Source organism: Ahaetulla prasina, chromosome 3 (assembly GCF_028640845.1).
Source record: "Ahaetulla prasina isolate Xishuangbanna chromosome 3, ASM2864084v1, whole genome shotgun sequence".
NCBI lineage: Eukaryota > Metazoa > Chordata > Lepidosauria > Squamata > Colubridae > Ahaetulla > Ahaetulla prasina.
The window spans coordinates 33,271,441-33,393,336 of NC_080541.1; the positions used below are offsets into that span (position 1 = coordinate 33,271,441).

General features: G+C 39.8%; 4 protein-coding genes and 1 non-coding gene across 7 annotated transcripts; 2 read left to right on the forward strand and 3 right to left on the reverse strand.

The window, feature by feature from the left end:
• The first annotated feature begins 40,660 nt into the window (after positions 1-40,660).
• On the forward strand, positions 40,661-40,742 carry TRNAS-AGA (transfer RNA serine (anticodon AGA)). The gene has a single exon. It is a non-coding gene; the product is annotated as a tRNA-Ser (tRNA).
• A 172-nt stretch (positions 40,743-40,914) lies between these two features.
• Positions 40,915-46,850, forward strand: CFAP418 (cilia and flagella associated protein 418). Its single transcript, XM_058178289.1, has 6 exons — positions 40,915-41,152; positions 41,807-41,903; positions 42,053-42,120; positions 42,660-42,725; positions 44,243-44,338; positions 45,146-46,850. Exons 1-6 carry the CDS (start codon positions 40,980-40,982, stop codon positions 45,303-45,305), a joined length of 660 nt encoding a protein of 219 aa, XP_058034272.1. The 5' UTR covers positions 40,915-40,979; the 3' UTR covers positions 45,306-46,850.
• Positions 46,851-59,577: 12,727 nt separating this feature from the next.
• PLEKHF2 (pleckstrin homology and FYVE domain containing 2) lies at positions 59,578-78,239 on the reverse strand. Of its 2 annotated transcripts, none has more exons than XM_058177126.1 (2): positions 78,043-78,239; positions 59,578-63,166 (listed from the first exon to the last, which is right to left on the reverse strand). In XM_058177126.1, the coding sequence occupies exon 2, from the start codon at positions 63,150-63,152 to the stop codon at positions 62,403-62,405; it is 750 nt and encodes a 249-aa protein (XP_058033109.1). In that variant the 5' UTR covers positions 63,153-63,166; positions 78,043-78,239; the 3' UTR covers positions 59,578-62,402. The 2 variants fall into 2 exon arrangements, with proteins under 2 accessions (XP_058033109.1, XP_058033111.1); XM_058177128.1 differs by lacking the exon at positions 78,043-78,239 and adding an exon at positions 68,971-68,987.
• A 9,177-nt stretch (positions 78,240-87,416) lies between these two features.
• Positions 87,417-116,545, reverse strand: LOC131194515 (NADH dehydrogenase (ubiquinone) complex I, assembly factor 6-like). 2 transcript variants are annotated; one of them, XM_058175594.1, is made up of 8 exons: positions 116,415-116,545; positions 113,020-113,142; positions 110,841-110,897; positions 109,436-109,538; positions 108,590-108,723; positions 106,242-106,343; positions 102,866-102,922; positions 87,417-101,579 (listed from the first exon to the last, which is right to left on the reverse strand). In XM_058175594.1, exons 2-8 carry the CDS (start codon positions 113,104-113,106, stop codon positions 101,451-101,453), a joined length of 669 nt encoding a protein of 222 aa, XP_058031577.1. In that variant the 5' UTR covers positions 113,107-113,142; positions 116,415-116,545; the 3' UTR covers positions 87,417-101,450. The 2 variants fall into 2 exon arrangements, with proteins under 2 accessions (XP_058031577.1, XP_058031578.1); XM_058175595.1 differs by having other exon boundaries at positions 116,419-116,513.
• A 2,660-nt stretch (positions 116,546-119,205) lies between these two features.
• LOC131194517 (NADH dehydrogenase (ubiquinone) complex I, assembly factor 6-like) lies at positions 119,206-121,692 on the reverse strand. Its single transcript, XM_058175596.1, has 2 exons — positions 121,474-121,692; positions 119,206-119,359 (listed from the first exon to the last, which is right to left on the reverse strand). The coding sequence occupies exons 1-2, from the start codon at positions 121,671-121,673 to the stop codon at positions 119,221-119,223; spliced, it is 339 nt and encodes a 112-aa protein (XP_058031579.1). The 5' UTR covers positions 121,674-121,692; the 3' UTR covers positions 119,206-119,220.
• Between the last annotated feature and the right edge of the window lie 204 nt (positions 121,693-121,896).

Consider the following 121,896-nt stretch of genomic DNA (forward strand, 5'->3'; position numbering starts at 1 on the left):
AGACTGGATAGCTGTGTTGCATAGTATAACATTTGAGGAAGTAAATTTATGTATGATAAAGTATACCTGAGAATGAAAATCTAGCCTCAGCAAGAATTAGTAAAGCAAGTTTATAGTTTTAACATATATAACAAAATATCTGAAGTCAAAAGTCAAATCCTAATACCTACCAACTACGAGCTATCAGAAGCAAAAAAAGTATTGTATATTTTGGAAAATGACAAACAGAAAATTCCAGATTAAGCAATTCAGTCAAAAAGCAGACAGAGAAAAAAAACAAAAGCGGAATACAACAACCTCTTTTCATGCCCTACCAAATCTTATAGCCAGTAGGCTATAAGACTAAGGAGTTGGGCTCACTTTCAGCCTTTCAACATGTAGATGTCCTACTCAACTAAAGTCCCTATTTAATCATTTTTGAGAATGGTCATATTTTGGGAGAAAATGGAGGCAAAATAAAAAGTTGAATAGAGTTTCTAAGAGTTTATTTCTTCCAATTGCAAATATTCTAAAAATTTCTTTTAGTTATTCTTAGCATCTTTTTCCTGCCTCTATTCCTATTTAGCTCTCCAAAGTACACATTGGAATAGAACTTTGTCTTTTCATACATTCAAGAATAAGTATATCATGATTATTTTCCCTCAAACTTCCCATCAGTTTAGCCTCATCAACCAACTTTTCCTAATATTTGGAAACAATAGAAACAATCATGTCCAATTCTGGAATTCACTTGTTACATTTTCTTCCAATTCTGACAAAGGAAATTGCCAGCAAGATATGTCAGGTATTTGATGCATGGCATAGCTTTATTTTCAAAAGATGTCACAATCATCTGCCAAATTCTTGCTTTTCTTTACATCTTTTTTTAATCACATTTTATTATTTGTTTATCAAAATATAAAATACAAAGAGAAATTCAAGAAAAGTAATAGAAAACTAGGAGGAGGGGGAGAGAAAAGAAAAAAAAATGGTGTAAAGAGGAAAAAGGAAAGAAAAAGGCACCAACTTCCAACTTGCTTTACATTTTTAACCTCACCTGCTACCGCAAATGAAACATTTGAACCCGAGTCTTCTGCATCTCACGGAACTGGAATCCTTTCCTGAAAGACAGCAGGAAACTTCACAATTTGATCTGAGTGATGGTTTGACCCTGCAGTTTGAAATTCTAACCACTTTACCACATCCACATCTGGGCATCAAACTCAACTTGAACCTAAACAAATAAGGACTGACTTTCCTCCTGCACAAAACAGAAGCTGAGCCATTATTTGAACATTTACGTTTGAACTTAGGCCAGAACCTAACCTAAATAAAAGTCAGATGACAAGTTCAGAAAATGTGCCCCGTGTATTAAAAGTCAGGGAAACACTGATTTATGGTATGATAAACCTCATCACTGCAAAGATCAGAGAAGAAATGTTATCCCCCTGGGCTCGTAAAAGCTCTATTACAATAATCAGAAGCCTGGAGATAATTTGTGCTCTTCTAGAACCTAAGGAGATTATCTGTGTTTACTATGCATACAATGTAATAAATATAGATGGAAATTGTCAGAGCAATATAGAACAATACTGAGCAGAAAGTTTACAAGGGAAGCTTTATCATCTATGATTGCATTATATGTCTAACTTTATTTCTTTGGTGGTTTATCACTGCATAGGTTCATGGGAGAGAAAAAAATCATTTTTTTTATTTTTTATTTTTTTGCTCACAGCTGTACTATGAGGTCATCTATTCCATCACACTGTCAGTGCAAGATTGTTCCCAACAGAGTAATTTGGAGTCTGCTGTCTAATTCACTTGCCTTGGGAGGCTGTTCTACAATCTGACATATAACTTACAATATGTTTCACTCACTTTCAAAAGCAAAGATGCATTTCTGATTAAACAAAAAACATACACACACCCCAAAAAACCCAAAGCTCTTGACCTTTGGTAATATACTTTAAAAATAAATTATGTCTTAATGCAAAGAAGGAATTCCATTCTTTGAAAGCTATAAAGGTAAAGGTAAAGGTTCCCCTTGCACATACAGGCTAGTTGTTCCCGACTCTAGGGGGCAGTGCTCATCTCCTTTTCAAAGCCGAAGAGCCAGCACTGTCAGAAGACATTTCCGTGGTCATGTGGCCGGCATGACTCAACACCAAAGGTGCACAGAACGCTGTTACCTTCCCACCAGAGGTGGTCCCTATTTTTCTATTTGCATTTTTTACGTGCTTTCGACTGCTAAATTGGCAGAAGCTGGGACAAGTAATGGGAGGTCACCCCGTTACGCGGCACTAGGGATTCGAACTGCTGAACTGCTGATCTTTCGATTGACAAGCTCAGCGTTTTACCCACTAAGCCACCGCATCCCTGTTTTGAAAGCTATAGTATTATAATTAATAGTTATCTTATTGTATTTATAATTATTTCTTAATTATGTCACAATGGCCCAAACAAGGCAAGGAAAGGTAAGCCTAAAAGATGCCATTTCCAGGCAATGACTCATTTCTAACCCAAAGCTTTGCCAAAATGGAATTAAATTCACTCAAATGAATTTCTTTTCTGTATCATCTGCCATTTGTATTTCATAACACTCATTGCATTATGTCCTTTAATCTCCTCAAAAACACCTTATCCATCTGTTTTTCTGTTGTGAACCCAAGACAAGCTCTTTTGTATCTAGCTAGCTATTTGATTGAAATATATCTATAGAGATTCCTAGTCATCCAGGTCATGGTTGTCCAAAAGGTGCTTTTCTCAAGAAACAGCTGCACTGAACTCCCTTTATTTTTCCTGGAAGATGTTTCATTTCTCATCAAAAAAAAAGCTTCTTCAGTTCTTTTTCCATTTTGCATGGAAAAAGATGTAGCATGGTTTTTAGAAGCCATGAAGAAACCTGAAACAAGGAATCTTCTGGGAAGAGAAGATCCTGATTGTTTTCCAACTCAATGGACAAACAGGCTCTTTACATACATATGGTAACAAATACACATACCCAAACTCATATATCTTTGGAAACTACTGTAATTAGCTGATTATGTGTATTGGACAATTCCTTTGTTTAGGAAGAAGTTGGTGGAGTTGTGATTGTTAGGTCTTACAATATGGTCATATATCAAAGGCTTTTCCTGCACTGCTGAGTTGAGGCACTATCACCTCTCCTTGAGTCAGTAGAAAATTACATTGATAAAACATGTGTTGTTTTCATTGCCAATCCTTTGCCTCTATTGCCTGCCTGAAATTTCTGCATTTATCTGAGATCCCTCCAAATTATAGGTGGCCATTCAAATTTTAGATATCATGAGGCTACCTTTCACAGTGGCAGAAAATAAATTCTGTGACATATATGGAATAGAGACAAAAATTCATGTCTTTTGCAAAATCTTCCAGAAAACAAAAACTAGATTTTCGAAAGGCAAAAACCTAAAGGCTTTTAGTGTAACAGTAACCTGTTTTGAAAGAGATAGAAATAACAAAATCCAGTGTCAATCATTTGTTGACTATCATATCTAAACTGCAAAGATCCAGGCAACCAGAAGCCTGCCTTGGACCCGGCTGTTTTAAGTAACTATCGTCCGATCTCCAACCTTCGCTTTACGGCGAAGGTTGTAGAGAGTATGGTGGCATATCAGTTTCCCTTACACCTGGATGAAACTGTCTATCTAGACCCGTTCCAGTCCGGTTTCCGGCCCGGTTACAGCACTGAGACGGCTTTGGTCGCGTTGGTGGATGATCTCTGGAGGGCCAGGGATAGGGGTTGTTCCTCTGCCCTGGTCCTATTAGACCTCTCAGCGGCTTTTGATACCATCGACCATGGTATCCTGCTGCGCCGGTTGGAGGGATTGGGAGTGGGAGGCACCGTTTATCGGTGGTTCTCCTCCTATCTCTCCGATCGGCCGCAGACGGTGTTGACGGGGGGGCAGAGGTCGGCTCCGAGGCACCTCACTTGTGGGGTGCCGCAGGGGTCGATTCTCTCGCCCCTCTTGTTCAACATCTACATGAAGCCGCTGGGTGAGATCATCAGTGGCTTCGGTGTGAGGTACCAGCTGTACGCTGATGACACCCAGCTGTACTTTTCCACACCGGGCCACCCCAATGAAGCTATCGAAGTGCTGTCCCAGTGTCTGGAAGCCGTACGGGTCTGGATGGGGAGAAACAGGCTCAGGCTCAATCCCTCCAAGACAGAGTGGCTGTGGATGCCGGCATCCCGGTACAGTCAGCTGCAGCCGCGGCTGGCTGGTGGGGGGGGGTCATTGGCCCCAATGGAGAGGGTGCGCAACTTGGGCGTCCTCCTGGATGAACGGCTGTCCTTTGAAGATCATTTGGCGGCCGTCTCCAGGAGAGCTTTTTACCAGGTTCGCCTGGTGCGCCAGTTGCGCCCCTTTCTAGACCGGGATGCCCTATGCACAGTCACTCACGCCCTCGTGACGTCTCGCCTAGATTACTGCAATGCTCTCTACATGGGGCTCCCCTTGAAGGGCATCCGGAGACTGCAGTTAGTCCAGAATGCGGCTGCGCGGGTGATAGAAGGAGCCCCTCGTGGCTCCCGGGTGACACCTATCCTGCGCAGACTGCACTGGCTACCTGTGGCACTCCGGGTGCGCTTCAAGGTGTTGGTGATCACCTTTAAAGCGCTCCATGGCATAGGGCCGGGCTATTTACGGGACCGCCTTCTGCTACTGAATACCTCTCACCGACCCGTGCGCTCTCACAGAGGGGGACTCCTCAGGGTGCCGTCAGCTAGGCAGTGTCGTCTGGCGACACCCAGGGGAAGGGCCTTCTCTGCGGGGGCTCCCGCCCTCTGGAACGAGCTCCCCCCAGGACTTCGCCAACTCTCGGACCTTAGAACCTTCCGTCGTGAACTTAAAACACACTTATTCAGGTGCGCAGGACTGAATTAGATTTTTTAGCTTTTAAATTTTAAATTTTAAATTTTATACTGATTCTAATTGGTTTTATTATTTTTAGTTCAATTGGCCGGCTAAATATTTCATTTTAAAATTATTTTAAATTCATTGTCTATCTATGTATTTTAATATGGCTGTACACCGCCCTGAGTCCTTCGGGAGAAGGGCGGTCTAGAAATTTGATTAATAAATAAAATAAATAAACCAGTAGCTGGCAAATGTTTCTGTCTTTCTTTGCTGTCATCTAATGATCATCCAGATTTTATCAGTCCAGACCTGATAGCCCAGGTTGGGTAACTCTTGGCATTGAAAATTCTTGAGCCTGGCACTAACATGTACTTTAGGTCAGGAGTCTCCAACCTTGGCAACTTTAAGCCTGGAGGACTTCAACTCCCAGAATTCCCCAGACAGCTGGCTGGGGAATTCTGGGAGTTGAAGTCCACCAAGATTAAAGTTGCCAAGGTTGGAAAGCCCTGCTCTAGATCTTCCTTTCAAAAAAATATTTTTTTGCTAGTATTAGATGGCTAGAACTAAATGCAGCTGTTTAATTGTTCATAAAGCCATCAAGCTCTACTGGAGAATTTCAAGCAATTAATATAAAGGTTGTATTTCTTACTACCCTTTACTGATTGTCTACTGCTGCCTATTTTTGATGCTTCCCCATATCCAGTTATCCTGTATCGTCTAAACTAGAGGACTTCGCTGTTTGCTGTAACAAAGCCCGTATGAAGGAGCATCTTAGAGAATTCATCCTCAGATCTTACCCATCTCTGCCACTTAACTGTCACATCAGCATTATGAGAGCCAATTTCACTGGATTCATAGCATCCTCATTCACAAACATTGAAGAGATGTGTACAGCTGTGGATCACACTTACCATTAAACAGCCAGGGTCACATTAAAAATTTCATGTAAGCCACGTCTGAACTGGTTCTGTCCACATAATGAGCTTAAATGGGATAGTAATGGTCTTAGTTCAATCTCATTTAGTTCAATTAACACTATCCCCAAATTTGGAAGTATACCGTTCCATTCTAAGGTATCTCTGCTAGAAAACAATTGACACTCGTAATGGCTGTTCTGTTGCTTTTGGCAAAGCAACAGTTGCAGAAAACGGTCTCTAGAAAGCCTAGGGAGTTACCAGATACTTTACATTCTGCTGGTCATTTTCTATTACAATTCCTGTAAACTCCAGCAGACTGTCTTGAGGGAAATAATTCTATGGCACACTTGGAGGAATGAGTCCAATACTATAGAGCTGGCAGAGCTCCAAGTGCCTGCTTCACACATGGTAACACAGCTTGTGTGCTTAGAAATGAACTGATCTTAGCTGTTCTGCTGGTCTTCTCAGGTTACAGTCACAGACAGGTTTAGAGGGACAAAGTGTAACTGCTAGATCTGTTCAGACTGATGCCAGTCCATCTGCCCTTGAAGTGTTCATGGACTCTGAAAGCAGAAAGCAACTTTTTCCCAAAGCGTCCAATCCTCTCTCCCCCCCGCGCCATGTTATAATACATTATACACTTTTTAAAAATGTTTTTAAAGTCATCTGAAACATCTGGCATTTTCCTGTCTATGTAGAGCTCTAATCTGTGTTGGATAATCCTAAATATAATTTGGTAGCTGTTTGAAATTAATTGTATAATAGTTTGCACAGTCTTAAATATGCCCTGGTACAAATATGTAGATTGGCCTCTTTCGATCTATTAGGTACTGAACTTATCCAGATGTGCTAATATTGCTTGGTTAATTCCATCAATTCTGTAGTCTTCTAGCATGGTAATGACTAGACTCCTGATCTTACATCATATATTCTAGAGGTTCTTCTAAATATCTTTACAGTATTTTATTTTTTTTTGTTTACATTTATACCCCGCCCTTCTCCGAAGACTCAGGGCGGCTTACAGTGTATAAAGCAATAGTCTCATTCTATTTGTATATTTTTTACAAAGTCAACTTATTGCCCCCCCAACAATCTGGGTCCTCATTTTACCTACCTTATAAAGGATGGAAGGCTGAGTCAACCTTGGGCCAGGCTCGAACCTGCAGTAATTGCAGGCTTTGTGTTCTTAATAACAGGCTGTTCTTAATAACAGGCCTTACCAGCCTGCGCCATTCACCGGCCCACATTGACCTTTTAATTGACCTTTTAACGTACAGAATTGCAGCATATTCATTCCATCTATGTTTGCTCTTCTTTGAATCAGTTACTATCTATCCACTGGTATTTTTAGCATACCAGTTTGAGTTTGGAACCTCCTTCTGAGTTTGAGGATCTTTTGGAAGACTTTCCTTGTTTTTCTAAGTCTGTTTCCCACTTCAGTGTCTTTATAGATCTTGCAATACTGCTTCTTATCTCTTCTAATAACTTTCTGAAGTTCTTTCCTAATTTCCTTTCTCAGATCTTCGTTTTCTTTGGCTTTGTTTTATCTTCTCAGATATTTGCACAGTTTGTCCTGTCATTCAATTTTCTGTCTTCTGTTTCTTGATTTTTGACTGCTTAATTCATCCTTTGAAAGATAATTGATTCACAGTTCCTCTGGTTTCTAATCAACAAAGTAAAAATCTTCAAAGCAATTCTGGATGTTCTTCTTGAAAATGGTGAGTATATGCTCAAAATCAGTCATGGGAACTGGTTGACTTTCTTCTTTCACTTCAGCTTGACTTGGCAGTTTGTGATCTGTCCATAGCATCAACATCTAGGCATTCCAAAGGCTTTAATGTTTCCATATCATAAACACCATTACCACTCCAAAAGATCTTCAGCTCTTCCTCAGCAATATGTTAAGCACCATCCAACCTGAGGAGCCCATGTTCTGGCACTATGTTGTCAATCATTTTATATTTCAATCGCTGCCTTTTTCTCTTGCAGTTTAAAATATGTATTGCCACTAACGTGATCATTCACCTCCAACCTCTTCCTGTATTGCTGCTGACCTAATAGAGATGCCTGCTTGTTTTAGCTTTGGGTGACTTAGTAGGAGTTAAAATTCAGCATTTGTAATTATGTCTGATAGGTGCTGAAGGATTTCTTTATGACACTGTCCCAGGTCATTGCTAGCATTCAGATACATTTGATGCAGGTTCCACTTACATAACAATGCCTTTCTTAAGAGAGTGCAGATACTCCTGAAAAACATGTTATGAACCATGGTGGTGCAGTGGTTAGAGTGCAGTACTGCAGGCTACTTCTGCTGACTGCCAGCTGACTGCAATTTGGCAGTTCAAATCTCACCAGACTCAAGGTTGACTCAGCCTTCCAGTCTTCCAGCCTTCCAAAGTGGGTAAAATGAGGGCCCAAATTGTTGGAGGCAATTTGCTGACTCTGTAAACCACTTAGAGCGGACTGTAAAGCACTGTGAAGTGGTATATAAGTCTAAGTGCTTTTGCTATTGCTAATCACTGCGCCACCACAGCTCCATACAATATAATCTTGGAACACTAGTTGATCACAACCTGAGTATGAGTGATGTGCCCTCTCCCAAATCAATGCAGTTCTAACCTGGATCAGAACATAGAAAACAATTTGTGCTATTGCTATTGCTATAGATTTACTGGATATCTCACAAAGTCCCAAAATGTCTTACCCAATGCCAGGATTAAGAGAGAAGAAAATTGTCACTTCATCTACCTTGGCTTTTTTGACTGGCAAAACTTATCACCTTCACCTTGGGTTGCAGAATATTACCAAATATTACTGAAATATGAATGCACTTAAATGCTGGTGCCAGTTAATCCTGTATTAATATTTTTAGAAGCCAATTGCCGGGTACCAAAGCATATTCTATGAGCATCAAGAGGAATGAAAAAGATGGTTAATGGGCTTTAACTGTGCTGCACATATTGTTCCTGTGTTGTCTGAGCCAAAATTTGACTTGCTGCCAACCCTTATACAAGTAATAGTCAACAAGATTTACAGTTATGTTTGCACTAACACAGCAAGAGGGGAAAAGTTAAATGAGTTATGTCATTAGCAGTTCAGCACTAGTGACATCCATGGGTGAAATGCAGTGACCTGTCAGCGAATAAAGAGAGATGATGCAATTTTCTTGAATCCAAATGCTATTTTTATAAAAGAAAGCTAAATAGCAATAAAAACTTTGCATGCCTGCTTGATTAAATTAGGTAACAATCTTCATCAGGCCACTTTTAAGTCTTGGAGATAAAATGTTGAACTTCAGAAAGATTTTTTTTCTTTGGAGTTCTGATTGATAGTTTTCATATAAGGACTCACTAAGGCAGATACCATTTTTCCTGCCTTTCCAGACAACCATTAGATAACCATGTCTTTTTTCAAGCCAATAGTATTGCAGTGCAAAACATATCAATATTAGTCTTGCCCTTTCCACGTTTTTATGACTATCTGACATGGATATGATTGTGTTCCACCCACTTCTGTGACTAAAAAATACAGCATCCCATACAACAACTTTTCAAAGATTGCCTTGTTACCCAAATAATAATTAGCCTTGCCATCCATCGGCAGATCCCCATCACATTTCACCCTCCCTTCCATCTTACAGAGAAAGAAAATAAAATAATAGTTTGCTTCCCTCTGTCATGCACGTTTCGTATTCTAAACAAATCACAAGTTTTTTTGGAACTTGGTTAAGTTAGAACTTGGAACGTAGAATAATATTAAGAATAAAATAATTAATTGAATTAATAATCAATAATTTAATTAACAATTTAAGAATAAAGAGTACTGAAGGAGTTCTGAAAGAAGCAAGAAACGGGACAAGGGAAAGAGCTCCATTGTTATGACATCACACAAGGAGCATCCTCCAGAAATGAAGGTGTTTTGAAACTTCTGCATGCTTGAATGACGTCACAAAAGGAGTGATTTTCTGGAATAACAAAATCTCAGAATTTTTAAACATGGAAAGAAACAAAAATTATACAGGTAGTCCTCGACTTAAGACCGGTTGCTTCAAAGTTATGACAACCTCAGAAAAAGCTACCTACGATCCCTCTGCAAAGTTACGACTGCTGCATCACTCTCAGGCTCACATGATCATATTATCGTTGCTTGACAACCAGCTTGCATTTACAACCAGTTGCAGCATCCGGTGGTCACATGATCATGTTCTGTGATGGTTTTTGCCATTTTCTGGCATAAAAATACCTATTGGATAAACTGGGTTCTGATCACATGATTCCCTTATGACCACATGGTTCCTTTAGCAATCACAGTGACTAACCAACCATAGTAAAAACATTGCAAAAATTGAGTCCGGTCAAATGATTACTTGACTTATGATCGCAAAGACTTAAGAACCATGCCTTCTCTGGCAGCACCTCTCTTGTAGAATAGCATTTCCCTGAGGTTCATATGGCCCTCAAACCCTCCAAGCCTTTCACAAGGCTCTGAAGGCTGTTTCTCTAGGCCTGTGATGGCAAACCTATGGCACGTGTGCCACAGGTGGCAAACGGAGCCATATCTGTGGGCACATGAGCGTTGTCCTAGCTTAGCTCCAGTGTGAATGCGTGCGCCAGCCAGCTGATTCTTGGGCCTTCCGGGCCCACCGGAAGTTGAGAAACAGGTTGTTTCTGGCCTCCGAAGGGCCTTGGGGGGGGAAAGGCCATTTTCTCCCTCCCCAGACTCCTAGAAATCCTCTGGAGCCTGGGGAGGGAGAAAAATGGGCCTACCAGGCCCACCGTGCCATCATGTGCCAAAAGCGGGGAGAGCACGGAGGGGTCACGTGCACATGCGCGGGGAGCGAGGCACATTGGATTATGGGTGTGGACACGTACATACACGACCCCCTGTGCTCCCCCCCGCTTTTGGCAACCGACAACAAAAAGGTTAGCCATCACTGCTCTAGGCATTTGGACCAGGAGGTTGGACACTTGGTCAAGTTTGCTGTTGATGTGGTTTTTCTGATCAGAATGTACTGTGAACTTGAATCAGTGCTTCTGTCAGCGTTCCAGAAAACCCCCTCCTGCAGAAAAGACTCCGAAGCAAACATCTTTCAAAGTTCTTTTACTATCATAGGTAAACTGGCACAACTGGATAAACTCCGAATCTGGGGATCCTGGTTTTTCCTCAATAAGACAAACCCCCAAATCACCACCCCTTTGACCCCTCTGCCAATCACATGCTCCAATCGCCAACTGTCCCATCTCGAGACATCACTCCGGCCACTCCTTCTCCAGATGTCGGCTCGGCCTGACCTTGACCAGCAGGAAGAATGTTATTATGTCTAATGGCCCCTTCTACAAAAAAACCCTCCTACTTTCCCACATATGAAAAGTGGCAGTATGGAAGCCTCTGGCCTAGTATGGCTTCCAAAGCTGACAGCTTCTATCTATTGCTTTAATCCAAATATAGCACCCAGAGTCATTAGTTATTAGTCACAAGTCATTAGACTTGTGTTACAAAGAATTTGTTTTGGTTTAGTTTGGACTATGATGAGAATGAATTAATTCTCAGTTGTTCTAATAAAGTCTGTTTGTTTTTTGAACTGAGTGTGTCTACTACTACCTACTTGGGCCTGGGTCACAGCAGTATCATCCAAACATGTAGGCTGTCATGCCTGGGATTTCTGAGGATGTACTACACCAACATAGCTTGAGGGAATCAGATTAGAGAAGGCAGACATAGGTGCACTGTTATAAATTATGTCAGATAGATCAAACTTTTTTTTTTCATATGATCGTGTCAGGTCCTGTCTCTAAATCACATCTCCCAATTTTATTGCTCCAGATGTGTTCTGGTACCCATCACACTGAGGTGTAAGATCACAAAAGACTCATGTACAGACAAGCTCATGATAAGAAGGCATGATATATGTTGACTTCTGTGCATTTTCTTTTCAATTTCCACTAATTCATCAGAACATCTTGAGAAACAAAGCAAGAGAGCAGCAGCTTTTCCAAGAGAACTTGTAGATTTCTGAAAGAAATAAACCATCTCCTGTAGAGAGATCTCCCATCTTATTTTTCTAAGTTACATCTAAAATGGCTTGATTTCTGTTTTCTTTAGCATAAACCTTTGCAAGTTTAGTTTCTAGAAAATATATGAAAATCACAATGCTCTAAGGTGAACCACCATCTCCAGCATCACTCTCCATTCAGAATAGTGTCTGGTGTAAGCATTTGGTCTCAAACGCTTAGAAGCCACCAAATAAAAGAGACAGAGTAAAAATTGGCCAAGGGGAAAACACATTTCCAGTTCAATTTGTTTTTGCAGATTCAAGCATCAAATTAGCAGTGTAATTTAGAAGCAGGGAAAGGCCCCAAACATCTTGCTAATGTTTGATTTCGCAGGAGGCCTACAAGGGGTTTTAAAATGTCAAGAGGCTGGCTGCTACACACAACAAAAGCCCCATACTTTTTAAATATATGTTATTACATACTGGGCACACATAAAAAGGGGACAGGATTGCATGCGTTTTGGAGTATGTGCAATTTATTCCTTCCTTATTATCACGTAAAGCCTCAAGCATGCATCACAGGGAGTTTTGTTTTATGGATTTTAAGCCATGGATTTCAGCCCACAGCATCAGAAGTAGCTCATTCTGTAGCTCATGAATGAATGAATAAAACAAGAGACTTCAGAGAAAGGAAGAGGACTGTCTTATCCATGGAGAGAGGCACTTTTCCCCACTTGGCCCCCAAGCCAGGGGTGAAATCCAGCAGGTTCTGACAGTTCTGGAGAACCGGTAGTGGAAATTTTGAGTGGTTCAGAGAACTGGCAATACCATCTCTGACTGGCTCCAGAGTGGGGTGGGAATGGAGATTTTCCAATATCCTTCCCCCAGGAGTGGGGGAAGGAATGGGGATTTTGGAGTATCCTTCCCCTGGAGTGGGGTGGGAATGGAGATTTTGCAGTATCCTTCCCCTGCCATGCTCATCAAGCCTCGCCCACAGAACCAGTAGTAAAAAAAAATTGAATTTCCCCACTTGGCCTCCAAGCTATACTGCTTGTAAAGGAAAACTAAGCAGAAGGAAGGGAGAAAATGATTTCCTTAGTGGGAAAACCCTTAAAAGAATATAAGTGGATGGCTTGGTTCTTGTAAGATTCTTTTCTTTTGCACTTAGTCATCTTATTTTATTTTGCTCTTGGAGATTTTTATTAAGGAAAATAAAACACAGATTAGAATATATTGTGCTAAAAAAGGCTATACTGGAAGTCAGACATATACTTCCTCCACATTAGGGCAGGGGTGAAATGTAAAATTTGTTACTCCTGGTTCTGTGGGCGTGGCTTGGTGGGGGGGTTAATGTGACTGGGTGGGCACGGCAAACTTTTTTTTTTAACTTTTAAAAGCATTTTTTCTACCACCTCTTCGTCTGAAGAGGTTGTAAAAAAATGCTTTTAAAAGCCTCTGATGTTCCCAGCTGAGCCACGCAATCATCAGAGGTTTTTTTTTTACTTTTTAAAGCATTTTTTCTTCGGCCAAAAAAAGCTTTTAAAAGTTTAAAAAAATCCTCTGATGATTGCGCGGCTCAGCTGGGCATGGGGGGGGAGGGATTTTTGCTACTGGTTCTCCGAACCACCTGCCACCATCGCTATCGGATCGGGCGATCCGGTCTGAACCGGGAGCATTTTACCCCTGCATTAGGGGCATCTGGAGAGGAGGGGATTAAAAAGTCAAGATGATGGTTGTGACCCCTGCAATTAAAGTTCCACCTAATTTTATTTGCATCACAACTTTTAAGTCCCCAACTTTTCTAGCTTTGTGGATTGGTGGAGGTAGTGGCAGCGGAGATGCTCGCACAAATGGAGTTTTGTGAGGAAGCACCCATGCCTGCCCACCATTCACATAAGTAGAGCTGCATGCACGAGTGTGCTTGCCCACTGTACCAGGCCGCAGCCTGTGGGCTTGGGCCCCCTTCTTTAAGTTTTTCCAGAATATCCCTAAAACCTCCTTGTGCAAAACTTGTTCTTACTACAAAATCGCCATTGCCCTGGAACTGCAGCCCAGCCCAGATGGAAACAGATTCATAACTTTGGGCTCCTCCAGGTTTAGTCTATTTATCTCAGATGTAAAGAAATCCAGAAAGCAGGACATGATTTAAAAGTCTTTAAAACTCACCATTGTGCCTCTCCTATACATGATTTTTCTTAAAAGAATTAGACTTTGATGCTTCTATTAAGATATGCAATATGGAAGAACAGCATTATGGGATAGAATTTATTAGTTGTCTTCCTCCTTTCTGCATTCTTGCAGGATTCTTCACTAAGAATATTGAGTTTATAAGGATTGTAAACAATCCTTATAAACTCAATATTTATTCTGAATAAGTTTCATTCTGGCCAGTGTCTGCAGAAGCACTGATATATTTAAGATACAGGAAAGTGGAGGAAGAAATCCACAATATGAAAAGCACTATAGTTAGTTAACTTGTTTGAATTAACCCGAGTTCCGCACATTCAGAATTAAGTTTTTGGTTACTTTCAAACAGGAAGTTTTCAGTCCCTTTCTCGGGGGTTTAAAAAAAGGGAGAAGGAGAACCATTCAAAGCCAAAGCCCACTGCAGCTGGCTCTTGAAATGCTAAATGTTGATTTATTTTACATCTAAAATGGATCTTAGCATGCTAAATAACAATATTTTTAAAGGAGAAAGACACTGGTCTATAATGATGTGAATCATATCTCCACTTAGTACGTCTAATGAAAATGATCAGACATTCCACCTAGTTATTCAAGGGTGAATATTAATATTTAATTAGAAAGTTGTCAAAGTATTGTTTTCATAGCCCTAATAAGTGCTATAAAAGTCAAAGTTAAAATTATTCAAGTTCCACAACATGTCTTATCTAAATCTATAAGAATTGGAAATATTTGGCAAAGGACTTAAGTAATACAAAACAGGAATTAAACCTGTCCTGGATTTTATCTCAGAGAAATTCTCCCTTATTAAGTGCACATTTACTATTTTCCCCCTTAAATGCAAATATTCTAAGTTTGTATTACAGTACACTAGCTTCCAATTAACTTGGAACTATAGCCACTTACTAATATGCAAATGCAAGCTATCTTAGACACTTGAAAATGTAAAATAATATTGGCCATTTAAGTTTCAGGTTGGGGAAAAGAGGCAGTTTCTAGTTCGCTAACACATTACTTTATAAATATTACTGATAAATCAAGGCTGAAAACGGATAAATATACTGTTTATTTTTTTCACTGAATTACCTCACCTTTATAAGAAATTATTTGATCATTCAACTGCAGTCTTAACAAATTTGTTAAGATCAGGGCCATCAGCCATTATAGAAATTGGATCAAAGAGTCTATCTTTTTTAGTAAATTTTTATTAAGAACTTTAATTACAACAGTAAAAACTAATACTAAAAATAACTTACAGAAGGTGATACGAATGGAGGGAAAGAATTAAAAGCATAGGAAAAATAAGAGATAAAATATAACAAAGAAAAAGGAATATATAAAGTAATTACTTCCAATGTTGTATAAAATTTAATAACTCTTCACCACTTACCGGGTTACAAACAGATATCTCTTTTACCCATATTCTATCCCTTATCTATAAGCAAATCCATAAATAAGCTTTTCAAACTTGATGTCAGCAAAAGCCCATAAGTGTTGCTAGAACTTTGCAAATAAAAATCCTATTTTTACCTTGATGAAATAAACCAACTTTATATTCCTTTCTTTTGTTTCTAATCACCTCTGCGCATGCGCAAGATGGCTGCATAACCGGGAGATCGGGAGGACGATGACTTGGTGAAGTGGGGGATGGCGACGCCCAGGCGGTCTGCCGAGCAGCCTGCGCCCCCCGGTTAGGTGTAGCACCACCTGAGCAGCCGTGAGAGGGGTCTTGAGACCTCCTTGGACCCACGGCTGCCGGGACCGAAGCCGGGAAGGGCGGGGCTGCGAACGGCGGCCATTTTATCATTCGGCCGGGCGGGAGCCGAGGAAGGAAACAGCGAGGCCTGGAGGCCTGGAGGAAGGAAACAGCGAGGCCTGGAGGAAGGAAACAGCGAGGCCTGGAGGAAGGACGCCGGTACCCAGAGGGCCTGCCAAGCGGTTTCGCCCCAGATCCGGTATGTCATCTCTCGGGCAGCCGGGGGAGAGGTCTGGGAGCCTCTTTGGACCCCCGGCTGCCGGGAACGAGGCCGGGGGATGGGCGAGCCGCGGATGGCGGCCTCTGGGCTACGGACGAGGCTGCGGCTTGGATTTGGTGGTTGGGGAAGCCGCAGCTGGGTTTCCCCCCCCCGTTTCATCGTTTCATCACTTTTCTGGCATCTGGCGTCTTTGGATGTCTTCTGGGCTCTCCAGCTCTTCTTGATTTCCCCTGACCCCCCTTTGGACGTGGCGGAGGGGCCTAGGCTCTAGGGCCTAGGGTGAAGGGCTGTGATAGATCCCTCTTGTGGCCCCCACCGGAGGTGTCCTGGCCCAGTTTGGCCTGGTTAGGCCTAGCGGGGCCTGCTTCTTCTCGGACTGGGAGTGCATTTTCATCTGCAATCATGGGCCAGCTGCATTTGTCACCTTGCATCTTATATGGCTGGCTGATGGTCATTTTTGGGACTGTTCGGGAAGGTGATTGGAGACCGAATGGATATTGGGGCCCTATTTTGCAACATCTTATGAGGAAACATCCACTCTGGAAATACCGGTGACGCCACGAACAGGGGAGATGAATACCACCCCTATTAGGACGGATTTTAGGACTGAGCTTTTCGCAGAACCACAATCATTTTACTACCAGACTGCATCTGCGACTTATACCATCTTGTATCAGCTTTAAGCCAGCCACCATCTGAAGACATTGGGCAGATGGGTATCCACCCGGACTTGGCATTACACCTTGCCACCCCAGACATTACTTTGCTACTTCACGTCGTCTGCTCTCTCCTGTGTATGCTTTTAACTTATTTATTTATGCGATATTCTGCCTTGGAACTCTTGCGCCTGCGAGGTGCCCCCGCCTCGCAGGAATGGCCCGCTGCATTATCAAGGGCCGGCCTCAATGACGGGTCTTGGGACCCACAGAGGTGGCATGCGAAAAAAAGGAGCCTGTGGGGGTTTTTAGATAGGGCTTTTTTAAGGGGTGGGAGGGTTAAGGCGGGCGTTGGGGGTAGCCCGTCGGGAGGGGAGCCAGTCCTTGCGCCTGCTCGTGACGGTTTTTTAATAGGTTCGGAGGTTAGGGGGGGAGATTGCGTTCCTGTTGGTGAGGGCGGCCTGATTCCCACGGTAAGTGAGAGGGGCAGATATGGCGGAAGGGAGGATCATATCGTTTTGGCGCGCACCCGATGTTTGCAAGCGGTCGCGCGCCCCGATCCCCCGTCCTTTTCCCGTTCCCCGGATGGTCATGACCCCCAGAGCCTGGGCCTTCGGCTGATGTTATGCAACGCACGGTCCGTAGTTAATAAGGCCCCCCTAGTATACGACCTTATTCAGGGGGGCGCTGCGGACCTTATAGGCGTTACGGAAACCTGGCTGGGCACTGAAGGGGGTGTGCCCCTTGTTGAGATGTGCCGCGGGTTTCCGTGCATTCCATCAGCCGAGGCCCAGGGTAGGGGTGGGGGTGGCGGTTGTGATTAGAGAAAGTCTAGAGCCGAGGAGACCACTGTACCTCAGATTGCGGGTGCGAATCCCTCTTTGTGAGATGGGGCCATAGGTGCCAGATGGGTATGCTGATCACGTACCTGGCTCCTTGCTGCGTGACAGCTGCCCTGCCCGAGCTCCTGGAGGTGCTGGCTGGGGTGGCAGTTGAGACCCCCAGACTTTTAGTCATGGGGGACTTTAACTTGCCATCGTCCGGCTCGTCATCGACGGCAGCTCGGGAGTTCATGGCTTCCATGACGGCCTTGGACCTGACCCAAGTAATTGATGGCCCTACTCACATTGGGGGTGGCACCCTGGACCTGATTTTTGTCTCTGGTCAGTGGTTGAGAGATCTGGACTTAAAGGAAATAGTCATTGAACCTTTGTCATGGTCAGATCACTCTCTTCTTCGTCTGGACTTTCTGACCGCCATTCACCGCCGCAGGGAGACGGAGCCGACACGCTGGTTCCGTCCCAGGCGCCTGATGGACCGGAGGGTTCCGGGACGGAGCTTGGGCCATTTCCTGAGGGTCTGGCTCACGGCTCGGCTGAGGAACTTGTTGCGGCCTGGGAACAGGCCGCGGCGGGGGCCTTAGACCGGGTCGTGCCTTTGCGGCCTCTGACCCGGCGCAGGTCCCAACCGGCTCCTTGGTTCTCTGAGGAGCTGAGAGGATGAAGCGCGGAGAAGGCGCCTAGAGAGTTCCTGGAGGTCTAGCCGTTCAGAAGCTGATCGGACACTAGTGAAGTCCTATACTAGGGCTTACCTAGTGGCAATGAGGAGGCGAGGCGTAGCTCGCCTCCTCCCTCATTGCATCGGCAGATAACCGCCCAGCCGCCCTGTTTGGTGACCCGCTCCCTCCTACACCAGGGGAGCGGGATGACCCGTTGCAGGGAGCGTGCTGAGGAGTTTAACGGTTATCTATACGATAAAATCGTTCAGCTTCGGGATGGTTTGGACCAAGATTGCAGTGATACGGGTGAGACGGCTGAGGGTGGTCTTGGTGACATTTTATGGGATGAGTTTGACCCTGTCGCTCCCGAGGACATGGACAGGTTGTTGGGGAGGCTGAATGCCACCACGTGTTTACTGGACCCGTGCCCCTCCTGGTTGGTGCTGGCCACGCAGGAGGTGACACGAGGCTGGCTCCAGGCGATTACGAGCGCTTCTTTGGTGGAGGGTGTCTTTCCGGCCGCCTTGAAAGAGGCGGTGGTGAGGCCCCTCCTCAAGAAGCCTTCCCTGGACCCGGCTGTTTTAGGTAATTATCGTCCGGTCTCCAACCTTCGCTTCGCGGCGAAGGTTGTAGAGAAATATGGTGGCATATCAGTTTCCTTGCACCTGGATGAAACTGTCTATCTAGACCCGTTCAGTCCGGTTTCCGGCCGGTACAGCACGGAGGCGGCTTTGGTCGCGTTGGTGGATGATCTCTGGAGGGCCAGGGATAGGGGTTGTTCCTCTGCCCTGGTCCTATTAGACCTCTCAGCGGCTTTCGATACCATCGACCATGGTATCCTGCTGCGCGGTTAGAGGATTGGGAGTGGGAGGCACCGTTTATCGGTGGTTCTCCTCCTATCTCTCTGACCGGTCGCAGTCGGTGTTGACAGGGGCAGAGGTCGGCCCGGGCGCCTCACTTGTGGGGTGCCGCGGGGATCGATCCTCTCGCCTTCTGTTCAACATCTATATGAAGCCGCTGGGTGAGATCATCAGTGGGTTCGTGTGAGGTACCAGCTGCACGCGGATGACACCCAGCTGTACTTTTCCACACGGACCACCCCAGCGAAGCCATCAGTGCTGTCCCGGTGTCTGGAGGCCGTCTGGGTCTGGATGGGGAGAAACAGGCTCAAGCTCAATCCTCCAAGACAGAGTGGTTGTGGATGCGGCGTCCCGGTACAGTCAGCTAAATCCGCAGCTGACCATCGGTGGCGAGTCATTGGCCCCGATGGAGAGGGTGCGCAACTTAGCGTCCTCCTGGATGAACGGCTGTCTCTAGAAGATCATTTGACAGCCGTCTCCAGGAGAGCGTTCACCAGGTTCGCCTGGTGCGCCAGTTGCGCCTTTCTGGACCGGGAGGCCCTATGCACGGTCACTCACGCCTCGTGACGTCTCGCCTGGATTACTGTAACGCTCTCTACATGGGGCTCCCCTTGAAGGGCATCCGGAGGCTACAGTTAGTCCAGAACGCGGCTGCGCGGGTGATAGATGGAGCCCCTCGTGGCTCCCGTATAACACCTATCCTGCGCGGTCTGCACTGGCTACCTGTGGCTTTCCGGGTGCGCTTCAAGGTTTTGGTGACCACCTTTAAAGCGCTCCATGGCATAGGGCCGGGTTATTTACGGGACCGCCTACTGCGACCAGATACCTCTCACCGACCCGTGCGCTCTCACAGAGAGGGACTCCTCAGGGTGCCGTCAGCTAGGCAGTGTCGTCTGGCGACGCCCAGGGGAAGGGCCTTCTCTGTGGGGGCTCCCGCCCTCTGGAACGAACTCCCCCCAGGACTCCGTCAACTTCCGGACCTTCGAACCTTCCGTCGCGAGCTCAAGACACATTTATTCATCTGTGCAGGACTGGCTTAGTTTTTTAGATTTTAAATTTAGAGGGGTTTTTAAATTGATTTTAATATCTATATTTTTACTTTTAATTAATTGGGCAGTAGAATAAGTTTTTTAATGATTGTTTTAATTTGTATATTGATGTTTTTATATGCCTGTGAACCGCCCTGAGTCCTTTGGGAGATAGGGCGGTATATAAATTCAAACAATAAATAAATAAATAAATAATTTATAATTCAATCAAATACTGTCATAGGATTTGATTTCTCTTCAATTCTTCTTCATCCCACACAAATTTCTTCAAGGCTTTAACAAGCCTCTTTTATAGCTCCATTAAGAAAACATTTTCCAGATCATTAGTTTATCATTTGCATTTCTTTTTTAATTTTTAATTTCCCTTTTAATTTTAAACATTCCAGATCACTTGGTTTATCATTTGTATTTGAAGTTTTAAAACTTCAGCCAATTTCTTTTATATATCCAATAAAATGTCCTTTATCAAATCATTCTCTTGGCCTGTGATTTGTACTTCCACATTCTGTACTTTCTCTGTCTTGTCAGATAAATTGTGTTCTATATCTGCCATTCTTTCATTATCTTGTAGACATAGTCTATCCATAGAAGTAGACATTATTACTGACAAGGTTGATATTGTGGTTACTAATTTATCACTCCATTTTTCAAAGACCCCATTTAATATTTCTGATGTTACAAAGTTTTGCTTCATTTTGGAAGTCCCAGTATTAACTGACATCAAGAACAGGCTTATATTTTTTTCTTCTGCATAGAATTAGTTCTCTCTAAATCATCACTTATCTTTGTTATGACTTACAATAACGAGGATAGTCAAAACAAATCTGTTTCCCATGAGAAGCTATTTATTTTTTATAGTTAATTCCAAAATCTTATAGTAAAAGTCAATATTCCAATTTACCTGGATCCTTAATCAAATTATAAATTTCTTAGATCAGAATCTTATTTTGCTTTTTGCTGTTTATTTTAAATTTTTTACAGTCTTAAGTTTATAATTAATTTTTCTTTTGTTCAGAGTTGAAAATAAACTCACCTGATGACTTTTCAAATGTCATTCCAAAGATCTCTAATAATTTTAAGATGGCTAACAGGCAATTCCCAGAAGTGATTAGAAAGTGAGGTTTGCAATTAGAATGTCCTTTTTTTTTTTTTAAATATACTTTATTGAACTTTTTTACATTAAAAGCATAAAAAAAGGAAAAAGAAAAGCTTATATCATTTAACAGCTATTTGTGGTGTTTTTCATCTGACAATAATCCGTGCAATAATGACAAACATTAAATTCTACATATTTGTATTCTTATTTTATCTATTGATTATGCTTAGTAACTAAATATTCCTATCTCCTTTCCATCCATCCATACCACCGTTCCCATATACCGTAAAATACTGATGTCTCTTTACCCTTCAGACTCAGAGTTAGTTTGTCCATTTCTGCGCAATTCATAATCTTTTGTATAATAAGTCTCTCTGAGGGCACACATGGCTGTTTCCAACATTGAGCAAAGGCCATCCTAGCAGCAGTTAATATATGTAGTATTAAATATTTTATACTCTTCAAGTATTTTTTTTTAAATCCCCAATAAAAAAAGTTCGGGTTCTAGATCCAATTGTTCATTCGTAATTTCTTGTAGCCACTTTTTAATTTTTAACCAATATTTACGTGATTCGGGGCAGGACCACCACATATGGTAATATGTTCCATCTTTATTTTTACATTTCCAGCATATGGGAGACATTTTGGGATACATTTTCGCTAGTCTCGAAGGGGGCAGGTGCCACCTGTAGAACATTTTATATGCATTTTCTTTGTATGCTGCTGATTTTGTTAATTTATAATTTCTGTTCCATATTTTCTCCCAATCTGATAAATTTATGTTATGTCCAATATTTTGGCCCCATGCAATCATACATCCTTTCACTACTTCTTCTTCCAATTCTACTTCTAGCAAGTATTTATAAATTTGGGTAATATTTTTTTTGTCTGGCCCTAGTAAAATTTTATCTAATTGCTGTGGTTTAAGATATATTCCATATTCTTAATTAGAATGTCCTTTAAAAGGCTCCACTGCAGTTGCAAATACTGTGGCTGATCCTGTTGTCTCCTGGCACTCAAACACCAGAAAACTATTGCATAGAACAGTCATCTGAAGCAGGGCTCTCCAACCTTGGTAACTTTAAGCCTGGAGGACTTCAACTCCCCAGTTTTGCTGGTGGGGGAATTCTGGGAGTTGAAGTCCGCCAGGCTTAAAGTTGCCAAGGTTGGCAATCTCCCATTCTCTCCTTAACTGGAAAGATTCCAAGGGACCAGTTTACTGGTCAGTTCTTTGGTTTTTGCCATCATTGCTTTCATGGAGCCATCTTCAGTTCACCACATCTCCCTCAGAAATTCTCCAAATCAAAAACTCTATCAGAGTGATTTAAGCAAGAAAGCTAACCTATCCCAGTAAACTCAGTATCTCTTTTGAAGTTCCACTTTTTTAAAAAAGAAAAAAGAAAAAAAGAAGGTATCCTATAAGGCAGTGTTTCTCAGCCTCAGCAACTTTAGGAGGTGTGCACTTCAATTCCCAGAATTCCCCAGCCGGCACTTCTTAAAACTGCTGAGGCTGAGAAACACTGCTAAAAGGCATTCCTGTATTTAGGAATTCTAAAAGGAGATCCCTGGGGAAAAATTTCCAACAAAACACATGCTTTGTGTTTAGAAGGCCATGAGTTCAAACATGGCAGACATTTTAAATTACAACTTGGACTTTTAGAAGGACCCTGGTGTCGGTGGTTGTGCATCCCTGATGTTATAAAATGAATGACTTCATGCAGCTTTTCTGTTCAGTATCTTATCTTTAAATACAGTGCTATACAGATGAGCTGCAAAAACAGCTCCACTTTCACACCAGGTCTGATAATCAAATTTGAAAGGTTCTTCACATATTGCACTGAACATGCTTAGAGGATAGAAATAAAATTGCATCTGCTGGCATTGTCCTTTGCTCCTGTAAGAAAGTTAGCACCCACCCATCCCTGAGAAGAATGAAATATTCTAGGAAATATTAAAAAAGCAGAATATTATTGTTATGTATTCTTGTTTGTACCTTTAAATATTTGAGCGGGAAATCAGCACGTTGCTGATTGGTCGAAGCCTCCAGCAGAACTGTATAAAAGGAGAGGTTTTTCCCCCAGCCTGTTGCTGGGTTCACCCTATATTAAAGAGCTGTTGTCACTACCCTGGTCTCCAGCCTCGTTACTTCCAGAACCTAACATTGGCGACGAAGGTGGGATTTCGAGGCTGAGGAGAACCAGAACCGAGCTGAAGCACGATAGACCCGAACCCAGCAAACCCAGGGCAGAAAAGCGGAGATGGCCAGTTACACTCCGCCCGCACCGTTTGACCCGGCTAAGAGAAATGGGGCGTATATGACCCGTTTGAAAGCTTTCTAAAGCCAACGAACTGCAGGAGTTCCAGATAACCGAAAAGGGCTTATTTCCTAAGCCACTGCGGTCGGAGGTCATCGACATCGCGGAAGCCCTGGCAGAGCCAACACCGTTGCAGTCGGTGTCGTGGCCAACTCTACAGACTTTACTAAAACCACTTCGCACGCTGGCGCCGTCCAAATCGTGCGGCGGTTTGAATTCGGAGGCGAAGGCAGATGGAGGCGAATCCATCGGTGACTACATGGCGCCCTAAGAAGCGTCAAGGACTGCGGATACCGTGACCTGGGCGAGGTGCTCCTCGAGCAACTCATCCGAGGTCAAAGACATCCGTTTGCGGCGGCTGCTGGCAAAAGCAACCTGACGCTAGCCAGCGCTCTGGGCGAGCCAGAGCACATGAAATGTCCTCCCAAGCGGCAGAGACACTGCAAGCCGGTCCCACAAAGGCGGCGCGAAGGCAACTCCGGTGCACCAGGAGGAGGTTCAGACCGAATCCGGCGGTGAAGATGAGGAAGGGGTCTGCCGCACCGAGCGCGACAAAGGGGACCGAGGCGAATCACGGAAGCTGCGGGTCAACACCAGCGCCAACGCTGCAAGTTTAAAGACGCGACATGCGGCGGTGTGGGAAGAAAGGGCACCTAGCTCAAGTTTGTCGGCGGCCCAACCTTCCGCGAAAATTCAAATCGGCCAATCAGGCGCGGAATCGGCAAGGCGACCCGCGATTGGCTCAAACAAAAAGCGGATTCAACCAAACAACTGTGGTCATAGGCGCGCCTCCAAAGTGGAGAAGAAGATCTTCACCAAGCCAAAAATAGAGACGGTGCGGCTTGAAGTAGACACGGGATCAGCGATCACCATCATGTCCTGGGACACTTTGGCGAAGTCGCTGCCGTCCGTCGCGGCGCCACCTGCAAGCACAAGCGACTCACGAGTGCCACGACTACCAGGGAATCGCATCCCTGTTCGAGGACCACCTCCGTCCGAGTCAGTCACGGTCCACATAAAAGACCCTGCCCATCACGATCGTCGAAGGAACTCTGCCCAGTCTGTTGGGACTAGACTGGTTTCGTGCCCTGGGCATGGGAGTGACTGGCATCTACAGAAGTGACTGTAACCTGAAAGACATTCTCTTTAACGAGTTCAAGATGTCTTCAAGGACTGCCTGGGCAAGTACAAGGGACCCCTATTTCCTTCAACTTAGACCCCAGGTAGCCCCATTAGGCTTAAGGCGAGGAGAGTCCCTTTTGCCCTAAAACCAAAAATCGATAAGGAGCTGGATAAGCTCATTAATCAGGGATTTTGGTGCCAGTCGATCACGCAAAGTGGGAGACGCCAATCGTCACCCCATAAAACCGGACGGGTCAATTAGAATTTGCGCTGACTACAAGGCGACGCTTAACAAAGCCTTACAGAAAAGCGCTTACCGGTTCCGTGGTGCAACACTTATTGCACTCTTTGGGGCAAGGGCAAGTCTTTGCAAAGTTAGACTTGGCCCAAGCCTACCAACAACTGCCAGTAGACGCCCGACAGCCAAGCCCAAACGATTGTGACGCACAGGGGCCTTCAAGTGCACCGATTGCAATTTGGGGTCAGTGTGGCACCAGGGCTGTTCCAAAACCTGATGGAACGACTACTGCAGGGCTCCCAGGGTAGTTCCTACTTGATGATGTCCTAATTTCAGGGAAAACATGGAGGAATTGGGGAGGCGGTTAAGAAAGGTCTTGAGCATTTTCCGGACAGCCGGATTAAAAGTCAAGACAAACAAATGCCAGATTGGGGTCGAATCGTCGATTTCTTGGGCTACCGGATAGACAAGAAAGGAATTCACCCTACTGAGAGCAAGGTTAAGGCAATTAGGAAGGCTCCAGCGCCCAAAAACAAAGCAGAGCTGCAGGCATTCCTGGGATTGGTTAATTTTACGCGGTCTTTTAAAGAACAAAGCAACCGTTCTTGGAACCGCTGCATAGGCTCTTAGGAAAAATACTGTTTGGTCTTGGGAAAGTCAGAAAATAGGGCTTTTGAAGCAGTAAAGAACCTGCTCTCAAGTGATAGCCTGCTCATCCAATATCACGACTCATTACCCCTAGTGCTGGTTTGCGATGCCTCCTTATGGGGTGGGGCTGTACTCAGCCATAGACTTCCAAACGGCACAGAAGCCCCTATAGCGTTCTACTCTAGAACGATGTCCTCCCCAGAGAGGAACTACAGCCAATTAGACAAAGAAGCACTAGCCATTGTGTCAGGGGTCAAAAAATTCCACGAGTATGTTTTTGGGCGGAATTTTGAAATCGTGACTGACCACAGACAGCTACTAGGGATACTGGCTGGCGACCGCCCAACGCCTGTGGCACTTTCGCCACGCTTGACCCGATGGACTATATTCTTAGCCGCTTATTCGCATAAGCTGCAGCATCGACCAGGAAAAGAAGTGGGGCATGCAGGCGCGTTAAGCCGATGCCCACTACCAGGGGTGACCAAGACCCCACTCCGGGACGCCCATCCTACTTATTGACTCGTTGGACTCTGGCCCAGTCACATCTAAGGAAGTGGCTCGGCATCATACCGACATTGTGTTAAGGACTGTACTCGGTTGGGTACAGAGGGTGTCAGCCGCGGGCGAACGGTTCAAAGAATTTGTTAAAAAGCGAGATGAGCTCTCGGCTCAAGGGGGGTGCCTGTTATGGGGTGATCGTGTAATAATTCCTGATAAATTAAGGGGAAAGGTATTGGACCTCCTCCACGAGGGTCACCCAGGGATCGTAAGGATGAAGGGGTTAGCTAGAAGCTATGTATGGTGGCCACTCATGGACGCAGAGATTGCTGAGAGGGTAGGGAAATGCCAAGCTTGCCAAGAGTCCAGACCTCTACCCCCAACGGCCCCAGTCAGAGAATGGGAAAAGCCCCAAGGGCCCTGGTCAAGAATCCACATTGACTTTGCTGGCCCTTTTCACGGCCAAACATTCCTAGTGGTTGTGGATGCATTTTCTAAATGGTTGGAGATCATAATCATGAAATCCACTACGGCCGAAGCAGTAATCGCAACTCTGCGCCACCTATTCGCAACTCACGGGTTGCCGGACACTCTGGTGTCCGACAATGGGCCCCAATTCACGGCAGCCCAGTTTGAAGAATACCTGGCAGAGGAAGGCATCCGACATGCCCTCTCTGCGCCTTTCCACCCTGCGTCGAATGGCCTTGCAGAGCGTTCCGTCCGGAGCGCTAAGGAGGCATTGTCCAGGCTCAAGCCAGGTGACTGGCAAACAAAAATAGACTTTTTCCTAGCCGTCCAGCACAGAACCCCAAGCACGGCCACCGGGAAAAGCCCAGCCGAATTGCTAATGGGACGGAAACTCCGGTGCCCACTTGACCGTTTGAACCCCCATTACACACCCGAGGGTTACAAGGGGGAACTAGAAAAGACAAGGGAAATGAGCATAGGCGACCGGGTGTGGGCCCGAAACTATGGGGACGGGCCTAGTTGGTTCGCAGGACAAATAATAAAGATAACCGGCCCAAAATCGTACGTGGTAGAGCTACCAGACAACCGAGTGTGGAGGCGCCACATAGATCAGTTAAGAAAACGAATAACTGATCAAACCGAACCAAATGAAACAAATCATGACCAATACCAATTTGAATCCACAGCTGACAATGACCCGGGGGAGGCGCAAGACTTAGCTGAGGTCCCAGAGTTCCAGCGACGCCATCAGGTCCCCGAGGGAAGCAGCAGGGAAAGTTCCAAAATTAATCCAAGGCCGGATGGCCAAGAAAAAGAGTCGGCCAATAATCCGGAGCCCGTTGGCCCAGAGAAAGAGCTGGGAGGAGAAAACAGCCCCTCCGACCAGCTCAAAACACCACCCAGAACTGAACCGCGCAGGTCAGAAAGAACTAGGAGACGCCCAGGTTATTTGCGTGACTACGTCGAAAAATAACATGTAAATAAATATGTAAATAGAGGCAAAGTGTTTTCTGGGAGGGGAGGAGTGTTATGTATTCATGTTTGTACCTTTAAATATTTGAGCGGGAAATCAGCACGTTGCTGATTGGTCGAAGCCTCCAGCAGAACTGTATAAAAGGAGAGGTTTTTCCCCCCAGCCTGTTGCTGGGTTCACCCTATATTAAAGAGCTGTTGTCACTACCCTGGTCTCCAGCCTCGTTACTTCCAGAACCTAACAATTATATTTCCCTGGATGAGAAAGACAGAAACATGTTTTAAAGACAAAGCAGCTCCCTGCAGCTCCCAGCCCAGGGGTGAAATGCTCCCAGTTCGGACCAGATCGCCCGATCCGGTAGAGATGGCGGCGGGTGGATTGGAGAATCAGTAGCAAAAATCCCTTCCCCCCCATGCCCAGCTGAGCCACGCGATCATCAGAGGGTTTTTGGGTTTTTTTACTTTTAAAAGCATTTTTTTCTTCAGCCGAAAAAATGCTTTTAAAAGTAAAAGAAAAGCCTCTGATGATCACATGCCTCAGCTGAGATCGTCAGCGGCTTTTAAAAGCATTTTTTCTACAATCTCTTCAGCCAAAGAGGTTGTAAAAAAATGCTTTTAAAAGCTGCTGACAATTCCAGCTGAGTTGCCTGATCGTCAGAGGCTTTTTTTTCTTTTAAAGAAAAAACATGCCTCAGCTGATATCGTCAGCGGCTTTTAAAAGCATTTTTTCTACAATCTCTTCAGCCAAAGAGGTTGTTAAAAAATGCTTTTAAAAGGCTCTGACGATCCCAGCTGAGTTGCCTGATCGTCAGAAGCTTTTTTTTCTTTTAAAGGTAAAAAAAATCCTTTTAAAAGAAAACAAAAGCCTCTGACGATCAGGCAACTCAGCTGGGATCGTCAGAGCCTTTTAAAAGCATTTTTTACAACCTCTTTGGCCGAAGAGATTGTAGAAAAAATGCTTTTAAAAGTAAAAAAAAATGGCCACTCCCACCCTGTCACATTACCGTTTTTAACGGTATAAATGTTTTAAATTTTTAGCCAACATATAATAAGTTTTTTAATTTCTGTTTTTATCTGTAAATTGTCATTGTTTTATAGTGGCTCTGAACCACCCTGAGTCCTTCGGGAGAAGGGCGGTATAAAAATCTAATAAATACTAATACTAAATACCCCCCACCAAGCCATGCCCACAGAACCAGCAGCAACAAATTTTACATTTCACCACTGTCCCAGCCCCTCTTCAGCTCCAGGGTGATGGGATTAAATAAACAAAAAATAAAATAAATAAATTAAGACATGGCCCTCAGGACATGATAGGATTAGTCCTCTACCCATCTAGTAACAGAACTCACCACATGGCACCTGGGGAGATACATCACCCAGCAAGACTCACCCAGGCCTGGGACTTAAAAGACAACCTACAAAATTACCCCTGCATGACCCCATGGGAGTCTGACAACTAATCAGAATACAAGCTCTAATTCAAAACCCAACAGAGGGTATAAATCTCTCTCACACACACATCCATGTGTTTTTTTGCTCAGGACCTGTGGTCCTCCTGTCCACCATTAAACCATCTTTTCAAGTCTCCATGTTTCCAGTGTCTTTCTCCCCTCTTGGAACTGAACCCAAATGGACATTTCTTCCAACACTCACATTTGACACTACCTGCCAATCAAGGCTACACAAAGTTTTGGAAGAATTGCTTCCGAACATGTGAGAGCATGGACTCTACCTCTCTCTGTGACTCATTAAAGCCATCCATCTTAGGATGGCAGGGTAGCATTGGAGAGACTTCAGCACAGCCACGCATATGCTGTAGTGAATTGCAAACAGGTATTGCCTTTGTGCTCCTGTTTATCTTCAAACTGAACCGAGAATGTTGACCAGTCTTTAATATGCATTCAATATACATGCAATCATAAATTGTGCAGACTATCAGCAACGGTTGAAAGGTCCCTAATCTTGCACACAGTATCTTTCATGCATGATGATGAATGCCTAAAAGAAATAAGGAATGCAACCATCAAGTGCTGTACAAGCAAATGAGATCATCACATGTAAATTGCTTCTTATCAGAGATTCTCATCACAGAAATGAAGACTTGAAAAGAAAACCTAACAAAATCTGGATTCAATCATTACCTCTTTCTGATAAAAAAGGACCACTTTGAGCAAGGCTAGTATTTGTCCTGACCAATGATTTATACCTATGGGTTCCTACAATTCCCATAAGCTCTTTTCACATATAAAATAAATACCTTTTGAAAAATATTTACACTGTTAACTCTTCACACTGACCCCTAAGGAGCCTTCTGTCCATTTTTATATCCTCTTAATTTATATGTCAGATGATGTCGTTCTTAATCATCTCCCATAACTCAAGAATTATCAACTCTAAGAGAATGATGTCCTTTCTTTTTTGGTCCTCAGACTATGGTCAGCATTGTTTTTCTCAAGACATGGACTGAATTTCAGAATTTTAAAACAGTTCTGGTGGTAGGCCCGTAGTCAGGGTCCATAGATTTTAACAGTAAGTTTTCTCTGATTTTTTTATACATTTAATGCTAACTGAATTTATTTTTAGGCAAATATCACACTAAGCCATCGGTGAAACAAACCAGATTAGGATTTACTATTTCATTCAAAGCCAATTGGTATGAAAGCTCGGTCTTTTTGTGTGTTCTATGTTCATATCCATGTTTTTAAAAAATCTGTAATAGTGGAATCTTCTCCATGCATGAGGCCAGATTTCCAGACTACAATTGTTTATCAACAGGCTTAGAAAAAAAAACAATGCAGAATAATCAAGAAACATGGTAGGCGGATTTCTGTAATTTTCTTTTCTTTCCTATCAAGCAACACCTGCTGGCAGCGTAATAAAGTCCATCATTTTCCCTAATGTGGAGTAGAGCAGAATTCTGCAAGAATAAACAACTTGGATCAAGACAGGGTATAGTAGCTTCTTCAGTGTAGGGACTATCCAGGTGCGCAATTTCAACTCCCATAATTCTTAACAGTATTTAGATTTGGTGAAGAATTCTGGGAGCTGAAGTTCTCAAGGTTGAACAAGATTTGCTCAAGGCAATTATTCTGATTAGTCAGAAGTAACTAAGCAGTTTATAAACAGGTTTTCTAGATCCAAAATTGTTTGACTGATAGAACATACTTTTGATAGTAAATCTTCATATAAAAGAGTCGGCATTATTATTAGACAGACTTTTAAAATTCTGTGAATATTTATGCATTTGGTATTATAAGACTTCATTAACATTTAGTGAAAATAAAAACAATTGTGATATTTTATCCAAAAAAACCCAGAACTTGTAAATGGGGAGTCAAATTTTCCATTATATTTTTTGGATTGTAATGTTTGCATCAAGTTTAAAAGTGAACTTTATTGTTCTTGCTTGTGATTGATGGATAGAGATGTATTTAAAATATATAATCATTTGCTTACTAGAATCTTACAACATCACCCAAACATCATTATGGAAATATAGGTTGAATTAATTGCTATTGTGTTTATACAGAGCTGGCTAGATGATCTTATAAGACAGTATAAATCATAATGAAATTGGGTTGTACCATTTATATAAATGGCCTCTCATTATTCAAAAGTGTAAAGAGTTTATAGCATTCAAATACTAGCTAACTAAACTAGTATTCTAATACCAGCTATATGTAGAAGATGGAATGGCAGAACCTGGTGGTGGAGGGAAAAAGGGGATCAGCCAAGAGTCCTTACGTAGCCACAAATGAATTAAATCCTTAAATGCCATTGGCACTAACTTTAACCAAATGTCAAATGTTCATTGAGAAAATTCCTGTGCACTTCAAAAGATTGTCCTGCTACCCCCGATATCTTTATTGTGCTTTTGATTAACTGGCAGCCCTGGGGTATATTTGTAAGAGATGTTCTTGAAGCCCCTGTGTCTATTAAAAATACTAGTTCTTGCTGTTTTGGTCCCATTTGAATGTTTGGTGGAATGTTTTCACCAAAAGTGCTTGGTGGAACCTTAATTGAAACTTCATTGTGGATCCTATCTTTTGTGCCCAACACGTCTATTCAAACCCCAAATAACTTGGTTTTTGACTTGCATAGGTTAGTGTTGCTGACTGATTTTCACTAAACTAAGCCAATTTTTATATATGTTGCTTGAAATGCCACACCACAGTGCCCTCTGCTGGTCCAGTTAAAACTAAATTGAACACTAAATGAAATTAGCGATTTTTTTAAGCAATCTCATCCTAATATTTACAGCAATCTATTTTCAGTCACCTAATTACTGTTTCACACCAATTGGGGAAATTACCTCTGTTCTTTTATTGAAAATGTCATCAATTTATTTACCAAAAATGCTCCAAAATGCAATTTCCTCCCATTCAGTCAAACCATAGTGGCCAGAGAAGCTCACAATAACAAGATAATAGAAACTTCACTACTAAACATTAAAACAACAACAGATTAGCAGACAAGGTCAGCAATTTCTCAGCAAAAGTAAATGAAGTAAACATCATATAAGTAAATGAAACCTTTTGCTTGGCACCAAAAAGGGTTAGTGAACTAGAGCCCAGCATGTATCTTTAGAAAGAAAGTTTCACAGAGACCAGATAAAAGAATTAAGATGTTTTCCAAACCTCCTTGAGAAGTGGGTCTTCAGATGTAAAGAAAATCATTCACTTAGCATCTCAAGAGCTGCTTTTTCCCAGGGAAGATTGAATGGTTGCATATCAAAGAAGGGCCAGATGATTTATCTATGATATCCTTGTAATCATTTTGCAGTAGCTCTCAAGCTCTAAAGCAGAGGTCTTTCCATAATCCACTACCGATCCTTTACAGATGTACACTGGCATCTTTTGTATAACCCTCCACACTCACTCTCCAAAATGTCAGGAGACTTGCCTGCATTCCAAACTGACATCAAATCCCAGGCAGTACTTCAGTCTCTAAGAAATGAGATGTGCCATTTCCATTTGGCTCAATGGCTGTCAATGGCTTGCCTTTGTGTTGAGTCCTCCATTAGACAAACAGTGTGACAGATGTCAAAGGGAGCCATGTTTGGGAGGGATGTAGCCTTTAAGATTTGAACAGGATGCCTTAAGCTTCTCCAAGTAGTCCTTGGTTAATGATGGTAACTGAGACTTGGATCTCTGTCACTAAGCAACACTCTCATAAACTGCTATATCACATGACCATGAGAACTTATGACAGCATTTTCAGCAGTTCCAGCCACTGTTGTTAGGCAAATCCCATACAGTTCTAAAACATGATGTCAGATGATCAATATTTTTATCCTCCTGCTGGCTTCCCCATTGACTTTATTTGTCAGAAGCTGGCAATGAAGGCCATAAATGGCAATCACATGACCACAGAGCACCGCAATCATTATAATTGCAAGCCAATTGCCAAGTGCCTGTATCTTAATCATGTCAACATAGGGATGTTGTGATGGCTACAACTTTGAGGATTGACTGTAAGTCTCCCCATTCGATGCCATTGTAACTTCCTTATACACTATTATTCGATGCCATTGTAACATTGCCTTATACACTGTATATTGCCTTATACACTGTAAGCTGCCCTGAGTCTTCGGAGAAGGGCGGGATATAAATGTAAATAAATAAATAAAAAAAACTTCTGTGACTGAAGGAATGATTGCTATCTGAGGACTACTTGTACAATACTCTCCCCATTGAAACAGAATAAAAGTTTGAGCTCTGCCAACAGGGTTGTTGGCAGAAACACTAGAAGCTGCAAAATGGTTGCTGATAGACACCAATTTTTCTCCCCTCCTCTTTTTCAAGCCATTCAGCATATTACATGTCCCCTGGCTCCTTCTTCCCAAATAGCTTATCATCTCTCACAAAATACTCTAACATGGTTATGACAGCTGATGCCCGCATTCAAGATGACCACATTCAAGACTCACATTCTCTATCTTCTAGGTCATATCAAGTTCTGAAATTTGTCTTTCTTCATACATGAAACTTTAGTTGGTAAATCTAATGAAGACTCTGAAATAGAGTGCCAGAGAAAGCAGACATGGGGTAGGGATGGGGAAGTATTTATATCAGTGTTGGCAAACCTTTTCAGCACTGAGTGATAAGCACGCACAAGGGGGGGGAGCACCGGAAACCAGAAGAGCATCACCCCAGCACGCACATGCGGGAGCACCAGAAACCGGAAGAGCAGTTCCCCGGCGTGCATGTGCACACCGGGAAGCTAAGTTTCCCGTTTCCGGCGTGCGCATGCATGCCAGTCACCTGATCTTCCAGTTTCTGTCATGCATGCATGCGCAAACACCAGCTGGCCAGTGGGCATGCATGCGCCAGAACCCGGAAGAGCAACGGGTGACGGCTGGCATGTGCCCTGGGAAATGGCTCTGCATGCCACTTCCAGCATGCACGCCATAGGTTCACCATCATGGATTTATATGATGTGTACATAATTATTCCTGATTTGAAAGTCATTCTTTATAGGTACTAGCATAAGCCAATTGTGCTTCCATTGTAGTTTTCTATGCCAGATACTCTTTTACAATTCTTTACTATACTTTAGGGAGTTCCAAGCGGCATGATAACGAGGTTGGATGTTGCAACGGTGCCAGATTTATTAAGAAGAATATTGGCTCATAGTAAAACTTGCTCTGGGGCTGAAACAAGCAAAGGGAGGTCCCTCGTCCATTTATTTAATTTGCATTGCCACATTTATTTATTTAAAAATTATATTCCTGCTGTGCCTTGTACAAGAAGAACACCTGTGTGTTACAGGGCTGTCTGACTTATCCAAGAATAATTTTCCTGTGTGGCTGTAACCACTTAAAAATATGTTATTCCTGGGCGAGCTGAATTCATAAGGGAGACATTCCAGATCTTTTAATAAACAGACATATTAGATGGCTTAAGAGACTGGCAACAGGTGGCAATATTTTTTAACGTCTTATGATGTCAGTTAGGATATAGAGCACTCCATATATATATATATATAATGGGGTTCATTTTAGCAGTTTGGTTTAAGGAGCAGTTGGCTGGGATTATTCTTGCTCCAGTTTAAGCTCGTTTGACATGTCTAAATAATTCACCTTTGGATTCCACCAATAAAAATGTAACATGAATAATACATTTTTTACCTGCCCAAGATATCAAGAACTATTGCACTGTGAGCTACCACTCACCGGTGGTTCTCTTAACTATGAAAGGGTTAATATTATGCAATAATTAGGACACAACTGCCCAGGAATGGCCATTAGTGATTTATTAGTAGTTGTAGACCACGTGACTTGCAAGAAAAAGTCTCAAATTTAATCTACAACATTTCCAAATATGAGCATGGGATTTACATAGTAAGTAGCTGACATATATGCATCTATACAAGTACATATAAAAAACTGCGGCCAATGTTTTTCTCCTAACAGAGGTTTAGAACTATTAATTGGAGTATGTTCTGTATCCAGGTACATTTGTGTATTTTGCTTGCGCCCGTGATATTCTACAATTACCAAATATATTGTGACATTTACAAACCCACCAAAGGAAGCAAATCATCATAGATTGGAGAACTTGACTACCCCAGTGTAAAAGAAGGAAGTACCTGATTCATGTTCAGGACATGAGGGGATTGGCATTTTCTCCTGGGGAAATCAAAGCAAATTCATCTCTCACCTCAAAGATCTCTATTTCTCCAATGGAAGGAAATCCTATTATCAAATCTTCACCCACCTGCCTGGTGCTGCTACAATACAGCAATGGTGTTTCTCCCTCAAAAAAAATGCAGTGTGCCAGCAGAAATAGCAGTATATGATGAAAGTATAAGGTATATAAAAATAAACTGAATGCTTAGCAAATGGGTACGTAGGAAATAAAACAATGATATATCTTCTTCATTGTTTAACATAGATATGGATAAATGTATAAGGAATGATTGTGTTAGATGGAGATCTGGATATAGTTTTCTAGGCAGATGATACCCTGCTTTGGCTAAGACAGTGGTAGTCAACCTGGTCCCTACCGCCTACTAGTGGGCATTCCAGCTTTCATGGTGGGCGGCAGGGGTTTTGTCTGATACTGAAGCACTTTCCTTTTTTTTAATTTAATTGACTTTTTTTTAAAAAAATCATAGCATTATTTAAAAACATTTTCATTAGGTTTTCATAAAATTTCCAGTGACAATGTAAATTTCTGAAAATATGCTATTCGTATCGCCCGCACATAAGTTTAGTTCACGTTACGTAAGTGAAACTAAATGGCGCTATAGTGCGACCACAAACAAGAGCCTCGTCCCAGAATAGCTTGCACATCTCCCCCCACACCGCCCAGCTGTAACAGACAAGCAGAGCTGGTAGCTGGCATCCCCCCCCCCAAACCCAATCCACGATGCGTGAGAGGCATGCTTAGCTGTAGAGATGGCACTTATATGGCCTTTTCTTGTTTAGAAGACTTAACTTTGCATGCGTTTGGATGCCTTCAAGCTTAAAGCAAAGTGCAAGCTGTTACCTTTAAGGTCCTTGGTAGTGGTTTCTTGTGCTTTCAGGTTGACAAGTTAGAGTCCATTAGCATTTGGCAGACTACAAATATTGTCAGTAAATAAATGTACTTGGAGCACCTTGCTCAAAGAAGACCAGAAACTGGATTAAAGTGGGGCAGATGTTACTTTGCTGGTGCCAAAGTCTACTGAATTTTTAAAAGCCACTTGAAAAGTTGGCAGAGACATATTTGATTCAAGCATTCCTTTAAGCTCCCTAAGCTAAAGCAACAAGTGCCCCCTTTTCCACATCTGATATACGTTGAGAAAAAATGTTTTTTTTTTCAGGGTTTTCCTGAGCCTTCAGGCTCCTCCTGATCCTTTTTCAAATTACTGTACAGCAATGACAGTAAACCAGGGAGAATTATGATTAGGTTAAATTCTCTGCAGCTGCAGAGGATGAATGCAAAATTTTTAGTTGAAGAACCATAACTTCTGGACTTAATTTTCTTATATGACACTATGACCTGCAAAGAGAGAAGAGAAGAGAAGAGAAGAGAAGAGAAGAGAAGAGAAGAGAAGAGAAGAGAAGAAGCAACATCAGATACTATTGATTTTTCTCCACAACATCAGCCACTAAGAAATTTGCAACTGCTCTACCCAATTCATCTGGCATTAGAGGACAGAAATAATGGAGCCTTGAGACAGAGAGAAAACTAAATGGAACAGCACACAACAGAATATAAAGCAGGTTGGAGAGGCATCAACACATTGACAGACACAAATATGAAATAGAAAGTCAACGAATCTAATACCACCTTTAAGACTAACCAATTTATTAGGGCATAAGCTTTTGTGAGAAGGGCCTAATGAAGCAAGCTGCTCCTCACAAAAGCTTATGCCTCAATACATTTGTTTAAATCTTCAAGGTACTGGCAGACTCCATGTCGGCTCTGTTGCAAAGACTAATACAGCTCTTCTTCCCATCTCCATTATGAACCAGGTACCTATCCTATTACAAATGAAAATAGATATCTGATACAAAAAAAATCACAAGAGTTTATATAGATAATTTATTACATTGTTTATTCATTTCCACATGTAAACAGGAATGAGATTAATGAATACATTCATAAAAATTGTATTGTGGCAGCAGCATTTGAATTGTCAGCAAGCAGAACAAAATGGGGGATATTTGTTTTGGGATTAAAATTAAGCTCAACTTTATGGATGCAGTTTATGAAAGATATGGTACAGCACAAGTGTAAATTTGTTGGGCTGATACTTCCCTCAGTCCACCTGGTGAACAATTGGGGAATGGCCAGAACTCTGGGTGCATGTCACAGTGTGAGCCAAACACAGGTTTTGCCCTCTCTCTTCTGAGCTGAACTGAAACCTTATGGTCTCATATTGCCCCAAAATTCCTATGATACTTTATAGCATTCCATAATCAGGACTGTCTACAATAATGATTATGCAAGTCATTTTCAACTCCTAGGAACCACATAGATAGATTTTCTCCATGATGATCTATCCCTAACTGTTCTTTCAAGTGCCCCAATCAAGCACTCATAACCCCTGAAACTTACATCCACCTTACTGCTGTCATCATTTTTTATTTTCTTCTATTTTTCCAGCATTCAAGCTTTCTCCAGAGTGCTAGGTCTTCACATAATGTGTCCAAATCAAATTCTTTCTTGGCCAAGTATGATTGGACACACAGGGAATTTGTCTATGGTACATAAGCTCTCAATGTACATACAATAACAAAAGTGATAGGTCATATGCGGTATCATAGATCATAGTTATAAAGTAGGATTATAATCATAATTATGTTTTTACATTATAATTATGATTATAATCCTACTTTATAATACTTTATAATTATGATCATAGTTATAATCATTAAGTAGGATAATTTGAGCCTGATCATTTGTGCCTTAATTGAGAATTCTGGGTTGATTTGTTGGATTATCCATTTGTTTGTTTTCTTGACTGTCAGCTGTCTTCTCCAACACCAATGTTCAAAGGCATCATTATTCTTCCTGTCATGCTCCTTTAAAGTCCAACATTTATTTCTATATAGAGTGTCACAGGGAATATTGTGACTTTCTTGACTCTGATCTACAAGGAAGTGAAAACAAAAAGCAGCCATATAGCTTTGGCCACCGTCTTTATTTTTTATAACCTCTGAGACGACCTTGACTATTTATCTTGAAAACTGATCTGGCCCAAACCCTCTAGAGTTATACCAAAATAAATGCTTAATACTACCAGTGTGTATACAATAAACTACACATGCATCACACACCTTGGGAGACTTCTTTCCCATAGCAACTAATATAAATTCTTGCAAGAGACAATAAAACTACAAGTTTTAGGGGAAAGACTATATTGACTGGGACCTGTGGCAGTTCTACAATTAAAATTGAGAGGAAAACTTATTTTTCAAGATTTGTCTTCATCTATAGCTGCTTCTGGAGGGTCCAGATTTTATTTGCCTCAGGAATTTCCTGCACCTCATAAACTGCAACTAAACTGTTGTATTGTAGAGAGGCAGTCTGGTCTAGTAGTTAAGGTAACTGGGAGACTATGAGTTCTAGTCCTGCTTTAGCCACGAAAGCCAGCTGCATGATCTTGGGCCAGTCACTCTCTCTCCTCCAAATTCACCTAACAGGGTTGTTGTGAGGAAAACAGAAGGAGGAAGGTGTGTTGGATATGTTTGTTGCCTTGAGTTATTTGTAAAAATAATTGGGATATAAAAAAATACATAAAATAAATTCATAATTGTATTCATATGAAAAGGGAAAAATGGGTAGTTCTCCTTGCTTTATTTAAAGAATGGAACAGGTCTTTCATAAGAGCAATTCAGGACCCAAATATGTTACATTATTAATATTTCTTTTACAAATTGCTTAAAAAAGCCATTTAATGCACATAGATCAGGGGTGTCAAATTCAAGGCCCAGGGGCCCGGATCCGGGCCGCCAGGTGCTTAGATCTGGCCTGCAGGGCCACCCCAGAAACAGCAAAGGACTGGCCTGCGGTGCCTCTGCAAGCGAAAATGGAGCTCCATTTTCACTGGCAGGGGGTAGCAGGAGGCCGGTGCAGCCAAAAACGGAGCTCGGAAGCCCGTTTTCACTGACAGAGCACTTGGGCCACCACAGGTGTCCCTGACATGAGTGACATCAAGCTGGCCACACCCACCCTGGCTATGCCCCCGCAGACCCGCCCCCCCAGGTCAGACACAACTCTGATGCAGCCCTCAATGAAATTGAGTTTGACACCCCTGACATAAATTACATTCTGTGCTGATTCTGTTTTGATTTTTTTTAAAAATTGCCCACAACCATAACTAAATTATTATGATTCTGAAAAGGCAAATAAGAGTCTGGACAAGAAACCAGCATATAACTGTTCTTTTGCTGAAGAAAAGGGGCCAGTTTAAGCACTGTGGCTTGTTGCTCATAAGTATTTAATTTAACCTGGACTGCATCCAAATTTCCTTCAAATTTTATGTAGGAAAAAGAGCTGTTGGTATGTTAAACATTTTTTCTTTCAGCAGTTGATCAGTGGTATGTTAGCAAAATGCACCACATATTCTTGGTTTCATAAAATGCTCTGATTGGTCTGCAAGATCAATCAGAGACTTAAGTTATTGTTAAATGTTATTATATGAAATATACTAAGTTAAAGCATGTTCATCACAATTTATTGGCTAAGCAAGCTACAACTCTAAATTTGGAACCGTTGTCACTTGACAGAAAATGAAACTTTATAGTTTTGCTTCTGATATTGCTAGTTGATTTTTTGGCGACCATTCAGAATAATTCAAAATTCAGTTGCCAAGCACCTAGAAAACGACATTTTCCTCTTATGTGCTACCAAATAACATGGATGTGTTTTCCTTTCGAGCTTGCATTTCCTTTTCCCTACTTGGTATCATCGATTAAGAAGAAACAGGCCAAAGAAAATGAATATAGTAATAGCATTTACATTAAATTACATACATACTATTAAGAGAAAAATACTGATCTTCCTAATGTTGTTAATCTCCTGCAAATTATATGTGATGGACTGATCAATTAAAACTCACATCATTAAAAAATCTTAGAGTATGAAAAATATTCTGGCCAGTGAGTGGCACTGTTGCCTGCAACTCAAATTTGTATACAATAAATAAAAAGAGGTTATATGAAATGTGACAATCTCTTGGAACTCTCAAAAAAAAAAACAGGTGAGACAACCAAAAAGAAAAATAAAATCACATCTGCTAAAATTATGACTACAAAGGGTGATAAATATTGCCTTTAAAGGCATTCATTTATTAGTTGTACTAACTAGATCCCTTAGTATAAATTATGCATAAACATCCCATAGTAGAGAGAGACCTTGAGTGATATTAAACTGGCAGGGATTAATTTAAGTACCTTTTGGAAATTCCCCACTAATCTCAATGAAGCTTAAGATCACTTGTTTTTAGCTGCGCTTCTCTCCCAAAACAAACTGAATAATTATAAAATGAAAGAAAGTGCAAATATATAATCTGCTAAAGGGAATTAGCCTTCTTTTAAAATCAAACGCCGCGGAAAAGAAAGCAAGTCAAGTATCAGTGTCTCAAAGCGTAAAAAGTTGAAAACAACTACATACAAAAGCAATTGAAGTAAACAGCAAGAAGTGAATAGCATTTTATAATTGCTATTTATGAAAAACTAAGCGCCCTTCCTTTCCGCGACTGCTAGAAAACATTCTCACCGCTGTCCCGTGGCCTGTTAAATGTGACGTCATTGCAGTGGAGCCGCAATGCAGGACGAGCTCAGTTGTGCCGGGAAAACCCATCTTTACGTTCTGTAGTCGTGGCCGAGTGGTTAAGGCGATGGACTAGAAATCCATTGGGGTCTCCCCGCGCAGGTTCGAATCCTGCCGACTACGGGAATATTTATTTTGACAGGGGAAAAAAAAAGTTCAGACGCATTTTCGGCATACAATAAAAATCGTTTAGTTTCCCTTTATGGTTCACTTTATTAACCAGGTTTTTTTGGGGGAAGGGGGGGAAACCAGGCCGGGGGGCGTGGCCAATATGCGCGCGCCTTTCCTCCCCGCCTACTATTCGTTACCGTGGCGACGGGAACAGCGCGGCAGCGCGCGACTCGCGGAGACTAGCTTAAGATGGCGGACGACCTGGATGCGTTGCTGGACGAGGTAGAGAACAAATTTTGTCGTCTCTCGAGGCGGGACTGCTCGGAGCGGCTCCGAGCCAGCCAGAGTCGGAAAAGGGACCGCTTTCTCGAGAAGGAAGAGGAGGCAGAAGCGGAGGCAGCCGCGGCGGGGGAGAGGGCCAGGTGAGCAGTGCGCATGCTCCAGCCTTCCCCCTCTCTCCCGAGTCCCCACCTCCTCGCTGGCTGAGGCTAAGAGGAAAAGACAGGTTGCAAGGGGACTGGAACGACACTCCCGGCGCCTCAGCGACGCCGTCCCCAACCTGGCACCCTCCAGGTGGGTTGATTTATGATTCCCAATCAGCTCTCGACCCATCGGAGGCCCAGGCAATGGAAGGAGGACTTTCCTATTTGATGCATATTATTCTAAACCTTGTAAGTTTCACTTATAAGTGTCTATGGAGATTCTCAGTCATCCAGGTACTGTGTATGTACCTAGGTGTATACTATATGAGTAAACTTCATTTTATTGAGTATAAAATGAGTCTAAAATAGACTCATACAGTGTGCAGTATGAGTCTGAAGTACAGGTGTTGTGTTCACAGCATTCAAATTGTTGACATTTTCTTTTCCCCATTTCTTTAATTTTTATCCCACCTAAACTATTGAGGACTTCTGGAAAATCTCAAAAATCTTGCAGCCTTTTTTGTTGAATTACGGTTAACTCTTAAATAAAGGTATTGTGAAGGGAGTGGGGTTTTCTTTTCTGCGGGGAGCATTCAGTATGACTACTTTTTTTACTTTTACCAAGTAATGCTTCTCTTCCATCTTCTTCTTTAGGTTTACCAAAATATTGACAAAAGGAGCCAGTGAAGAAGAGGACATTGATGAAATAATCAAGGATATAGATGAAAGTACTTATATCAGAAATTTCACAGTAAGTAAATCTCTGAGAAAAGAAAAACACATTGGTCAATCAGAGTCAGCAGGGGCTGTGGCGTGGTATTTTTTTCCCCTAACTCTTCATCTGTTCCCTATAATTATGCAAGTGGCTAACTGGTCCTTTGTTCTCTTTGTTTTTGCTAGAAACAAACTCCTAGATTATTCAACTCAGCATCTGAAAATAATACTTCCATTCAAACCCATGGTAAGAAGTAAGTAAGATTTACAACTAAATAAATAATGTCTAGTAAATGGCTAACTTAAATTTCATTGCATTAGCAGTCAGTCAAGAAAGAGATGTTAGGTTGGATCCAGAATTAGTTACACTTCGATTTCATCCATTAATGTTGCATCTCTTTTGCAGCAATTCTGTGCATAAGCATTCAAAACTGAATAAGCAAAGCAACAGAATATGTGAAAGTTACAAAGTTGACTTTGTATATAATATACAAATGGATGAAGACTATTGCTTGACATAGTGTAAGCCGCCCTGAGTCTTTGGAGAAGGGCGGGATATAAATGCAAATAAAAAAAAAAAGGAAAGGAAATCTTCTATAATATTATTTGATGATTAATGGGCACTTTTCTGTTTTTCATAAATAAACATAAACTTATTCTGATTTGCCATGCTTTATCATTCTTCCAAGCTGTTGAAAAGTTTTCCTTATTTACTATGATAATAAAGCCTAAGAAATAAAGTGTTTATAATATGAATGTAGTTTTTAAACACTCCTAATTTTAATTTTGGTAGATGTTGCCCAGTATACCTTGGTGGAAGCACTGCACCACATGGTATTGGAACAAATATTTCACAGAGGTATGATGTCTTTTTTAATACTGCCAATCATGTTAATTCTATCTCACAACATGAAGGAATCTAGGCGCTGTTTCTATTGAGTTTGCACATTAACCATCTAATGTAATCTAGAGCAGGGGTGGATAGAGATTAGCATTGTAACACTGAAAAACTCCAGAACTGGTTCCCAAATGCTGCTTTAGCTGGGCTTCTAAAGAATTTTGTGGCCTTCGTAATGATTATGGATCTGGCACAATTTTATTCCCGTGCATATAGTGGAACACACTCTCAATTTAGGGGACTGGAGGCTAAAACATATGAAGAACGGTTGCAGGAACTCGGTATGTCTAGTTTAATAAAAAGAAGGACTAGGGGAGACATGATAGCAGTGTTCCAATATCTCAGGGGTTGCCACAAAGAAGAGGGAGTCAAGCTATTCTATAAAGCACCTGAGGATAGAACAAGAAGCAATGGGTGGAAACTGATCAAGGAAAGAAGCAACTTAGAACTAAAGAGAAATTTCCTGTCAGTTAGAACAATTAATAAGTGGAACAACTTGCCTGCAGAAGTTGTGAATGCTCCAACACTGGAAATTTTTAAGAAAATGTTGGATAACCATCTGATTGAGATGGTGTAGGGTTTCCTGCCTGGGCAGGGGGTTAGACTAGAAGGCCTCCAAGGTCCCTTCCAACTCTGTTGTTATACTATATTATTATATTAATTTAGCTTTTGCCTCAACTTGAGGAGATATGGACTGGATATTAGAGAAATTTTACTTACTGTAGTGTCAATGGCTAGACCGTCTTGTGATAAAGTTGGAAGGCTTTTACCAACTACCACACAGTCACAAATGACCAGATGATGGTGTCCGCAATGTGGCAGAGACCAGTATCCTCAGGCCTTGCTTTCTCAATTCAGGACCTGGTTTTGAATAGATTCATGTATGATCTCCCAACAGAATGTGGGAAAGGAATAGATTTTGTTTGATCTTCCAGAAAGTATAGAATGATGGTGCCTCTCTGGAGGCGCTGTGAGTTTTCAGGCTGAATATCACCAATATGTAGATAACACTTATCGTTACATCTGAATCAGGACAGGCTGTGCACAGGTACAGATATTGTGTGTGGTAAACATGTGTCTTTGAACCGAGACTGAATCATGACAAGATGATGACTTTGTTTATGGGTAGTTCCTGAGTTTTGGAATCGGAAGTTTAAATATTTTAAATGGGATCATCCTCCTTCAGAAAGAGCGTATATGTAGTTTTGGAGTACTTACTGGTAAATCATCATTACTGGAGAGCCAACTGACCTCAATAGCTATATAAATACCTGGCAAGAAGAGGTAGTACTTGCCCCTCAAAGACTAAGCTACTTCCAGTCCAAACCTGTCCAATGTCTTTATTAAATTGATTAATCAATGAAAAAAAGGAAAAGTTAACTGAAAAAGAGTTGTTCAACATTTCAAACTACTGTAATGGAGGCCTCATATTCTTTTTAAATAAACCAGTGACGTTTGTGTTTTCTTCCTTTCAATAGAACTTGTGATCAGTTACGTTGCACTGCATGTGACTTCCGTGTTTTGCATTATAATGACTATCAATGGGATAAATCATGTGATTACCTCTTTTTTAGGTAAGTATTATGGACAATATTATCAGGGGTTCTAAGTGTATTCCCACTGAAATTGGTGGATTATGCCAAACTATTTTTTGATACAACATATTTTAGCACAGATATTTCCCCTTCTCCCTTGTGGGCAAGATAAATGAATATTTTTTTATTATGGTTCTCATGTCATGTTTGGTTTTGCCTATTTACAATCCTAAACACATTTACAGTACTAGAGACTAAATTCCATCAAGTAGTAAGAGAGAGATTTTTTTTAAAGGATATCTGGTAATGATTAAATCATAAATACATGGAGAAATCATTCCTATAATATTATGTCAAAATTATATATGTACAACAGCATGGGGTTCCTGTTTTTTAATATGCAGGACCTGATAAAGTATTTTCCCACTTTCAGAATATCTGGTATGAAATATTGATTTTATATCAATAGTTTTGCACTGAAAGAACAAGGAAGGAATTATGGTCCTTATCCAGGTGATGAAACTGTTGGCCAAACCACCTGGGGTTATTGTGAATTGCTGTTCTGCAACATCTAGAGGTCTTTCTGCTTTGCAAAGAAAGAGCAGGTCCTTCCCCATTGCAGCTTCTTTGCACCCATAAACACACATATAAACAATACTACTTCTGAACAGTAGCAATGATTCCAGAATCAACTGCAATCGAACAGGATCAAAGTCAGAAGTTGACAGAACTGGGGATTCACACACTTTGTGTGAATGAAAGTACTTTTACTCACTGGCTCTTTTATTCTAAGGAATTTAAAACCATGTAGAATTTCAGTTGAAATAAAATGTTCTTAATTCTTAGGAATAACATGCCTGAATTCAGCAAGTTGAAAACAAAGATGCTAATGAAGAAGGGATCACGGGCCTATGCCTGCCAATGCACTTGGAGATCTATAGATGAATTAACAGATCTCACTATGGACCGACAACTCCGTTGGGTTTGTAGCAAACATATTGGCTGATGTTGGCTTGCTTTCTGCAGTATCCACATCTGTATGAAAATCATCTGTTCATTGCTTGGCATCATGTAGGGTGCACCGAGGATGTTCTATGTAGATCTTACTGCTGTTCCAGTATAAAGGGAGCACTTTGCCTCATAAACCTACTAATTTGGTTACACCTGCCCAGAGGCTTCACTTCTAATTGCTGATAGAACAAAACTACCATAGGAAAATGGTTTTAGTTAAATGTTACGTTGATAAAGGTCTTTGGATTTGTTAGCTCCTTCAATTAACATCAACAAAAGAATAATAAAACTGAAATGAAAAAAAAGACATGAAATAAAATATTATTCTTTGACTAGAGCATTAGTTTAATATAAAAAATCTGTTACGGTGTCTGAGATTTAAAATATTCAGGCACAATATATTTCAAAGGAGATTCTGACAATTCTGCTTTTATCCAGCTGTTGTTATAGTCAATTTAATTCAAACCTGCAGTATTATCCTAAAACTTATATCAGAAGCTGAATTATGCAATTAAAATACAATAGGCTAGTTAAAACTGACAAGACACTATAGCTCAAAAATTCTGAAAAGCAGAATTGCTAGATACAAACCATATTCATAATGTTGTTTCAGTGCATACACACTGGCACTTGCTTCAAAGTAAACATGTTGAATTGGGCTATACAGTGTTTATGCTCATCTCAGTATCTGGCCATCTTGCAAAGTTTTTCTAGTAATGAGCATCATTAGTAGCCAAAAGGTTTTCTGAAATAATATTTTGAATCAGCTATTCTTTGTGAAACATATAAGTATGCATAAAATTAGATGGAGGATACCTTCATTTTACAGTTGCTATACAGCATTTAAGCTAATCACATTTGAGTGTCTTACTTAAATCTAAAAATCAAAATATTTGAAGGTTGTCTTGACTTACTGTATCTGTTTTCCTCTTCTGAAAAAAATAATTGCATCATGATTTGCCATGTTGTATTGACCTAATGTGTCCTAAATGTAATTGTTTAAATATTATTTTTTTCAACTTATGATATGTCACATCATGCAATAATGTGTTCAGTCATTTTATGTGGCACTGAAAATTTAGAAATGGATTGCAATTTAAAGATTTATAACATGCCAATAGTACACAAGATGACTGAGCTAACATGCTAAAACGATAGCTATTGTTCATTATCAGAAGCACAAATACAAATAGATGACATTGATTTCAGTTTTTTTTAAATAATATTGAATATATTTAGAATTATATCAATAATTTTGGCATTGTAATACAAATTAGACAAATAAAATACATTTAGAATCATAATATAAATAAATTAGTAGTTAAAACTACAACAAGAAAATTGGCCCCCTTCAGATTTTTTTTTTGGTAATGCTACAAAAATTAAAGCATATTCTTGGTATTTACAATGAAAATTATTTTGTTTTTATCAGTTGCTTAATTCATTTTTGCTTATTGATGATACAGTATTACTTAGATTATAGAATGTTCTATATAATTGCACTATTAATAATAAAATAATAATACAGATAATACAATAACTGGTCATATGTCACTTTTTTCAGTGCCACGTTGTAATGTCAGACAGTCACTTAAATCGTGGTTGTAAATTGAGGACTACTTGAATAGATGCCTCTAATCTTGTATGTGTGTGTTTGTTAGGGCCTCTCGTGTTAATGGGGCAGATGTGGAGGCAAAGTATGGTAAATATATGGGCTTGTGGCAGAGACTGGTTCCCATGTTGGCAACATCCTGTTCTTTTTGTTGCTTATAAGAATGTACACCAGATTGAAAAGTGTATGGGCCTACCACCTAGTCCCTGAGAAAATGCAATGTCTTTGTCCAATATGGATTGTAACTTATTAATAATGGGTTTAAGTAGTTTGAGCAGTGAACTGTAGATAACAAGCAATGGTGTTCTGTTTCTGTTGTTTGGCTTTTAATAGTTTATCCTTGGGAATTGATGTAGTTGTTTTGATTTGTCCTTTAATCTCCTTAGGAAAACAGTTTTCTGAATGCCTGCTTTAATTCCCTCAGTTGAGCTTCTCTTGACAAGTGAGTCAAAACAAATCTCTTTGTAGCATAGAGCCTGAGCACAGATAATTTGGTGCTGTATTTCAGATAGAAACTGAAAATGTTTAGGTATGCATGTCAGTCTATATGTTTCCTTTATAATATGGTATTTATGTCACCATTATGTGGTTTTTGATAACATCAAGGAAATGGACTTGTTCCACACACAGATCTAGGCTAAGGTTGATGGCAGGGTAGAAGTTCAAGGCATGATGGAATTTGATGAGGGTTTCATTTCCGAGGGTCCAGATGATGAAAGTCTAACCAATAAACATCAAGTAATAAAGAGGCTTCACTAAATCTAGCAAAACAGAAGTAATAAAATAATAGAATTACCAAAGATACTGTACATATTTCATATTGTGAGATTCTACCTTCTCCTCCCCTAATCCATTTCTCCAATTTTAATCATGTTCATATTAGTTCATTTGTAAATTTTGGATAAGGATATGGTGGGTTATGCAAAATGTTTTGAAAAAGAAGATAAAGTTTACTCCGCAATTGTTTTTATTGGGTATAACTATGGTTTGTACGGCAATAGAGACTAAACTGATCTTAAATTTAATATCAGCAGCCAGACTATTGGTAGCGCAGTACTGGAAGAAGGAACATTTGCCTACGATTGATAAATGGATATTAAAAGTTGCTGGAAATGGCAAAAATCTCAGCATATTTGAAAGACTGTTCACAAGAGAAATACATAGTGGAATGGAGAAGATGGATTGACTATATTCAAAATAAATATCAGACTAAGAAATATCAAATAGCTTTTGAATGAACAAAGTGTAATGGAAATTAAGGCTCTATGGAGGGATGAGAGTTTATGGACAGTTAGCATAAGTTTAGTTTATGATTGTTAGAAGTTTACTACACCCTGTATTTTGCTCTGGGAAGTCTCAGGCAGGGGGGAAGTAGGGGAAGGAGGGGGGGATATTTGTTAAAACCTTGTAAAACTTTTTAAAGAAAAAAGAAAACTTCAAATTGCACAATTTGAAGAAGGAGGCATCTGAAGCACAATGAGTATGGAGCCCACTCTTCTGGTGCTTCAGAAGCCTTTTTCTCCAAATGTTTCCTTTTCCTGACATTCTGGGTTGCTGCAGTGCATTTGTGTTCATCTGAATAATGTCCCTACACAGTTCCTGTTAGATTCGGGCAATAACGAGGCAGGAGACCAGGATTGTGACAACAGCTCTTTACTATATGGTGAACCCAGCAGCAAACAACGGTAAAACCCCTCCTTATATACAGTTCAGCTGGAGGCTTCAGCCAATTAGCAACGTGCTATTTCCCGCTCTTATTTTCCCTCCAAAACCCTTAAAGATACATTACACTCCTCCCCTCCCAGAAAACATTTTACCCCTATTTACATAAAATTAACATTTACTTTTCTACGTAATCGCGTAAATACGCAGGGCGTCTCCTGACTCTTTCGGACCTGCGCAGTTCATTATCTGGGAGTGAGTCGAGCTGGCCGGAGGGACTGTTCGTTCCTCTCAGCTCCTCCTCCAGGCCATCCGGCCTTGGATTACTTGCAGACTCGTTCCTGCTTTCCTCAGGAGGGACCGGTTGGTGTCGCTGGACTTCATCGAACTCAGATAAGTCCCGCGTTTTTTCTGGGTTTGAGTTAGCTGTGGATTCAATCATTGAGTAGTCGGGGCCTGTTTCGTCTATTTCTGGTCTTGTGATTATTCTTTTTCTTAACTGGTCTATGTGGCGTTTCCAAACCCGGCCATCCTCTATCTCTACGAGATACGATTTGGGCCCGGTTATTTCTAGGATTGTTCCCTTTTTCCAGTTTGGGCCATCACCATAATTGTGTGCCCATACGGAACTCCCGACTGTCAATTCCCTTGTTTTGCCTGGTGTTGTTTTGTACCCATCTGGTGTGTAGTTCGGGTTTAAACGGTCTAACGGGCATCTAAGCTTTCTCCCCATCAAGAGCTCTGCTGGGCTGCAGCCAGTCGCTATGCAAGGGGTTCTGTGTTGTACCGCTAAGAAGGTGTCAATTTTTAATTGCCAATCGCCTGGCCTGAGTCTGGATAATGCCTCTTTCGCACTCTGGACGAAACGCTCTGCAAGGCCGTTCGTCGCAGGGTGGAAAGGCGCCGAGAGGACATGCCGGATGCCCTCTTCCGCCAAGTACCCCTCAAATAGGGTTGCAGTGAACTGCGGACCGTTGTCTGAAACTAGGGTGTCTGGTAACCCGTGTGTTACAAAAAGGTGTCTCAGTACTGAAATGACAGCCTCGGCGGTCATGGATTTCATTAGAATGATTTCCAGCCATTTGGAAAATGCGTCTACCACTATTAGGAATGTTTGGCCGTGGAAGGGGCCGGCAAAATCGATATGGATTCGGGACCATGGGCCCTGGGGTTTTTCCCACTCTCGGATTGGGGCCGTTGGTGGTAGTGGTCTGGATTCCTGGCATGCTTGGCATTTCCCAACCCTATCGCTAATCTCCATGTCCATCAAGGGCCACCACACATAGCTTCTGGCTAAACCCTTCATTCTCACGATCCCAGGATGGCCTTCGTGCAGAAGTTCCAGAACTTTTTCCCGCAATTTCTCTGGGACCACCACTCTATCCCCCCAGAGCAAACACCCCCCTAGCACCGATAATTCCCCGCGCTTTTTTACATATTCCTTAAAACGCTCGCGCAGCGGGCCATCCTCTTTGAACCCAACCAATTACAGTTCGCAATGTAATGTCCTTGTAAAGCCGAGCCACCTCCTTGGAAGTGACTGGGCTAGAGTCCAAAGAGTCAATTAATAAGACGGGTGTGCCCGGAGTGGGGTCTTCGATAGTCGCTGGTAGTGGGCATCTGCTCAAGGCGTCTGCATGCCCTAACTCCTTTCCTGGCCGATGTAGCAGTTTGTACGAATAGGCAGCCAGGAAGATAGTCCATCGGGTCAACCTGGGCGAAAGTGGCACGGGCGTTGGGCGGTCGCCAGCCAGCAACCCCAGTAAGGGTCTATGGTCTGTGACGATTTCGAAGTCACGACCAAAAACATATTCATGGAACTTCTTTACTCCGGAAACTATGGCCAGGGCTTCCTATCCAACTGACTATAGTTTCTTTCAGCCGAGGACATTGTTCGGGAGTAAACGCTATAGGGGCTTCTGTGCCATTTGGTAGCCTGTGGCTGAGCACAGCCCCACCCGTGAGGGGATGCATCACAGACTAGCACCAATGGCATTGTGCTATTGTATTGGATCAATAGGCTATCACTGGACAGGAGGTTCTTTACTGCTTCGAATGCTCTAGCTTCCGCCTTTCCCCAAGACCATGCAGCATTTTTTCCTAGTAATTTGTGTAGCGGCTCGGCTATAGTAGCCTTATTTTTTAAAAAAACCGCGTAAAAATTTACCAGACCCAAAAACGCCTGCAACTCTGTTTTGTTTTGGGGTGCTGGGGCCTTTCTGATTGCCCTAACCTTGCTCTCAGTGGGGTGGATCCCCTCCCTGTCTATCCCGTAGCCCAGGAATTCTACGGATCCTACCCCGATCTGGCACTTGTTTAATTTGACTTTTAGACCGGCGGACCGGAAAATACTCAAAACTTTTCTCAGTCGCACCCCTAGTTCTTCCATATTATCGGCGGATACCAGTACGTCATCAAAGTACGGTACCACCCCGGGGAGCCCCTGCAGAAGCCGCTCCATTAAATTTTGAAATAATCCTGGTGCCACACTGACCCCAAACTGTAACCTGGTGCATTTGAAAGCACCCCTGTGCGTTACGATTGTTTGTGCCTCGGCCGTGCTGCTATCTACGGGCAACTGCTGATAGGCTTGGGCCAAATCTAGTTTGGCAAAAACCTGCCCTTGCCCTAGCGAGTGCAGCAAGTGTTGCACCACTGGGACGGGGTAAGCGCTTTTTTGCAAAGCTTTGTTTAGCGTCGCCTTGTAATCGGCGCAAATCCTGACTGACCCGTCTGGTTTCACTGGGGTGACTATTGGCGTCTCCCACTTCGCATGGTCGACTGGCACTAGTATCCCCTGGCTTACTAGTTTGTCCAGTTCCCGGTCAATCTTGGGCTTCAGGGCGAAGGGAACCCTCCTAGCCTTTAAACGGATAGGGGCAACTTGAGGGTCTAGGTTGAAGGAGATAGGGGTCCCCTTGTACTTGCCCAGGCAGTCTTTGGCGTCCTCGAACTCCTTCATGAGTTCGTCCTTGAGGTCGACTTCATTTCGGAAGACTCCTGTCACTCCCATGCCCAATTTCGGAACCAGTCCAGTCCCAACAAACTCGGTAGAGTCCCATCGACGATGGTGATGGGCAGAGTTTTTCGAACTGTCCATACTTGACGTGGACGGTCGTCACCCTCGAACAGGGATCCTGTTCCTTGATAGTCCTGCACTTTTAGCTTCTGCGGCCGCAGTTTGCGTTCGCGATGGCAGGCAAGTTTTTTCTAAGTTGTTCCAGGACATGATCGTAATTGAAGATCCAGTGTCCACTTCCATTCGCAGGGCACTCCTTGATGAGTGTTTTAATAAAGATTTTTTCTCTAGGCGCGTTGATGCCTGGCCCACTCTTACACCAGTCTGGTTCAGCTTGCGCCTTTTTAAATTGACCAATCCGGGCGTTTCGCGGTTCCCGCGCTTTGATTGGTCAGTTTGAATTTTGGCGGGAAGGTTGGGCGCTCGGCAGGCCTTCGCGATGTGCCCTTTTTTCACATCGCCGACACGTGGCATCCTTAAATTTGCACTGCTGCCGTTGGTGTTGGCCTCCGCAACTCGCGCGTCGCCCGGTCTTCCTCTCCGGCCTCCCGGTATGGAAGACTTCTTCCTCTTCCTCCTCTTCCGACTCGGCCTGGACTTTCTCGTTGTGGATCGTGGTTGTTTTCGCTGCCGCCCCTGGCGCGACCGGCTTTTGTAAGGTTTCTGCCGCTTGGGTAGACATCTCGTGAGCCCTTGCCTCATCCAGGGCGATCGCGAGCGTCAGGTTGCTTCTAGACAGCAGCCGCTGTCGCAAACGGATGTCCCTGACCCCGCAAATTAGCTGGTCGAGCAGCGCGTCTTCCAAGTCTCGGTACTCGCAATGGTTCGCGGCTTTCCTCAGTGCTGCCATGTATACACTGATGGACTCGCCTTCTCGCTGCATGCGCTGCCTTAATTCGAACCATTGCACAAACTTGGAAGGCGTTGGTGCATAATGGGCTTTCAACGCCGTCTGCAGAGTTTGCCACGGTACCGACTGTACCGGCGTTGGCTCCGACAGCGATTCTGCGGTGTCGAAGACCTCGGGACCGCAGTGACTCAGGAAATATGCCCGTTTCCTGTTGTCCGAGACTCCTTGGAGCTCATTGGCTTCGAGGAAGCACTCGAAGCGAGCCATGTATGACCCCCATTTTTCCTTTGCTGGGTCGAATGGCGCTGGCGGTGTGTAGCTGGACATCGCTGCTTTCCGCCCCTTATTTGCTGGGTTCGCGTATTCCTGGTTAGTTCAGCTCTTTTCCTGGCGCTCTTTTGCCTCGAGATCCCACCTTCGTCGCCAGTGTTAGATTCGGGCAATAACGAGGCAGGAGACCAGGATTGTGACAACAGCTCTTTACTATATGGTGAACCCAGCAGCAAACAACGGTAAAACCCCTCCTTATATACAGTTCAGCTGGAGGCTTCAGCCAATTAGCAACGTGCTATTTCCCGCTCTTATTTTCCCTCCAAAACCCTTAAAGATACATTACAGTTCCTCTTGTGGGAAGTGGGGTTATTACTTTAGTAATGGAACATTTGTTTAGTGTGTCTTGTTTTTTTACAGACCTGAGTTTCTGATTTACTGTCATTTTCCTTTGCTGATGGGATCATCCAGGAAGGGTAGCGTATTGCTGTTTTATTCTTCCCGTGTGAATTTTATTCCTTTGAAGATATTGTAGATAGTTTCGTGTGGTTTGTCTAGTTATCATCTACATACCGGATCCATACTTTTGGTTGTACGTGTGGGAGTGCTCCAGTTTCTAGATGCTGCATTACGTTCTCTGCTGTGAGCCCTGAGCATGGTGATTCCATGAGTATTTCTCTGATCTGTTGGTATATTTGTATATTTGTCCATCAATCTGAAAATAGGTGGGTGAAGCAGAGGTTGATGGCTTCCCTGATTCCATTAAAATTTTAAAGTTGATGAGGTCCCTGATTCTAGGCAGCACATTTAAAAGGAAAATAATGTTCCTGTAGAGGGCAGTCTTATCCTGAATTTGATCTACTGTACTTCATTTTCAATATAATTGGAGTTGCTCCCGGAAGCCATTCCACAAACTGTCAGGATAATATGAATACAGCATTACACGTTCAGGATTTTTGTAACACAAATATGTCAAAAACATTACCCAGTCTACCTGCCAGAATTGTTATGGGATATAATTGAGAAGGGAATAAAATGTATCCTGCCTTGAACTCCTGGAGGAATAATTAGATACATATAAACATAGGGAATATGTAATTTTATAACCAGAATAATATAACATAGAACAGAAAAGATCAAAGCAGTTTAAAGTTAATGAGTCCTCATTTTCTGCTACAATACTCTTCACTTAATGCTTATTTCTTCAAAGATTTTTTTTAATTAATCTGTAAGAATTAAATTAGCTCTTCCATTCACTAAACACTAGAAATCCCTGGTGGTTTTCCCCAGAGGGCCTCCCCCCTACTTCCCCCGAGTAACTTTGCAACAGATAAAACAGATTTGGGAGGAAAGGAGGAAGTATGAGATGGTCTCTCTTAATAAGTCATAATAAGCAATTTTCTGTACTGGAGATGTTTGCTTTTTTTTAGAGTAGCTTGATGGACTCTTAAGACTTTGCATACATTCCAGTGCAAATATATTTAAATCTTTTGAAATTGATGAGCACAGTGCATTAATTGAACTACCCTCTTTGCCATAGTAGGGGAGATCTGGAAATTATTTGGATAATCGCCCAAAGACCTGTGGGGATTATTTCCTCCCTCTGAATAATAGAATTGTTGGGTTCTAGGATGCCTTCTTGCCTACTCCCCATTCACCTACAGCATATCCCATCAGTCAAGTGTCACTGAGTTTTCTCTGAGGTGAGAGGAACTTCCAAAGTCAGATTCCCTTTCTGTGAGCAGGTCTCTCCCTTTCTCTGGGAGAAGATGGTCTAAACCAGGGATGTCAAACTCGCATCATCAGGGTGGCAGCACATGACATATCGGAACTTTTCCCCCCTTCACTAACTGGGCTTGGGCATGGTCAATGCATGGTGCATCCAGCCCATGGGCCACAAGTATGACAGCCCTGGTCTAAACTATTTTACTGTCCTGATAGCCCTAATTCTGCATTATATTGTGGCATTTGTTTTGACAGTGTTTGTATGTGTCTCTTTTATACATGTATACTGATACATCACAAACATCACTTTAAAAAGACCAAATATAATTTTCTACAGCCCATTTTGAATGAAAGAAAACAGCCATTTTTTCAGAGATCAAGTTAGACATCCTATTAGCATTTATTCTGTAGGATCATAGCAAACCACCCCATTGGAGTTCTGTTATATAAAAGAAATTAATTACAGATAGCCTTCAACTTACAACCACTTGAATAACAATAGTTTGAAGCCATGACATCTTTAAAAAAAAATGAATTATGACTGTAATTCATGGGATAAATAAAGGGAATTGGATCACAATTCAGGTGCTTGGGCAACTGGCTTGCATTCATGATCTTGCAGTCACATGACCACAATTTGCAACCTTCCTAGCCAGCTTCCAACAAAGTCAATTGGGGAAGTCAGATTTTCTTAAATCTAGCCACGTGATTTGGTTAACAACCATGTGATTCGCTTAATGACCATGGTAAAAATGGTTATAAAATCAAATTCAGTCACAGGACGACTCACTTTATGACCAACATATGGCAAAAAATTGCAGTCTCAATTGTGGTTCTACCTATATATCAATCCTCATACACAATGAAGTGAAACTCAGTCCTTGCTCACTGAGGAAAAACTCACTGCAGGACAAGAGCTACACTAATATCAAAGAAATGGTGGAATAGAATCATTAAAGAAAGGATGCAAAAGGAGGGACAGAATGAAATGTGAATGGCAAAAATTAAAATATCTTTTAAGTTTTTTTTAAATAATTAAATAGACTTGTTAAATTGTTCCACATCAAGTTGTCCGCAGCGGGTTGGCTATGGCAAGTTGTCCCATTCCAGGCTGCAGTTAATTTGCCCATTCATGCCTAACCATCAGGGGCCTCTAAAGAAACAACTGATGTTTGATCTTTAGTAAGCAATTCACTTAAGAGGATGGCAGAATTTTGTTGATTGAAACAGAAGATAACTCCACACAGCAGCAGCGTTCATGAGGGACAGGTCTAAGTTCACATCAAGTCCTTCATCAAATGACTATACTTTCCCAGTGTAGGAATTTAGCACCCACCCACCCTCCTAGAAGAATGAAATATTTTAGAAAATATTTAAAGGCAGAATATATTTCCCTGGATGAGAAATGGAGAAACATGTTTTAAAGTCAAAGCAACTTCTTGCCACCCCCCACCTTTGTCAATGGGCCATTAAAGCTTCAGCCAAGTTCACTCAATCCCCCCACCTTCCTCAATGGACCATCATTTGCAACACAATAGAACAGAAACTCACCACATGGCACCTGGGAAGATTACATCAGCCAGCAAGGCTGGCTAAGACTCCCACCCCCTGGGAGTCTGACAGCCAATCAGGGTACTCTTCCTGTGCCCCAGAAAGTTCAAAGCTCAGAAAAAGCATAAAACCAGGGAGCACACAGGATCTCAGCCCTTTTCTGTTCAGGAACTCAAGCCATGTGATCCTGACCACCATTAAACCATCTTTCCAAGCAGCCTCCATGTTTCCAGTGTCTTTGTCCCCACTTGGAACTGAACCCAGATGGATATTTCTTCCAACACCAGTCCCGAAGAAACCCTCAGGAAGATGGTGATCCTTATGTAAAAAAACAAATTGTTTCACAGAAATGGGGACAGCATAGACTACAGGATCCCTACAGTGGATCTTTCTTTGGGATTGGATCCTCAAAAGGCCTTCTCTCCCTGATTTAATTCCAGAATCATTTCAGATTGGGCTGTGTTGGAAATATCCAGACATTGAGGTAAGATCTTTAAAGATAATAACCAGCAATTTAAACTCTGCCTAGAAGATGACCGACCATCAGTGAGTAGAGATATTAACATCAGCAAAGGTAGGCACACCCATAGCCATCTTGGCAGTGTGTGTTGAACCATTTGCAGATAGTCTTCAAGAGCAACCCCACAAAGAATAAATTGTAGTAGTCCAACCCTGACGGCATGAATTATCTGTGTACTGTACTTCCTGATTAAAGAAAGGACACAACTGGAACATCAGATATAATTGTCCAAAGGCTCTCCTTGGCCATAGTTTACTCTTACTGCTGAAACTGTGAGCTGTTAATGGATCATTTTAGGATTCAAAAGGCATTTGGACCCAATCTATGCATAGCATATTAAAAGAAGACAAACACAAATCATATGTTAGAGCATAACTTTCCTTCTTCAAATATTTTGTGATAAAATGAAATGAAATTTGGCCTCAGATGATGCATCAAGATCTTGTGATACAACATAGAGAAACTGAACATTCCTGAGCTAAGCTGTGCAAATAAATATTTATGGGTCACGGTTGAAATGAGTCCTTGGTACTCTCTGAACTTGGTTGTTTTCTTGCAGAAGTTTCACGACCCAAACTAGGTAACATCAGTGCACTGATTACGTTATCTAGTTTGGGTAATGAAATGTCTACAAGAAAACCACCACCAAGTACCCTTTGAACTACAAACCAACTTAAAAACAAAACTACAAAGAGACCACAAAACTCTCAGCCAGGACCTGTACTTATTGCTTATGACTCTGTTTTTCCCTATTCTTTATCCATCAGCATTATTGCTATTTTCTGGGTTTCTTTTTTTAAATTGAACAGAGCTGGTTCTATTAATAGTTGCTCTTTTTCAGTTCAGAGTTGCTCTTTGTGATTGAGGGTGTGTTTAATTTAATGGTCAAATGTGGAGCTAAACTTGTAACTGTCAGACCACAGGACACTGTAAAAACCAGTTTGTGGTCACTCCATAGCCTGCTTTGTGCCTAAAAAATTGTGTATTTACAAGTGAGGCAACTCTTTACTGTTTACTGAATCTGCACTACTATTAATCGTTTCATAGTTCCCATCACCAATCTCTTTCCACTTATGACTGTATGACTATAACTTGTTGCTGGCAATCCTTATGATTTATATTGATATATTGATCATCAATTGTGTTGTAAATGTTGTACCTTGATGAACGTATCTTTTCTTTTATGTACACTGAGAGCATATGCACCAAGACAAATTCCTTGTGTGTCCAATCACACTTGGCCAATAAAATTCTATTCTATTCTATTCTATTCTATTCTATTCTATTCTATTCTATTCTATTCTATTCTATAGCCCTCAACATAATTCTGAAATCCTTTTTCAAGCCAGAAGCTTGGATATCTGCTGACAGTAATCTTGTTCTCCAGAAATTCACTATGGGAAGAGGAGCAGTTTTAGAAAATAAGAGAAAAAGGAGCAATGATGCTTACATTTCCATCTTGTCCTCATCATCATTATATGGCTTTCAACAGATTCCCCCTGGGATAATAGGGATAACTGACATGGGGTGAAAAATCAGTTTAAAAAGAAATGTCTCTATATTTGTATTTGGGCTAATAGGCAAGGGTAGAATTTTTTTTTTAATTAGACATTTTAGAGAACGAGTATAAAGACAAAAATAATAAAAGTAAAATATATACAAAGAAATCTAAAATGTTGGAATTAGTTTTTCAATATATCATTATTTATGAGTTATACGATCTGTTATATTGCTTTAAAAACTTAGTAATTACTATTAGGTCAAAACGTCATGATGTGATTGCAAATTGAAGCCCTGTCCCTTTTTAATGGGTATTACCAATACAGATGAAAAAGGGATGGGCTTTAATTAGGCAATCATCAAGCTTAATTCCCCACCCCAATACCCTCGGGTAGTGTCAGAGTAAATCAAATCTAGGCACATTTTATGCCTGAACACATATACGCACAAACCCACACAACACAAACATGCATGTTAGTTTTTGCCACATTTGGCAATTATTAACAGAAGAATCTTCTTTGTGTTCTTGGGCTACAAGCAATCCACAATTTCTCCCAAGAGATGTGATGTGATTCAAGCTGGAAAACAGCCTCTCCACCCTTGTGGCTTCATTCCTGTTTCAGCAAGGAATGAAGGGTGTGTGTATGGGAGGGGGAAGGGTGTTATCGGCCAATGTAAGATTAGTTTGCAAATTGTGTTAAACACTGATATGGAGAAATGAGAACTTTTTGCAAAAGCCCCGTGGCATTCAGGAATGTGGCACCTGTTCCAAAAATTACAGTATTCAAATCCACAAAAGAAAAAAACACCTCTTGAGTTTAGGAAGCCAGAAACAATCAATCTGGGATCTTTGCCTTAACAGGAGCTCTGATTTCAACCTCCAAAATGTTTTACTTCCTTTTATTCATCTCTACCATCTTACTAGAAATTTTTTAAGTTAAATGTTTACATATTTATAGCCCTCAAATATTGCCAAACATAAGTACAACAAAAATGGGACTTAAATCCGGGGGATCCAAGCAACAGCATTATTCCAGAGAACCTTGAGTCAGAAATGAAATCTTGCACATGGGATCCTAGGAACATAAGATGTGTTGAAGAACAAAGGATCCTGGTGCAAGGTACAGAAATTCAACTAAACAGCAGTTAAGAAAACATCTAGGGATATAAGGACTATTTCTTCCGTTCTTATCAAGCTACTTCATTAAGTTGCATGTATAATTCAGAGTCCTTTACTATTTACAAAAATAGACAATTTCTCTGTGTATTTGAACAAATCAATCATTTAAAAATAAACAAGTTCTTTGACTGATTGCCACCTTAATTTTAAAAAATAACATTTTTCCCTCCAGAATACATGTGATCCCCTATGGAAGAATTCCAAAATCCTCTTACTTTTCATATTAGAATGTATTTCTCAAATGTGTAAGTAATGTTTAACTCTTATCTTTTTCACGGTGCACTTTTAACATCTTTTTATACACCAGGAGCAAGCAAAAAAAAAACCTTTGATTATTGATAGTTGCCCTCAGATTTACACAATGAAAACAGCACAGTCTGACAAAATTACAAAATCATTTATTAAGCCTTTCGCAAAGTTGACTTAACACACAAGATAACTTACTCTCCAAAATAAAATTTTGAGGAAAATCATAAAATTGGTAACCTTTCTTTCACACTCGTAATCTTACGATTTACTTGTTTTACATTGTCAATTGGTAACAGCATCAGGGATCAATTGTAGCATTTAGAAATTTCATTTGAATGCAATATCTGGATTTGGAGCTGATAGGAGGAGCTTGTGGCCAAAGAAATGAAAGTGCTGAAGCATACGTGCAGCATATAAAGATAACTGGGCAAATATAAAAATTACATTCAATACTGAATACAGAAATATTATAAGATAAGCATTAAGAAAGTTGAATTATATCCAAATAACCTACAGTTCACATCTGGGCTATGGAGAAGGGAAGATTTTGCTAATCAGTAGGAAAAAATAAAGTATATCCAGCCAATTCAAAAAGTTTTCATTGGCTTCTTCATAAAGAAGCACATATTGAAGGACATCTTTCAAACTATCCATTTCCAAGCCTCAATGGTATTATGAAATAGTAATGCACAGACGGGCAATTGTCTTTAATGCTTATTCCAAACACAAGACAAGACCTTCATCAAACATAACTTAAGTATATGGTCTACCATAAGAATAAGCCTCAGTGAGCCCCAGATGGTCTCCTCTCCTAATCTTAGCCTCAACAATTTTAGAATTAATTTCTGTTTGTCAAGTTATCTAAACTCAGTCCAAATTTACTCTATAATTTATGTGATTTGCCTATAGGATTAAAGACAATATGGGGTTCAGACAATACACTAAACTTTGGTTAACATAAAGAGGAAGCCTTCAATCTCCTCATAACTGCATAAGGACTAGCTTCCCTGAAGTTAATTATTGTCAGAAGGAAGCTGTTGTATATCTTATAGTATGCTAGAAATAATCATTCTATTAAAACTACCTTTACTATAATTAAATGAAGCTTTGAAATTTTGTATCGTCAAATGTTGAATTTTGGGATTCAAGGAGCAAATAGGAAAACTGGAGGAGACCTCGGAGTTTCAAAAATTATGTGCATGAGTCTGAACTTCCAGCATTAAAGCAAGGCCCTTCCCGATTTAGACATTTCTTTAGGCATTTGAGTATCAACTGGGAATCTAGCCTATTGAATTCTCATCATCAATACAGCTATTCCACAGATTCTAAGCAAGTCATTTGAGCCCACTCTTCATCACTTTATAGCTAGATTCCTCATATGCTTCTTTTTACCCCAATTTGAATATTATACTCTTCATCCAACCAGATAATAGAATGGTAGACAAGTTCACAGATGCAGATCTAATAGTTTATTTAATAAATATAGTCAAACTGGCAGAAGAGAAAGAAAACAGTGCAGAAACTGTGACTTATTAAGCACAATATAATTTTTGCACAAATAATATTCAGCATGTTATTTATAAATTCTCGGGTGCTATTGAATTCCCACACAATTCTATCAAGAAACTTCTGTGTAAAACAATTAAACATACTATTATATAAAAATAGAGATATGTTGTGGGATTTTACAAAACTTTGTAGCTAAGTTGACATTTCTCTAAAATTGACACCATTATAGAAAGAATATTGTACAAAGTAAAAATTTTACTGGAAACACCTTTTATACTATTTGTCAGGTCTTGGTTTTAGACATTTAAAATAAAATCACCTGCAATTCATTTACATCTTGAGGTCAGCTGTGTACAAATGTTGTTTTTAAATGAATAGCTAGCCCATTCTCCCAATTTGTGCTTTTAGAACACAGTTTATTTTTAAATCCACATCCTACAGTTTAAAAAGGTTAGTGAATGATCTAAGTATTTAAATATCAAATCAAAACATTACAGCAAATAACATGATGAGACAAAACTTTTCAATTAACCATACCTGATAATTATAAACATTTAACAATATACAAGTTTGAAAGTAGTTTAGATATCAAATCCATCTGAAAGATTAATTTCTTAAAAGCCCCCATTTGTTTTATTCATTTTGTGGGAGCACCATACTTGTGATCAACTCACAATAATCATTCCGCAATAGTGCTAAATCTGTCTTCACCTTGCGTCTTAATGAAAATCACTTTGTGCAAGGAGATGCTGGACAGCCCTCAGTTCTAGGGATGAAGTCACAACCCTTATTACTGAAATCCCAATATACAAGAGCAATTAATCCTAATAGCACCAACTGTTTCTTAGATGACCGCATGCCAGAGGGTGCAAGGTTGTTGGTTTTTTTCCTGCAACAGTGCAGTCATTACAAGGCACTGCTTGGTGTGTAACATTTTGCATTGTTTTTAAAAAGTTACTAACATTTCAGAATTTATAATATATAGAATAAAAGTAAACTATCAGTTTCAAAGTTTGGTTAGATGTCCTTTTCAATCTGCTAACCAAATTACTGGTTTCATGCAGGTTTAATTTCCCCATCCTAATAGTAAAATAATTCATACTATGGAATACTTATTCGTACAAACTGCAAAGAAAAAAAATGTGCTACATTTTCTTATCTTTCTGTTTAGAAAAGGGGAACAGCTGACCAATTCACTTGTAGAAAAAAAAGCAAGTATACCTGGCTGGAAAGTATTTGCAATAGTCAATCCCTGCAGAAAGAGTAATGACATATTTTGGAGGTTTGAATACTGAGGCACATATGATTCAAAGGTTTTTCAGGCAAATTTAATGGCTAGGGTAGATTTCTCAGGAGAACTTGAATTAGAGGTTTCTCATACAACAACTCAAGTTGAAACACCAACTGTAATATAAAAACATTATATTACTAAATTCTTCCATTATTTAATCACTGCTGTCATCATCATCATCATCATCTGATATGTCATTTAAAGGAGGCTTTGGTGATTGGCTGAAAGAGTCTGATCTTGTGGGCTGGCATGTTGACATCTCTCCCATGGAAAGGAATTCATAACAAAAGTCACAGATTCGCACAGGCTTGGAAGACTGACTGGGAATAAGGAACCTCTTTTCAGAGCAGGGTCCACATACAACGAATCCACATTTCCGACAGTGGTGTCGACGATTCACAGGGGTAAATTTTGCTTTCTGGCAGCGCATGCAAACAGTGGCTTCTGAGTCTGGTACCCAGACAGCTGCATGCTCATTACTGGGCGTCTTCCCACTTTTGGATAGCAAATCAGAAACACATTTATTGATGTGGTTCATCCATTCAGATTTTTCTGTGGCAGTAGCAGCATATACTGCAAAAGATTTAGTTGGAGTTTTGATCAGCCAGCCATTCCGCAAATCCCCCTCATCTTGGATAGACTCAATAGTGACGTTTTCCAGAGGAATTATATGTTGCTTGTTATATTTCTTCTTCTGGATAACAATGTTACCATATACAAGGATATCATTGAATAAAAAAAACTGCCTTGCTTTTGGTTTCTTCCTACACAGCTTTGTTAATACTCCTTCACCAATGAGGACACGGCCAGGAATGGTCAGAGGCTGACCAGCAGCTCCAAAACAGTTTTCCACTACGCTTATTCGCCTAGTATTTGCTTCACTGTTTGCCAAGCGATCCACCATCTTTCACCACGTTCCTACAACACAGAAGAATAAATACTATTAAGGAACTGCAGCTATTCAATCAAAAGATATACATTAAACATAACATATATAGCTGTCGTACAATGCTTCCCCGCCCTTATTTAAATATATACAAGATATTTTCAAAAATAAGAGGGAATTTCTAGACCATCAACTAAAACCCAGAAAACACCAAGAATGGGAGACAATCTTCCACTCCCGGTAAAAAAAAAAAATGACCTTAAGGGCGTTGTGCAGGAAAAAGGGGGGAAGCATTTTTAAAATTCAAAAACAAGATAACAATCAGAAGCAGTTTAGTCGCTTGCCTCCCTAATACATTGAACTATAAGGAGGAGGAAGAGGTACAGCACTATCACTCTTGCAAGATCTTGTTATTATAGCCAATCTCAATAGAAATGGTTGTAGTCTTCCTGTGGAGTTGTTTTTCTGAGTCTGGTCTATCAGTAGGCTTGGCAATATATTTATGCAGAAGAACCCTATTGAATTTGATAGGGGACATTGCTACTTGAAAACTGTGGTTTGAATTTTCAAATTAACTTTGTGGTTTGTTTCAATTGTGTATAAAATAAGCGAGACAGATTGTGAGATTCAAAACCTACGCCACACTGGAAGTTCCAGATTTTACTTGAAACAAATTCCAGACAAGTCTTATGAGGCAACTAGTATTAACTAGTATGCCCTCTCCTCTCCTCTCCCCCTCCCTTTGTGTGGCTGGTCACTCCCAAAATTTTCTTGCTCCTCCTTTTCTCTTATTTCTTTTAACCATACACTGACGTTCCCTATAATTTTTAGCATGTTGTGTGTGGGGAAAAAATTATTCAGCTTTCCCCAAACCAAGCTCAATTTGTGTACCACTATACAAGCAAACCGTAAATATATGTAATAGCAATATGGAAGAATGTTTATATTTTTAAAGCACAGAAACTAGAAAGTGTAGTATATCATATATATACATTCTTAAACATTGCACCTTCGGGTAACTTTTTACACCTGGGAACTGTAGTGATTGGTCCATGAACACTCAGCTTGATATATGTTTAAGATAGGACTATAACTCACAATTTTTTGGTTTCTAGCATGAAGCCTTCTAGCCTAAACCATTATCTCAAACTGGCTCTACATGACTATGCTTATAGATCAACGTAAGAATTCCTAGCCAATGGTAATTACAATCAATATATGCATTTACAATTATTTCAGGAGGAGCTCATATTCTGATGAAATAAAAAAGAAGCTATAGAAATCTTTTTTCCAGTTTGTACTTTTACATGTACTTTACCCTACATGCTTATTTTTATATTAGAAGGCACAGATAGTAATCTTATCATTCAGTATACATTTGCAACTACTATGTTATCTAAAATATAGTTTGACTGTTACTCAAAGATGATTGGAGCTATTAAAAGAAGGGGAACATATGCTTTTTTAGAAATAATAAATTAATAAATTAAAATGAACACAAGGGGCTCAAAAGAATAAATGCTTGATAGTAACAATACCTGACCTGGGAGATGGAAGTATAGTATCTGCAATAGAAGGCACAGATAGTAATCTTATCATTCAGTATACATTTGCAACTACTATGTTATCTAAAATATAGTTTGACTGTTACTCAAAGATGATTGGAGCTATTAAAAGAAGGGGAACATATGCTTTTTTAGAAATAATAAATTAATAAATTAAAATGAACATAAGGGGCTCAAAAGAATAAATGCTTGATAGTAACAATACCTGACCTGGGAGATGGAAGTATAGTATCTGCAAAATCAATATACTACAGCAGCCTCTTGAAATTGAATACTAATAATTAATTATTAATTTAAACAGTATAAGATTGAGAAAGTCTTTTCTGATGTCTATATATCTCTACATTCAGATTCAACCTTTCTCAAAATCAAGAATTCCAGGGTTACAATTTCCTCCCAAAATTTCATTATTCCCATTTTTTAAGTCTTCCATATTGAGTTGATCTCATATGCTGATACTCTTGTGCCTTTCTCCATCCTCTGAAGAAGAAAAGTAGCAAAAAGAAGTCAGAAACTTTCTGAAGAGATTATATTTGCAGAGTTTCTCCCCAAGAGAAATGACTTCTTCATGTGGAGATCCTTGGTGCTCTCTGAGCTTGCTTGTTTTCTTGTAAACTTTTCATTACCCCAAACTAGGTGACATCATCAGTGTTAGTGCCTTCTTCGTGCCTTTTTGAATGATCTGTCACATCTCCTTATACATATGTGAATGGTCATATAAGTTAAGAATAAATTTTGCTTTTATTTAATCCTTCTATTTAGGCATTTTCTATATGAGAATTTTAAACCAGTTAGAAAGTAACTCCAGGTACTTGTGTTCCTACCATTAAAACAACTCTCCAGCATCAACTTAGTTGCAGTGAGGTGAACTCACAAACCTGGTTGTTTTCTGGTTTTTAAATGTTATGACTCTATTCTCTCACTGGAGGGAACTCTTGGCTCACATCCCCAAGCTTCTAAGCTTCAGATTTCATAAGGGAAATATTAGCTTGACAGATTCGTTGTTCCTCCTCAGTAACCTAATCAAAAAAGCAGAACTAGAAGTGTTTTGTTAAATCTCCCCCTTCACTTCAACAAAGGAGGCTAACTTATAGTCTTTTTTTTTTCTTTTAGTTCATTCATTTTTACACAAAGTGGAAGTGAAGAGAGTTTTTTTGCTTGCAGGACCCCTAGCAGTTTAGGACCTTCAAACTGAAGATGTAGTTGTGAATATTTTAACATATTATTCCACTTCCAATTCTACTATTTTTCTTTCATGTGAATGATCTGTATCCTTCAACTACTGTACTCCAGATGTGAAAATAATTGCATCAGACCTCAGCTATACCTATAAAGTCATATGACATTCCCATGTTCAATCTCATATTTATTCTTATACTTTAACACAGTGCTTTTCAACCTTTTTCAGATTATATTACATTGTCAAGATGTTCACTTGTGCAGATATACATCTCATAAGTGGGGTTCCAGGTTGCAAAACTGGAAGTCTTGTGACATCACAGGTTGTTATGACTTAAGAGAAGAAATAGAGGCAGTCCACCTCTGGTGATGTCTTGGCAATGGGGCTCTAGCTGTGCAGCTATGCAACAGTTCCTGTCATTTAAGTGTGGCTCACTGATGTGACATGCTCATAGACCTTTTGCAGCACCACATAGCAGTTGGAGATTGCTGTTTTAACACAGAACCAATAAACAGTATTAACTTTGATTTTAAAAGTTCATTCTGATTTTCATTGAATAACCCAGTACTATATAGTGAGTGTTTCAACAACTTTAAAATATATGGACTTTGACCCCCAGAATATCCTAGCCAAAGTGCTGCCTGGAAAATTCTGGAAATTGAAATCCACACATCTTAAATTTGCTAAGGTTGAAAAATACTGATTAACTAGACCCTAATCTAGTTAATCTTCCACTTATACAGTACCCTATTTCTGGACTTTCGCATCTAACCCAAACTACACCCACTAACACTTTACAGCACTGGTCTCCTTTTAATCTAATGTCTTCATTCAGTAATAATTATATCAAGAATGCTACACTTGCATCCTTCACTGAGCAGGGACTGGTCTGGACTGGATCTGAAAAGTCCATTCCAATTCTCTAATCAGTTCTGCTTCCCATCATAGAAATGAAAAGCATCAAACTTGATGCTCTCTTATATATAGGCTTCTTTTCCTAAATATAAATGAATGTTATTATTAAATTTATATGCTGCCTCTCTCAATTACAAATGTAATGCAAAACAATGCAGTGTTTTGCAGCTTTATTTGAATTAAGTGGTAAACATCTGCAAAATCCAACTATGCTCAATATTTCAGAACTGAATTGATCTACATAAACTTCAGGAACAAGATTTAATTTATAGCACATGAAGAGGAGAAACTTTTATTTTTGTTAAGTATTTCATGGGGAAAAAAGAAAAAGAAAAGATAAAAAGGAAAATTGCAAATGAAAGATACCAAGAATATAATTATTTATTTCACAACAGCCTAATATAAATTATGATTGAATCCAGAATGTGGAATTTTAAAATTCCAAGTTCACTAAGTCAAGTCTTTCCATTTTTAAATTAAAGGTTATCAGTTTGAAATGATCTTTTGTGGAACTGTGAATGAACAAAGGAAATAAATGAGTTATGACCCAAGTATCTGTTCCTTAATAATGCTTTTATCCAAAAAGAGAGACACAGTCCAAAGCTCCAGTTACCTAGTAAATTCCTATTGTTAACTATATCACAATGAATTTCACAAATAGAGCCACTTTTTTTCTCCTGTCAAGAAAAAAGGCACCACTTTAGCATGGATAAACATATAGGTGGAGTGCAGAAAGGTTTTAAATTGTAATAGTAGGTAATAGTAATAATAGGGTTTTAATGATGCTGAACTACAATTACATTAATGGAATGCTACAATCACAGACAACCACCTGCTTCCAGGAAGTTTTGGAATCCAGGAAAACATTTGCTTAACTATAATACTCACTGATCAGATATGCAGATGATACCACTCTAATGGCAGAAAGCGAAAAGGAACTAAAAAGCCACTTGATGCGGGTGAAGGAGGAGAGTGCAAAAGTTGGCTTGAAACTCAACATTAAGAAAACTAAGATTGTGGCATCCGGCCCTCTCAATTCCTGGCAGATAGAAGGGGAAGAAATGGATGTAGTGACATATTTTATTTTCCTGGGCTCCAAGATCACAGCAGATGGGGACTGCAGTCAAGAAATTAAAAGACGCTTGCTCCTGGGGAGGAAAGCTATGGCAAATCTAGACAGCGTACTAAAAAGCAGAAACATCACCCTGCCAACAAAAGTGCGTATAGTCAAGGCTATGGTTTTCCCAGTTGCAATGTATGGCTGTGAAAGTTGGACCATAAGAAAGGCTGAGCGCCAAAGAATTGAGGCCTTTGAACTCTGGTGCTGGAGAAGATTCCTGCGAGTCCCTTGGACTACAAGGTGAACAAACAAGTCAGTCCTAGAAGAGATCAATCCTGACTGCTCTTTAGAAGGCCAGACTCTGAAGATGAAACTGAAATACTTTGGCCACCTAATGAGAAGGGAAGAATCACTGGAGAAGAGCCTAATGCTGGGAAAGATTGAGGGCAAAAGAAGAATGGGACAACAGAGAATGAAGTGGCTGGATGGAGTCACTGAAGCAGTAGGCATGAGCTTAAATGGACTCCAAAGGATGGTAGAGGATAGGAAGGCCTGGAGGAACGTTGCCCATGGGGTTGCGATGGGTCGGACACGACTTCGCAACTAACAACAACAATACTTGATGAGTTGGTCACTAAACTAATTTCACACAGTGCATTAAACCATAATTGATTTTAATTAGGTTGAATAAACCACAATAGTTGGTTCCCTGATGCCCATAGTTCAGTTTACAACCAATAATGACCAGACTTATATAAGGCTGTACATTAAATCAAAACCAAACAAATTACATTATGACCTACTGCAATGTATGATCTTTCCCTCAAAGTAATCCCACTATCATGGTGAATTTGTGGAAAATATAGAAGATTACCAATAAACCATCTCAGCAAAAGAACAAAAAAATACAATAACATGAAATTAGAGTAAGCCTACCAAGGCAAATAGAACCGAGTATGTTAAAATTACTTCTGTGCATTTCAATTAACTATTAATCCGCTTAGCAGTAAGCCATTGTTCAGTGCATAATTCAATTATTTAAGAAGGCATACAATATTCATTATTATCTAATTACTGCTAATTTAAATGCCAGATATGCAGTGGGGAAAAAAGTACCTGATCATGTGGATTTATAGCTCTCTTCCCATAACATCATGTTTTCTGTAATTCCAATGTAGCAGGTCACAAATCAAATTTGTGAAAAGTAAAATGTTATGCCATTTTGAAATAAAATATTTCCAATAGTAGTTACAATACACTATTTTCCTTTATTTAAAAAATGTTATTATAAAATAGATAGCTGCAAAAATGACGGGAGCGATTGCTCAGTGTCACATTAATAGTACTAAAATTTCATGACAAGATTTCTCACAAAGGTAAAACTTAAAAGAACCATGACAGGGTATAATAGCCAAAAAAGCAGATGAAGCAAATGAAAGTAAATATAAACCAAAAATACTCTGCTAAAGAGAAGTCACAGAATAAATAACCGTGTCCTTAGCATTCAGCTGTATTCTGAAGCACATTTAGAAGTCTAGAAACTATTATTTCTCATTTCCTTACAGAAGCTCACTACAAGCTTAAAAAGTCACTGAAAAGGGAACAGATACATCCGTACAGTATTTTCTACAAGATCATCAAAAACAACTCTCTAATTAGAGAAACAGTACACAAACTATAAAAGTATAAGTGATAACTAATCTTTTCATAGTATCAGTCACCAGTTTCAAGCTAAAGTGATGTCCAATACAAGCTCTTCAACATATTGCCTTTGAAAGGATATTTCACATGCAAGTGCATACTTTCCATTTTTTGTTTCTATTAATCAGTTGCCGGTATTGTGCCATTTATATAGTACATTTGATGGGGTAGTTTTTCAACAGATCTCTTATATGGATGTAATACAGATTGTCCTCAACTTACAACCACCATTGAGGTCAAAATTTCTGTGGCTAAAACAGACATTTGTTAAATGAATTTTGCACCATTTTACAACCTTTCTTGCCAGTAATTAAGTGAATCTGATTTTTCCATTGGCTTCACTTATCACAAAGGCTGCAAAAGGTGATCATGTGACCCAGGGACACAGCAACTATCATAAACATGAACCAGTTGCCAAGCATCTGAATTTTGATCACATGGCCATGGAAGTGCTACAAAGGTTGTAAATGTGAAAATTGTTCATAAGTCACTTTTTTTAGTGCCATTGTAACTTTGAACGGTCATGTATCTTTGAACAGTCAATAAATGAACTATTGTAAGTCAAGGACTATCTGTATAAGCAAAGGCAGAATCATCCATAATTACACTAATATTCACAATAAAATAAATAAATTGCACAGTATTCTTTATTTAATTTGCTTAATTTTAATTTACTTAAATTGTAAGTGTTTTGCTGAAAGATGAATATCATTACTGAAATCAATTCAAACACTTTCTAGGAAACCTATACAAAGAAATCAGGTTAGTATTATATACGGACAGAGTTTAGCTTTATCTTCACATGAAGAAATTAAGTATTAACCATAAAAAATAAGCTATATTTAGCTTCTGCTTACCTTTCTCATAATTTTTCTAAATGTTTCATTTAAACCATTTTTCATATTACTGTCCCATATCTGTGCCCTTTAGCTATAGTGACGGAAATGAAATATTTTGTTATATGTAGTTGCTGGAACTCAATCTATTAATAAACATCAAAATGCCTTCCATTGAGGACCTGTATACTGCATAAGTCAAAAAGAGAGCTGTGAAAATATTTACAAACCCCTCACATCCTTGACATAAACTTTTTCAACTCCTACCCTCAAAACAACGCTATAGAGCATTGCACACCAGAACAACTAGACACAGGAACAGTTTTTTCCCGAATGCTATCACACTGCTAAACAAATAATTCCCTCAACACTGCCAAACTATTTACTAAATCTGCACTACTATTAATCTTCTCATTGTTCCCACCACCCATCTCCTTCCACTTATGACTGTATGACTGTAACTTTCTTGCTTGTATCCTTACGATTTATATTGATATTATTTCCTGGTTGCTTATTTGTACCCTATGACTATCATTAAGTGTTGTACCTTAGAATTCTTGATGAACGTATCTTTTCTTTTATGTAAACTGAGAGCATATGCACCAAGACAAATTCCTTGTGTGTCCAATCACACTTGGCCAATAAAAAATTCTAGTCTATTCTAAAAGAATATAATGATGAATGGGCTATGCAAACAGTCTGATGTATTCCCCATTGTGGGCTTGCTTACTCTCTTATAATCTTTTCCTCTCCAATTTCTTCCCCTCAAGGGGGAGGGGGAACAAATTATTTCTATACGTAATCTCTCCACTGCCTGAGCCATTTTTTTCTTATATTCTCCCTCACAAAGCAGAGAGAATAGAATGTGCAGGATGTGTGTTTGTGTTTTATTTTTATAGTTATACTGTACACTGAAGATGGCATTAAATTTCATTGTACAAGGTGCAATGACAATAAAGCAAACTAAACTAGAATGGAGAGGAATGGATTATAAGAGGAAAAGTTAAGCACACAATGAGGAATATACTGGGCTGTTTGCACAGTGTGTTTGTGGCTCGCACTCACTGCCTGAGTATGTTCAGAGCTGCTGATACCACCACATCCCTTTCAATGTGTACTCCCTACCGCAATGTTGGTGAATCTTTTCAGCACCGAGTGCCAAAATGGGAGTGTGCGTGCATGCCAAAACCCAGAAGAGCAGCCGCCCAGTGTACATGTGTGCGCCAGGCGGCTGCTCTTCCAGTTTCCGGCCTGCACACCGGCCACCTGGTCTTTTGGTTTCTGGCACACATGCGCGCGCAAAGACCAGATGGCTGGTGCGCCAGACCCCAGAAGAGCAACGGGCAATGGGTTGCGTGCCCAGAAAGATAGCTCTGTGTGCCACTTCCGACATGCATGCCATAGGTTTGCCATCATGGCCCTACTGTGTGCCTGCCTACTCTATTATAACCCGTCCTTTCAAACCTCCCATTTAGATTTGTAAAGGGAAAAAAAAAAGGTTAGGGACAGGAACAGACATACTGATTGCAATGGCAATTACATCACTGATGGATGCTGTGAAGGTTGTAAATACAGGCTCAGGCCATAAGTTACTTTTCAGCATCATTGTAATTTTGAACCTATCCCAATGATGTCCAGGAAGCTATTCAATGTATAAAAGATCTAGGAATTCTCCCAGACTTTGGGGCAGAGGGAAAGTTGGATGGACCTTAGTGTTTCTGGGGCCATTCATGATTCTTTTGTTTTGTACTTTTTGTTTTTAATTATTTGTAATTGGGAGTTGCATGGCCTATAAACTGTATAAATGCAAAACAAAAAATCAATCCCACAATGCCAATCAAAACAAGGGTTCCAGTTGCTCATTACAGTGAAAAATAAAGTGACAGACTAAAATCTTATTTTAAATTAAATTTTATTGTTTTTCCAAATGGACAAATCTTGATTAGACATGTTTTCATCTGCTTGAATCAATTATCTATCATACATGGATTCTCCAGGCAAAGATTAAGATTGAACAAAGCAAGATGGAAGAAGAGGGATATGGTATTCTGTTACAGGTTTTCTACAACTCTAGCTGGAGAAGCCCACAATCTCCAGTTTTTGGAAGAACCTATATATTAGGCCAGCCAAAGTGGCCTGTTAAATCAGCTAGATTATTCCCGTGGTTCCTTTACTCCAGCAGTCTATTCTCACAATGACCAATCAGTTGCACAATGAAGTCCTTTAGTCTCCCACAACAGATAGCTTTCAACAGCAGTCACCACCGTTAAGGTTAATTTATTTATATCTTAAATTTATATGCCACCCCTCTTGCAATTCAAGGTGGCTCTAATAGCCACTGATTGCCAAGCTTTCAACCTTTTTTTTCTTTAAAGCCAGCTAGGCTACTGACTAGTATATCTCATAGCAGCAAATTCCAAAGTCTAATTACATATTATCCAACCAGAACTGCGCATTTCCAGATGCAACTGCTCCAGCTCCACCAATTCTTATAAAGGCATTATCATATTTGCATTCTCTATATTCAATACAGTTTATTATCCAAACATGGTCTTTTTACAGCAGATGAACACTTTTCACCATTAGTCCAAGACCTCTTTCCTCATTTATTACTCCTAGCTCTAATCCCATTAGTTTGTATGAATAATTCTGGCATCAATTTACAGTTGTGCACACTAAAGGACACTTGTCACTTTGACATCCATTCCCCTAATCACAGAGATTCCTTTGAAGCTGTTTGCACTCCATTTTTGTTTGTATCATTGTAGACAATTTAGTGTCATCAGCAAACTTGCTTATTCCATCTAGTCATACTTGATTCCAGAGGATTTATAAATATGGTACATTAATAAGCATTTATCCTAGGGAAGAACAGTGGGGGAATGACAGTCCTCCATTCTAAGAAATGTCTATTTATTCCTATTTTTATTTTTTAGCTAGTTGTTTATTCACAAGACCTATTCTTTTATTCCATGGTTATTAAGCCCACCAAAAAGTCTTTGATGAAGGAAACCTAAGTAGATGATATGCACTGGCTTGCTGTTAACCATATTTATTTATTTCTTCAGAAACCAAGTAGATTTGTTAGAGAAGACATTCCATTGATGTAGCAATTTTGGGTATTTTTGAGGAAGGCCTATGTCTCCAAATGTTTGGTAATTTTATCTTTAATAGGGGTTTCTACCATTTTCCTTGGCACACATGCTGATACTTCCTGAATCTTCCTATAAGCCCTTCTTAAAAACTGAAGGTACATTAATCATCTTTCAGTGCTCAAATACAGATGATAAGTAGAGAAGTGGTATATTATAGTTAGGAGATCCACAACAACAGATTTAAGCTCCTTAATAACCTTTGGCTGAATGCCATCAGGTCTGATGATTTGTTGATGTTCTATTTATCAATGAAGTAGGTATTCAATTTGTCAATACTGCCTAGCCTTTCTTCTCTTGTCACTATATGACTCAGATTTTCTCATTCCTTTCCTCTGTAGCTTGGAGTCGGAGCTCTCCCCCAAATTTCTCCGATGAAAATTGAGATAAAATATAATATTTTCAAATTTTCAAGTATTCCAGAATCCTTCAGAGAAGATAAAAAGTGGGGAATGGGGTTAATAGCAAGGAACTCTAAAAATTGGGCCATGGTTTCAGCCTGAGCGCTATAATGTTACTCTTCTTCCCTTGATGAGTAGGTATCATATAGCCTGAGTCAAGGAACCTCTCCATTATTTAGTGATCACTTTGTGGTCACACCTTGTTTCTATAAAAGACATAACTAAATGACCTGGATAGCTCTTAATTTGTTTTAAATAGCACATAAGAGCATTTAGAAGTTAAACTAACCAATAAGTTCAAGAATTACCTTACAACTAAAAGCCGATATCCAGGTTAAATCATTCAGTATTATGTTAGAATATACCATTATGAGTCTGACAGGTTACAGAAAGCAGTAAAATCTGAAGCTGACCTGAAAGATTATTTTATGAATGAAGGCAAATTTAATATTTTAACTATGCTGAAATCATTAGAATTTTGGAAAATGATTTCAATGGCAAAATTAAACAAAAGGTCTAAAAGGTACCGTGTTTCTCCAAAATAAGACCCCGTTTTATATTTTTTTGATCCCCTTATTGCCATGCGCTCAAAAGCCCAATTGGGTTTATTATCAGGGGATGTCTTATTTTGGGGGAAACAGGGTACATATGAATGTATGTTCAAGTCTACATTGGAATTATCCAGAAATCAATTCAAAAAATATAAATCATATGAGTAAATAAAAAGAGAAAGAGAAGCATCCATTTTCCTTAACAGCACGAAAGAACTTTTGGGACATTACGGCTCTATTTACTCCCTTTCAAAAATTGCCCTATCAAAATTCATAATCAAATATACAAAACAAGTTTTGCCACTGATTTATGGCATGGAAATTTAAGTCTTTGCAATGCATAGGAAGTTTTCAATTAACCATTACTGTAATCAGGAAACTACAATTACCAAGGCAAAAAAAAACCCTCACAAGACCCTAAAACAGTAAGATCTTTTAAGATCTTTTCTTATTCACAGTAGTCCAATTTGGATGAAATAGTAAAGTCTGATCAATTTTAAACCTCTGAATTCGATTGTGGACCACATTCTTAAACTTATGGTGTTACTAGGCTAGTTCAGAATATAAAGACACACTAGTAAAGTCACATGATCATACAGTAAATACAGATGTTACTCAATAGGAATCAGCAAAAGCTATCAACAAGTACACTACTGATCTACCAAAAGTCTGCTAATATTTGGGCAGATAAAAAAGTCCTAACAATTCTCTTTCTGCATGTGAATTTGAAACTACTAAACTGATTTCTAAAAATCTGCAGCAATACAGGTAGTCCTTGACTTACAATTGAGCCCAAAATTTCTGTTGTTAAGTGAGACATTTGTTAAGTGAACTTTACCCCATTTTACGATCTCTCTTGCCACCATTGTTAAGTGAGTCATTGCAATTCATAAATTAATAACCCGGTTGTTAAATGAATCTGGCTTCCCCCATTGACTTTGGTGATCAGAAGATCAAAAAAGGGAATCATGTGACCTTGGAACACAGCAACAGTCATAAATATGAATTTTGAACAAATGATCATGGGGATGCTGTGAATACCATAACTGTGAAAAACAGTCATAAATCCCTTTTTTTAAGTGCCATTGTAACTTTGAATGGTCACTAAACAAACCATTGTAAATCAAGGACTGCCTATACAACAAAGCCAAACTATGCACCTATATTTCAGGTAAAAAAAACCCAGTCATAGAAATGAAATATATGATATCTCAAAGTCTATACTATTGCAATAATTAGATAATAGTAGTTTCATTATTTGTTTATTTTAGAATGCAACTTATAATTTGTAAGCTACCTATCTAGTTTATATATAAAACAGAGAAGCTTTCACTACAAGCTGCAAGAATAATCATGTGATGGATAAAACTCAAATTTATATCCACATATGCATTTGTAAAAAATGCAGATGTCAGCAGTATCATTTTAAAAGGAAATAAAACTAAACATAAATCACTGCAGTGATTCATGACATTTTATTTGCCTTTAATTAAATGTCATGCTGCAAACTGCTGGAACAAGAATGTGCCCATTTACCTATGTTAATCTTATGTCATTTTTTTCTATTTTTTATGCATAGATGAAATGCTTTTGTAGCCAAAACATCCACATGAAAAGGCTTGGTGAAGATCCAAGATTTGCAGAAGTACAAAAAATATATACTGTAGGCAAAAAAAATGTTAAGAATTTCCCCTTTGAAAGGCTTACTCAATTTCACATTCATTTTAACAACAATTCTTGTCCTATTGAATAAAAGAAATGAGGGCAATTTTCTAAAAATGAAATACTGGTACTTAAATAAGAATGGAAGATAATCTGTACATACAAAAACATTTGATGAAAACATTTATCAATTTAAAGCATTAAAATCAGAGCAGCAAGTAAAACATTAAGAGTTCATTTTTATGAACAACTGTTTTTACAAATATAGAAATCTGTTAACAAAAAGCAACCCTACAGAAAGCCTGAAAACTGTAAAATAAAGAAGTAAACCATTTGAATGAACTATGTTCATCAGTAGATGCTATTTAAGCATCTTTTAAAACTGCTTCTAGATAACTGCATCTTAAAGGTGGGGTTATCTTAAGAAAAACAAGTTTGTTTATTTATTTTAAAAAATGATTTGCCGCCCTGAATAAAGCACAATTATATGAATGCACTCAATTATATTGTAAATCAGTGTGTTAAATGAACCCAACTAGAACAGTTTCACTGATAATGTAACAGGGTATGTTGGCTGATGTAACCTCATATTTTATCAATATTAATTCTGCCTCACCATAAGTGATGTTTTTGAAGTTAAGTAACTGAGTTTTCTAAATAAACAAGGAAGTGAAATTCCAATATAATTAAAGGCTGATAAGGAAACCAGCATTTTTATTTCAGGATCAGTACAGAAACTGGCACTAGCTCTTTCTCCACATCCAAGGAGAGAGTAAATCTTTTTCAATACCGGCATTTGAGACTATCTGGGCTAGGCCCAACTCGCAGAAAGAATACAAGTCTAAACACAAGAGATCTAACTTTTTTCAAAGAGAAATAATAATCCACGCCTAGCTAAACCTGTTGACAGGCGCAGGAAGTTCACGGCTTCCCGATACAAAACAATCGCGCTCCATCACGAAACTCGAGGAAAGGAACGCAACACAACAACACACACGCGTCCTTTTTCTTGCCATTTTCTTTTTCTTTTTCTTTTTCTTTTTGCAGACGGGCCTTTTCGACGACTTTCTCCTCTCAAAAAACGTTGCTCACGAAAACTTTTGATTCCAGAAAAGAAAAGAAAAAAGCGAAGGATCAAGAAGGACGGTCCGTCGATCCGGAGAAAGGCGTATTATTGGGTGGGTAACTGAGGTGGAAACGACGTTATCTGGTTCACCGGGAGGAAAGCGGAGCTGGCGACACGCCGATCCGGGAATCAAAGGTGCAACGGGGGGAGCTGAGGAGGCGCTCCCAACCCCTCTTTATGGAGACATTTTGAGAGCGCCTTGAAGCGACAAATCCTCTTGACTGTAGAACTGAGGGGGCTTGTCGCGCGAGGAGCCCCAGGGAAGAGGACTTCGGAGGGAAAGGCGCTGTCACGAAGGGGGAAAGAAAGAGCACTCCAAAGCCGGCCAGTCTCCCTCAGGTTCCCCCGCCGCCCTCCTACGGCTAGGCATCCCGAGCCAAAGCTAAGTCAGGCGCCGCCAACCGCTTCAACGCGAGGGGTCCGGGGATGCCTGAAGTCCCCCGCGGCCTCCACCCGCGGCTCGACGGCCCCAACCGACGGCCCCTTTCCTCAACAGGCAACCGGAGGGAAGGAAGGAAGGAAGGAAGAAAGAAAGCGAGGCAGAGAAAGAATTGGACCCCGTCCTGCCGCTCTCGTTCCCTCACGACCAAAGCTGCCCGGGCTCCCAGCGAGTACCTTCCCCAACATGGCCGCGAATCCCCCTCCGATGGGGAGAGAAACTTTCCTGCGCTCCGCCGCCCCTTCCATTAGCCTCTTCCATTATTCGACTCGCTACCCAGCCGACCTCCCGACCCCCTGCAGCCCAAATGCGCCGCTTACTCAGAAACCGAAGCGCGCCTTGCCCAGGTCCGCGGCTGGCCGCTCTCCCTCTTCCTCCGCCGCCGCTGCCGCTGGGACTAATCTGCTACCGACGCCCCGCCTGCTGAGGCGCGCACACACCCAAACCGGCCTCCTCCCCGGCGCGGGGAGGAGTCCCAGCTTCGACCGCAGCCGCCCGCTCGCTCGCCCGGAGGAAACTAAGAGGCGGGGCCAACGCCATCTTGGGAGAGTCGACGGACGGAGCGGATTGGCCGCTGAAGGGAAAGAACCGCCTCCCAGCCTATAGCGGTTAACCCCCAAAGGCGAGGGGGCGGGCTTTTCGTTTTTAACGGCTACGAAGGAGGGTATCCATCCCCCCCCCTCCTCCCCCATTTGACTGGCAGCGATTCTTTGGCTCGGCTTTGGCGAGCTGTGGGAGCGATGGCCGCTCCTCTCCGCTCTTAACTCGCGGTCGCTGGAAGCGTTGGGTTAAGGATCAACTTTTTGAGAAAAATTGCGCAACCTATGTGGGAAGGGCAAGCCAACATTGGATTACCTATTACGCAAAACAAGCGCGTGCTTCGGGCGCTTAGGGAAGGGGGGCATCCCCGCGTTTTTCTCCGTAGCTGTCATGCCCTTCACTCTTTCGCTGCCAAGCTCGTCTTTTAGTCGATTTTTTTTTTCCTTTTGGTTCTACTTCGGTCTGCATTATTAGAAAGAAAAAATTCAGGAGTGACTGAAATGTAAAGTTCGGTTTGAAGTTGTGGATCGATATTCGATTTATTTTCATTTCACGGCGAGTCTCGCTGCTGTTGCTGTGGGAGAGCAAACTTTTTGCGGTCGGCAATAATGCCCACTTTTAAAAATCATGAAGGACCTCAAAAAAAGATTTTGTTTATATGGCTTGTTTATCGATATTTACCGTATTAAAACGTAAAATGGATGCACGCCTAGAATATTAATTTTACCGGATCGTGTCAAAATAACAACATGAAACATTCGGTGTTCATGTTTTTTCATGAAAATAGTGTACTTGTTGCAAATGTTTCAATAACTAGCAAATGCTTTTGCTTTCACGGAAACCCGAGAGAGGCTTAGAGATCCCAAGGGTCCTCGGACCATCCTTTAAGACCAAGGTTGGGGTCTCCAACCTTGGCAACTTTAAGCCTGGAGGACTTCAACTCCCAGAATGCAAAGCTGGCTGGGGCATTCTGGGAGTTGAAGCCCTCCAGGCTTAAAGTTGCCAAGGTCGGAGACCCCTGCTTTAAGAAACGTTGGCTTAATGTCGACCTCATTTGGCTTTAATTAGCCCTGGAGCAAACCAGGACGGTTTCATAGCTTAAACGGGGATGTATGTTGGGGATATGGGGGAAGAATCTGTTTATGAGCTTTCAGAGCAAAAGCGGGATGCAAGCAAACCTCTCCCTTTCTCTGAACAGCCAACAAAGCTTTGAAAAGTATAGTTGGAGCAGTAAAGCAGTCCACTATGGCTCCGCTTAGATGCATTCCCGAGTGCAGATTTATGATTGCAGCCTCCCTGAGTTGCTCTTAACTTGCAGAAAACGTAAGCAAACTGCTACTCTGCTTTATATAGACTTGTACTGAATTTTTTTGCAAGATTGAGTTAGAAATGACCTCTCTCTCTCCCTCCGGCCCCTCTCTCTCAGTGTGATTGCTGCTTACAAGGAAAATCAGCAATTCCAGCTGTATTAATATATCATTATCATTTCCAATTTTAAAGATAGATGGATATGACAAAATCTGTTTGGGTGAAGTGTGGTTCTTCCTCTTTGCACTTGTCTTGAGTGCAAAGTGGGAGATAAAACAAGGAACATACAAGTGAAGCTCTACTTCTCCTGTAACCTAGCTTGCAGTGTGCAAGATATGCTGGCCTCAGCACCATGGCAACCATGATGCTCTTCCCTCTGAATGCTCTGTATGCACATAGGCATCTTGCCAGAAAGATTATTTTGGTTGGGTTGCCAATTCTTGACAAGTGTTAAGATTGAGACATTTAAATAGTGTACATACCAAAAGCAATCAAATCATCCTTTTAAAAAATTGTAACAAAAATAAAGTACAGATTAATGTCATTCAAATGTTGGCATGAAGAATAAAAAAGAGGAGCCCAGAATCAAGTCAGGAAACTTATGTAAACAGTTCAATTATAAGCTTGCTTGAAAACACCTTAAGAGTTTTAAAATGTGAGCTTTTTACCATCCACTAAAAGTGTCAACCATACCTACACTGTAAATAAGACCCACTGAAAGATATGCAGTTTCTTTTTTTCAGTAAAAGTATTGTTTTTTAATATTGGAAAGCAATAATTTCATTGTATTCTGTAATGTCAAGGCTTAACTTGAGTATTGTGTCGAATTCTAGGCAACAATCGTTTCAGAAATATTAGAATAAGTTCAAGAAAGGTAAGCAAGGATGATCAGGGAAATGGAAATGAAGCCTTATAAGGAGAATCTGGATATGTTTAGTGTTAAGAACAGCTAACTGAAAAAGAATACAATAGTATAAACACACAAGAGAGCCATGATCTGTTCTTTATCACAGAGTGCAATAAATAAGATAAGTTCTCTATTAAAGTAAAAAATCCTAGCAGTTTGACAATCAATTACCAAGAGACGTTACAAACAATCCTTTGCTGAATGTATTTAAGCAGAGGCTAGATAGTTATCTATCTAAGATGCTATAATTTGGATCCTAATACAGAGAACTGAATTTCATGCCCTAAATCAGAGGTGTCAAACTTGATTTCATTGACGGCTGCATCAGGGTTGTGTTTGATCTCGGGGGCTGGGGTGGGCATGGCCAGTGGTGGGATTCAAGTAATTTAACAACTGGTTCTATGCCCTAATGATTTCTTCTAACAATCAGTTTGCCAAACTGCTCAGAGAGTTAACAAATGATTTTCCTGAAGTGGTGCGAACTGGCTGAATCCCGCCACTGGGCATGGCCAGGGTGGGTGTGGCCAGCTTGACGTTACTTGTGTTGGGGGCATCTGTGATGGACCGAGTGCTCTGCCAGCAAAAACGGGCTCCCAAGATCCGTTTTCAGCTGCAACGGCCTCCTGTCACCCTCTGCCAGTGAAAACCAAGCTCAAGGGGGCCACGTGTGCAGAATTTTCACTGGCAGGGCAACTCAGGCCAGTCCTTTGCTTTTTCTAGGGTGTCCCCAAGGGCCAGATCTAAGCACGCGGCGTGCTGGATCTGCCCCCCCAGGCCTTGAGTTTGACACCCCTGCCCTAAATCATGGTTGTCCAATCTTTTGGCTTGCCTGGGCCATACTGAGTGAAGAAGAAATGTCTTAGAATAGAACAGAATAGAATAGAATAGAATTTTTTATTGGCCAAGTATGATTGGACACACAAGGAATTCATCTTGGTGCATATGCTCTCAGTGTATATAAAAGAAAAGATAACATTCATCAAGAATCATAAGGTACTTGATTCTGCATATAAAATATAATATATATATATATAATATATATATATACATATATATTATATATATATATTATATAATATATATATATAATATATATAATATAGTTAATGTATATAAAATCTTATAAGTTTATGATCTTGTGAGACCACATTTACAGCTGTCTAGGGACACCTACTAATCAAAGGTTGGACATGCCTACATTAAATAGCTATGTCCTGCTTTATGATTCTATGGATAAAGAATATGCATTTCTGAATACATATGTTGTTTGAGTTTTTCTCTGCTTTGTCTTTCTTACTAATTTATAATATAAAAACAAATAATAGGAAAAATAGAGCAGGGATAAGGAAAGGGAAGAGTGTTGTAGAAAAGAAGGGAGAAAGAAAGAAAAGACGTTGACTTCTGCCTACCTTTGGTGCAGTAAAATAAGATAGTAACATCTAACTTCAACTTTTTACTTTTACATAATAGTATAAACTAGCCATTTCTATCTAATCCGTAAAACCCAAATCAAAGTTCCATTTTTTTCCACCTCAAGCACAAAGTCCAGAATTAGTTTCCAAGTAGAAACAAAATTAGTTATGTTTTTTTTCTTTTATGAAAGCAGCCAATTTTGTCATCTCTGCTAACTCCATTAACTTTTGCAGCCATTCATCCATTATGGGGATCAAAGTGTCCTTCCATTTTTGTGCATAAAGTAATTTTGCTGCCATCAACATATATAATATCAAAATTCAAAAATTCCAAAACTTTTCTCAAGTCTTTTTCCATTAAACCCAAAAGAAAAAGTTTCTGGTTTTATCTTTATATTCACTTACTTTAAGAATTTGCTGTATTAGAATATGAATCCTACTCCAATATTTCTTTGCTTTATCATATTCCCACCACAAATGATAAAAAGTCCCTTCTTTACATTTGCATTTCCAACATTCATTTGAAGTACCGTTATACATTCTTGATAACTTATCCAGTGTTGAATACCAATGACACATCATCATAATTTTTTTCTTTTAAATTGCAATTTAGTGTAAATTTTCTGTCCACATATTTTTCCATTGTTCAAATTTACATTATGTCCAAAGTTCCTTGCCCATTGAATCATACAATGTTGTACATATTCAGTTTCCAAATTCATCAATATTTTTTTATAAACCTTAGCAATAATTTGTTCATCACTGCCACACAGTAAGATTTCCAATTCATTTTTAACAAAGTCAGATCCATAACTCTTTTTGTCTAATTTAAAACTTTCAATTGTAAATACATAAATCAATGGCAGACATGTCCTTCTCATTTTAGCTCTTCCTCAAGTTTGGGGATAGGATGAAGCCTGTAGATTTGAGTTTTATTTAAAATGTTACATTGGGACCAGAAGACCTCAGCTCAAATCTTAGTCAAGAAGCTCACTTGGGCCAAGCAACCTTTATTGGGGTAATTCTGAAACTAAAACAACAAAAGACTCTATAAGCCCCCCAAAGAATGATACAATATAAATGTAATAAGCATACCACTAGAAGATGAAGAAACCAAAAATAGAAAAAGTAGAGAATACTGAATAATAACAAGGACCAATATGAAAAGAAAACCTTTAGTAGAAAGAAATATCTGTATTTTTTTTTCTTTTAGTAAAAAGAAACTGCTAGATAACAGATTAAGGAAAGAGCAATCATCACAAATCACATATAATTAGTATTTAAATGAATATATAAGTACAATCACGTAAGTATCTTCCTAGTAATTAGTGAGTAAGAAGGAACTCCAGAATTGCTATATTTGCTATGAGAAAGAAAATGAGAAATGTTTTTACTATGTCAAGAAGAAAAGCATATGCACATGTATATAAGAACGGGACAGCAGATACATAAAAATTGCTAGGAAAATATATGAAAACATGTCTTAGTTTTTCAAAACCTCAAATAGGTATTTACAGTTTCTTGGAGTGAGAATTCTTTATCATTCAATCTTGATTTATTTAAGGCAAGTGTTGTTTTGTTAAATCAGCTCCACACAGACTGAGCTATCCACAGAGAGAAGCAAAGGGAAGTGAACAAGGAAAAGAAGAGGAAATAATTTGTCTGATCAACAGAGAAGGAGAGATTGGACCCATTTATCTGAAATGCTATAGGGCTGCGATGGTGAACTTGTGGCACTCGTAGCCATATTAGTGGGCATGTGAGCTCAGCTCTGGTGGGCATGTGCGCACCAGCCAGTTGATTTTCTGTAGGGAAGTAGGGAAACAGGCCTCTGGTGGACCTGAGGGGTGGTGGGGAAGGCCCATTTTTCTCTCTCACCTGGCTCCAGAGTCTCTCTGTGAGTCTGGGGAGAGCAAAAATGGCCTTCCCCACCCCCTGGAGGCCCTCCGGAGGCCAGAAATGGCCCGTTTGCCAATTTCCAGTTGAACAGAAAGTGACTTTTTTGTTGTTCCCAGCCTCCAAAGCCTCTCTAAGAGTCTCTGGAGGCTGGGGACAGCAAAAAAACATCACTTACGGTCCAACTGGAAGTTGGCAAATGGGCCGTTTCTGGCCTCTGGAGGGCCTCCAGGGAGTGGGGAAGGCCATTTTTGCCCTCCCCATACTCAGAGAAAGGCTCTGGAGCCAGGTGAGAGAGAAAAATGAGCCTACCGGGTCATCGTGTGCCAGAAGCGGGAGCAGGGAGGGTCGCATGCACATGCATGGGGGCAGGGTGCATAGAGTTATGGGTGTGGGCATGTGCGCGCCCCCCTCCCCACTTCCCTCTTCTGGCATGCGATGGCAAAAAGGTTAGCCATCACTGGTATAGGGTCTCCAGCTTGAGCAGTGGGTTCGACTAGAACATGGGTATCAAATTCAATCACTTCACATGACATATCATGACATTTTTTGCCTTTGCGGAGCTGGGTCAGGCGTGGCCTGCACATGACGCATCTGACCCGCCAGTTTGCTAGGCCTGGACTAGAACTTCAAGATCCCTTCCAATTCTGTTAGTTCTGAGTATAAAAGCGAGGAACAGGTTTTGAGCAACTTGGGTGTGGATTTCCTAAATTATATGGTCACAGATACTATCTTGAAGAAATATTACATGTCAATGAGTAATAAAACCAAATGTTGCTGTTCTGATTAATGAAAAATACTGCAGGCTAAGTAGCAAAACTAAAATTATGGGCCCTGGTGCTTTCTGAACTTAGTTTTTTTGCAGACGTTTCATTGCCAAATTAAATTTTAATTACCAAATAAAATTACTTTGTAATTTTTATTTAATAAAAATATCTTTAGGGCCAAATCATTGACTCAATGTATGAAAATGCCTCAGTATTATGCTCCTCTGGCTAATGATCTAGGCCTCATTCTGTATGCAATGTGAATCTTGAAACCATGACAATTACAAGTCATACAGCTTAAATTCTGGAAAGTTGCATGGTAATTATACTCCCTTGCTCTGACTGTTTTTAATGTTCATTTTTTTCCATTTATTAAGAAGATGAGTATTACTATTTATGTCACGAAACTGGCATTGCCAAATCAAGATAAATGGCTGACGGTTTTTCTCCACTGCTGAGTTAGTCCACCAGTCCTTGATTGGGAGAAAACTATACCAGCATAAGATTTGATCCTATTGTTGCTATTACTATTCCACTTTTCTGCTGAATCATAGTACAGGTAGTCCTCAATTTATGATTGATCACTTAGTGACCATTCAATGTTACGACATCTGCCCAGAACTACTTTCAACCTGATTTCAAAGTTCCAACAGCCACTGCCCTTTCACAGGATCACATTTTGAGTGCTTGGCAACCAGCCCACATTTATAGCCATTTGCAGCATGCTGTGGTAACATGACTGCAATTTATGACTTTTTTGCCTGATGCTATTTACTTCCAGTTTCTGGCAAAAAAATGCCCATTGGGTACAATGGGTTCACTTAGCGACCACTATACAAAAGGTTGTGAAATCAGTTACAATCACATGGTGACCCACTTAACAATCAGCACAGTTTATGACTATAATTCCAGGCTTAATTATGGTATGGATCGTTGTATATACTTTGATTTAACATGTTCAGGACAAAGCTTGATTTCCACATGTTCAGATGCCTCTCAGCATCATCAGCCACTAGGAATATAGCTGAAGCTAAACAACCAGTATGGATAATTTTCAACTGTATAACAATGTGTTTAAAGAAAGATATGACAACTTCTCATACATTTGCTCTATTCCTTGTGTGTCCAATCACACTTGGCCAATAAAATTCTATTCTATTCTATTCTATTCTATTCTAGCAGGCTTGTTGACTTTGGCTCTGATCCTTTACCATACTGTTAGGAGAAATAAGGGTCTCTCTCACAACTGCACATCTGTTGAAAACAGCAGATGTGTGCTGCTCTTTTGGTTGAAGGGTATCAAGGGTCTTGGGGGAGAGGCTCTGCCCATAGCATCCTGAATTATCAATATAATCTTGGCTATGGGCTATTTGACGGCTTTGTCAGTAGTATAGAAACTGCTGCCTGCTGCTTTTGAATTAAGGGGAAATCCTAACATTTAACAATTAAGAAAAACATAAAGTTGTTTCACATATGTGTCAGTGGTGAGATATAAATGACATCATAGTGATATAGCAGAATAAAATGCTAGGGCATTTTTGTAGAGTGGTTAGATACTACAGGTAGTCCCTGAGTTATGACCATTCTTAAAGCGACTATTTGAAGTTACACTAGCATTGAACAAAAGGATTTATGACCAGTTCTCAAAGTTCTGGCCATTGTAGCACCCCCATGGTCACATGAACTCTTTCCTTACCTGGGTCTCCCTCCACTTCCCAATTAACAATCCACACATCTTGAGTTACAAAGACAACTGCCTGAATTGCCATCACTGAGTGATGCAGTCACATGATGCTGCATTTTATGACTGCATCACATAGCAACAGCAATCCTGGTCTCAAGTGCAGTCATAACTCAAGCACTACCAATAATGAAGGGAAAGTCCTTAGAGTTTTTGTAGTGACAAATTTGCATAAATATAAAACAATTTAAGGAATGAAAATATAATGTTAGAATCCCAAACCTATCCCAACAAGGAATGAGGATATTAATTAGATGGCTATGGAATGCAGACTGACTGGGTAAGATATTAAAGCCAGCCAAGTAGAATAAAGAATTATGGAGAAAGACAGGGCACCTCCCTAAAGCAATGAACAGAAACGCTTTTACTTTGTAATATATTGTTTCCTTGACCCTGGCTCTGCCCTTTGTAGAAACCACAGACCTTCAGCATACAATCTGTAGCCCCAGTGACAAACCATGCTCACACATTGTATCATCAATCTGAAACCACAATTTTCACACCAGACTGTCAGAATTACCCAACTTTCAGGTCTTGGAAACCCATTCAGTTTTTATTTATTATTAATCCTAAATCTGAATTTCAAAGATTTAAGATTTTATCAAAACAATTATTGGCAATCTAGGAAAATATTTAAATTATTAATATATTATAAAAATCCAGTGTTTGTGATTATGTGTGTCAAATCCTCATTTTATATCACTGGCTCTGTTTAGCGCATGTTACCAATTATTTCACTATGCTTGTTATGACATTCCTTATATACTTTTCAGTCTTTAATACTTAGAGGTACTTCAGATCTTACCTTTGAATTTTTCTTTTCTCTAAAGCAATCAAATACATAATTTCATCATTGATGAAGAGGCATTTTTTTATCTTTTTAAACCAAGAACTATTTTAAAAGCATGATTTGAAAATACGTTTCCTTGGTAATTGTGCTTTTTTAAGCTGTGTATTCAAACATTATTTTGTTTTTATTATTTCAGGGACACCAGTAAGGGAATTTCTCACCACTAAGTGTGCAGTCATGTTGGGCTTTTTAACCAAATAATAGCATGCATACCAGAGTGACTCATACCATTAAAGATAGAATTTTACGGAGTAGCAATAAAAAGACTGTAAATAGGCATCTATCACTTTTTATTGATTAAGAAACGTGAGGCAATTTTTCCAGTGCTATGTGAAAAGTCACCAGACTAGGATATAAGGTGGGGCTTTACCTACATTCATCAGAGGCAATCAACTGCTGTAAAAGTGCTTAAGTTTCACTGTAGATTCAGTTCAAACCATGTCAAGTGATATACTGAGAAGCCTCAGCAACATTTTTTCCGCTTCACTGCTCTATTTAAACATATCTGGAGGGAGACCAAGTTAAGATGGCTGATGTTCCAAAAACATTTTAATTCTCTTGTTAATATAATATTTCATAAAAGGAGGTTACTGTCACACTCAGGGAAACTATGCAGAAAATTGTAAGAAAAACACGGGTGCACAGAAAAAAACAATTTTCAGTGTAGACTGAATATTCTCAGTAACACAGAATGCTGTTGGGGGTAATAGGGAAAAATACACACAATCCAACAGGAAGCAAAACAGAATTAACAATCCATAAATCCATGAACAGAAGTCACAGGCTGTAGATAAGGGGAACGTACCAGTATATCACCAATCTCTTTCCACTTATGACTATATGACTGTAACTTTGTTGCTGGCAATCCTTATGATTTATATTGATATATTGACCATCATTTGTGTTGTAAATGTTGTACCTTGATGAACGTATCTTTTCTTTTATGTACACTGAGAGCATATGCACCAAGACAAATTCCTTGTGTGTCCAATCACACTTGGCCAATAAAAAATTCTATTCTATTCTATTCTATTCTATTCTATTCTATTCTATTCTATTCTATATGAACCATACAATATCACAATTTTGTGAATTACTCCCTTTCCCAGTCTCAAATAATGTAATTATCTGATTTTTTAAAAACCGACATACTGTTGTTTTACCTAAGCATTTCAGCAACAGCAGTCCCAAATGGTATCCTTGAGTCACAAACAAGGAATGACTAATTGTTCCATTCCCCCCCCCCACATATGTCCAAATTACCCCCTTGGGGAAAATTGCCCTCAATTTTAAAATCACTGTGTTAGAAGCTCTTGGTTTAGCTCTTTTTACTCACTTTCAATTTTCCCCCTTTAAAATAACGTTTTAAATCTTAATCTTCCCTTATTCTCTTCAATTATATAATTTGAAGCTATATTTTTCTATACATGTATAACATTGTACAATCATTCTCTTTGATGCCTATTTTTCTTTTCCACAACACCTTTCACTTTATTGTTTAACTAAGCATCCTTTTTTATACTTTCCATTAGCATAAATCCACATATTTCTCTGGAATATTTCAGACACAATTATTTTCCAAGCAGTGTCCACATTGTTTTTCATACACATTTGATTCATTCAGTTGGGAGAGTTATCTCTTATCTAACACCTTTGCATACAGAACTCAGAGTTTCTCTTTCTGAAGTAATTTTACTATCACTCTAGATTCTATCACTGTTTTCCTATTTTCCAGTTCCATTTTCCCCCTAAGATCCATTCTTTATTAAAAATAGCCTGTCTCAAGAGACAGTGGGATGGTTGTAGGAGAGTCAAGCAGTTGATTGCAATCGCATGATTGAAGCCGCACCCCTTTTTAACAAAACACACACACACACACGCACACAAAGGCCCATCTTTCTCAGAAATACATATCAGTCATTATTTGAGGGTTATATTCTTTTCTTTCCTATTAATATTCATGAACACAGTTGAATAAACCAAGTACTTAAGCAGAAATTCAATGCTGCCAAAAAGGCCAACACAGTCCTAGGCTGCATTAATGGAGGGATAGACTGAAGATCACATGAAATGTTAATACCACTTTATAATGACTTGGTAAGACCACACTTGGAATACTGCATCCAATTTTTATCGCCACAATGTAAATAAAAAGTTGAGACTCTAGAAAGAGTGCAGAGAAAAGCAACAAAGATGATTAGGGGCAGTGGTGGGCTGCAACCGGTTTAACAACCGGTTCTGTGAGCAGGCGCGCATATGCGCAGTGTTCAAAATACAGCAATTTGAAGCTCAGCTGCTTACCTTCTAAGGCAGCCCTGGCAAGTAGAACAGCGGAGGCGCGGAAATCAGTTGTGCCGCACCAATCAGCTGAGCCAGAAAGAAGGAAATATAGGGCAGGGGTGGGTGAGCGGGGCCAACTGATGGTCAGAACTACCGGTTCGCTAGAACCAGTCCGAACCGGCAGCAGCCCACCACTGATTAGGGGATTTGAGGCTAAAACATGAACAGTTGCAGGAATTGGATATGTCTAGTTTAATGAAAACAACTAAGGGCGACATGATAGCAATGTTCCAATATTCAAGGGCTGCTACAAAGAAGAGGGAGCCAACCTATTCTCCAAAGCACCTGAAGGCAGGACAAGAAGCAATGGATGGAAAGTAATCAAGGAGAGATCCAACCTAGAGCTAGAGGGAAATTTCCTGACAGTGAGAACAATTAATCAGTGGAACAATTTGCCTCTAGAAGTTGTGAATGGTCCAATACTGGAAGTTTTAAAGAAGATATTGGACAACCATTTGTCTGAAATGGTATAGGGTTTCTTGCCTGAGCAGGGGGTTGGACTAGAAGACCTCCAAGATACCTTCCAACTCTGTTATTCTGTATTTTGTAATGATCCATTGACTGTACTCTCATTTTATTCATGCTTGTATATGCATGTTATCTAGCAGAATAAATCTTTGCCCTATATTGCACTGATTGGGAATGTTGAATAGTTTTCCCCAAACACATCTCTGGTTTCTTTCATGTTATAGGGGTCTAAACAAAACACACACAAGATATTGACCTTCATTGCCCATCATGCGTTTGTTAATCAAGGCTTTTGTTTAATTCCTTTTAATAGCAGAAAAAAGACCCATCTAGGCTGTACCTGTGCCTCCTGCTGCAGTTTGCCTCACTAGTAGCAAAGACAATAATAGACTACTATAAACTTGGCAAATTATCCATTGGTTTAATTTACTAATTACTGTATTTTTCGCTCCATAAGATGCAATCCCCCCCCCCCCCGCAAAAGTAGGTGGAAATGTCTGTGCGTCTTATGGAGTGAATATTGCATCACAGGCTGGGTCCTTTTACAGTGCTGAACCCCGCCTCTTCTGTCTTTGTCATTGCCTGCCTCTTCTGTCTCTTTTCCGCAGTGCAGGAGTCAATAGGCAGAGCTGGCACATGAGAGGACACTTATCTGTGGTCCTCTCAGGCGCTGCCTAATATTTTTTTTTCTTGTTTTCCTCTTCTTAAACTTAGGTGCGTCTTATGGCCAGGCGCATCTTATGGAGTGAAAAAATGTGGTACCTGCTGCTGGAGAAAATGATGAATTCATACTTGCATCTTGGTGGTAAAATAATAATTTATCCTTACAAAATATTGATTGTGCTGAGATTGCCTTTTAAGTTTTGCAAGCTTTAGATTAATGGTTCTCAATCAGTTTTATGAGTTTCATAGGTGGCACTGAGGTGTCGTCTGGTTAGTGCACAGACAAATCACATATTCAGTCTTTAAAACTTAACTCTAAATGATAAAGAGATTTTCTACAATTATATAAGTATTCTCTTTGTCACGGTTCTTTGAAAGGCTAGTTGGGATTGCACCTGGATAATCAAACCACATGGTAATATTCAACCCTTCTGGAAAAATTTGCCAAGCCAGGAAGGTTGACAAGAACCTAAAAGCCAATTTGCAGAGTTTTAAAATAAGGCTGAAGACTGAATGAAATTATTGTCCTCTTTGTCCTAAAACCATACTTTCCCCCGCCCCCAAACATTTAAAAAGTAAATTCAAGGAATAATATAAACTTTATTTTACAGTGAAACAATTGGGCTTCTTATTAATAGTACTATAGCTTCTATGTATTAATCTACAAATACGCTGCTGTTAAAAACAAAGGTGTTATCAAACTGCAACAATATTTTACAAATTATAATGAGCAATTCATTACTTAATTAACCAATAGCCAATTGCTACAAAAGACTCTTCCGTTGGGTGTCAGTCTTATAGATGTACGGACAGAAAGAAAAAGTATGGTAGGCAGATTGTGGAGGTTTATATAATTTCCCTGCCTTCTGTTTATAAACACTTGCATCATGTTTGGCACCAACTTTAGGAAAACTGAATAGAAGTCTCAGAAGAGAATATTTTCATCAAGCAGACATATGCTGTTAAGTGTTAGAAAAGGAGAAATAGCACTGAATACAGAGAAACTAGAATAAGTATTTCACAAATGCTCCCAGATGTCCAGTCTGTTGCCTCTAACCTAAAATATGCATGGTTTTTCCAGAGTGAAGTTAAGTATGCTTTTAAGAGATGTTCTGGAGAGGGATGCATATTTGAAAGCATAATTAAGAGTAGGACAACAAGGTGAACAGAGCCAAGGGGCCGTGGTGGCTCAGGCTGTAAGATAGCCTGTTATTAAAACACAGCTGCCTGCAATTACTGCAGGTTCTAGTCCCACCAGGCCCAAGGTTGACTCAGCCTTCCATCCTTTATAAGGTAGGTAAAATGAGGACACAGATTGTTGGGGGGGGCAATAAGTTGACTTTGTAAATATACAAACAGAATGAGACTATTGCCTTACACACTGTAAGCCGCCCTGAGTCTTCGGAGAAGGGCGGGATATAAATGTAAATTTAAAAAAAAAAGATAAAAACTATTGACTCAATTCAATGGTTGATATAATAGTGAAGAGCCCCTCCTAGAAGTTTGTTTTATTATCTTGAAATATGTCTTTCTTTCTTCCTTTCTTCCTTCTTTTCCTTTCCTTTCCTTTCCTTTCCTTTCCTTCCTTCCTTCCTTCCTTCCTCCTCCCTCCCTCCCTCCCGTCTCAGGGTGTGTGTACACAAGATGGCTGGTGTAGTATTGCCATCCAAACCTTGCATGCATCACATACACACAAGGATCATACCACTGCAATTGCTATCTTTCAAATTTTTATTCCCACCCTTCCTATGGACACTTAACTGTTACAGGTTATTTGGTCCCTTTCGTGATAATCCGTCATTATTCTGCATCTGTATATTCTTCTTTCTTTTTCTATATCTTTTTTTAAAATATTCTTTGATACTGTGATGTAATTATCTACTATAATAATATTTTCCGATGGAGTACATGAGTTCTTTCCTCATTTTAGTCTCACAACTCTGAAAGAGCATGGTTGGCCACAAGTCACCCAGTTTGACTGCAACTTTGACCAGATCTTATCTGTCTCAATCCAACATATATTTATTCAGAAATAAATATATTCATAGTCATAGAATCATAGTTCTGGAAAGTATCCCTGACAGATGGCTGTCTGTATCTCCTTGACTACGACCAGTGAAGGAGGAGGAAAGTAGTTTCATTTTCAAACTGTTCTTACTAATAGGTTTCTCTTAATTTTCAACCAGAATCCGTCTTCCTGTAGTTTAAAGAGCTAATTCTCAGTATTTCAACTGGCATGATTGAAAACCTTTGTATGACATCCTTCCAGATACTTGAAGATTGCAATCCCAGCTTTCTTTGTTCCAAAGTTAGCCATATCCAGTTCTCTGAATTTGCCATAGTCCAGGGGTGACAAACTCGTGGCCAGACAAGGAATAATGGATGGAAACTAACCAGAGAGAGATTCAACCTAGAAATGAGGAGGAACTTTCTGACAGTGAGAACAATCAACCAATGGAACAGCTTGCCTTCGGAAGTTGTGGGAGCTTGATCACTTGAGACTTTCAAAAAAAGATTGGACTGCCATTTGTCGGAAATGGTATAGGATCTCCTGCTTGGCGGGGTTGGACTAGATGACCTATAAAGTCCCTTCCAATTCTGCTAATCTGTAATCTGCGTCACATGCTGGCCACACCCACAATGATTTAGCAAAGTGGGGGAAAGTCATGATATGTCATGTGACGATGCAAGTTTGATACCCCTGGCATAGTGCATCTTATTTTCCACTCTCCTGATGATCTATACCACAGCACTCCCAGCCTGGCATGTTCGTGGTGGCTTATTGCCCTCAGTATGAGGAGAAATCTCATTCAAGTATAGAGATGTTAAAGGAAAGCTTCAGTGATCTTTCAGTCAAATCTAATCTGCCAATCTAGATAGAGGGCAGAGACCATTAATGCTCAGGAAACTGAGCAACCAATCAAGAGCAAGAAATTTTCCTCCTTTTTCTGATTAGACTGTGTTTTTTGTTTTTTGTTTTTTTAAAAGAGGAGGAAGCCCCACGTTGCTTTTATTGTGTCTTCTCTGCCACATGAGGAAAAGTGTAACACATAAATCCCCAATTCCTAGGCATCTGGAATTGAAGCAGCAGGAAAAACCCAAGTATTCTGGGGAATAATGGCACTAAACATAGATCTGGATTTTGGATTTAGTTTACAGAATAATCTGACCTGCTGGAGACATGTTTGTTTTGTTCTTCCTGTGTGTTTTCCTCTCTGGAAGACTCGGCCCTGAGATAAGTTTCACAGAATCTATTGTCTTATTTCCTTTTTAATTCTTTTTCTTTGGTTTTTAACCTTGATAGTTTTTGAACTATGAATTAGAAACTTTGCTTTTCTGCTGAACTCTGTTCTATTTTCTCTCCCTGCAAGGATTTTAATTTAAGCATACAACGTTTCTGTTCAGTTAGCCTATGCAAAAGAGTTGGAAGCTCCCCATACCACCAAAGAATAAAATATTTTGGGGAATCGAATCGAATATAAATAGAAATAGAAATAGAATAGAATTCTTTTATTGGCCAAGTGTGATTGGACACACAAGGAATTTGTCTTTGGTGCATATGCTCTGTGTACATAAAAAGACAAGATAAAAGAAGCACAGTATTATATGTCCGCAAAGGGAGAAATGGAGAAACATGCTTTTAAAGACAGAAAGCAGACTCAGTCTTTCTTAATAGCACCAGCAGATATTTTATACCCATTCAGAAAAAATGGGCTCAAAATCACCCAACTGCCTTCATATCTAAAGTGGGACTAGAACTCACAGTCTCCCAGCTTCTAGCCTGTTACCTTAAACTGCTACACCAAACTGACACTCATCCCCATTACACTTTACTAAACCTATTTCAATTTGTCTGAATCCTATATAAGATATGATATCTGGGGAGGGGCTTTACCGGTACAAGAAAATAGTGGAGTATCATCTCCTACAAGTGGAATATTGTGCTTTCACTGAGCTAGTCTAAAATTGTCATTTTTGCAGCTACATAGCACTGTTGATTGGTATTAAATTTGTTGATTCATAAGCCACATTTGTACTAAACGGCGGGTTTAATCATCTGCTTCCTCAGGCCATTGACTTACCGCCAACAGCTAGCAATCACTTATCACATGGTCAGCTGAGAAGCAGCCATATTCCGAGTTTCCCATCTGCTACATAAAACATTTCCTGGAGCACGTATCTCAACCTTGGCAGCTTGAAGATGTGTGGATTTCAACTCCCAGCATAGCTGGTTGGGAAATTCTGGGAGTTGAAATCCACATATCTTCAACTTGTCAAAAGTTAAGAAATACTATGCTAGGATATTTTTGCCAGAGCAGAAGAAAAAAAACCATGATGGTGCAATTGAAATTAGCATTATTGTAGGTAGAGAAGGACAGGCTTGTGCAGCCATACATTGTTTTGCCTCTTTTGGGACCCTGTAAAACAGAAAAAGAATACCCAAGATGGTGACTTTATCTGACTCAGATACAGGAAAATACATTTGTTCTTACTCTCCAGGAAGCAATTTGCATAACATGGTTGAGTGGGAAGAATTAATTTAGCTCTAGATTAATTATGGGAATTAAGCTGGTTAGAATGTTAGCATATTCTATTAGTCTGCCCTGTGACTTAACTACTAGCTAACTGGGTGATCTGAACTGGCCCATATTCAGTTTCTTTGTTATCTTTTCAAGATCCTTTCACTTCAGCTGTTATCAAGCCAAATATGAAAGCCCATTTGGTTTAGTGTTTAAAGGCGCCAGACTTAGAAGTAGGAGACCATGAATTCTAGTCCTGTTTTACGCATTAACCTGTTGGATGATTTTGAGTCCATTATTCTTTCTCAGCCTTAGGAAGGAGGAAGAAGGTAACCCCCAATTACTTCTAAAAAATTTTCCAATAAAATTTTATGGACTTGTCCAGCAACTGCTGGGAGTAAAGATTGACTCAAAGGCACAAAAAAGAGGGGAAAACTTTTGATTTTCTTTTCCTCAGCAAAGATCTTTTTATCTGTCTCTGTTAAACATTATTTCGGTAATCTGACAATTTCTGATATGGAGAGATTTGTATTTATTCACTTACATACATACAGAAGTGTTTGTAACATGGCTGGATTGCCAACAGGGAAGAAGTTGCTATGAGCAATCTCAGGGCTAGAGGGATTTGTGTGAGTCTTCAAGTCTAAGCTTGATTTGCATCATGTTATGCAGTGATTATGTAACATATTTAACCTGGTTACTGAATGAATCAATTTTCTAAGGAATAAAGGAAGATAAAAGCGTATTGTGTGAACAGAATCAGTTCTTGTGGAGGGATCTGTAACTTTAAAACTGGGGTGACTTAATGAAGTGTTTGTGCTATCCTAGAGTACAAAGAGACAACTCTAGACTATTTAGCTAGCTTTAAAACATATTTTTTTCTCCTGTGATGAACAAATGTGTCTCAAAACACTTTCAATATTTCTTTAAACTTAAGAAACATAATATATCTTAAATATCTGGTGAACAATGTTTTTTGGGAGCCATGCAAATATCTGAATCAGTACACAGAACTCTTTCAACATTGATATTCAATGAATGAATGAATGTTCTTGATTGATTCTGTAAGCAAAGATGCTAAATAGCATAGAGATCTTGTAGGCACTACAGTATAAGCTCTTATATATTGATTACATCCCTACCCTTTTATTCACACAAACCTTGTGAATTTATGTGCCATTTTGCAGCCAAATGGATGCTGACTGAGATATCAGAGTATTATGCTCTGATGACATATACTACTCAGTTGCATCTGTTTACAGCTCCTTGAGTACATATATTTCTGTTATACAATTTGGGCTGACTTATTGTGCTAAATAATTATCTTAAATCTCTTTCTCATAATTGTTTTGTTTACATTACATTATATAATTAAGACCCTCAATTTCAAATGTGGTAGCACAGATATGTGATGTGGAAAACACTGTACTTACGCAGAATTTATACCGTCAACTTACAATTTGTACGTTTGTAAAAACAATTTGAATTGACTACAGCCTTCAAAGTCAGTCACAACCTAAATTTGAACTTATGACTGTCATCCCACCCCCACAGTCATGTGATCGCAACTCACGTCAGTTGTATCATTCCATGGTCCCGCAAAAAACACCATTGGTTAATGTGGATTCACACTTATGACTGATTTTACTTATCACCATTAAAAATGGTAGTAAAATTGGGTCTGGTCACAGACTTCACAGGTAGGATTGTAAAATGTATTCAGATAAAAACATATCCCAAATTCTTTCACATGGGTGGGAAATAAATGGCTTTTCAGAACTGCCAGTATCTTTCACTATGCATGTAATTCAGCAACATAGCAAGGCCATTGGTTCCTGAGGATACGTCTTTTTTAGATCAGTTCTTTGCGCTAATTGTACAGCAGTCTCTTAAATCAAATGAAGATGTTGGGGTTGCATTCATATTCCTCCCAATTATTATGCTACTTCTCTTGCATGCGAAGGACTCTCGGCCTATACTTGAGGGTTGGCTACATACGCCTACAAATCCCAGAATGCCTCACCATGCATTGTAGACCAAAAAAATTGGAGAATCCAAGGTAGGACAATGTTGGGTTATGGTTTTATTCAAGTTTCTAGTCGATATCAACATGTGGATAATGCTGAGATGAATTAGTCTTTGCTTAACAACCAAAATGGGGATGCAGTGGCTTAGTGGCTAAGATGCTGAGCTTGTTGATCAAAAGGTCGGCAGTTCAGCGGTTCGAATCCCTAGTGCCGCATAACAGGATGAGCTCCTGTTACTTGTCCCAGCTTCTGCCAACCTAGCAGTTTGAAAGCACGTAAAAAATGCAAGTAGAAAAATAGGGACCACCTTTAGTGGGAAGATAACAACGTTCTGTGTGCCTTTGGCATTTAGTCATGGTGGCCACATGACCACAGAGACATCTTCAGACAGCATTGGCTCTTCGGCTTTGAAACAGAGATGAGTACCACCCCCTAGAATCGGGAACGACTAGCACATATGTGCGAGGGGAACCTTTACCTTTACCTAACAACCAAAATTGGGCCTGACAACTCTGTCACTAAATGATACAATCATTAAGCAAGATAGCACATGACCACAAAGTGGCCTTACCTCACTTCCATTACAACAGTTAAGGGAATCACCCATGGTTGTTAAGTAAGAGACGTGACCGCAACTTGGGATTTTACTGTCAGCTTCTCCATTGATTCTGCTTGTCAGAAGTCAGCTGTGACAGGCATAAATGGCAATCGTGACCACAGGACACTACGACAGTCATTAAACACCACCGGTTCTGAAGTGCTGGAATCACAATCACATGACCATGGGGGATGGTGCAGTGAGGGCCAGCCATAAACATGCTTTTTCAGTACCAGAATAATTTCAAACCACCACTAAACACAGGGCAGTTGTTAAGCAAGGACTGACTACCTGTACAATTCAAAATTTTTACATTCAGAATAGAGGACATCTTTAAAAAAAAATAACCACAGAGAAAGCAGAGATATTCATATATACTAAAAAGAGGAGAGAGAGGTCAGAAGATGGAAGGATTGCTGGAGGAAATGATCCATGGATAGGCTAGCTAACTCCTTTAAACAGAAGGAAGAAATTAACCCATCAGCCTGTAAATCAGTGGTTCTCAACCTTTATAGTGCTGCGACCCCTTTAATACAATTCCCCATGATGTGGCGACCCCCAACCGTAAAATTATTTTCGTTTTGAATTTATCGCGCCTGAAGCCATATGGCTAGCAATCTGAACTGCTTGCAATTGCCTTGAGGACGGAGGCATTAAAGCGGAGACTCCTCCCCTATTAAGTTTATCGCGCCTGAAGCCAGATTAGGCTAGCGATTGAGAGTGATTGCAGCTGGCTTAAGAGGGAGACATCAGAGCACCCAGATTTTTGGGGGGGCAATAAGTTGACTTTGTATATAATATACAAATAGAATGAGACTATTGCCTTACACAATGTAAGCCGCCCTGAGTCTTCGGAGAAGGGCGGGATATAAATTCAAATTAAAAAAAAAAAGAGCAAAGATTTCTCTCTTTTTTAATTGATCATGCCTGAAGCCGAATTCGGCTAGCAATTTGAAGAGCCTGCGGCTGGCTTGTGAAGTCAGCCATTGGAGCGCGATTCTTCAACTCGCAAGTATACTTCCCATATTTCCGATGGTCTTAGGCGACCCCTGGCAAATCGTCATTCGACCCCCAACGGGGTCCCGACCCACAGGTTGAGAACCGCTGCTGTAAATGATCAGCACAAGGAAAAAATACTTGTCACAAGCTGCCTCCTGGTGTTCATCCACAGGGAGAATTCTAGGCAGTTTCCTGAGAGAAGGGAAATTAGGGGTTGAGGAAGACAAATTTCACCTACTTAGCTTCTGTTGATTACAGATTCCATAGCCGGGAATACCTGCACTTTGACACAGTATTGTATCATTCTCTAAAACCTTACAATCTCACATGACTTCTGTTGCAATTTTCTGAAGTCACATCCTGTTTACTGGGTCCTGTCTGCTCATGCATATTCTCTGGGTTTTACTACACCTCCTTCCCTTCCATCACACAAGGAATCATTTCTCGCCTTTTGCAGCTACATAAAATAAAATTATGCATCCGATAATATTTGTGTATTTTCTCTGCTTTTCCAAAGCGTCTGTTTTCATTAAAGACTATCTGAGCCTAAGTAAAATGAAGAACAATTTCTTCTGAGTCAAACCACTAGTCTATTTTAGGGCAGTGTTAATTATAGTTGCTGGTACCCAGGTCTCCTGTGTTTCAGAAAATGAAACTTTCTAAACTTTTCTTGAAATGTTGTAGATTCAAATGGGTATTATTTGCGTACAAAACAGATTTTGAAGCTTCTTCATCAATCCCAACCTCTCAGTTTATCTAGTCAAGATTTAACAGGCATAGGCCAAAGTGTAATTAATATTATCCTGAGCCAACTGATGTTCAAACCTTGGTTGATTTCTGAAATATATGAAATTCTTTCTTAGGCATACCCTGTCAAAGAAATACTATTTTTTTTAAAAATAATCCCATAGTAAAGCTATTCCAATACAACTGTCTTTTCATAAGGCAAACATCTACGAATGAACTGTGTTGATTTGACCAACAAATCGTAACTTTAATTCCTGCACATCATACTAGAAAAGTTTCCATATCAAATGTCTGAATGATATAAAAAGTTTGCAAGATATTTGCAAACAGATATTTCTACTGGCCAATTTTGAAAGAGTGTTTCATCCAGCAGCAAAATTTAAAAGTATTTGCAAGTTATAAATGTTAGAAAATTTGTGTCACCTGAAAACATTGTATGAGATTGGCAGCCATTTAACTGCCATTTAGCATGTTAACAGTATTTTTTTTTGGTATTTTTTGATGTAGTGATTAAGGCATCAGGCTAGAAACTGGGAGATGGTGAATTCTAGTCCCACTTTAGGCATGAAGCTAGCTGGGTGATTTTGAGCCACTCACTCTCTCAGCCCTAGGAAGGAGGCAATGGGAAGCTACTTCCAAAATATTGCCAAGCAAGTTAATGAACCTATCTAGGTAGTCACTAGGAATTTAAAAAAACTGACTTGAAGGTGCACAAGCACACACACATTCACAAATATTTTCTATATTTAGAAAATATAGAAAAATATATTAACCAAGTACCAGCCAATTAATTAGCCAAACTACTGTTGCTAGAAAATAACATTTTTGGGGTTTCTCTTTTGTAGGGACTTATGACTGGCACATATAAGTGAAAATATATAATCTGCATATTGTTCAGGTTTTTATGTTTCATGTTTTTAAATTTGCATGTGGGGGCTTTCTTTTTGCATGTTATTATTTTTTGTAAATAATACAAAACTACTATTTCTGGTGAAAAGCAGTAGTGAAACATTTTAACAAGTTAAGGCTTGCAAACATTCTTTTTAAAAAAAGTACAAAATCAGCATCCTATAGAATATTCTCCCCAATCTGGACATTTGTCAAATGTCAATGTTCAACTCCCAGAATTTCCACAATGCTTTATGTTAACTATAAAACTGTATGTTCACTTTATCAAATTTTGCTGTCTGTGTTTTAATCTGTACAGGTAATCCTCACTTTACAGCAGTTCATTAAGTGACCTTTTGAAGTTACAATGGCACTGAAAAAGTGACTTATGACCGTTTTTCACATTTATGACCTTTGCAGTATCCCCATGGTCACGTGATTTACATTTGGATGCTTGACAACTGGTTCATATTCATGACTATTGCTGTGCTTCAAGGTCATGTGATCATCTTTTGCGACCTTCTGACAAGCAGGGTCAATGGGGAAGCCAGATTCACTTAACAACCTATTAACCAACTCAACAACTGCAGGGATCCACTTAACAAATGTGGCAAGAAAAGTCGCAAAATGGGGCAAAAGCCACCTAACAAATTTGTCACTTAGCAACATAATTTCTTAGCTCAATTGTGGTCATAGGTCGAAGACTACCTGTAATTGATGCAAACACCTGGCTGAACCTAAGCAAGGCTCTGTTTGATTAGTCCCTGGATGGAAAGTTGCTAAAGAACTCTCAAATTCCATGATGATGGGCATCATGGATAGAATTAGATTTGGATGACAACACTTGCGTTCAAATACAGACTCAGTCATGCAGTTTACTCTGTGACAGTGGGCTAGTTACTAATTTACCAAATGTATTTCATAAGGTTGTTGTGAAGTCTGGGATTGGATTAAATATGAAAAAAGGTGTCTGGATATATCATCCATATAACATTGCCAAGTAAATGAATACATATATATAATAATTCTCAATCAGAAATACTCAACGTCATATTTTTCAATAAGCTTTTTTCCATGATCTAATATACAGATGCAAAGGCAGTAAAGTGCTCTTCTGGTGCAAACTTGGATGAAATACATTGAAGTCAGCTTTTTGTATTTTATGTAAATAATCTTCAATAGCAACCTGGAAAGAAAGAGGATATAATAATCATTATTATATATATAAAACAATACATTAAATATATTATAAACAATGAAATATATACAATAATTATTGTTGCTATAAAATGCCAATGTATTAATGGCAAATGGAACACAGATTTATAGCAGGGGTCTCCAACCTTGGCAACTTTAAGACTTGTGGACTTCAACTCCCAGAATTTCTCAGCCAGCAAAGCTCAACTCTGGGAGTTGAAGTCCACAAGTCTTGAAGTTGCCAAGGTTGGAGACCCCTGATTTATAGGACATCCTGTCATGCTAGTAGAATATGAAATTCATGTTTAGTTTTCAGACACAAACTTTAAATTTCACTCTGTCCAGTGGAAAGTGTTACTCTCACAAACACCAACTGGCTACAGGCAGTTCTCGACTTGCAGCCACAACTGAGCCCCATATTGTTGTTGCTAAGTGAAGCATTTGTTAAATGATTTTGCCCCATTTTCCTTCCATAGTTGTTAAGTGAATCACTGCAGTTGTTAAATTAGTAACACAGTTGTTAAGCTAAGTGAATCTAGCTTCCCCATTGACTTTGCTTCTCAGGTCACAAAAAGGGACCACATTGCCCCCAGACACTGCAATCGTCATAAATATGAGTCAGTTACCAAGCGTCTGATCACGTGACCACGGAGATGCTGTAATGGTCGTAAGTGTAAAAATGATCACAAGACACTTTTTTCAGTGCTGTTGTAACTTTGAACAGTCACTAAATGAACTGTTGTTAAGTTGAGGACTACCTGAATTAAGTTTCTGACACATTTAACATAGTTATTTTACTTGGGAAGAAAAGTCCAACCTTCCTTCCTAATGAGAAGCCAGATGGCAAAAAATAATCCTATCTATATCCCTGCAACACCACAACGTTCCTCGTAACTGTTGGGAAGCCTAAAAAATAGTTTTGGGAAAGAATTCCCATCTCAACTTTAGACAATTTGTTCCACCAAAAGAAATCACAACCATATTGACTGCACCTTTCTTTTTTTAAAAAAAAAAATCCCAATCTAAATTGTGCTTGTGTTAACTCATTAATTATGTCAAAATGACAGTGTTTACCAGAACACTTGATTAAAGCAAATGTTGTGAAAGAAAAGCCAAAGGGGATAGGTGAATAAGCAAGACTATTTGAAAATGTGGCTAGATATTTGTCATAAGGCTTTGTAGTTCAAACACAGTCTCAGAATGGTCTTTGAAGACTGAATACCATTATCACAATTTTTTGTGAATTAAAAAAAAAAAAGCAATACAGCCACTTACCGTACAAAGGAAGGCAGGAAATGCTTTGGCAGGGACATTCTTCTTGAAGGACCTAGCCTGGAAAGAGACAGACAAAAGGATGCATTTAAAATTAAGGAATGTATCAAGGTGCGACGCTTTCTCATGAATTAGATTCTGAGATGAAATGGTAAATTACTATTCTATGAAAGAAAGACAAGTGTTAACTTGGGACCTTCATACACACTTCACAGTGGGAAACAGAGATGTGAGTATGATGTAATTGTTTATAAAGAATTGGCTGTCTGGGTGAACGAGAGAAACTGTATAATAACTGCTCCCTCCCCACATGCCTTAACCCTAAATGGAAAATACCTTATAAAGAGAAAACTCCTTTTAAGAAATGTACAGCATTTGGAAAATTTACAGGTGGGGTTCTTGACTTATGGCCATTCATTTTAAGTTATGATAGCACTGAAAAAATGAGTTATGACTGGTTCTCAGACTTATGACCATCACAGTGTCCTCACAGTCATGTGGTCAAAATTCAGGCGCTTGGCAACTGGCAGGTATTCATGAAAGCTGTAGGACACCAGAGTCATATGATAGTCCTTTGCGATCCAAGGGGGCTTCTGACAAGCAAAGTCAACGGCGAGGCCAAGTGGACTGGTTAACAACCATGATTCACTTAATGACCATGGCCAAAAAAGTCATAAAATGGGATGTAACTCAATCCATGTTTGGCAACAGAATTTCTGATCGTACACTGAGGACTATGTGTATTGCATTGGGTATCAGAAATCTGGGTTATCTACCAGCTTCATCATTTCTGATATATTGCAAATCAGAAGAATGTTTCTTTTGAAAGACAAAATAAGAGCATCAGATTATGGGAAAAAAAGATAACAGCATATTGTTGAGAAACATCCTCCTACTCTTGTCTGGTAATTGCCTCTGACTCCGAGAGACATGATCACGAAACTCCTTCCTTCCTCCCTCACCTGTGAATCGTATCATTTCACTTCCCTATCAAAAGACACACTCGTCACTATTAGCATAGCCAGCAAATCAGGGATAGAACAATTAGGGTGATGGGCGATCAACAGTGCTATTTCATTCCATTTTGTGACATATACATCAGCACAAAATCTGGCCTGCAGCTTCCTGCTCTAACTTTGAACTGATGATGTCCAAAAAGTTTTCCTTCGTTTCAAGTTGGTTTCACTTCCCAAAGCGTAAAGACGTTTCACAACTTTAATGCCACCCACAGAAAGGAAGCCTACTTCTGCTCTTACTCAGAGTTTTGCTCCTGTTAATAACCTCACTTTCTCCTACCCTTTGCACAAGTTGGAAGCATCCCCACAGCTTTATTTTTTTTATCCTAATGAATCAATAGAGCCACACAAACCAAACAAAGTAATTGCAGTAATTCTGCTCTGCTTTCTTCTCTTTTCCAGTTATGCTAGGAGTCAGAAAGTATATACTATTTTGTAGAACTGCAGAGATTATTTCTATGCAACCGCATGATTCACTTAACAACTGCAGTGATTTAACAATTGTGGCCAAAAAGTCGTAAAATGAAGCACAACTCATTTAACAACTGCCTTGCTTAGCAGTGGAAATTTGGGGCTTAATTGTAGTCCTAAACTGAGGACTATCTGTACAGATAATCCTAAATTTATGCTGAGTCTTCGATCCAATTTTATAACCTTTTCTTGAAGTAGTTGTTAAGTGAACACAGTAATCACATGACCATATGGCCATAAACGCTGGCCATTTTCCAAGCAACCAAAATGCGGTTATGTAACAGGGAGTAGCCATCAGAACTAGGCCATAAGAACCTTTGGGGGGGTCCTTTGTAACTTCAAATGGTTGCTAAGTGAGCAACTTAAGTCAAGGCCTACCGGTATGTCTCAAACTCCTGCTTTTGAGAGACTGAGAAATGAAATATTGGATCAAAAAGAGTGTTTCCTGATCTACAGAGTTCTTACGCTACCTATCACCAGAAAGCCTCTCCACCCACCCACAATTTGCAGTATTAAATTAGGCATGGAAGGCAGAGATGAGGAGAAGGAAAAAACAAAACATTAGCAGGAATTATATTTATCAAGGCTACATACAGTTTTGACATCATAACATGAAAATACTTTATGTAAGCTTAAAAGCAGATGGATTTCGCCCTCTGTTGGCCATTGAAGAATATGCTCTTAACAACTGCTTGTAACTACAGTAGTTGCAACATTTATTTACATGTAATTTTCCTTTATACTAATCAGTGATTGCATATCTAATTCATACTTTCTCCATATTAGTTTGCATGCTTTCTTCTAAAGTCTTCGTGAAATCTAAAGACACTATACATGTTCCAAAATGTAAGCATATTTTATAAGTGCTATTTCCCAAATAATCATCTTTGCCTGTATTTCCCCCAATATATACATTTGCTGCAGAATTTCTCTAATGTACACTTTTTCACTGGAGGATCAAACTGCTGCTTTGCAGCTGATGTTCTGCTATGGATAAGGATTTTTCCTACAGCATTAAAAATGAAATCTTTGTATGGCAGAATTCCCATCAAAGAGAGGACAAAGTAAACAAAAAAAGCACTATTGTCAATATTATTTCTAACAATCTGGACAGGAAACACTTATTCCAAAGAACCAGTATCACAAAACTCTAAACACTAATATTTATTTTTAAAAAGTTTAAAGTTACAACTCAAAAATTCCAGCATCCAGCTTTATTTTCAAACAAGGCACAAATATACAGACAATTAATGGTAACAAAACTCGTCTTTTTTCTCATGTCCAACCAGGGGAAGCTAGTTCTTTTTTAAATTTAGGGTTCTTGGCATCTGTTCATTTGTACAACTTAAGTTATCCAAGTTCCACTATGGTTTACATTAATCTTCCCCAATAAGGTGAGTGTAAAAAGGTAAAGGTAAAGGTTCCCCTCGCATCGTATGTGCTAGTCATTCCCGACACTAGGGGGCAGTGCTCATCTCCGTTTCAAAGCCAAAGAGCCAGTACTGTTCAAAGATGTCTCTGTGATCATGTGGCCGGCATGACTAAATGCCAAAGGCGCACGGAACGCTGTTACCTTCCCACCAAAGGTGGCTCCTATTTTTCTACTTACATTTTTTACGTGCTTTCAAACTGCTAGCTTGGCAGAAGCTGAGACAAGTAAAGGGAGCTCACCCCATTACACGGCACTAGGGATTCGAACTGCTGAACTGCCAACCTTTCAATTGACAAGCTCAGCGTCTTAGCCACTGAGCCACCGCGTCCCACTAAGGTAAGTGTACTACCAGCCAATATGTCCACTATCTATTGCTGGAGAGGAATTCTGTCATCATGTATTTGAAGAGCGCTACTCTACAATATTGTTAATGAAATTTTGATAAAATCCAGAAACTTACGTGTTCCAGATGAACATGGGCTTGACTTGCAATGTCATAAACAGTATCTTTTATTTTCTTTGCCTCATTGTTTCTTATGAAGTCCTCTTGTGAAACACCATGCTGACATACATGGAAGGAAAACAGGAAAAATTTTGAATGTTCCTAGGTCTTTGGTTGTTCGGGTTTTCTCCCGTGTAAAATTGGAAATGTCTTGGCGATCACACATTGCTCCCTGAAGCACGAAGCTGAAGCCTGAAGATGACGAATGAGACTTCGTCGAAACGTCGCCAAGACACTTCCAATTTTACGCGGGAGAAAACCCGAATAACCAAAGACCTACATATATATATAGTTATAGTTATAGTTATAGTTATAGTTATAGTTATAGTTATAGTTATATACTATATAACGTGATATCTTTTGAAGTCAAGTGTGATCTTATGTTTATGTCAACAGAAAATTCCACAGTAATTTCCCCTCATAAAACACTCCTTGGTTTCAGGAAGGTTTTACAATAGCCTTTGCCAGTCTTTGGCAGAGAATTAGCAGTGGCAGTTGACCACATCTAAATAGTAGCACAATGGAAAAGGCTTTATTACAAAGCATCGTGTCACTGAGTCAATAAAGTATGAAAGGAATGAATAAATGCTTTAATGATTTTCTCAGTAACAAAAATGTGAACGAGGTAAATATTACATTAAGCAAGGAGCTGAGAGATTAACAGTTATAATTTGCTCTGTTACGTGAAATTATTAATAAGAAATATAAATACCAGCTAAAGTTTGGGTAGTTTTGCTCCTCCCTATAACTATTCCACACTTGGGTAGCAGGTATGCAGCTTCCAGTACCATTTCTGGAGCCTCCTTAGATTATGAGAAATATAATCTGAATATGATTCAGATTATATTTCTTTAATTTAATTTAATTTCAGATTAAAATGACCATCATTTGTGTTGTAAATGTAAATACCTTGATGAAAGTATCTTTTCTTTTATGTACACTGAGAGCATATGCACCAAGGCAAATTCCTTGTGTGTCCAATCACACTTGGCCAATAAAAAAATCAATTCAATTCAATTCAATTCAATTCTATTCTATTCTATTCTATTCTATTCTATTCTATTCTATTCTATATAGGTGTGCTAATTCTGTAACATTTCAACAATACCCAATTTCTCTCTCTCTCTTTCTCACACACACACACAAATGGCTAAACATTTTGGCCCTGAGAATAGCTACCAAGTCACTGCCAAATGCCTTTTGGTCTTTAGCAACTGCATTCAGGTGGCCCTCACTTAATGACCATTCATTCAGCAACTGTTTGAATTTATGTCAGTACTGAACAAATGATGACAGTTAAGCTCGGTTCGCAAAGTTGTACCCACTGCAGTACAACCTAACAAGTAACATATTACTCAGCAATCCTCCTGTACTTACAACCATAGGGGTGCTTCAACTCTCCTCAACCGTTTTTTTCTCCCCACAGATCTGCTCTTTTGGGCACCCTGCACTCCACTGGCCCTGTCATCCCCATCTGGCCTCTACCATCTTCTTCCTCCCACTGCCGATGATGTGTGCCTGGTCTGGCCTTTGTGAGGCAGCTGTTGGCTTCTTCACCAGGCAAATCCCCTACAGTTTTCTTGTGGGGCTTTGGAAGGCAGAGCCCAGGGCAGCAGGGTGAGTGGAGAACTGGGCTGGCAGAGGTGGTGGAGTGCCAAGTGGTGAAAAGGACAGAGGTGCAGAGGAGGTATGCAGGTGAGGGGAATTAAAGAGGAGGCAAAAGAGACAGTCGCTTATTTTACCAAGGTTTAGGGCTGGGAGGAATGGACCTGGGAATGGTTTGGATTGGGGTGGATCCTCACCAAATGATCAGATGGGATCTGATTAACAATGGGAATGGGAATGCCAGGATTACCATCACTAAGCAATGCAGTTATATTTTGTCATGCTTTAGAACTGCATTGCTTAGCAACAAAATTCTAATCCCAGTTATTGTTGTTTAACCAAGGACTACTTGAATGCATAAAAATAAATGAAAATATAGACATAAAGTTTTTAAGCTTGTAAGCAGAAAGAACATGTATGCATCATTTTTTGACATAGAGGTCAATAAATGAACTGGAATGTCACGGCAGGGTTTTTAGGCATCTAAGAGGACAATCATGATAAGGTGTTTTAAAGATTAGATTTCAAATGTTCCAATAATTTCACATCTAGTAATCTTATTCCCAAAGGACCAATTCTGAAATCCTATTAAAAACAGAAATGATACACAACTGTCAGCAGAATTTGCATGTGGCTATCTAATCTATCATCATGACATTATGACTATTGTTACAAACTTGCCCTCAGCTTTACTGTCTTACCAGCATGCAAATATCCATGGGGAGAAACACCTTCCTTCTGCTAGCATGGTATGGAGTTGCCCTTAAACAGGTTACAATGCCTTGTGCCTTCCCTATGTGACTGGCCGCGTGGTCTGCATGGATGTCCCTCACACCTGTAAACGCAGAAAAGATAAACCTAAAGGATGCTTATTGAAATGGCAAGGCAACAAAATCGAGTCAGAACTGATAGGTAAGACATTGTTTAAAGAACAAAATAAAAATGCAAACAGTATATTTGGATTTTCCACATTTGTCGGATGATTCGAAACGGAACTTCATTATTATTGGAGAGTGGGAAAAGTATATCTCTGCCTTTTACTGGCCAGCTGTAATCTAAACTGTACATGTAATACAGTAGTTCCATTTATTAACATGGTTACACTATAAGAAAATGCAATTACATAAGTAGGCCATGAGCAAAACAACTACGGTAGACTTACAACCCTTCATTTAGTGACTGTTACAACGCAGTGTAACTGACTATTTTTCATATTTACGACCACTGCAGCACCTCCATAGTCAAGTGATAAAATTCAGACACTTAGCAACTGACTCATTTGTGACAGTTGCAGTATCCCAGGGTCATGTGATCACCTTTTTGCGACCTCTTGACAAGCAAAGTCAATGGGGAAGCCAGATTCATTTAACAACCATGTTGCTTCACTTAACAACTGTGGAAAGAAAGGTTGTAAAACTGGGGCAAAGCTCACTTAACTTGGTTGGCAACAGAAACGTTGGGCTCAACTGTGGTCATAAATCAAAGACTGCCTGCATTGGTACATCCATCCATGTGGAAAGTGCCAGAGAAATCAAGAGCGCACCTACCAAGTGTTTCTAGGGTGAGGTAAAGAAGTGCGCTCTGTGTATTTTCAGCATATGTCTCAAGTTCACTGATATCCCGATGAGCTCGGTCATCCAGATTTTTTTCCTGTGCATTTGAAAACAAAAGGGGGAAGTATATATTGAACAACCAATCACTGAGGTTAACTTAAGAAATAGAAGGATGTCACTTTTATTAAAAGAAAGCATTATCATCTGAGTTAGGGACATGTAGATTATTTTTCCTCCTAAACTAAGTCACTGTCTTGTTACTTTTGTTTAAAAAAGAGAGGAGAAAAATAGGGAAAGGAGTTGCTAAATATCAATAACAAAATAAGTCTTAATCTTAATCTTTACTAGACATATAATAAGTTTTAGGACATGATGCTTTATAAATTTTCCTCTTAGCTAGAAAGAACACAGGTCTCTTTTATGTACAGTCATTGTAAATAGAGGAGCCTTGGAAATTGATCCTATTATATAGTTAATTGTGTATCTCTGAAACAGCTGGAATCTGCTCATGGAAAGAGGTATTATTGAGCTGCCTGCTAATGTAATGATTAAATAGCTCAAGGTAATGCTAGATACTTTTTGAAAATCAATCAGATTGAAAATAAAAGGAATATTTAGGTTGACAACAAAATATGATTTTTTTTCCAGCAAAGACAGAAGCTCACGATGCCTCTACTATGCAGACCGTATCTTCTATTGAGCTCTGTTATTAAACTGGTTAATCAGTTTATTTACTTGGTATTTATTAATACAAAACCAATAAATATTTCTCAATAGCCACTTGCATAATCTCTAGAGGGAGTAAAATCATGGCATTTATGCAGTTTCTTAAATATCAATCCAACACAGCTAGTTTACCTTTCATAATACAATAAAATCTTGCATGGAAACTGAATTAAAATCATCGGGAAAAAATACAGTAATAATCATAACATGCATTTATTTTGATGTTTTGACATTTTGTTCATACTGCAGTTTACTCTATATTACCTTTATAAAATATTTAAAAATATATTCCTAATGCAAACATATTATAGTCTCTTACAGTACAATAAACACTTCAGGACATTTTTCAGCCTTTCAAAATTAAGCATTTTCCCACAGTCATGATAAAGATGCACAATTGCATCTTTACCATGACATACCGTCATAATTTTTGGAAAAAAATGATAAAGAAACCTTACAGAATACTGCTATATATGTCTATGAGTTCTATATTAAATGTCATGGCTCATTTCAAATTGTTCTGGAGATTGTTATTACAAAAAGACACTAAGGATTCTATTACAAAAACATAACCCTCAACATAGAATTCAGTTGCAAGGACTTATCTTTATTCAAGTTATTCAAGAATATTGGAGGGGGGGATTTTCTTTTTTGAAAATAATGTAAAACTTACCCTTTGGTCAATAATATTCATAAGCCATCTTTTGGTTAGGTTCTGCCTCCTAACAGCCTAAAATCAGATGAATAGGATATACTTATGTATATAAGAAGAAAGAAGAAATCAAAATAAGAAGAAATCAAAAAAATCAAACCAAGATAATCGCCACTGCTAGCTTAAAGTAAAAGCTTATTTAATCTAACATTTCATTTTTAACAATTAACAATCAGATGCTGAAGGGGATTGAAATGATAATTTAATCAAGAGAGAGGAGGTGCAGGTTTTGAAAATAAAGAAATAAATGCAGTGAAAAATATTTTGCTATCCTGACTGGGCTACAGAGCTGTATATCTCTTTCAACAGGTGAAATCCAAATCACCTCTCTTTGAATCTTAAAAACAGCCATGTTTTAAGTCATAACATGACTTAAAAATCCATATCTTATTATAGCAGAGGCCTCAGAGTGCCAGGTGGTGAAGGCGACTGCAGCCGGGACAAGTCTAGGATGGCTTCTAGAAGCAGCTGAGGTTTTGCACACCTTAACATAACATAACATCAGAGTTGGAAGGGACCTTGGAGGCCTTCTAGTCCAACCCCCTGCCCAGGCAGGAAACCCTACACCATCTCAGTCAGATGGTTATCCAACATTTTCTTAAAAATTTCCAGTGTTGGAGCATTCACAACTTCTGAAGGCAAGTCGTTCCACTTATTAATTGTTCTAACTGTCAGGAAATTTCTCCTTAGTTCTAAGTTGCTTCTTTCTTTGACCAGTTTCCACCCATTGCTTCTTGTTCTACCCTCAGGTGCTTTGGAGAACAGCCCGACTCCCTCTTCTTTGTGGCAGCCCCTGAGATATTGGAACACAGCTATCATGTCTCCCCTAGTCCTTCTTTTTGTTAAACTAGACATACCCAGTTCCTGCAACCGTTCTTCATATGTTTTATCCTCCAGTCCCCTAATCATCTTCTAAAGCCACAACATGCCAAGTTGCCTGTGAGTTACAGGGAAGCAATTAGTCCAGAACATGGTTCTGGGGCTGCTTCACTGCCCTGCAGATGGGAGAGAGCACACAGTTGGGGGAACTGAAAGGGAAGGCAGTCCCTTACCTTGGAAGAACCGAGGCTCAGGCCCTGGAAAGATCAAGCCCAGAAAGTCTTGGCTAAAGGCTGGTGGAATTCAGTTAACATGTGACGTCATGCTTTACAACTGCATCGCTTAGTGACAGAAATTCCACTCCCAATTACCATCATAACTCAAGGATTATCTACAAATTGCTGATCTGAATTGATCTGCAAAGCAACTAGGACCCTCTTAAATGTGAGGTCACAAGCAATTAAGTTGAACATCTGCAACAATTTTTGAGGATTTTAATCCTAGGAATCATTACAGATTTGTGGATTATAGAGATGGGGTAAAATTGGAATGCAAGGATGTAACTGGTGACTGAATAAGTGAATGTTATATTCAGGAAAACTTTTTATCTAAAACTCTATTTTACTGCTGCGACGCAAGACAGATGGTTCTAATTTATATGGGGACCAAAGGACAGGCAACTTCCTCTGAAAAACCTGAAGGTCATCCTAGAAAAGATTAGGCAATCTATCAGAACAATTGGCACTATTTGTTTACTTTCCAAGGAAAGAGGGCATCATTTGCATCAGAGTGCCCAGTTGCCTCTCCCCATGTCTTCCTGGTAAAGGGTCACACCCAAGTATCTACCCTACAGCATGGAAGATATTTTTCCATTTCCTGAATTAAATCTATCCGTTATCTTAAATCCAATTCTTTTCAAGCCAGCTGATAAAAAACTTTCCAAGAGCATTTCCCACAAATATAAAAGCACTACAATTACAAACAATTTCAAATGTAAAGGCTATGCAATAGCAAACATTTGACCCACCTATTCCCATTTTTTCTGCCCCACCCTATACTGCTGATCAGCATTGACAAAACCTGGGTTCACTGATTATTTTTTTTGCCACTGTGAGATGGAAAGTATAGAAACACTATTTAATATAAAGCTAAAATGCGCTAATGTAACTCATAACTCATAACACCCCATCAAGTCCACTTGCTCAAAAAAAAAGAAATATCCCAAAGGGGGGGGAAAATAAGAAAATTCTAGCTTTGTGTACTGCTCAGGGTGGCATTAAGTCACCCGAAAATATATTTAATTCATTGCTTAGCCTTATACCTTCCACAACTCTATTGCCACTGGTTGTTGTGGTGGATTATCCTGGTAAATGTCTTCTACAGCTTTCCTCCAAAACTCTAGCCGCATCAAACCAATGGTCTTCTCAGTTACAGAATCTCTGATCTGGAACAGAAACAGAGTAAGAGTGATAGTCCAATTACATTGCTTTTTTAATCACCTCAAATCTATGACATTGTTTAAACAAAGGGAGGAGATGTGAAAAAGAGCAGCCTGTTATAGATACACAGGATCCTTCAGTGAATGAGGAATCCCACCATGGGGAGAGGAGAGGCTCAACTCTTAGTTATTTGCAAACAGCTACAATAGATCTCATTAGATGACAAAGATATAAGCAAGAGACAATCTAGGAAATCCCAAGTTTTCAGGTATTAAAAAGAGCTTACAAAGATTTAATCATTTTAAAATTAGAACGCTATCAACCATAGTATGTAATTTATAAATGAAATTTATAAGCCACATTAACTTATTTTCTGTAAGGATTACAGGTGAAATTCAAAAAATTAGAATATCGTGCAAAAGTTCATTTATTTCAGTAATGCAACTTAAAAGGTGAAACTAATATATGAGATAGACTCATTACATGCAAAGTGAGATAGTTCACGCCTTGATTTGTCATAATTTTGATGATTGTGGCTTACAGCTCATGAAAACCCCAAATTCACAATCTCAGAAAATTAGAATATTGTGAAAAGGTTCAATATTCTAGGCTCAAAGTGTCCCACTCTAATCAGTTAATTAAGCCATAACATCTGCAAAGGGTTCCTGAGCCTTTAAATGGTCTCCTAGTCTGGTTCAGTAGGAATCACAATCATGGGAAAGACTGCTGACCTGACAGTTGTGCAGAAAACAGTCATTGACACCCTCTATGAGGAGGGAAAGCTTCAAAAGGTAATTGCAAAGGAAGTTGGATGTTCCCAAAGTGCTGTATCAAAGCACATTAATAGAAAGTCATGTGGAAGGGGAAAGTGTGGAAGAAAAAGGTGCACAAGCAGCACGGATGACTGCAGCCTCGAGAGGATTGTCAGGAAAAGGCCATTCAAAAGTGTTGGGGACTTTTACAAGGAGTGGACTGAGGCTGGAGTCAGTTCATCAAGAGCCACCACACACAGACGGATCCTGGACATGGGCTTCAAATGTCGTAGTCCTCTTGTCAAGCCGCTCCTGAACAACAAATGTCAGAAGCGTCTTACCTGGGCTAAAGAAAAAAGAACTGGTCTGTTGCTCAGTGGTCCAAAGTCCTCTTTTCTGATGAGAGCAACTTTTGCATCTCCTTTGGAAACCAAGGACCCAGAGTCTGGAGGAAAAATGGAGAGGCACACACTGCAAGATGCTTGAAGTCCAGTGTGAAGTTTCCACAGTCTGTGTTGATTTGGGGAGCCATGTCATCTGCTGGTGTTGGTCCACTGTGCTTCATGAAGTCCAGGGTCAAAGCAGCCATCTACCAGGAGATTTTGGAGCACTTCATGCTTCCTTCCGCAGACGAACTTTATGGGGATGCTGACTTCATTTTCCAGCAGGACTTAGCACCTGCCCACACTGCCAAAAGTACCAAAACCTGGTTCAATGCCCATGGGATTACTGTGCTTGATTGGCCAGCAAACTCGCCTGACCTGAACCCCATAGAGAATCTATGGGGCATTGCCAAGAGAAAGATGAGAGACATGAGACCGAACAATGCAGAAGAACTGAAGGCTGCTATTGAAGCATCCTGGTCTTCCATAACACCTCAGCAGTGCCACAGGCTGATAGCATCCATGCCACGCCACACTGAGGCAGTAATTGATGCAAAAGGGGCCCAAACCAAGTACTGAGTGCATGCTTATAGTTTCAGAGGCCTGATATTGTTCTATGTACAATCCTTGTTTTATTGATTTTATGTAATATTCTAATTTTCTGAGATTGTGAATTTGCATTTTCATGAGCTGTCAGCTATAATCATCAACACTATGACAAATCAAGGCGTGAACTATCTCGCTTTGCATGTAATGAGTCTATCTCATATATTAGTTTCACCTTTTAAGTTGCATTACTGAAATAAATGAACTTTTGCACGATATTCTAATTTTTTGAGATTGTGAATTTGGGGTTTTCATGAGCTGTCAGCTATAATCATCAAAATTATGACAAATCAAGGCGTGAACTATCTCGCTTTGCATGTAATGAGTCTATCTCATATATTAGTTTCACCTTTTAAGTTGCATTACTGAAATAAATGAACTTTTCACAATATTCTAATTTTCTGAGATTGTGAATTTGGGGTTTTCATGAGCTGTCAGCCATAATCATCAAAATTATGACAAATCAAGGCGTGAATGATTTCGCTTTGCATGTAATGAGTCTATCTCATATATTAAGTTTTAAGTTGCATTACTGAAATAAATGAACTTTTGCACGATATTCTAATTTGTTGAGATTGTGAATTTGCATTTTCATGAGCTGTCAGCCATAATCATCAACACTATGACAAATCAAGGCGTGAACTATCTCGCTTTGCATGTAATGAGTCTATCTCATATATTAGTTTCACCTTTTAAGTTGCATTACTAAAATAAATGAACTTTTGCACGATATTCTAATTTTCTGAGATTGTGAATTTGGGATTTTCATGAGCTGTCATCCATAATCATCAAAATTATGACAAATCAAGGCGTGAACTATCTCGCTTTGCATGTAAAGAGTCTATCTCATATATTAGTTTCACCTTTTAAGTTGCATTACTGAAATAAATGAACTTTTGCATGATATTCTAATTTTTTGAGATTGTGAATTTGCATTTTCATGAGCTGTCAGCTATAATCATCAACACTATGACAAATCAAGGCGTGAACTATCTCGCTTTGCATGTAATGAGTCTATCTCATATATTAGTTTCACCTTTTAAGTTGCATTACTGAAATAAATGAACTTTTGCACGATATTCTAATTTTCTGAGATTGTGAATTTGGGGTTTTCATGAGCTGTCAGCTATAATCATCAACACTATGACAAATCAAGGCGTGAACTATCTCGCTTTGCATGTAATGAGTCTATCTCATATATTAGTTTCATTTGTTCCTAAATTACTGCAAAATGATACAAACATCTACTCATAGTGACAGAATCCTAAAAAGATTATAAAGTACCCAAACGATTTATTTTGTATACCTTGCAGGGATTTATAAAATTGGAGGATTGTTTTGCATTTTTGTTCAAAGTAATACATATACATGTTAGGAATTATTTTTACTGTCATGTTTTCATATGTAAGTAAATAATCTATTTTAGTCAGCCTGCTATTGCTGACTAAATTTGGCAAGGCAGTAACTGATGAAAAAAACACAAACTTCATGTTTGAGATTTTTAGACATTGTGTTGTATAATGGATATTTTAATACCTGCCTGAGCCAGTTCTACATTGAAGGCTCTCAGGGCCAAGACAGAGGCACGTGATTCTGCAGGCAATAGCAGTGCACAGAGGAAGCCTTCATAATCCCGTTTTCTAGATATACAAAGAATAAATAAGAGCATTTGCTTTCATTATACAATACCATACATATGCTTTACACAACATGCTTTTAGAATACACTTAAGGGAGCAGTGGTGTGCTATGGTCCATAAGGTTGGTCCAAGAGTTGGATTCAATTTAGCAACAGAGAAACAACAATGACAGCAACCGTATTGTCTTGGGAAAAAATAAAGAGCAAACCTGAAAAATGGGTGAACTATTTATTCTGTGGTCGTCACTGCAAAAAAATCAGGGGATGACACTCCAGAGCAGGGGTTTCCAACCTTGACAACTTTGGAGGACTTCAACTCCCAGAATTCCCCAGCCACAAAAGCTGGGGAGTTGAAGTCTGGGAGTCAAAGTCCTCCAGGCTTAAAGGTTGGAGATCCCTGTTTCAAATGACTGTTCTAGCAAAGGAGACTGCAGGACAACAGTTTTCTGGGGTTTGAGTGCCAGGAGACAAGATCAGCCACAGTACTTGCAACTGCAGTGGAGCCTTTTAAAGGACACTAAGATTGCAAACCTTATTTTCTAATCACTTTTTGGAATTGCCTGTTAACCATCTTAAAATTATTAGAGACCTTTGGAAAGACAAGTTTGAAAAGTCTTCATCAGGCGAGTTTAGTTTCAACTCTGAAGCACAATTGATGTTAAGATGGCTATGCCCACCTGGCCACGGCCACCTTGGCCCCAAGGTCAAATACCACCCTGATGCAGCCCTCAATGAAATCAAGTTTGACACCCCTGTTCTAAAGGGACAGTTGAATATATCAAAAGCAAATGATGGAATATCCCAGAGCAATTCATTAAAGTCAGTATTATTTTCATTTGTTCCTAAATTACTGCAAAATGATACAAACATCTACTCATAGTGACAGAATCCTAAAAAGATTATAAAGTACCCAAACGATTTATTTTGTATACCTTGCAGGGATTTATAAAATTGGAGGATTGTTTTGCATTTTTGTTCAAAGTAATACATATACATGTTAGGAATTATTTTTACTGTCATGTTTTCATATGTAAGTAAATAATCTATTTTAGTCAGCCTGCTATTGCTGACTAAATTTGGCAAGGCAGTAACTGATGAAAAAAACACAAACTTCATGTTTGAGATTTTTAGACATTGTGTTGTATAATGGATATTTTAATACCTGCCTGAGCCAGTTCTACATTGAAGGCTCTCAGGGCCAAGACAGAGGCACGTGATTCTGCAGGCAATAGCAGTGCACAGAGGAAGCCTTCATAATCCCGTTTTCTAGATATACAAAGAATAAATAAGAGCATTTGCTTTCATTACAAGCTCATTTAGCCAGTAGAACAGATAAAAAATGTCTCACTTCAATTATGTTTTTAATTTTATTTATTAATCAAATTGATATGATTGCACAGAATGAGATTCCAAGCAGCATCCAAAAATCATTTTGCAGTTATTCTCTAAATCAAGGGATGTAAACTGGTACTCTCCATATGGTCCAGTTTACAATTTTTAGAACTATGAAGCGCTGATCTGCAGGCTGGCTAACGAGAATTGTAGTCCAGATCTTCAGGAGCGTTCAGTGTCAGTATGTCCATTCCTGTTCTAAAGGGACAGTTGAATATATCAAAAGCAACTACAAAAGCAGATGGTTTTATTGTACAATACCATACATATGCTTTACACAACATGCTTTTAGAATACACTTAAGGAGCAGTGGTGTAAAACTCAAGGGCCTGTGGGCTGGATCAGGCCCACGGGGTGTTTCGATCTGGCCCGTGGGATTGCCAAGGAAACAGTGAAGAACTGGTCCGCAGTGCCTCTGTCAGTGAAAACAGAGCTTGGGAGGGCAGCATGTGGCCAACCCGAGCTCCATTTTCACTGACAGACGGTTGCAGGAGATCATTGCAGTCGAAAACAGAGCTTGGGAGGGCAGCATGTGGCCAACCCGAGCTCCATTTTCACTGACAGACGGTTGCAGGAGATCATTGCAGTCGAAAACAGAGCTTGGGAGCCTGTTTTCGCTGGCAGAGCACTCGGGCCACCAGAGAAGCACAATTGATGTTAAGATGGCTATGCCCACCCTGGCCACGGCCACCTTGGCCCCCAAGGTCAAACACAACCCTGATGCAGCCCTCAATGAAATCAAGTTTGACACCCTTGCTCTATAGTTATAACCACTTTCTTAAAGATTGGTCAATAGCTACTTAAAAGTATCAGGATACCAATTCTAAAGCACAGGTATCAAACTCGATCACGTCATGTGACGTCACATATCATGACATTTTTGCCTTTGCGGAGCCAGGGTGTGCGTGACCCGCACGGGCCGCCAGTTTGACACCCCTGTTCTAAAGGGACAGTTGAATATATCAAAAGCAAATGATGGAATATCCCAGAGCAATTCATTAAAGTCAGTATTATTTTCATTTGTTCCTAAATTACTGCAAAATGATACAAACATCTACTCATAGTGACAGAATCCTAAAAAGATTATAAAGTACCCAAACGATTTATTTTGTATACCTTGCAGGGATTTATAAAATTGGAGGATTGTTTTGCATTTTTGTTCAAAGTAATACATATACATGTTAGGAATTATTTTTACTGTCATGTTTTTATATGTAAGTAAATAATCTATTTTAGTCAGCCTGCTATTGCTGACTAAACTTGGCAAGGCAGTAACTGACTGAAAAAAACACAAACTTCATGTTTGGGATTTTTAGACATTGTGTTGTATAATGGATATTTTAATACCTGCCTGAGCCAGTTCTACATTGAAGGCTCTCAGGGCCAAGACAGAGGCACGTGATTCTGCAGGCAATAGCAGTGCACAGAGGAAGCCTTCATAATCCCGTTTTCTAGATATACAAAGAATAAATAAGAGCATTTGCTTTCATTATAAGCTCATTTAGCCAGTAGAACAGATAAAAAGTGTCTCACTTCAATTATGTTTTTAATTTTATTTATTAATCAAATTGATATGATTGCACAGAATGAGATTCCAAGCAGCATCCAAAAATCATTTTGCAGTTATTCTCTAAATCAAGGGATGTAAACTGGTACTCTCCATATGGTCCAGTTTACAATTTTTAGAACTATGAAGCGCTGATCTGCAGGCTGGCTAACGAGAATTGTAGTCCAGATCTTCAGGAGCGTTCAGTGTCAGTATGTCCATTCCTCTTCTAAAGTATAAGTATATATTCAATACGCAATGCCTAGGATTTATTTTAAAATTAAGGTTACCGGAGCATCATGTCTTCAAACGCTACTACAAAATTAACTTGGCGCAATCTGAAGACAACCACTAAGTATTAAATAATAGGTTCTATCTCTACAGAAAAAGCAACATATTTTTGCCAGTCATCAAAAAATAATTCTGGCAATATTAGTTTATTTGTCCAACAGACACAAAGCTGAAGTGTATTGCAATAAAATGGTGGAATGGGTTATACCATTTCAAATCACAGATGGAGGCTTGCATTTATGAAGTCAAATCAAATCAATTTATTACAATTCTAAGACCAAATGCAGTAACAAATTTAAAAGTAGAACTGTTACAAAGATACTGTGCATATGACAGAAAGAGTGTAAGTATAATAGGATCTATAAAAAGTTTATGGGGAAAAATGAAGGTCTAAATACAGAGATGTTCCAAATTAAGTTCAAAACAGTGCAACACATTCCATCTCTCTGGCCATTCCCTCTTTAGTTTTAGATAATCAAAAAGCAACTACAAAAGCAGATGGTTTTATTGTACAATACCATACATATGCTTTACACAACACGCTTTTAAAATACACTTAAGGGAGCAGTGGTGTGCTATGGTCCATAAGGTTGGTCCAAGAGTTGGATTCAATTTAGCAACAGAGCAACAACAATGACAACAACCGTATTGTCTTGGGAAAAAATAAAGAACAAACCTGAAAAATGGGTGAACTATTTATTCTGTGGTCGTCACTGCAAAAAAATCAGGGGATGACACTCCAGAGCAGGGGTTTCCAACCTTGACAACTCTGGAGGACTTCAACTCCCAGAATTCCCCAGCCACAAAAGCTGGGGAGTTGAAGTCTGGGAGTCGAAGTCCTCCAGGCTTAAAGGTTGGAGATCCCTGTTTCAGATGACTGTTCTAGCAAAGGAGACTGCAGGACAACAGTTTTCTGGGGTTTGAGTGCCAGGAGACAAGATCAGCCACAGTACTTGCAACTGCAGTGGAGCCTTTTAAAGGACACTAAGATTGCAAACCTTATTTTCTAATCACTTTTTGGAATTGCCTGTTAACCATCTTAAAATTATTAGAGACCTTTGGAATGACAAGTTTGAAAAGTCTTCATCAGGCGAGTTTAGTTTCAACTCTGAACAAAAGAAAAATTAATTATAAGCTTAAGACTATAAAAAATTTGAAATAAACAGCTAAAAGCAAAGTAAGATTTTGATCTAAGAAATCTGATTAAGGATCCAGGTAAATTTGGAATATTGACTTTTACTATAAGATTTTGGAATTAACTATAAAAAATAAATAGCTTCTCATGGGAAACAGATTTGTTTTGACTATCGTGGTTATTACAAGTCATAACAAAGATAAGTGATGATTTAGAGCAGGGGTCTGCAAACTTGGCTCTTTTAAGACTTGTGGACCTCAACTCCCAGAGTTCCTCAGCCAGCAAAGCCTGGGATATAAATGTAAGACAGAAATGTTAAATCCCGGGAGAGGAAGCTCGGAAGTCCATGCATTCTTCCCAGCAACGTTAAGAAGACACGGCCTCGGCTTGCAGGTCGTCCTCAAGGGCGACTGGAGCACGTTCCGCGCCTCTAACATCACACTTATCTAAATATATGCAAATCAAACGGGTGGCAAACCACATCCCGAAGGGGGATTGCCCTGCTTCTCCTGCCCAGTCCGGTCCAGCCCAGCTCCGACACCCCCACCCTCACCCCCTTCGGCGGAACCCGAAGAAACTGCCGCCGGCCTCACCGCAGCAAATCCAGGCAGTAGCGTTCGTCTCCTCCCGCACTCGGCTGGCTAGAAACGGCCAGGGCAGCCGGCGCGCGCCCTCCGAGGCCGGCGGGGCTCAGCAGCCGCCCGCGGCCGGCTCGTGGCACCCGCAGCGTCCAAGGTGAAAGAGCCGCGCGCGAACTTCGGCCCAGCGCCGCAGTGCCCGCGGAGGCCGCCATGCTTGCTTGAGGCCACGCCCCCCACCCAACCCCCCACTGCTGTCAATCACAACCCGCGGCGCCGCTTCTTTCTCACGGCCCAGCTACGTAATCGGAGGCACTCGGCGGGCTCCGCCTCTGCTGTCAATCATCGGACGCTTAACTGCCCCCCCCCCGCTTCTTCTTTTATGCTTCTTTTATTCAATCGGATGGGGTGCCCTCTAAATCTAGACCAGGGGTCTCT

Bases quoted from the DNA above. Each gene is read 5' to 3' on its own strand.
- CFAP418 (XM_058178289.1), top strand. From the start codon at position 40,980: ATGGCGGACGACCTGGATGCGTTGCTGGACGAGGTAGAGAACAAATTT. The intron at 42,726-44,242 runs GTATGATGTCTT...TCCTTTCAATAG, and splicing joins GGAACAAATATTTCACAGAG to AACTTGTGATCAGTTACGTT. The intron at 44,339-45,145 runs GTAAGTATTATG...CTTAATTCTTAG, and splicing joins TGTGATTACCTCTTTTTTAG to GAATAACATGCCTGAATTCA.
- PLEKHF2 (XM_058177126.1), bottom strand. From the start codon at position 63,152: ATGGTGGATCGCTTGGCAAACAGTGAAGCAAATACTAGGCGAATAAGC.
- LOC131194515 (XM_058175594.1), bottom strand. From the start codon at position 113,106: ATGCGGCTAGAGTTTTGGAGGAAAGCTGTAGAAGACATTTACCAGGAT. The intron at 109,539-110,840 runs GTAAGTTTTACA...TCAAATGCACAG, and splicing joins TGAATATTATTGACCAAAGG to GAAAAAAATCTGGATGACCG. The intron at 101,580-102,865 runs GTAAGTGGCTGT...CTTTCTTTCCAG, and splicing joins TTCCTGCCTTCCTTTGTACG to GTTGCTATTGAAGATTATTT.
- LOC131194517 (XM_058175596.1), bottom strand. From the start codon at position 121,673: ATGGCGGCCTCCGCGGGCACTGCGGCGCTGGGCCGAAGTTCGCGCGCG. The intron at 119,360-121,473 runs GTGAGGCCGGCG...TTGTATATCTAG, and splicing joins TACTGCCTGGATTTGCTGCG to AAAACGGGATTATGAAGGCT.